The following is a 144,179-nucleotide window of genomic DNA, read 5'->3' as shown; positions in this document are numbered from 1 at the left end:
CCAGTTGCTGATTTTTCCTCTGAGCAGGACAGCATAACTGGGAATTGTTAGTGCCTCCACAGGACTGCCTCCTTTTCCACTTAATGGGTGAATCTGTCACTTTTTTCTTGGTCTCAACAAGGTCTTCTGATTCTGTCACATTACCTGGCTGGTAGGAGATGTTGTTGACAGTATGACAGTTTGGGAATCTTTTGCCTAGTGTGGAAAGGGTTTTGGGCTTCAGTCTCTATGCACATAATAAAAAAGAAGCAAAGTCTTTCAAGCTAGCAACGGGTAGGACTCAGCACTTTGCCATCTCCGTGCACCTGGCTGGTCTAATTCCTAGCCAACAGAATTTTGGCCATCCAGGGAACGTCATACTGCTGTGTATGGCATGGGACAGCTAATTAACAGCATGCTGCAGGAGGATGGCAAATGTCACTCACCTAGGTGACACAGGAGCTGAACTAGGTCTCACGCAGCCTGAGTGAATGCTGTGTCACAGAGTTGCTGGAAACCAGGAAACACATCATCTCCAGCCACAGAATGAAGGAATGGAGCTTAACATTCATCGCTGGCTGTGTTAAGCACCTTGTTGAAGAGACTTTGCTGTATACCATTTTGAAGCAAATATTTTCTGTGGGGATGCTGGACATCTAAATCCAGGGCTCTGGATTCTGCTACCTGGCCCAGACATACACATTCTTCTGTGAAACTATTCCTACCTGTAATACTAAAATACTTATACTTTGTTATACTCAATTCCCTGCTCCTTTTCTTTCAGTGTACACAGAAATCTATAAAGAGATGTCAAAACCAGAGCAATGCAGAGATAAGTCAGAATCCTCGTAAATCCTGAGCAGACAAACAGGGGTCCTATCTGAGTGAGGACTGAAAAGTTAGCCTGCAGTTATCCAGCCATGTTTACCATTCTGACTTTGGACTACTTATTTATGAGATGAAAAGTCACCTACGTCCAAGAATCAGTACAGCAGTGAAGCAAACAGGAAACGTCACTTGCAGTAGTTCTGTCAATACAAAAACTCTTGCCTCTGCAGCTGTAGCTGTGGAGCCTTCTTTTAGACTCAGTTATCTCTTTTCTTCTATCCAGTTACACAGAAAGGGACTTCAGAATGAAAACACTGTTGACATAAGCAGGTCAGTACTAGATCACCAGAGAGTAATCTAGACTTTTCAGGGAATTGGTTTAGGACCTTTTAAAACTTTTTATTCCAGGACAAAATACAGTACAAATGGTCATTAATGATGCAGAATTTTACTTGGGTGCTGGCTCATGCTCATCTTGCACAACTATAAGCAGCTGCAGTAAATGTCAGCAAGACAAGAGAATCTGATCCCAGGAAATCATTTCTTTCTAGCTTGCAAACACCTTTAGGCCTGTATATTTTTTTGAGCTGCCCGTGACTAACAGTAGAAATGTACAGTTTTTATAGAAGCTATTACAAACCAGAGATCTTACATGAATAAACAAAGAGAAAAAAGGTGCATGCCCTAATTATTTTTGTTTATCTTTTGAAAATGCTTCTTAGCATAATGTTTTTTGTATTTCCATAAAAGTAGAGTGGCAATGGTGTGATTAGATAGTTAAGTTACTTTGACATTAAAATTATTCCAGCAATAGAATGAATAATGCCAACTGGGTACCTGAGACAGCCTTGATCTGAAGTGCCTGTTACCTACAGACAGAGATCAGAAGGGGAATAATAATAGACAAGTTGCATACCTTTTACACAAATAAAAGAATATATCTTTAGTTATAAAAATATAAAATTAAAATTTATTAAAAATCATTATAAACCCAATAGCCAAAGTGAGTTTTAGAGGTAAGTTGAATGTGGATAAGGTAGGATTCTTACGGATTGTAACAGGGGGCTTGAATCATGCATACAGGGAGATGCATCTGTATCTAAGAATTGTTATATCAAAATCTGATGAACATAACTGTTTGTGAGCATCAGCAGAGAGAAAGCAAATGGGAGTAATACAGGAAAAGAGTAAGCAAAGAGAGGTTTGAGATTTGATATACTGAGTGGAAAGCAAGCACAAAGAATTTAAGATGAGATTATAAACCTCCTCTTTAAGCAGAGGTTGGCAACAATGTTGTGCAGAATCAAAAGAAAGATGAAGTAGAAGGATGATCTTGTGATAATTAATATAGATGTGAAGGAGGAAAGAGAGACAGCTGTAGAAAGAGAGGACCTTGGAAATACCAAGGGAGAGAGAGTGAAAAGACTTAGATATGACCTGGAGGTGAGTTACAAAGTCACCCACACAGCACAGAACCCGTTGCTCAAACCCATGGTGTCCCCATGAGATTCACTGCTGTGACAGTCACAGGAGTACAATCAAGCCTTCAGTAGACTTAGATTACTACCCTCTTTAAGTAAGACAACATAATAAATATGATAGAAGGTGTTCTTCAAAAGGGCAGACTCATGAAGTCAGTAGTGGAGACTGCTGAAAGATATAACTTCTAAGTACATCACACACTCTTAAACATATGACCCCAAATACCTATGGGAAATCATAATTAAAATGTGGTCTTTCAAATCTTTCAGTCACACAGATTATTTATTTTGATTTCACAGACTTGTATACCAAGGAAGTACACTTGCCTCTGGTCATACTAGGGATTCAAAGTGAAATGAGACAGTCTTCAAATGGTCCAGAAAACTAAAATCCTTCACTTCTATGAAAAAAAAATGCACAAGAAAGAATGATTTGCTGGATTTCACAAGATTTTGGGCTTTTTGTTTCCTTTTTTTTTCTCTGACTCACTCACATTTGGTTCAAGTTGAACTGAACTCACAATATTTTATTGTCAAAGACCACATCATAAAGCACATGAAGAACAATGTAAACGCTTATGACTGAAAAAGATTCTCCTGATGTAGGTAAATTTAGGTAAAGTAGTTTTCAGTTAGATAAGACCCTTTTCTCAAATACTGACATCAAAAGGTCATTCTGGTTAAAGAGAATGATGGGATACCATCCATTCATTGCTTTCATTTTGGTAACAGTTTAAGAGTGTTTAGAAGTTAAAGGAAAATGAAATTGCAGATCCCATTTCCCCTTAAAGTTACAGCCTGGCTAAGTTCAATAAACTTTTCCCTAAATATCTCAAATGTGAGGAACCCTTAGTGAATGGCCATCAAGGAAGATGTTGGCTTAGTGGTCTTGTCCAGTGTCATCTCAGAGGCTTCAGAAAAGAGAACAGGATGAAATTTAGTCCTCTGCCCTGAAAACCTCCTTTCCTCACTTAGCAACCACCTCTTCTCCTCCTGAGGATTTGCCTAATTCCTGCCTAACTCCTGCAGCTAATGAGGATAAAGTTTAACAAGCCCAAGCTGTTGCCATATAACCCTGATTCATTTATGGGACATACTACTAGTGCAGTGGAGGAAAACAGTCAAATTTTTAGAAGTATACTATCATGTGACGACACTGACATTTTCAGAAACTTTAATCAAGAATCACCTCTACTCCAAAAACATTATATTAAATTCCTTAGCAGAGATAAAACATCATATTTTGCCCTGGTCTCTTTCTTTGAAATGGTAAAATTATTTATTTATTTATTTTTAAACTCAGTAAGACAAAATTTTGTGTGAGTACTGGAAACACTAATGCTAGGGCACTACAGATTTATATCATATATTTCCTAAAGCCCATGACTCCCATATCTTTGCTCGGTTTTGCATTCAGCCACCAGCCTTCACAAACGTTGAAAAAACGTATTACTTTTGAAACCTCTAATGCTCTGGAAAGGTGGAGGCTTGGCTGAAATTAGCCAAGGTACTCAAAAAAGGAAAGAGAAATTACAGATGGAGAGTTTGACCACAGAAAGTTTTTAGTTATTTTGTTAAGAAAATAAGAGAATAAAATCATAATATTAACATTGCCAGTACAAAGACAGTGTGTCGACTATTTCAGACTGAACTATTAGTTTGGCCAAGACTTAACCGATTCAATTCTGGGTCAAATACTGGGAATTATTGATGACCCACAGACCCTTAGAAACAAAAACTAATTAAAACACACTCCTCATATGTCAATTCACAGATACATGCACAGAAAAAACCCCATACAGCTAACAGACTAAACCTTGATTACAGCTGAAGTACGATTTTCACTGATGTTTATGAGAGCTTTGGCTAAGTAAAATCAGTTTGAATTACACAATTTAGTGAATCTTACAGTAAATCTTAGAGGCTAAGATAGCAATTCTCCGGATTCAACTTGCCATAAAATGGTGCTAACTACATTTGAAAAAGGGTAATAAAGCTGTTGAGATATTTCATCTTGAATATAAGATCCTGCTTCTAAGAAGAAGAAGATGTTGTATAACATACCATGAATAAATGTATTTAATTTTTTTAAAATATTGCAAGATTGACTTTAGTTCTTGTAAAACCTGATAAATATGAATGTGAAGATGAATAAAATATAAGGTCATCAGCGCCTCACCCTATTTTATGAACTTTGATCATGTAATAGGGTTTGCATTTGTTTCTCAGATATGAATGGAGATGGAATTCAAGATAAGATATTAATCATAATTAAACTGACTATGACAGGTCTATGCTGACAAATTCTTAACGATCACAAAGAATGCTTAGCCATAATGAACTGCTTCATTCATTAATTTCCTCATTAAGAGGGCCTCCACTTAATAAGTTCAGTAAAAAGTTGATATAATATTGTATTTGTCTTCTCTTTTTTATCAATTTCTGCTTCAGTGGTATATTATTTGGAAAATGAAATAAATCATTTAAAACATATAATTGCTTGTATATATTCATATAGTAATTCCCTAAGCGATGCTGTGTTTATAAGTTGTCAGTGTGCATATTAATTTGTCATACCCACCAACCTCATGTTCATTTATTTACTACTAGCCATTGAGGAGCAGATTAAAAAGCACATGCTGCCCCTTCTTTGAAAGTTTTATTAAGGCCAAGTAGGCCAAATGGTATATTCCAATTGAATCCTGCTGGTTGCCAGGACTTGAAAATTACTAATTACAGTTCTAAGTGACTTAATATGTTTGTATGCATGATTATTTATGAACACGTGTTAAATGCCACATAAAATAACACTTTATCATTTCAATATTAAAACATATTAATTGTTCAGTATATACAGGTTCATATGAACTTGTTAAATATCATTAATTTACTGAAATGTGTGTCATATTGATAAAAAGTGGTGATGGCCTTGTGTAGAATAAACAAAAAATGAACTAGAAATATATCTTCCTACACCAATGCAGTCTTTGTAGACTTTCTTGTGCCTTGTAGACTTCGTAGCATATGTAGTCTCATACACTACCCTCGTCACCATCAAACTTGATGCCCACAAATACCTATATCACTACTACCCAGAGAAGTTTGGAGCTAAACTTCTGTTTTCCAAAACAATAACAGCACTGCCCCGCGCCCTCCCCGCTCCCCCCCTCCCCCCCCGGCACATGAGCAAGGAAAAGAGTATATTGTTCCTGTCTTTCCCAGAAACCACTCAGAATCATAGAATTGGTGAGGCAGGAAAGGACTTCTTGAGATCATCTCACGCAACCCTCTGCTCAAGCAGGGTCACCTAGAGCAAGTTGCCCAGGACCATGTCCAGTTGGGTTTTGAGTACCTCCACAGAAGAAAATTCCACAACCTCTTAGGGCAGCCTCTGCCAGTGTTTGGCCACCCCTACAGGGTAAAAATATTTTCTTGTGTTCAGAAGTTTTATGTTTTTTAATTTGTACTCATTGCTTCTTGTCTTGTCAGTGGGCACCACTAAGAAGAGTCAGGCTCCCTCTTCTCTGTTCCCTCCCATCAGGTGTTTACACACATAGATAAGATGTCCCTGAGCCTTCTCTTCTCCAGGCTGGACAGTCCCAGCTCTCTCAACCTTTCCTCATATGGAAGATGCTCCAGTCCCTTCACCTTTGTGGCCCTGCACTGAACTCACTCCAATATGTCTGTATCTTTCCTTTACTGGGGACCCCAGCACTGCACCCAGCACTCCAGATGCATCTCACCAGTGATAAGTAGAGAGGAAGGATTACCTCACTCGATCTGCTGGCAGCACTCTGTCTATTGCAGCTCCAAAGGCTGTTGGCTCTTGTGCAACTTGGTGTTCACCAGGACCCTCAGGTCCTTTTCTGCAAAGCTGATTTTCACCCGAGCAGTCCGCAATGTGTACTGGTGCATGGTATTGTTCCTCCCAAAAGGCAAATCTTTGCATTACCCCTTTTTGAACTTCATGAGATTCTTCCTAGCCTGTTTCTCCAGCACGTCAAGGTCCCTTTGGTGTACCTGCCATTCTTCCCAGTTTGTGTCTGCCTTACTAAAGTTGTGGTAAACTACATTCACTGCTCTCCCCTTGTCCACCAGGGTAGTCACTCATTGTGGAAGACTCTCAGGTTTCACCGGAAGTTGAAAGAGTATCCAAGAAATGAGGTGACCCTCTGCTGCTTTTTGTACTAGCCGCAGAAAAAAAACTGGTAGCAAAAAACCAGTGGTATTGTGATCCTTGGGTATGATCTTTGTTTACAGTTCCTGTGTCTGACCCTAGGGAAGAAGAATGCAAGATTAAATTGTAAAACTGTGTAATTTAAACTATGCTGTTAAAAGATAAGATGTCCTGCAACAAATTTCTCTGTAAATCTAAAATTCTAGAGCTAATACCATATGTTCATAGAAATGTGATTGTAGTGTACAGCAGAAATAGAAGAAAATTTATCTCCGGGATCAATTCAAGACCTTCAAGACCAGCTCTTTTGTTGATGAACCATTAATTAGTAAAAGGTCTAACTGCAATTTTTTTATTTTTTATATTTTTCCAGAAGTCCCACTGCTAGAAAGCAAGCTTTTCCGGGAACTGAAGGGGCTTTCCTTGGTACGGGATGCAGTGTACGCTTATGAACTGTCTGAGAGTGTAAAATGCTATAAAGCAGTGGACTTTAAGTAGTTTCTGGAGTTAAAAGAAAAATATAGGGAATTGATGTTCGAATCTGAAATGCTTGAGTATTACTTACACTGTACCTGTGAAGGGTGAAGTAAAGGAGCTTCTGCCCAAGCATAGCCTCTGATGAATGAACCTTAGTGCAGCTGGTGACACTAATAGTTTACAACATTTAAGCATAGCAACACCTGTTAATTCTGTATGAAAGTCCTTACGATCTGTATTGAGCAACTTTTAACAATTTCCTGTATTTCTTTATTGAAACAGTAGGTGTAGACATGAAACAAATTACAGTAGCAATGTTTATAAAGCAAGGTTTTCCTATAAAAAAGCGGAGTAAGCCTCAAAAAACGACCTTTGCAGAAGTTACTTGGTTTGTTGCTCTGAAGATAAATGACCAGTCTTAACTGCTTGTCCAAGAACAGATTTGACTGGGATTCCTACTCAAAATTTGTTTTAATTACTTTTATAGACCTTTAAGGATTTAGCAAACCCATTCTACATCTTCAACAGACAACTACTCGCAGCAGCTCCAGATAAATAATAAGAATATTGTCCTGCAGTTACAAATAAAACACACAGATTATAAATGTTTCAGGTATTTTCTCTAAATTGGAGGTCACTGCAAAAAGATGTTAAGATAATAAATCTACCGTATAAACATATTCTCCTGGCACTCAGCAGGGGCCCACTTGGGATCATTTATCTCCAGTTCATTATCTTGTCTGCATTATTCAGCAGCCTTGTTCATGCTCAATGGGCTTCAAACAACTTTTAACAGCTAAAGTCTTCTTCAGTTCTGACTTACTCTCTCACTTTGTGATAAAAAAGTTGAAAGTTGCTCAAATTGCTATAGGAATGAATATAATCAATGCCATCATTCAGTGTTCCTTATTTATACAGTACTGTGAATGTTCAATCTGGAATTAGCTAATACACGTGGCAAGATTCTGTTTAAGCATTCTTACATTCACTGTCATACATGAATAACAGTTGTTAATTTAAAATGCATGTGATGCACTCTTGAAGTTTATCTATAGATATAGATATATATAGCTACATATATAGATATATATATTATGCATATATATACACATATAGATATATATCTATAACATAAAATACATATTATTTTATAAAGATTTATTTCACATAGAAATAGGAACAAAATATCACCATGTTGAAATAAAACTCTGAGCAATAAAGTTTTATTTGCATGTATTTATTATTTATTGATACGTAAGAGTACTTAAAAATCCACAGAATTATGTTTCAGATCATGTATTCCAGAAACATGACCAGGACACTTTTCAATCTAAGGGTGTCAAAGGTATCTGTAATACTGTGTATTGGGTTTGTGTGGTAAGGTTTTGGTGTTGGGGGGCCTGCAAGGTGGTTTCTGTGAGAAGATGCCAGAAGCTGCCCCCAGTCTGACAGAACGAGTGCCAGTAGGCTCCAAGACAGATCCGCTGCTGGCCAAGGCCAACTCAATCGGTGCTACCACCTCTGGGATAACATATTTAAGAAGGCAGAAAAAAACCAGCACAACAGCAGCTGAGAGAGAGGAGTAAGAATATGTGAGAGCAACAGCCCTGTGGACACGCAGGTCAGTGAAGAAGGAGAGGAGAAGGTGCTCCAGGCGCCAAAGTGGAGATTCCCCTGCAGCCTGCGGTGAAGACCATGGTGAGGCAGGCTGTGCTCCTGTAGCCCATGGAGGTTCATGGTGGAGCAGAGATCCATTTGCAGCCCGTGGAGGACCCCACACTAGAGCAAGTGGATGTCCAAAGGAGGCTGTGACCCCATGGGAAGCCCGCACTGGAGCAGGCTTCTGGCAGGACCTGTGATCCCATGGAGAGAGGAGCCCACACTGGAGCAGGTTTGCTGGCGGGACTTGTGACGCCGTGAGGGACACACGCTGCAGGAATCTGTTCCTGAAGGAATGCATCTCATGGAAGGGACTCTCGCTGGAGCAGTTCATGAAGAACTGCAGCCTGTGGGAAGGATCCACTGTATTTGCTCTGGCTGAGATGGAGTTAATTTTCCCTGTAGCAGTTCTCACACTGCTGTGCTTTGTACTGGAAGCTAGAAAGGTGTTGATAACACACCAGGGTTTTGGAAACTGCAGAGCAGTGCTCCTGAAGTATCAAGGCTGTCTCTCCAACATCCACCTCGTCACTCAGTAGACTGGGAGTGGGCAAGATCTTGGGAGGGGACATAGCCAGACTGCTAACCTAAACTGACGAAAGGGATATTCCATACCATATGACGTCTGCTCAGCAATAAAAGCTAAGCAAAAGGTGGAGGAGGGGGCATTCATTATTAAGTTTCTCTTCCAGAGCAAACCCGAAGTGTACTGAAGCTCTACTTCCCAGGAAGCAGCTGGAAATTCCCCACTCATGGGAAGCAGAGAATAAATCTGTTGTTTTCCTTTGCTTCCACATGTGGCATTTGTGGTATTAAATGGCATTTATGTTGACCCATGAGTTTTTTTCCATCTTATTTTCTTCCCTTCTTGTCCTGCTGAGGAGGGGAGTGATAGAATGGCTTGGTTGGCACCTGGTGTCCAGCCAAGGTCAACCCACCACACTGAAACTGGAGAAGTCGGTGGAGGACTGTCTCCTGTGGGAGGGACACCACTCTGGAGCAGGGGAATGGTGTGAGGAGGAAGGACCTGCAGAGACATGTGATGAACTGATTGCAACCCCCATTCCCTGTACCCCTGTGCCGTTTGGGGGCAGAGGTGGAGAATTTGGGAGTGAAGTTGAGCCCAGGAAAAAGGGAGGAGTGGGGGGAAGGTGTTTTAAGATTTGGGTTTATTTCCCATTACCCTATTCTGGCTTTTGATTGGCAATAAATTAAACTGATTTCCATGAGTCGAGTCTGTTTTGCCCGTGACAGTAATTGCTGAGTCATCTCCCTGTCCTTATCTCAATCCCTGAGCCTTTCATCATATTCTTCTCCCCCTGTCCAGCTGAGGAATGGGATTGAAAGAGCAGCTTGGTGGGTCCTGGCTTCCAGCCAAGGTAAACATACTACATACTGGTTCTCTCACTCCTATACTTCTAAAAAGTCTTCTTGACAACTATGGGTTTATGTCGTCAATTTAAGCATTATTTTATCTCACAGTAATGTCTGCTGAAAGAACTCTTGCCATGCGAAAGAAGGTAGGGGATTGTAATTATTTTCAGGCTAGATGATACAGATACATGTTTTGAATTTATGAAAAAAAATCTTTCATTTTGTCCTAGGAAAAATGGATTTAAGTAAATCTGAATTACAAGTAAATTATTTTGGAAGGTATTTCTCAACATGAAATTCCAGTATTTCCAAAGGTTTCTTTTACCGGAGGTACAAAATATACATTTTTGCATTTGAAATAGCTAGAATCCAGACAGAGGAAATCCAAATACTTCCAAAGTAAGTACATAACCTTCCATGCATTTAGCAGTGTAAAGGTATGTTGGGGGAAAAAAGAAACGTAAAGTACAAATTCAAGTTTCTTTTTAATCTTTGTCATATTTGTCAAATATCTTAAGATAGGAAAGATTTGTGTCAGATAACGAGCATGTCTCTCCACACTGTCACAGAATCATAGAATGGTTTGGGTTGGAAGGGGCCTCAAAGATCATCTAGTTCCAACATACCTGTCACAGGCAGGGACACTTTCCACTAGATCAGGCTTCTCAAAGCCTCATCCAACCTGACCTTGAACATTTTCAGGGATGGGGCAGCCACAACTTAGCTGGGCAACCTGTTCCAGTGCCTCACCACCCTCAAAGTGAAGAATTTCTTTCTTAGATCCAATCTAAATCTGCCCTCTTTCAATTTAAAGCCATTGCCCCTTGTCCTATCACTACACGCCCTTGGAAAAAGTCCCTCTCCAGCTTTCCTGTAGGCCCCCTTTAAGTACTGGAAGGCTGCTATAAGATCACCCCGGAGCCTCCTCTTCTCCAGGCTGAACAACCCCAACTCTCTCAGTCTGTCTTCACAGCAGAGGTGCTCCAGCCCTCGGATCATTTTTGTGGCCCTCCTCTGGACTCGTTCCAGCAGCTCCATGTCCTTCTTGTGCTGGGGACTCCAGAGCTGAACGCAGTATTCCAGGTGGGGTCTCGTGAGAGTAGAGGGGCAGAATCCCCTCCCTCGACCTGCTGGCCATGCTTCCTTGGATGCAGTCCAGGATACGGTTGGCTTTCTGGGCTGCCAGCGCACATTGCCAGCTCATGTTGAGCTTCTCATCCACCAGCACTCCCAAGTCCTTTTCCTCAGGGCTGCTCTCAATCCATTCTCTGCCCAGCCAGTACTTGTGCTTGGGATTGCCCCAGCCCATGTGCAGGACCTTGCACTTGGCCTTGTTGAACTTGATGAGGTTCTCACAAGCCCACCTCTCCAGCTTGTCAAGGTCCCTCTGGATGGCATCCCTTCCCTCCAGCGTGTCCACGACACCACACAGCTTGGTGTCATCTGCAAACTTGCTGAGGGTGCACTCGATCCCACTGTCCATGTCACTGACAAAGATGTTAAATAGCACTGGACCCAGTACTGACCCCTTAGGAACACCACTCATCACTGGACTCATTTGGACATCGAGCCGTTGACCGTAACTCTTTAAATGCGACCATCCAGCTAATTCCTTATCCAGCAAGTTGTCCATCCATCAAATCCATGTCTTTCCAGTTTAGAGACAAGGATGTTGTGTGGGACAGTATTAAATGCTTTCCACAAGTCCAGGTAGATGATGTCAGTTGCTCTTCCCTTATTCACCAACACTGTAACCCCATTGTAGAAGGCCATCAAATTTGTCAGGCACTGTTTGCCATTAGTGAAGACACACTGGCTGTCACCAATCAGCCCCTTATTTTCCATGTGCCTTAGCATAGTCACCAGGAGGATCTGCTCCATGATCTTGCCGGGTACAGAGGTGATACTGACACTCAGAAGTGAGCCAGCCATGTCTGGCTGTTCTATCTATTGCCAGAACAAGCTGCCATTTGACTCTTGGTGATATGATTTGATAGGTACATAAAAGCAGTAGAGACTACATGAACTCTACAAGCTAAATAGCCGCAGTTAGACGTATGTCACGTGGAAGACTCTATATCAATGTAAAATAAACAGTATTTTTTTCCTCTCCAGATTAGATTACCCAATAACACAAAGGCTGAAACTTTGGAAAACCGAAGGGGTAATAAACACCCTTATATATCCATGTTAAATTTATTACATTCTTATCATTGTATGCTAATTTGTAAGGTTTCACCACTGGGGAAGAATATATTCAGCAGTCTAAAGTCCATGCCAGTGAATATATTTCAGCACCAGTTCATGCAAAGTTGGCTAACTAGAGGTTGTAATTGAATATAGAACAAAACAAAGTTCTTTTGTAAGTAAAGTGATTGCAGGAACTGCCAAGAATGCATGCAAACACAGAATGGGGGTAAAAAACAATTATACAGAAGAGCTAATAAAGGTAGCTGAGGGATCTAGCAAATGCCGATTATTTCATCCTATTCATTTTTTACCATTAAACAACCACCAAACTTCTAATAACAAGTGCTGGAATTATAGTACTGATGAGTCTGAAAAAAAAAAGGTGCTGTGAAATAGAAGGAATTTGCAAAGAATCAGGCCCTCACCCTTTTTCATTTCAAATTTCTCGTTAGCATAATTTCTCTCGTGGTGCCATTCACTCATTTGGCCACATCATGACCCTCCTACAAAATTAATAGTTGAACCTTCCACTTCTATTTTCCTTTCTAAAAATACATGCAAATGAACAAAATGAAATAATCAAAAGAATTTTGCTTTGAAAAGCAAGAAGAGTCGTAACTTTTTTTTTTAACTCTGTCTCACATCTATCCAAAGATCAGCTACTGCAACTTGTAAGGTGTGCACTGGTATTGCATCCACCTCTCTGGAAGAAGACATCCACACTGAAGCTGCAGATAAATTAATAGACTTAAGAGAGGAGAACTCCACTCATGCTTTTGAACCTTTGAATATTTAATAGCATACCAAGAGGAAACAGCCCCAACGAGATAAAGAAGAAAGATATTTGAAGAGGAAACAAAGCCAGCGGAGGAAAAAAAGCAGAAATATTGCTCATCTTGGGCAGCCTGCAGCTGAGGAAGGAAGTCCTTGTGTGAGGACATGAATTTTGGTACACAAAGTGTAATTTTCTGCTGGCTTACAATAGAACTTTGTTGATACGTGGGCAACGGAAATGTATTTAAAATGAAAAATGTGTGTTATTAAAGAGCTGACGAAAATAAGGCCAGGCTTTAAAACAGGTTTGGCCTGCAAACCTGAGATTTCCTCTGGCATGCTGGGAAAAAAGCAGAAGCTAAAAAATGTGAGTGTATATATAACAGTACTGCTTCTTAAAGTCTACCTTCTTGCTGAAATAAACTCAGTATTAAGAAAATATGGAAGATTTTTAATATCAGCCGAAGGGTCTCTCTAATTTTTTGCATTTCTTTAGGCTATGTGAAGACAGAAATCTCTTTTAGGCTTTTCTACTAGTGCTGCTGGAGACAATCAGTTTATTTCAATGTGACTGACGTATATTTAATGGAACATCAACATCTTATTAAAGGATTGCTAAAATTATTTTCAAAAGTATAGTTTTCTGAGTCTGTGGTAAAACCAGTTTACTGTGTAGATGCCTCTGAATAACACAACAATTCAGAGCTGTGGTGCATTAGTTTATATCATCATCCCCCTACCGATTAAGCAATCCAGCAATAAATTGTGATATTACAATGAATCACTCTCAAGAGGCTTTACATTCCACTGTGTACTAGAAATGAATTTAGATGGTATTAGGAAAGACTATGTAAGAGAGTACTAATCGTAATGATAGATAAGGTAAACCAAAAATAGAAGTAAGAGACAAAAACTGTAAAACATTACTAGACATGAGAATTCATCACTCATATAGTCAAGAAATCAATCCAGATGTTCTCATGCTCTCATGCTTCTCTAATTTGCATTTATTATGTGCTTTTTTTTCTGTTAGAGGCAACATGCCTTCAAAATAAATGTCTAATTTTTATTTTTTTCATTTACATAATTTCACAGAGTCGCTCATCCTCAGAAACAAATAAGATTGGTAAAGAGGGAGACCATATCAGCTGTAAAGAGACAAATGCAATCACACAAAGAGTTATCAGCTTTATGAACTGACAAGTCTTGACAGCACTTGACATTAATTCTCAATTACCAATCTCTGGTTTCTCCTGTTGATTGAACAGCACCACAAAATACCTTCAGTAAATGAGTGGATTTTGTGAACCCATCATCGTGTAAGTAGCATGCTTCACTCTTCAGAGCAGCTGAGTTAGTCAACAAAGCACTAAATGTTATTTTATATTTGACAGTAGCCACAGACTTTTGAAACTGCACCTTTCCACTTTCAGATGTTCGGTTTTGAAGGAGGCACTCACTGTTTTGCTGCAATAATGAAGGATGTTGTAATTAATTTTTTAAAAAAGGACGTATAGCTTATGGCTATCCACAGTAGCAAATGACTAAAAGTGTTAATTGTCCTCATTCATATTTCTTCCAGTTACGACTCCAGGTAGACTTCTTTGGAGGATAAGTTACACCGTGTGTAAAATGTTGCAAAAGAACCACATGTTCTTAGACTGGCATATTTATTTGGGGTAATGAGTTTGTTTTAGAATAAACATTATAACCTATTTATATTAGGAAACTAGTGAAGTTTCTCATGGAATTCACCAATCACTTGATGAACCAGAAAATCAGTTGATTAAACCAATCAACTGATCTAGCAGAAAAATAAAATATGTAATTATTTCTTGTCTAAATTCTGATTTTTATTTAACTTGTCTCTAAACTAGAAAGGTGATTAGAATCTTGCACAATCGACTAAAAAGGCCGTGGGTTTTCCTGAACTAAATTTAATTTTGGAAATAAATCATGCCCAGTTTTATATATCCCTCAACTGACCAGTAGACAGGTAGGTATAAAAATTAATTTTCTTTGCTGTTCAATCTTGTAGTATTGATGGGTGGTACTTTCATTTAATACACTTGGACATTTGCACTTTTCAAGGCACTTATTTTGTATTGTCTTCTACCATCTGGATGGCACTCAGATCCCTGAATAACATTCTTAGCAACACTCCCCTGACCAGTGCAACACAGAATCTTTCATACACAAAACAATTCAACAAACCTGATGTTTTTCTTTTGATTCTTGTAAATGTATTATAGCCACCTACTTCACCTTGGAGTTTACAAGTTTTGTCCATTTTTTTTTCACTACTCTTCCCGTTGGATAGAGAAAAAAAAAAAAGAAGCTTCATAGCTGTTCTATTTAGAAGGCAGTGAAGAAGGTTCCTGATCACCCTGTTACATCACAAAAGAAATATTGTTACCAGTTCAATTGTTGTATTTTTCTTTAATTTCCTTCCCTCACTGCATGACTGTTGTACTATGAACAGCTACAGATAAGCAAGTCAAACGTTATGACTTAATAGGAAAAGAACACCATACAACATCATTATGTTACCGAATAAACACCGATATGCCACTGTATAAAACCCATGGCTCACCTGCGTCTTGAATAGAAACACTGGAAAAGCAAAATCAAGACAATGACAGTAATCAGAGTTATAGGATGGTTTGTCTGAGGAGAAAATAAATAAATTAAGATCCTCCAGGCTTATAAAGGCCCAGATGAAGCAAAATATGTAGCAGGCTTTTAAAATCATGAGTGGCTTCCAGGTCTCTTCTGATGATACTTAAACCTTACATCAAAATAGCTACACTACAATTCTTTAAATTTAAACTCTTAGAAGGATTTCGAAATCACAAAACTATTATTAATGATGTGAGAGGTCCATTATAATTCTCCCAGCTCCTCTCTAATCCACTGTGATTCACATTAAGCAGGCAGCACTTTTTCTCTCTTTAACTTCAGCAAGACCTGTTGAGCTATCTCTCAGTTAGCTTTAGTGCATGGCCCCTTTCCAGAAAGGATTTTAAATTATTCCAATCAGTTGATGTGGGCAAGTGCGTTATTCTAACGAAAAGGTGCAGAGAGTGTAGTCTGTGTTTAGTCTCACCTTTCCACAAATTGACATTATATAACACCCAAATTAAAATCTAGAAACCAAGCATCAAATCTCCTGCAGCTCCACTTTCTGGTTCATTGCTCAAGTCCCAGGCTGGTTCCCATCCACCCAGCAGAACTAAAACCAGGCTGATACACTGAGGAGAATCAGACCTCAGTTTTAGGTGTTCCCACTACCCTCCATGGAAACACTACCCTCATTCTGAACTACCCTGGAAACAACATAGGAGGTATCTTCCGTCCCCACGAACGCTTTCAGTGGTTGATGTGCCGATTCAGAGTTATCCTCCGTCCTCCAAACACGTGCTGCAGAAAGCTTCAGAGATGGCAGTACGCAGGAAAAAACACCATTATACACGTGGTTTTTTATTCTAAAGGAGCGTATTAGACAGATCATTACGTTATTTGTTTGGCATATGCACACTGACAGCCCCTCACAGCACTAGTCTTTTCAAACGGATAAATCTGTTTGAAATGCATTAGCCCTCTTACTTCCCCGTGCAAGAATAATGGTAGTGATGCAAATGTAAATCAGCCCTTCTCTGTTACACGTCACATTCAAAGCAATTGCTTGCATTACAAAGGATTTCGATTTGCTCTGAAGGTGTGAAGTGGTTCAGTGGTACAAAATTCTAGTCAACACTTGCTGCCATCTTCTGGTTTTAGAAAAATCCACAAATGTATTTTAAAAAGGCCTCTCTTCAAACCAAAATACTCCTTCGGGACAGACACAAAATTAAACACCACACTTAAAAAAATCTACTATCCGATTTCATAGCAACGCTCATATCTCACAGGTGCAAGTCTACAAAAAGCACACATGAAGTATTGAGTGTTGACAACACAAAAAGAGGAATTAGGGCAAAACAGTCATAGCGCAATTATGTTTTATAGATAAGAGATTTTTATTACTGGTAAGTTACCAGTGACAGACATTATGTTTTAGTATATAATGTCTTGTATGGTACATACTTATATTGTTACTGATGGATTATGCGATGTATATTTATGCTGCAGAGAAATTTTATGTTTGTATAAACCCCAGATGCTTCAACAAAAAAAAAAAGAGAAGATTAAAATAGGCTTTGGGCTTAAGCCTTTTTGTCACTAGGAGCACATTATGCTTTTGGATACTGAAAGTGAACCTTAACGCAGTGCTAGGAGAAGTGGGAGGGGAAATCAGGAGAAAGCTAAAGCAACTTCTGAGGCACAAATCAACAAGAATTCAGCAGAGGTATGAAATGGGAGACGAGGTCCTAAATTCTGAGGTTCAGAACACCAAAAGACACGTGAGTACAAAACAATGGGACAAGGGCTTGCAGGCTAGCTCCAAATAAGCTTGTTTTGGAATTGGACAAGGACCTTCATTTCTAGGACAAAAGGTAAATTAGCCTGGACACAATGACGAAGCTAATGCTTTGGTAATCCAAAATGATTACATGATACCATATCACACCACAATTTATGAACACATAAATTTCTTTTGCATGGTGATCGCTTCAGACCTGCCCTGTACCATGTGAAGATGTAATTTTCAATAAATCATTTGGTTTGGTGCTCAGAGACTGTTAAGCAACCTCCTCTACATGTGGATGAACCTACTAAATGCCACTGAAACCCACAAATTTACTGTTATCCAGTTGTCTGAGCCCTTAACTCTGTGATTTCCTTGCTATGATGCAAGAAACTCCCTGAAGTGGAAGTGATTGAGACACATTTCACTGGGAAAGCTCTGAAGCATGGGAGGCAGCCTGCCTTACTTGCTGCCTAACGCAAGCTGCCTACCTTTGGCCAAACCCAATGTGCATTTAATGCCCTACAGATCTCTCCACAGATTACAGTATCAATGCCGTTTTAAAAGGGGAGACAAATGTGGCATTAATCCCTAGGACTTCTGTAAATTATTCTTAGCATCTACATTGACTTTCTTACCTTGTTGACAGAGACAAAACCTGGAAGACTGTCATTGGCAACAAGCTCTATCTTCCTGTCTCGGTCTTTCACCTATAGTACCTAAGGATACTAACAATATGGGAAGACCACATAGTCTTGGTCTACTTAGTTCAATATAAAACTCATCCCCTTGCTACTAGATGATTTCTGTGCTGCTGCGGGTGCTTTCCAAATGCCAATTCTATTTGAAATGCCACTATCTTGAAACGCCAGATCCTTCTGGCAATTATGCTAAGGCACATTGTAAAAAAGGGGATGATTGGTGACAGCCAACATGGCTTCACTCAGGGCAAATCCTGCCTGACAAATTTGATGGTCATCTCCCATGGGGTTACAGCATTGATGGATAAGGAAAGAGCAACTGACATCGTCTACCTGAACTTGTCCAAAGCATTTGACAATGTCCTGCATGATATCCTTGTCTCTAAACCAGAGAGACAGGGAATTGATGGATGGACCACTCGGTGGATAAGGAATCGACTGAATGGTCACACTCAAAGAGTTGCAGTCCACAGCTCAATGTCCAAGTGGAGTCCAGTGACAAGTGGTGTTCCTCAGGGGTCAGTACTGGGGCCAGTGCTATTTAACCTCTTTGTCGGCAACATGGACAGTGGGATCGAGTGCACCCTCAGCAAGTTTGCGGATGACACCAAGCTGTGTGGTGCTGTGGACACGCTGGAGGGAAGGGGTGCCATCCAGACGGACCTTGACAGGCTGGAGAAGTGGGCCTGTGAGAATCTAATGAAGTTCAACAAGTGGCAAGGTCCTGCACGTGGGTCGGGGCAATCCCAAGCACAAGTACAGGCTGGGTGGAGAATGGATTGAGAGCAGCCCTGAGGAAAAGGACTTGGGAGTGCTGGTGGATGAGAAGCTCAACATGAGCTGGCAATGTGCACTGGCAGCCCAGAAAGCCAACCGTATCCTGGGCTGCATCCAAGGAAGCGTGGCCAGCAGGTCGAGGGAGGGGATTCTGCCCCTCTACTCTCACGAGACCCCACCTGGAATACTGCGTTCAGCTCTGGAGTCCCCAACACAAGAAGGACATGGAGCTGCTGGAGCAAGTCCAGAGGAGGGCCACGAAGATGATCCGAGGGCTGGAACACCTCTGCTATGAAGACAACCTGAGAGAGTTGGGGTTGTTCAGCCTGGAGAAGAGGAGGCTCCGGGGTGATCTTATTGCAGCCTTCCAGTACTTAAAGGGGGCCTACAGGAAAGATGAAGAGGGACTTTTTACAAGGGCATGTAGTGATAGGACAAGGGGCAATGGATTTAGACTGAAAGAAGGCAGATTTAGATTAGATATAAGGAAGAAATTTGTGGTGAGGCACTGGAACAGGTTGCCCAGAGAAGTTGTAGATGCCCTGGAAGTGTTCAAGGCCAGGTTGGATGAGGCTTTGGGCAACCTGGTGTAGTGGAAGGTTTCCCTGCCCACGGCAGGGGGGTTGGAACTAGATGATCATTGAGGTCCCGTCCAAATCTAACCATTCTATGATACTATGATTCTATCTTTGTGTTGTGAGAACTTACATTTGCATTGTGCACTTAACTTAGAACGGCACATAAAATAACTTAGTTATTCCTGTTAATTGTAATTATTCGTTGAATATAAATTACTAGAAAATGCATGAGCTCATCAAACCAACACCATGCTGAGAAATCTACGTACATCCAGCAGATGGTGCTGTCTCCGTCGTTTAACAAAGTCGCCTCTGACTGTAACTCTTAAGTGTCCTTAAGATTAACAGCTAAATTGCTCATTCACTCCCATTCCTGCAATCTTGTGAGGAAAAATACCAAGTGCCAAGTTCAGTATCCAGAGTTTCCATTATAGTTAAGGCTTTCCACCAACATTTGAGATTTGTTACCCTCTTTTTTCTTTTTCTTTTTTCTTTTTTTTTTTTTTTAATACATATATATAGTCATAGAATCATAGAATCATAGAATCGTTAGGGCTGGAAGGGACCTTCAAAGGTCATCTAGTCCAACCCCCCTGCAAGGAACAGGGATATCTCCAACTAGATCAGGTTGCTCAGGGCCTCATCCAACCGGGACTTGAACGTCTCCAGGGATGGAGCATCCACCACCTCTCTGGGCAACCTGTTCCAGTGTTCTACAACTCTCATGGTAAAAAATTTTTTCCTAATATCCAACCTGAATCTACCTCCCTCTATTTTAAAACCATTACCCCTTGTCCTATCACAACTGGTCCTCCTGAACAGCCTCTCTCCATCTTTCCTGTAGGCCCCCTTGAGGTACTGGAAGACTGCTATAAGGTCACCCCGGAGCCTCCTCTTCTCCAGGCTGAACAGCCCCAACTCTTTCAGCCTGTCCTCATAGGAAAGGTGCTCCAGCCCTCTTATCATCTTCGTGGCCCTCCTCTGGACCCTCTCCAACTGGTCCATGTCCTTCTTATGTTGGGGGCTCCAGAACTGGACGCAGTACTCCAGGTGAGGTCTCATGAGGGCAGAGTAGAGGGGGAGAATCACCTCCCTTGACCTGATGGCCACGCTCCTCTTGATGCAGCCCAGGACGCGGTTGGCCTTCTGGGCCGCAAGAGCACATTGCCGGCTCATATTGAGCTTCTCGTCCACCAGTACTCCCAAGTCCTTCTCCTCAGGGCTGCTCACGATCCATTCTCCGCCCAGTCTGTATTTGTGCCTGGGATTGCCATGACCCAGATGTAGGACCTTGCACTTGGCCTGGTTAAACATCATGAGGTTGGTACGGGCCCACCTCTCCAGCCTGTCAAGGTCCCTCTGGATGGCATCCCTCCCTTCCAGCATGTCGACGGCACCACACAGCTTGGTGTCATCGGCGAACTTGCTGAGGGTGCACTCCATGCCACTGTCCACGTCACCGACAAAGATGTTGAAGAGGGCCAGGCCCAACACGGACCCCTGAGGGACGCCACTCGTGACCGGTCTCCACATGGACATCGAGCCGTTGACCACTACTCTCTGAGTACGGCCATTGAGCCAATTCCTTATCCACCGAGTGGTCCATCCATCAAACCCATGCCTCTCTAGTTTAGAGAGAAGAATGTCGTGCGGGACAGTGTCAAAAGCTTTGCACAAGTCCAGGTAGATGACATCCGTTGGTCGACCGTTGTCCACCGATGTTGTCACCCCATCATAAAAGGCCACCAAGTTGGTCAGGCACGATCTGCCTTTGGTGAAGCCATGTTGGCTGTCACCCACCACCTCCTTGCTCTCCATGTGCCTTAGCATGGTTCCCAGGAGAATCTGCTCCATGACCTTGCCAGGCACAGAGGTGAGGCTGACCGGCCTGTAGTTGCCCGGGTCCTCCTTGTTCCCCTTTTTAAAAATGGGGGTTATGTTCCCTCTCTTCCAGTCATCGGGGACCTCGCCAGACCGCCACGACTTCTCAAATACAATGGCCAGTGGCTTGGCAACTTCATCCGCCAGTTCCTTCAGGACCCGCAGATGGATCTCATCAGGACCCATGGACTTGTGCACCTTCAAGTTCCTCAGATGTTCCCGAACCTGCTCTTCAAGTACAGTGGGCGGTGGTTCATCCTCATAGTCTCTGCTAGTTCTTTCCACAGCTTGGGTGGTAAGACAAGAGGCTTTATCAGTGAAGACTGAGGCAAAAAATTCATGGCTTTTAAGGTCTTTTTTTATTTGTTTTAATACATTCCTTTCAGCTGATGCATGACACAGGAGAATTTTAAAAATACTGATACTGCAAAACAGTCCCAGCAATGCACACTTCAGGAGAAGGAGTAATATTTCTGGTTTGGCCAATCGAAGCCGATGAAAAAATATTTAGCCATGCACTGACCATCAGATCTGACACCACACACTTGCTTTCTCTCTTATCTCCCTTCCTACTTTTTCCCACACCAAAAAAAACCCCAAACCCTATAGATACGCATTTAGCAGACTAAACAGTCTCACAGGTTAAATCTGGCATATAAACTACCATTAGACTACCACTGCTACTAACCTTCAGCACTGCATCAGCAGAGCTGCAATAGCACAACTATGTTCTCTGATGAGGTTCAGTAGCACAACATGAGTTGTGAACGCAGCATATGAAGCACAGGCTTCATGGAAGACTAGTGCTTGGTGCTTAATTAAAACACAAATAATACATTCAACCATTACATAGCACGTACAAACAGAAGGAAAGTGCCACACATTGTGCAGGGCATGCAGCACACTGCGGGTGTTTGTCTCTACAGCGCAGGAGGAGCGCACGCTGCCGCTGAAGAGCAAGTGGAGCTGTGCTTCTCTTGCAGTGGCTGGGAGGAAAGAAAAAGATGAGGATGGGCTATGAGTTCGGTGAAGCGATTTCTTAAAATTAAGGGAGTTGTATCTAGCTGCCATTTGTGTCAAAAAGAGGTCTGGATTATATAAAATAGCAGGTAGTGTACCCTGAGCACATCCGTCAATAGCATCTGTATCCTATGACTAATGTTAAAAACATTGGTTTCTCTTGTGTAAATTTGTCATTCCAAATACAGGTTACTTGTATCTCCAGAGTAGGGGAGGTACTACATTTAAATGAAAATACTAAATTCAAGCCATTTCAATATAATAATAAAACTCATCTTAAGTGAATTAAGGATTCAAACTTTTTTGACATAGTGGGCATTAAGAATCAGAAAAACAAAAGACCTTTTAATTTCAGCAAAGCTATATTGATTTTAAAACCAATACAAGATCTCATAATGCAGGATATAAGCAAATTTTCACAATCTAGCTAAGCATATAATATATCTTCAACTATGTGTTTATCTACTTCTTATGCCAGTACTGATACAAATGACATACTACATGTTTATAGCTTATAAAACCCCCTGTAATTACAGGAAATATATGCAGGTTTAATCCTAATACCTCTGTCCAAAACAAACAGACCCTGGCCTACTAGAAATGTAAATGATCTACTTTACTTCATATTCTGCTCAAAGGGAAGAGGGTGCCCTTTTACTAAGATTAAACTTTTCTGTCAACAATGATTTCTTGGACCAGACTATTGGTTTTGATTGAAATCAGGGCTTTATTTGTGATGCTCTGTGTTGCCTGACAAGCACTCTCATGACTCAAGAAAAAGACAAGGATATAAACCAAAATATGCTCAGTGTTACATTTAAACATATCCTGCCAACAATTGCCACATCTGTATTTCCAGATGGTAAGACAAATGTGTATTACTTTGTACATGCAAACATGGTATTTCCAATTCTATTTTTCTTTCTATGTCATGTTGTTTTATGAGTGATTCACCAAGTTTAAAATGAAATGCAAATTCTGAACTCTAGTGTAAATTATGCTTATTTATATGAAGTATAAAGAAAGTACATATAATGTTAAGTACAGTACTTCATAAATTCTTTTAATCAACTAGAAGATCTGCCAATACGCACAATATATTGAAAAAACCTCTTTTGTCCGCTGCTATGCTAGACTACAATTCCATTTAGCATATCTTCTGCTTATAAACTATGTACTGGGTTTTTTTTTATTCTTGCAATCTGCTTTATATACCCCAACAGAAATATAAAAAAAGAGCTTTTAAATACTTATTTTTTCTCCTGATTTTTCATAACTGTTTCTCTTGCTCTCCTTAGATCATTTCAAAACAGGATCCTATCAACCCAGACAATCCTTCAAATATTTATGTTGATTAAAATGAATCACGAAAACACTGCAAGAAGCCCATCTGGTGAAAATCAAAGAATTTCAACTAACAAAGATGGTAGTTCACAAGAAAGGAACTCCAAATCACCAAGAAATGTCTTGACTCTAGAAAAGGTTCTCAGATCTTCATTCCTCCAAAACTATGAGGACCAATGAATGCTGTAAGAACCTGGCCAATTGTCCTGGTTTTAGCTGGGACAGTGTTGGCTCTTCTTTTTAGCAGCTAGAAGAGCTCCGTGTTTTGGTTTTACTCAGAGGCTCGCTCTGAGAAGAATGCTGATAGCAAGTTGATGTTTGTGGTGGGACGTGAAACTCCAAGGACTTTTCAGTGTGCCGGAGTGCAGAAGCACGGCGGGATAAGGGGGGAGCATAGTTGGGACAAGGGGGACACGATTGCCCTTGGGATTTGTGGTGGAACTTCAGATTGAGGGCCAAACTGGCCAATTAGTATTCCATATCATGCAGCGTCATGCCCAGTATGAAAGTGAGGGTCAGCCGTACAGAAGGGCTTTTGCGCTTTGGCTCTTTCGCCGCTTTTGCTCTTTTGTGCTTGCTGCGCTTTTGCTCTATTGTTTTTCTTTCTTTTTCTCTCTCTCCCAGTACTCCCACTCTCGGAGTACTATGTCTCTCTCTCTCTTTGCCCCTCTCTATTTTGGGGCCTCGCGTTCGTCCGGGATTGCAGCTTCGGGACAAGACGGGCTGCGGATAAGAGGGGGTGGTGAGCATCTACCCTGTGTATTAAATCATCTGTATTAAATTGTTCTTATCTCCACCCACGGGTATCTCATTTATCCTTTAATTCTCTCCCTCATCCTTGGGGCTGGGGGAGGGTGAGTCAACGACTGGGGGGGAGCGGTTTAGTTGCTGGAGCAGCCTAACCCACAGCACCAATATACCTGACCTCTGCAGAAATATCCTGTGTTCATTACAAGAAAAAAAAAGATTATTTTTCAAAAATCTCAATTCTTTATTCTGAAACAAAAATAATAATCAATAAGAATAATGACAACATATTATTCAATTATCAAACTACCAAAACAAAACCAGAAATATGGAAAACCTAAGCCTAAATGGCAAAGCTCATATTGAATCATATGGATAAACTGCACAGCAACTGTCAAAACATGGTATTGTTGAGTTCCTGAGACATTTGCATACAGGAAAAGAATCTTTATTCCACACAGATTTTACAATTACTGTAAATACACAAAAAGCAGAAACTTGAAAGCAAATCTGTATGAAACCTGTTTTAAACAACTATTTGTAGACACTGCCACTAGTTCACATGACACATAACAACTACAACACATGCTTACAAGAAAGTACTGCCCATTGTGACAGAAAAACGTTGCGCTATCCTCCATTTATGAGAAAGGCAGCTTCAAGACCCTCACTGGTTCAATTTATCAGTCCCAACACGTTTCTGAGTAGTACTTTCAAAGCGACATCTACCAAGACTTTGTGAGGTAAATCTGTGCTTTCTACAGCAGTCCTGAGAATATGATAAAATCTACAGGTTCATGTGCTATGCTGCTTTCTGCTCCTGCATTATCTCTCGATTTCATCCAGTGTAATAAAGTACTGCAAAAAGAGAATACAGAGCAGCTTGATGAAAGAGGCCTGCTGAGGCTAGCTACTCTATATAATTCAGGTAATGCAAATCTTAGGATATATGTCATTGTGGTTGAGGACATTTATGACAAGTCATTTAAAGCAAAAAAATGTTAACTGTAGTGTAGTCATGTCCTTAGTCTCAGGGAAATTCCAAAAGCAGCAAAGTGCAGTTATTAAAATCAGCAAAATTCTTGGTTTCAATGAGGATTTCTTTTCTCATGGTATGATGAAAAGAGATCTAAAGTTTTGTTATTTCGAATCAAAGTTCTTAATAAAGGAACCAGCATGACAATTGACACAGTCTTAGGCAAAAACAGTTGTGCTCCTCTTGGAATTAATTGAGTCTCAGTGCTTTAACTGATGGATCTAATGTAGCTTTTTCGTGACAGCGAAATTACAACACAAGGACTCAAGTTAGCTATGACAGGATAATACTGTCAGAGGGAACAATGATCAGTGAGGAACTTAAGGACTTCAGATGTTATATTTAAAAATAGCATTTGAAATAGAAATAATTACATCCATGTATTATTAGTTCAAATACTGTAGTCATGAATCTGATTTAGGAACATGTTTTCCTGTTGTATGCAACACAGAAGTGCACATCCAGATTATGCTGTCAAATTTCTATGGGATTCATTACTGATCTTACGGGAAATGGCTGTAGGTGAAGCTGAAAGCATGAGGAACTTGCTTTCTAATACAAGTACATGAGATCTTCCAGCGCAAATAATTAAATATTGTTCTTACTCTTTCAGTTGGCATTGTTACCCAACAATAAAGGGGTTAAAGTTTTTGTGTAAAAGTTTCATGAAGGGTTTAGTCAGCAGTAGGTGATTTACACACACCTAAAGAAACTAACAAGATGTTCATCCTTGAAGCTGCCAGGAGTGATTAAAATGGAGACTCTTTATCAAGAACTGTCTGCCCTTGGAGGGAACATCCCAGAAACTGCATAAACTTTGTGATCGTGTTTTTCTGAACTGTGAGCATGCAGTGACTTGGGGGAAAAGGTAATTCCGGCGGGGGAGATCGCGACTACCGACTCATGGACCACCTGCCCTAAACACATCCCAGACCCAAAAGAAAGGGGTGGAGGAGGAAAACTGAGCATGCGAAGTAATTTACATGTAAAGCAAGAGAAAATTAACCAATGGTTTCAGAATATGTAAATATGTTATGAATTATGCATGATTGTAGTGTATAACTAATTTTCTGTCCAGAAGCCGGGTGTGCACGCTAGGAGGAGAAATCCCCCGTGCACCCAGTGCTGCAATAAAGAATACCTGCTTTCTAAAACTCCAAAACGAGTCTTGGAAAGTTCAGTTTCCTTTTCAGGTATCAGCACGACTTTCCATCTAATATCCTCTGCATAGGTAATCTCTTATTTACATGCACTTACAGTAAAAGAGAGACAAAGTGTATTAGCATCCTTGGTATCAAGAGACAAAGTTATTAATCTCCCTGCTTTTGCCATATGGCACCTCTTCAATTGAGGCAGGAACCTTCTACTTTGTGGTCTATTCATTAACCATTCATCTATAGGGCCAAACGTTTGTAGTTACTTAGGCACCAGATAATACACACTGGATGGTATTGATGTGAGTAACTGATAATACCTGCCAGCAGACGTCAGCAAGAAAGAGCAGCTCGCATCTAGCAAGGGAAAAGCCACAGTCTACACTGCGAGGGAACTGCTGAAAAAGACTCCAAGTCTTCTCAGAGAATGTGTTCAGAAGCATACTGGACCAGCTCTAAAGCTTCTGTTTTGCCAAACTCCTGAACGCATTTCTTTGATGATGGCAGGAAGAATATATTCACTCTCTAGTTTGTTCCTAGAACGGCAAGAGCTGGCTTTAAAATTAAGCTAAAATGTTTTACTGATAGGCAGACCTTGAAGTTTTTACTGCATACCATGATCAGATAGAAAATTCAGGAGTGATTCTGTCTCTGAGTTTCAAAGAATTTAAGCAGTTTAGGCTCAACACTATGGACTTAGTAAGATTACTACACTTTTCAGCAGTTGCTACATTGCTGCATGTATAATTGGTTTAGGATTTACACATATTTCACCTTGTCCTGAGGAAAAGGTTGTGTAAGTAGAGCAAATGTTGCACCATGATTCAGCTGATTCAGAAGAAGACTGAAAGAACATGTAGCTCTGACAGATTTAGAAATAAGGCATCCTTCTGATGTGTGGTTTCAGGGCAGTTATGAGTGCATTCAGTTCATGAAACAGTTAATGAATTTTGACATCCCTGTAAGACTGACAGAATTCTAGTTTTGAGGATACATTACACGAGGTCTATAGTCCATCCAGTTTTATTCATCACCCTTCATGTTTTTTTGAGCCAAAGCCATTTAGAAAGCACTATCTGCAACATGGAAAAACCAAGAAGAATCTTCATATTTCTGAACATGAAAATACATGGAATCACAGCAGTATGACTGAAGTTATGCGACTTCATTAGACCCTGGAAATTAGAAGTTTTGAAGGAGAATAAAAAACCCCAGAAACATCTTTTACATTTTTTTTTCTACGAGCAAATTTACTTGTCTGATCTCTAGTATGTGACTGAGAGGGCTGCCAGTGATTATCCTGCAGCAGAGGAGAGCACTGTACCCTGAAGATGGCCTGTCATCCTGGCAGACCTGTGAGATGCTGAGTCACTTCAGTAGAAATCTGAGCAGTGTTCACACAGAGCACAGCAGTGAGCTGACCTGGGGTCCCCCATTCACACAGAGGAAGACTGCGGCCTCCAGGCTCAGCTCAAATAAATGGTATGAGTGGGGAGTCCAGAGACTTGCTTGCTAATACTCAGCCAGATGTTAAACAGTTTTGTTATGGGTGTGAAATGCCATCAAAGGATCAACACCTTTGATTATTAAATTGGGAAACCCAAAGAGATTAGTAACGGATTTCTATGGGGACACACAGAACACCTGTTCAAGTGGAAAAATTGCTGTCCAGGTGGCTGTGACTGTGTCACACATATAGACAGAGTTCTCAAATTTTGTGGAAATCCCAGGGAGAAATTTCGGTTCATGTGACTGGACAGATGCTCTGCAGTTACTCCACTGTTTGATGTATCTTGTTCCTTACTTCTCAGCTACTGCTCCAACTGGGCTTGAAACCACACTGCATCTGCTGGCGGGAGTGAGCTGTGTGACATGAAGAGAGATGAAGGAAAAAGGGGGACTGAATCCCCTTGCCTTGTTAAGTTTGCAAATGTTACGGATTTCTATTATCGATGGTCACTATACTAGGCCTAGCAGTTCATCAACAATAGTGTTTCTCAGGTGGACAGCTTCAAGCTTAGCTGACTGATGTGGAAGATTCACCCATATTTTGTGCAGTGGGAAGATCTGTCATAGCAAAAAATATTCTTTTGCTGTAGCAAGATGAAAATTGTATCCTTCTGATCAATATGAATGCTGCTTAATCTAGGACACTTCTGTTCCCTTGACTTAAAAACGCCTTCTGCAGAATATTTGAATAAGAAAAAGAATCCCTAAGGAGCTGCATCTTACAAAAAAAAGTTAATTTGGAAAACTGACTGATAGAAGAGAATCCTGAGGATCCATGCTGCCAAAGCCCGAATTTGTAGGAGTAAGTGGACCATAGTAAATGTAAATGGATTTAACAATCAGCCTTTCCACAACTAAATAGGAAGATATATGAGTTAGTCACAAAATAAGAAAAGTCCTGTGTTCACACTGTCCTCTAGAGATAGCTTATAAGAAACACGTTCGGCTTTGTGTAAGAAATTTACAGGAAGCCTGCTGGATAAATGTTCCCATGTATGCGTATTAGTGCATGGACACAGTTACATTCGATGCACACAAGTTGCTGATTGCATTTTGGTTTTTATTGGTCTAAATCATCTCTTTCTAATGTGGTGTTTATGTTACTGGTCTCTCTCAAGAGAAAAAGATGCTAAGCCCAAGAACTGGAAATGCAGAGATTGTAATTTCTTCATACAACGCACAATAATCTTCAGAGGAACCTAAGCGTCAAGAAGACGGTATGTTTTTTGTTGTCTGACATCCTTCTTTAGCCTGTCTCTCTCCCAATCCTTGTGTTAATAAACAAACAACGACTACGACATCCTTGATAAAAGTGTGGTTCCTTAAACCAACCAAGCTACTTCTTGTAAACAATGTAAATTCTGCAGGTAGGGAGGAGGTGAGGCAGTGCTGATAGGGCAGACTGTGGTAAGTAGGCAAATACATGCTGCAGTGAAAGAAAAGGTCAGAAGTGATAGGTAGCGTTCTCTTACTATTCCGAAAAAGAATAAAAGTGTATTGCCTCTGGCAGTCTTCTCATTCATATCCTCCCAGTAAGACATTCTAATTAAAATGGTTTCATTTAGAATATTAGATACAAAGGTTCAGTGACATTGACAGAAAGGAATACAGACTGCTCCAGCATGGGTCCTTCGTGGGTCACAGGTGATGCCAGAAAACCTGCTCCTGTGTGGGCCCTCCAGGGGCTGCAGCTTCCCCCAGGGCACATCCACCTGCTGTGGTGCAGGGTCCTCCATGGGCTGCAGGTGGGTGTCTGCTCCGCTGTGGTCATCCAAGGGCTGCAGGAGGACAGCCTGCTCCACCATCATCTTCCCCACGGGCTGAAGGGGAATCTGCTCTGGTGCCTGGAGCACCTCCTCCCCTCCTTCACTAGCCTGCGTGCCTGCAGGGCTTCTTCTCCCATGTTTTTCTCACTTCTCTCACAGCTGCCATGCAGAGCTTTTTACCTTTTCTTGAATATGTTATCTCAGAGGTGCCATGAGCATTGGTGAGGGGCTAGCGAGGCCTTGCTGTGCCCTGTGGTGGAACTGTTGGAGTCAGCTGGAACCAGCTGCTTCCACACAGGTGATTCCCTGGAGTCTTCTCACAGAGGAAAATCTCCCCCCCTCAAACTTGCTGTGCAAACCTAATACTGCATGCTGTAAAAACTCAGGGGTTGATTTTCAATAAAACACTTTAACTGAATTTCAAACCCGATTGATGCAGTTCCAGGAACAAGCTGGAGGATAATTCTATTCCTTCTGCCACCATCAAAGAAATGCATTGTGGCCCTCTGGCAGAACAGGAACATCGTGCGAGCAGGAGGCCTCGGCACACAGCCGCTCCGTGCAAACATGACCCAGATTTTTCAGCTTGATTCAACGGATTCCCAAGCCAGCAAACAGCGTAAGAGTCAAGCTCTTGGGAGATGCATCTTAAATTCAACTTGGTTTAGTCATTGTACCAGCAACAGTTCAGACACTTTCAAACAGCTGAGTGAAGTAACGTCTACGCTTGCCTGGCCTGGGGACAAAAATCACTTAAAAAATCCTAAGGCTGCCACATTTGAACATCTGGGACAAGCCAATCCGTATCCTAAAAACAAACAAAATGTGAAACCCTCGCATTTTCCTCGGAAATCGCATGAGGTGACCCTGCGAAAGGCCTGACGCTCGACACACCCGCCGTCCGCCACGCCGCCGCTCCCCCGCCACCGCCCCCTCCCACCGCCCCCGGCAAACCACACCCCGCCCTCCCCCCGCCGGCAGCCGGCACGGCGCTACCGCGCCTGCGCAAAGGAGTGCGGCTCACCGCGCCTGCGCGCAGAGCGGGGGGCGGGCGGAGCGGGGGGGCGGGGCGGGAGCGTGCCCGCCCCCCCTCAGGCCGCGGGGCGGGGAGCCGCAGTGTGTGTGGCGGGGGGCGTGGTGGGGCCGCGGCAGCGCAGCGGCGGGTGGCGGCGGAGCTGCTGTCGCTGCCGGGGTCGGGCCACGATGGTGTTTGAGTCGCTGGTCGTGGACGTCCTGAACCGCTTCCTCGGCGACTACGTGGTGAACCTCGACAGCTCCCAGCTGAAGCTGGGCATCTGGGGAGGTACGGGGCTGCCGCGCCGCGGGGGGACGCGCCGTCCGGCCTGGCCGCGCTGCGGAGCCGCCCGCCCGCCGCCTGCAGCGCTCTGGCGGCGGCGCCTCCTTCCCGCCCGGCCGGGCTCGGGGCCGCCGCGCCGCCCGCGCCAGGGAGAGGGCCGGGGCGGTGTCCCCGGGCGTCCGGCCGGGCCGGGCCGGGCGGTGCCGCGCCGCGCCCGCCGCCGCGCTGGGCTGCCTGCCCGACAGCTCTGCCGCCGCTCCACCTGCCCCGCAGTTTAAAATAGTCGTGGGGGCGGGCAGGCAAGGGGGAGGTGTCCGTGGGTGGCGTGGAGCAGCCGGTGGCGGCTGTGACTGCGTGGGGCGGCGGAGCGGGAGACGGCTGCGGGGCCGGGAGGGACTGCGAAACCAGGGGGAAAACCCGGCGAAAAGGCATGAGATGGTTTTATTGTTCCGTATGGAGCTGCCCTAGCTGACTTCTGCTGGCTGGAAACGCAGCTTGGCTGGGCAGCTGGCGGGTTTCGGGGTCTGCGCGGTGCCTACGGCACTCGCGGGAAGTTTGGGGAGGGCCGGGCTGGGCTGGAGGAGCCGGCTTGGAGCCGGGAACCTGGCCCGGCTTCGGGTGAAGGTGAAACTGGGCGGAGTTAATGACTCTTTCCCTGCCTCGAAATAAGAAACCGAAATAAACACCTGGGGCTTTGATAGCGTTGTAGTGTCAGTGGTGTGCTAGTGGGAGTCCGTGGCGTGCCGTTTGGTTTTTTTTGTTGCTGTCATCCGTAGGTCTAGAATAGTTGCGGTGCTTCATTTTTCTACCGTTAAAGAATTAGGAATTGTCTGGGTGCCTGCAGAGACTGTGGCCAGCTGTGCTCAGTGGGGTAAGCAATAGTCTGTAGAAATAAATTAAGGGAGGAAGGTATTTTGTTTGAATGTGCTGTGTCGAGGTCTCTTCAGTAATGGTACAGGAAAACAGCACCAAAGGTGTCTGAAACGTGTCTTTCCAGTATGTCTGGGCAACGTAAGGTGGCATAAGAAAAGTAAGACACATGCAAATAACAGATGCATGTGCAGTGACCACTCCTAGCTCTGTTTTGAATGTGCATTCCAGGTCTCTGCAGCATCAGCAAAAGCAAACAGAGACATATGGATTGTTGTGTTTTTTTTTTTTTTCCCCATGTATGTTCATACATCTGCAGGTGTGAAGCATCCTAGAAGTATTCCCTACTTACAATTCTATTCTTAGGTACTGATCTATATGAAGTGGGTTTGGGAAGCTTTTCCTGGAGTTTTTTGCATCCAGGATGTTTTTGTTTCACGTTTGTTTTCTGAAATGGCATCCTTATTTGGTTTCATCTCTGTAGTAATTCTCTTGCTGCTAGTCAAGTCGTTTGTAGGGTCTTTGCAAAGTTCAGTCTCTATATGGAGTTTTGACACTGCAACAACACGCGTAATTGCTGGAGAGAAAGTAGTAGTCCTTGACCTGGAGCAGTAAGGCCCAATGTAGTGTGTTTATTGCAGGTTATGTGCGTCTTATTTGAAAGGATTGAGTTATTGCAGCTTTCGCAAAATGTGTCAAGCTAATTGATTTGTGTACTTAACAAGTACTTCAGTTATCATGGTTTCTTCTTTCTATTCAAGGAAGGCAAGCAAAATATTTAATGTAAAATATGGAACATTCTGTAAATGCTTTGGGCAATGTTTATACATTAGAAAAAGGTGAAAACTTATTTTTCCAACTCTGTAAATTGCTGGTGATTACTCTTGACAGTTTATGCTTCTGTGAGGCAGCTCTTACCAGATTAGATGCACGTTAGCTCTCTCACTTAAAAAAACCCACATAAGTTGATATCACTAGTTTTTACTTTGGAGTTTTGATACTCAGCTGTCATAATATTTTATGTATGCGGAACTTGATTTTGGGATTTTCTTTTATGATCTCCTCTTCAGCTAGTTTTAATATCTTAGAGGGCTCATTATAGTTTTTCTTTAAATCAAAGTCCTTTTTCCTCAGTACCGTGCCTTTGTACTAGAATAAAATCAGTTTTTCTCTAAATGGTCTGTTTTCTTGCTTAGTGTGAAACTTGAGATACGAAGCTACATCTTGTTCTGAGATGCCCGAAACTGCTACTGCATTGGGTTCTTGGAGCATCAACTGTAGAGGTTTATTTTTTCCTGGTCTACTGCACGGTGCTTTCACTGGTATATGCAACTTAAACTATGTTTGATGGTGTGTGCATCTGCAGTATTTCTTTTGTTCCAAAGATCTTGGAGGACCTAGAAATTGCATTCCTCTAACCAAAAGACAGTAGCTGTAAGTAGTAATAGCAGTAGACTACTGTGTTTATATGCAGGCCATCACTGACTTGTAGATCCCTACCCTCACAGTATATCTAAAGCCTACTGGTAATTTTATTGACTTATTAATTACTGGAATTGTGGACCTAAATTCTTTTTTTTAGAAAAATAGTACTTTTTTTTTGGTCTTCATATTTTGTGTAAATGCAATACTTTTTTGGGCTTGTCTGCATGCTCTGAAAGTGTTTCATTACAGCTATGTGTTTTCGTACAGTATCTGTCTTGAGTATGTGTCATGACAAATTTGCCAACTTTTACTTAAATCACGTTGTGTGAATGGATTGAGGACAAATTAATTTCAAATATATTAGTAGTGATTGAAAGGACAGTTTTTCTCCTTGTAACAAATGGCCAGTGCTTTTTGGATACTATAGCAATGCACAGTTGCTGTATATCTGTACTTTAAATTTTTAGAAGCCTGTATTTTTTTATCTGTGATTAAATACCTAAGGTTTTTTTTAGATGCTGTAATGAACAAGTTTTGTCCTTGTGAGACTTTATAGCTAGCCTGTTTAGGTTAAGATTGATAAACTGTTGGTAGACTTTGGATGTACATATAAAAACTAGGTATTTCATCTTCTGTAAATTTGGGAGATTTATTAATGACTTTTTAATGAACATGCCTAACATTCATTTCAGTTTTGCATAATGAGAGAATTCAGTACGTCATATTAAAACTATGCAGATTCAATCTGAGTAGTAAAACTGTGTGATGATGCTGCTCCAAACAACATACATGAACACAGTAGTAACTATAGGAATGTTTTAAAATCTTCTTCCCCGCTACCCTGCCCCACTTAAAAAAAAAACCAAAACAAGACCAAAAAAACAACCCTCGGATGGAAGGGTAAAAATGCAAACCAGCTCAGTACTAAAGAAAGATGGGATGTCTGGAAACAGACTTATGGCTGAGTGAGCTGCAAGAAATGAATGACTTGAAATAGAAAAGGCAATGCAGAAAGGAGAATGTGAGACAACCGGTAGAAGTAAACCAAGTAACTGTAATGTGTAAGGCCGACATTGAAAAGGCCAAGGCTCAGAAAAGGATTTAACAGTTGCTATGTTAGGTGGCCACCAAGGAAAGTTATTGGATGGATGATACTGGGAAGGACAGTGTTTTAAACCTTTTTTTTTGATCTTCACTTAAAAAGATAGTTTCAGTGAGCTGTGTTAACCAATGTGTAAGTGCTTGGCTTGGAAAAACAGGTTAAATAGATAAGTTAGATATTTTTGAATGGTCTAGACCTAACAAAGTTATACTTCAACAGTTGGAGAAATGACCGGAGCGATGTGAGGTGATTAGAGTTATCTTTGAGAACAGATGAAGTGTGGTTGAGGTTTCCAGACACTATGGGAGACCAAACAGTTGTTTCACCAAGGTCCGTGTTGCCAGTATTTTCTTTTGACTGGATCTAGATAACTTTTCATTCAGTGTCTTGATTAGAGTCCCTGAGCGGCCCTTTAAAATACTTCATTCTCTGTTGAGTTGGCACAGCTACTTAGATAATGCCTCAAGCGTGTCCGTCTTAACACAACTTGTGATTCCAAGAGCTGGTGTCTCTTCCTGTTAGTAGGATGATATAGGCACATAACTGACACGTCTGTCAGCATGCAGGCACTTTTTACCTACTTTTTTCTGGCTACAACTATTATCCTAATAAAGGACTACTTCTTTTACATATCATTCCTTGTCTAGGTATAGCAGGTACAATGTCCCCCTTCCATATTAGTAATTTGAATTGGCTGAGGCGTGAAGGCCATGGAGTAGTTTCTGCTGCCTTTCATGACCTGTTTTACAGTAGATGTCAATAGAGGAGGTGTTTGGCAGGCACGCAGATCTCCAGACTTACAGCGTGTCTCCAGAAGGTGTACTGAAACCGGAATAATTAACAGCACAAACACAAGTGGGAAGTGACTAGCAAAGGCAGCGGTTTGTATAAAGTGATCAAAGGCATTCACAAGCTGACAATGCTGTTGCTAAAAAGCAGAAATTCTGTTAAAATCTGTGACCTGGGGTGTTGGATACTGGTCATGTACCAGCTGAGTTATTTTCAGTTTCTCATGCCTATCATCTTTCATCTCTCTTTTTCTCATCTGTCTTCTCTGTTCCTGTACCACCCTGCTCCTTCCCCTTACTTACAGGAAAGCAGAAATGTGATGAATACATAGGTTAAATCTGCAGGATTTTTGTGTGAATGAATTTTCTTTCCCTTCTTTAACTTCTGTTGACATCCATAACAAAATCTCAGTTAGGCCTCTCTGTTGAAATGGTTTGCTGAGTGTTACCTTATTTTTCAGATATCTTTTTGCAAGCTCAGTCCTTGGTAATAGATGTTGGTTCGTGCGCTCAAATTCATGAAGTTATTTCGAGTGTCTAAAATTAAACCTATAAACCTATTTATTCCAGAATTTTGACAAATGTTTGATTTTGTTGAATTATTTACAGCATTAGAGATCAGGAAGGCTAAGAATTTACTTTATAATATAGCCTAGGCTGTGCTGTAGGTATTTATAGACATTCTGGCTTTTGTTATTGTTACAGCTGTTAGCCTGCATGTTTAATCCTAGATATTTACACAACTCCAACTGCTTGTGTATACAGTTTTCAAGATTCCTTAGTTGGGCAATTTTTAAGCCATCAAATGGGGTTTTATCTGGATGCATTTCTGTCATGAAAGCAAAGAAACATTGTTTCCCCCAATGGGAGAAAAAAAACCCCTGAAACTCCAAGAAAACCAAACAACCAAACCTTGATGTATTTTGAAATTCTTGCAATTAAAATCCATTGGCAGTGCTCCAAGACAGTAAAATCCAGTAGCCGTGTTATGTGCTGTAGTAGGCCTTTGTTCCCTGATTTTCCTGCTTCTGTTTGTGAGGGTTTGTTTTTATTCTTTCCCCTTCCACCCACCCCACCAACAGAACAGCCAGGATTCAGTGTTGTTGCACTTGGAGCTATGTTTCATGGCAGGTGAAACACCCGAGTGTGACGTAAACTTAAGTTTTCTCAATGAAGGTGACTGCTGACATGGTCAGTTATGGCATTTTGAATCGTTAATGTTAAAATTGATTGCCAGCTGAGCTGTGGTAACTTTGGAAATAGTTCATGTTTACTTGCAGGAAGGTTTAATTAGTCTCTCTCATGCGCTCCCTCGCAAGCGGAGGAGTAGGAGAAAGAAAGGTTGCATAGATGTACAAAATGCAGTGCTTCAGCAGTAGCCTTTTGTGTGCTTTGGTAGTCCATTCGCTGTGGTCAGACCCTCAACAAGGTGTTTGTAAGTAAACTGTGATATTTTAGAGAACGTGTTTCAGTAATTTTATACTAAAATTGAGATTGTCGAAGTTTTACTAATTTCTGTCTCTTCTAATGATTTTAAATAAACCCTTAAACTTGTTAATTGCAAAATCATAACTACAGGAAAAATGGTGAAGAATTATTTACCCCACTTCCCAATCCCAACATTTCATGTAGAATTGTCAAAGCCTTTTTGTTTGAAACAGTATTGATATCATGTTTATTCTCTGCCATTATGGTACGCTCAGGTAAAATAAGCTTCAGTTCTCCATCACAAAATACTGTTTGTGAATTCTTGAGATAATAATCTTTGCTCATTTTGCAATATCTTGTTTTTAGAAGTGTTAAGGCTGCCAAATTATTGCAGCTTAAGTTACTATTCCTCAGCTGAAGTGTGGCATTTGCCAGACCCTTGATAAATGGGAGGTAAATTGTTTACTCAGCTGACAGTGAAAGTGAAAGAAACTAAACCCAGTTAAACTGCTTCATGTGTCATGTGGTCTGAGAGTTTGCCTGTGAACGTTTTTACCGTGGCACAACTGATGGATGTGCAAAAACTGCATATCATTCATGGTAACTTGGTTACAAACCTGAACCTTTGCTGTGGATACCATTAAAATTACTTCCTACGAATACAATTACAATTAGTGATATCTTCTTGGAGAAGCAAATTTTTTGTTTGGTTGCAGTTTTGTGGTGTGTCTCTCATATAATGAGAATGTCTCTAATGAGTGTTAAAATGGTCTGTGCAGGGTCAGCTTTATTGTGGAATAAATTTAGAGTAGAATTGAACCCAATGGTATGTAAAAATGGTCACCTTGTTATCCCTCGAAGATTATGTAGACTAGTTATAGTTACTAGAGTAGTTATAGACTACTGCTGGGAATGTTTTCCTTGATTTTTTTTTTTTTTTTTTGGTAATGTTTCTGTCAATGTGTTAAGTATTGTAAGGCTTAAGAGCAGAACAACCAGCTCTCAAAAAACATCTTTCTGCATGTAGTGTTTCTCTGGAGAGACTGATGGTGGCACATGTCAGCTGTATAGAATTCTGGTACTTTGAACAGTAGTCTATTGCCTTCAGCACTATATAACTGCAAGAACGTTTCTTGCAGTTGGAACTTCTGTCTGCCCATATGTTTGACCACTTCTAACTTGCATCCCCAGAAGGAAAGTGTTATTGGGTCAGTCAAATCTTTGTTTGCAGTGTCAAGTTGTATTCCTTTCCAGGCCTGTAATCTGCTTCTGGTTTCCTGAATCTCATTTATGCCCCTGCTCAGCTGTATCAGGTGTCTGTTCCATGTGCATGTGTTAACACTACACAACTAATTCAAAGGTAACTCTTGCAGGGGTTCCATCCTTCTTGTAGAATTTGCAGAAGACGTTGCTTCAGACTACGTGCATGTTTCTAAGCTGCCAGTTTCCTGGTCCCTTCCAATGTTCCTTTGTTATGGCAAGGGTCTAATGTCAAGTATGTTGTAAAAAACAGATCTTGCAATTAAAATTTCTGTCTTTAAGGGTACTGAACTTATTGTTGTCTTAAGACGTTTAAAAACTAGATTTACTGAAATGCTTCCTGTAAACTTTTATAAGCCTATAAATATAACTCGCAAATGTAAGGTCTTTCAAGGGCTAAAAATTCACTCTAAATTTAATGTTGCTAGATTTCCACAAGCAGAGGAAGCAGATGGTTGAGGAAAAAGAAGCGACATTTTAATTTCAGAATGGATCCTTACAAAATGTGACAGTAATTTCCAACATTTTTACTTTGAGGAATCTTAGGTTCTTTTCCATGGACACGCAAGCTCCCCGAGAAAATCTCAGATATTATTTTGTAACATGAATGAACAGTGTGCTCTTAATCATCTTTCATGGCTATTTGTGGTGTGGGTTGTGGATGTCTTAGGCGGCAAAGAGCTGAAGAACCACAGGTCAGGGTCCACAGACTCAGGCTTTGGGATGGTTAGCGTTCACCAGTACTACTTCGCATATTATAGTTTTACTTACGGGTTTTCCTGCTTTTAGGAGCTGTAGCACTGAAGAATCTTGAAATAAAAGAAAATGCCCTGGTAAGTTATTGAAAATAAAAATAGAACTCTGGCAAAAACGATTCTTGAACAACATTTTGTCTTGCATATGCTGGTTTTGGTTCTTATTTTAGGATACACTATCTTTTAAGTGAAAACTTAGTTTTATTTTCTCTGTGCTTGTGTGAGTTGTCTAATTAATTTGAGATTAAACTTAAAGGTAAAGGTGTATGCTGCCTTCTTTTAGCTTTTTTTATTTTCAAAACCAAAACTCTCAGCAATTTCTAAAAGAATATGTTTTGATCAAAAGCAATGCTGAAAGACCTTTTTTTTCTATAGCTCATGAAGCTAGAAACGTGCTCTTGGGAATGTGTTTAGCCTAGCATGGCTTAACGGTTTAAATCAATAAACAAATGCTCGCATGTTTGATTATACTGAATGGTTTTTTTTTTCAGTGATTGAAAGGTAAATTTGTTGTTAAGGTTATCATCGTGTTTTTTTCCTATATGGGAACACTTCACAAGTTGCTGAAATGGGCTTAAATGTTCTAAATGCTTTCTTTCAGAGTCAGCTGGATGTGCCATTTAAAGTTAAAGCAGGACACATCGGTAAGTTACGTTTTATTGTACACTCGTGCACGAGTTGCTAAACATATGACTTTTCTTTACAAGTGGCTCTAGACATCCTAAGCAAGTAATTTTCCTAGTTTCCTTGATTTTCATGCTTTGCACACTCTGAAGCTTGTCTCTTCTGAAAAAAACTGTTTGAAGAAGCTACTTTTCTTGAGCTAAGATGGTTAAGTTAAAATATACTGGAGTCTTGACTCGTCACTTTGGTATTAGTCAGAAAAGAACCCAAAATAGCAAAGGAGCAAATGAGGAGGACTGGATCCTATCCCTTGTCTCAGCGAGACTCCACAGCTGATTTTGCCTTCAACTTCGCTTTCTATCCTTATTCCCTGTTTTTGCTAATATGAAGTTTTCTCATTGCAAGTGGATTGCCTTTGTAAAAGTTTGTGGTTTCTTAAAGGAAACTAAGTGTAAAGCCATTATGTTTTCCTTAAATCTGCCCTAGAAGTACACGTATTCCTGTGACTGATTAAAATTGGCACTTTTGTGATGAATGAGAGATGCTGTAACCCCAGTGTCCCCATGTTCACAAAACATATACACTATTTAAGACTCTCTTCCACAGAAAAAGAAAGAAAAAAACATATTTTAAAAGTTCTGGTTTTGAGAGTGTTTAGCTGACTGGTCACTTAGGAGCTGCCTGTGCCTTTCGGGTGCTGCAGCAGATTTGCAAGGAGGGAGAGGTTGCTATTAGGAAAAATTCAAGGGAGTAAGGAGAGGACCTGTAGACTTAGTAGTTCTGCTTGTGGGAAAACTTGCCTCGTGATCATTTGTGTGCTGTGTAAAGCCCAAAGGACGTAAGCCTCAGATGCACTGCTCTTCGTGTCCAACAGAATAATTGTTCAGGGATTTTGTGGTTAGCGTGGATTATCTTTCTAATTTTTTTTTTTCCAGTCAACTATTTAACTGTATACCTAAACCTTTTTCTTTTGTGTTTGTAGGTCAACTTAACTTACAGATTCCATGGCAAAACCTTTATACTCAACCCGTTGAGGCAGTTCTTGATGGAGTTTATTTGCTTATTGTGCCCACAGCCAGTAAGTTAATGCAGAGAAAAAAGTGAATATAGATTGGTGGGATTTCTTGAGCTTTATTCCTAGTAGATTCTCCTACCAAATACAGTTAGATAATGGGAATGGGATGTCTTTCAGTAGTTTATGTTTAGCCACCTAATTTTTTGCTGTTACATAATTATTAACAAAATATGAAAATTTTTGCGTTTGAAAGAGCGTTTTGCAAAAATGTGTAAAGTTTTTATCATACCTTTTTATGTTGTGTATTTAGGCATAAAATATGATGCAGAAAAAGAAGCCAGGCAGCTCTTGGAAGCAAGACAAAGAGAATTGCAAAGGATAGAGGAAGCAAAGCAGAAAATAGCTGACCAAGGTAAGAGCAGGAGAAGTTAATGAAAGTGATACTACTTCTTGCTTTATTTTAATCCAGAAAGAGGCTGGATATCTGTTTTAGAGTCTTGTTTTCCTCTTGATACTTAAAAACCTATTAGTTACAGATTTTTAGGTGTAGCTGCCAACAATATTGCAGAATATTTAATAGGAAAAAATTTGACTTTGTTTCCAAACAAAGTAGTAGCAAAGAATTTTTATGGTTACACTTTGTTAAAGATTCTGTTTAATTTTTTTCTTTGATACATGTTAAGTCTTGTAATCTTAAATTCATCTTTTGGTACTTTCAAGAAATGTATATTGCCTGCCTTGATTATCAAGGTAAAAGTCATACTTTTGAACAACCTGATTCTTCATGCAGAAAGTAATAAAGCGGAAAGCGTGTAGTCTGAGGGTATAAATATTATAGATTATACTGAAAAGACATGTTCTTGCAAAACTGGAGTACAATGTAATAGAAAATTTAAATACCTATGATACAAACTTTATTATGTTGTTGTTTTCTCCAGTGTAGTTTTAAAAATTTTTCAATGCAAACAAAATATTAAATTCTTTTCCTTTAACTTAGATAAAGTAAAAGAGGAGAAACAGGACACTTTCGTAGAAAAACTAGTAACTCAGGTCATCAAAAATCTTCAAGTGAAAATTTCCAACATCCATATTCGCTATGAGGATGATGTGAGTACTTTTGTGTATCTTAGCATAAGAGGTTGTGTGCTTTACCATGAAATTAGCGACCTGTCTGATTTCTTTTCACCCTATTGCTTTCCATGTTGAGAGAATCCCAGTAGAGTTTCAGAAATTTCCTAGTCTTAAGAAAACAACCAACCAACCAACGCATGTTAAAAGTGGATACCAAAGCATAAGATACTTATAAGCATGTGGTTGGGTACAAAGAAGATGCAGATCCTTGCTATATGTGGTTTTTTATTGCTGACTGTTTACTTCCAAATCTAAACTTGGAGCACAAGATAATCCTTTTTTTGGTATTTTTCCCCCTGCTCTATTAGATCACAAATCGAAATAACCCCTTGTCCTTTGGAGTTTCACTTCAGAATCTAAGTTTGCAGGTAATTTTATTTTTCATCTAAAAAGCATGTTGATATATATTGATAGGTTAAATTATGATTTTGTGTATTATTGTGCTGTCTGGTAACATACTGTCTAATGAAAGTATACCTGTAATCATGAGGAATGCACAACGGTAACTACGTGGTTTATCAAATCCAGCATAAATGTTGTGGTGGGGGTGCCATTAAAGAAAAAATGCTAGCGTGAAAACAGACCTTTGGGAGGAAGTTCTTACTCTTCGGCCTGCTGCACTTTGTGCTTGCCGAGTACTAGTCTTTGCTGGATTTGGGATGTTTGGAATCTATGAATCTTTCACTGGAAGTGCCATGAGCTCCAAGCAAGGAAGTTACTGCTTGATATTGTGGAAGAAAAAAAAAAAGAAAATAAAGATGATGGTGTCTTGTTTCAGACGGGGCCTCAGTTCTTTGATCTGCGAGCTCCACTTTAAAGTGCTAATAGTAATCATCACAGACTGTATACTTTTTTTCTGCAACACTGTCTAGTAGCAGCAATATGCTGATTCTGCTGAGTTGCTCTCATTCCCTAGCTTTTGCTGTGTAGTTGATAATCGCAAAGAAAATGTATCTAAGTAAATGTTACTTTCTTGAATGAAACAGTTGTCTTATGAATGTTTGTTCTTAGGACATGGAAAGCTTTTTTCCAGCCAAACAGTTTTTGCATAATGAACAAAAACTTCAGTATTCTTACTACTTCACTCTTGAAATGCCTATTAGCTTTGAAAAAGCGTAGTAGCATATAGCATTTCTGTTGAGCTGGACCTAAAATGCTACTTATAGAATTATAAAATAATTCTAGGCCCTTTTTTATCTCTTTCCAAAGAGCCTGCCTGAAAATAGTATTAGTGTAAAGGAAAACAGTTTGCGATACTAAAAAAAGAATTTTAAAGAATCTTTTGGGTCTTGCATACAGCCTGCCCGTCACTGTGTGTACACGTGTGTTTTTGGGGGCGAAGTAGCATTATCAAGTTTCCACTTGAAATAATGGTTTAATCATCTTACGTCAGAAGGTGACATCCCGTTACTTTCAGTGGGGTTTAATTATGACAATGTTGCTCTCTTTTCTGCTGATTTGTTTCAGGGATGGTAAAATGTTGGTTTGTTATAGATAGTGGAATAACTTTCTTTAATTCTCATTTCAGACCTCAGATAAGAATTGGAATCCATGTTTACATGATGAAACTGCCAAATTGTTCTACAAGGTGCGGTATAAACTGTATGCTAAAGAAGGAATTGTTAATAAGCCGAATCAGAGGTCCTTCCACAGAAAGTGAAATCAAGAAAACATGTAACTGTATGGGCCCTAAAATAAACAGATGGGTATTGTGCAAGGAGCGTTCTGAACATTTTTATTAATCCAGACTTTGTGAAACCCAAATTATTAATCTAAAATGCTTAGGTGTTAATACATATGTTCTGTTGTATTTTCAGCTTGTACGACTGGATAACCTTTTTGCTTACTGGAATGTGAAATCGGAGATGTTCTACCATGGTGGTTGTGATGAATCACTGGTAAGTAAAGCATGAGACAATGTATCTAGGATTCCAGTTCATAATCTGAAGCATAGAGCATGTGTCACTTCCAGGTCCGTTTCTGTTTAGGTCAATGTCCTGGAGAATGTCCTGTCTTGTCTTGTCAATGTCCTGTCCTCTTACTAATGACTTTTTTAGGAAAAACAGTAAATGTTAAGGTTTCTATATGGTAAGAGTACAACATCCATCAGAGGAAGTTAAAAAGCACAAAAAAAAGTCCTTTGCCAGTTACAAAATTATACACGGTATATGATCATCTTACTGTTCAGCGATTTTATTAGCTAAAAATAGAAGTCTTATTCTGTTTAAAACATAGGTGGACATTTTGAATTGTACTGTGTATCTGAGGGATTATCTGAAACCTGTATTAAAATGCTAATGTTTTATGCTTTAAAACTTTTTAACTCCATTGTGCTTGTAGGTGAACTTAAAACAGGGAGTTGCCAGCCACAACGTAATCCCAGAAGGTTATGATTTCGGTAAGTGGTGTGGTGTTTAATTTGTATTTGTGATACGTGTGTATACCTAAATCGTAAACTTGAATGCTTCTCAGAGGTTGCTCCTCTGGCTGCTACTCAGAAATCTTAGAAAGGAGCGCAGGTCAGTTATTTTGTAGGAATAACTGTCTCTCTGAGAGTGAGTACTGTACCATATCTGTAGCCTTAAAAAGGCTTTGATTAGAATGTAGAGTCATGTGTCATTCTGATGGAATGTCGTACATAAATCCTCATTGTTCATATCCTTATTTTAAAAAATGTAGCAGTAATGTGCGCATCATGTAAGCTTTGTGAATCAGATTGGGTTGAGTAATAGATTAATGGTTTTGAGGTCACCAGCCTTATGCGAAGTGTTTCTTTTTTCATTGGAGGTGAAAACAGTAATCACACAACTCTGGAACATCAACATTTTTGTTCTTTTGTTTTGTTTTGTTTTTGTTTTTAGTGATACTGTATTGCAAGTCGTCTTGCTTTGTATGTTGCCTACTTTAGTCCAAAAGTCACATTGGCTCTACTCAAACAAGGTTGATTGTTGGCTTTTCGTATGGAAAACATGTTTTTTATCTCATGTGCATCTATGTGATTGTTTAGTAACTGTTTACAAGGCAGAATGGCCTTTGAAGTGGCTTGTTCTGTAGCAAGCCAGTCCTCAGTTCACCATAGCAAGGGTTAAAAACTGTTCGTTTTACGTGTTTTTCTTGCTGCCTTTGCCTGAAAGAGGAAGCCTTTTGCGTCTCTTTATTTGACTGCTGGAGAACTATTTAAGAATTTCTTCTGATGTTGTATCTTTTCCATTTCCTAGCTTTGGCTCTTTACAAGAAAATAAGTTTAAACATCATCGGTTGTCTAAGTCTTTACAAAGAAGTTCAAAATATTTGTATGCAAAATTGCAAGATTCAGTATTTACACTCTTAAAGTTCAGCAGTGCCATCAACAAAGATGCAGATGTTTAAAGAATTACGTCATGCTGATATTCGGTGGTAAATGGAAAATCTCGCTCTGTTAGAGCGACTCCTCAGATTGAGACATTGCTAGAAACGTAGTAAGCACAAAGTCTGTTTCTGTCATTTGAGCTAAATGCAAACGTAATACTTATACATAGGAAGGATGAAAAACGAAATTTAGGAAGCTAAAAACAGGGAGAAAACTTAATAGAAATGCTACCACATGAAATATGTAGAATAAAAGTAAAATAAGCTTCATGAGAAATACAAGGCTTAAAATGAAACAAAGCTAAATTGGTATAAACATGGTTTCATCTTGCAAAAATATGTTTCCCCTTGTATGAACCTTTCAGTGACATTAGAGTATTTTTTATGTAGGTGGTCTGTCAGTACTTCTATTGAAATCCAAAGAATTTCGTTTGATAAAAATACAATTTACACAAATTCAAGTAGTATACAAATTCTTATGGTTGGATCAATTGTTGAAATAGAAAAATTGAACTAAACATGGCTTCTGAAGCCTATATGGAATGCCCGATAGTGCCAAATTGTGGAACAGATGAAAAATTTTCAGAGCAGAAATGTTGTATGTGTTGTGCTTTGCTTTACATAGCTTCTGTATTGATTTTTTTTTTCCATGGTTACTTGGGCTTGGATTTAGAAAGGTGGAATGTTTAGTTTTCCCACTGTTGTGAGTATAATTTATCAAACAGTGTAAAACATCAGTAATATTAAAATAAAATAATAACTCTTATTCCGTCAGGATATAGTGAAATAAGTGTTGTGTTTGAAACTGTGTTGTACTATAAATAGGTGATATCATAGCCAAAAAAATCAGATTTGTTGCAGATATAGACTATTAATTGGAATATCTGCCATATAATACTGCATACAGGAAATATTTTGAGAATGTACTACTAATAGTTTTTTCACAAATGTTGCCAGAATGAAACTGGAAATTGAGTATAGATCGTATTCTGTCTTAAGCTGTGTTGACGAAGTCTTCATGTTTTGAAGCCTGGCATTTTTAAATGAATAATCTGGCATATTTTGAGCTGATAACCATAATGTATAATCTATGCATAATTTAATTGCACTTTTTATATCAACTTTTGTTTTTCAGTATTCCGCCCAATTTCGGCAAGAGCCAAACTCCTTATGAATCCTCGATCTGATGTTGACTTTTCATCACCGAAAATGGATTTAGATGTAAATTTACAGGATATAACTGTGGAATTTAATAAGCCACAGGTATAAACTGTTTTTCTGAAGTTATATATAATGTGGTAAAAAAGTTAGTTTGCAAGAGTAATAAGAAAAGCAGTCTGAAATTTTACAATAAATACAGAAACAATTCATTTCTTGATCTTGTTTTTCTTTGTAAATTATTTTCTTTTTGAAGAGAAGCTTGATTCATGTTCTCAGACAATAACACTCAGTTTGAATTATTTTTTATTTTCATTTCTTTTTTTAGTACTTCAGTGTTATGGAGCTTCTTGAGTCTATTGATATGATGACTCGAAATCTGCCATACAGGAAATACAGACCTGATGTTCCATTGCACAACAATGCCAAGACATGGTAAGCCACCTCAGACTTTGAAAATAATTTCTTAGTTGTTCATTTGAAATAACTGCCAAGGGATTGTTCCTTACTTAGGAGGTTGGAACTCATTTCCTTCTGAAACAAAGTCTTTGCTTTTGTTTTTGTTTGATTTTCTTAAGCCAGAAGCATTAAATACAAATTGGTGAGGACCTCAGAGCAAAGATGAGAACACAATATTTGAAAGCTCACATTTGCTGTCTGGAAGACCATTATCAGAAACTCAAGTCTGCTAGTATTTTAATATCCTAACTCTGTTTTGATGGAGACCGCCTCATTATATGTTAGGTACTGTTACGAGAACATAGCTATTACCTAAAAACGGACAAACATTTTCAAAACAGGTGTCAGAGATTTGATTTCTTTTCAGAATATTCCTTACAAATATGTTTTGATTATTCACACACAAACCTATCTTTGTGAGCACTTTTTGTACAGGGTTACTTTTTAATTTTAGGAAACAACAGCCTGTCAAATTTGTGTGGGAAAATTTGGAAAAAAAAAATAAAATCATTAGGTTTCTCTACGGATCAGAAACATGACATTAGACAAGAGATTACAGTCTTTCACAACTTGAAGTTATATTTAGTGGGAGTCTCTGCATAATGTGAGGTGTCTTTTCGATATACCAAAATATATGTAAACTATACTTCATTTTTTTTGCACTTAGGTGGAAGTATGTTATCTATGGCATCCTTGAAGTAAACGTTCAACCAAAGCTCCAAATGTGGTCATGGGAACATATTCGGCACCATAGGAAACAAGTGAAGAACTATAAAGAGATGTATAAAACAAAGATAACATCAAAAAAACCTAACGAAGACATTTTGAAATTGTTGGAGGTTAGCCATTCTCTGTTAAAGGCTTAAATACTGTTCATCTTGCTGTTTTCTTAAACTTAAATGTTTATGTGTTCCTAAGTCAGTACTAAGTAAAAATAAAATTTTCAGTGGCCAGCTTCATCAATACCTTTCACTGTATGTAGTATTAATAAACATATTAGATCATTTTTTTGAATTACTGACTGCTCTGAAGAAAAACTTAAACTGATGTGCTTTTCTTTTCCAGGCTTATTTTAAGTTTTCAGCTTAGCAAATTAACCTGGGATGCTCTGAAAGAGTTGTTTACTGTCATTTCCTGTAAAACTGAGCTGTGAAATCTAACCAAATGAAATTGTCAAAAATAATTTTTCATCTTCTTTCTAGGAATTTGAAAAGGCCTTGGATATTTTTAACATCACTCTAGCAAGGCAACAAGCAGAAGTTGAGGTAAAATTTCAATTTAAGTGAGCCTAAGAATAATTGCAGCGTGAGTTGGTGGAGATTTTAGGCAGATGTATTTTAGTTCTAGTGTTTGAATTGTGCATCATACTGTCTATTTTCCTTTTATTTCATGTTTGTTATTGTAAAGTGTTGTTAGTTTCAACATGTAATCAAGCAAAAATTAAATAGCTCCATATACTGCTGCTTCCCAATAACTGATCTGGGATAAATTTCTTTCCACTTTTGGTAAGGAAGATCTACCGTGGAAAATATGGTCAAAGGATGATGGGATAAGCCAAGTTGGAAGTGATTATATCTAAAGCTTCAGGCTGTTTCCCCACCCCCACCCCCAACAGCCTAGACTGTTAGTTTATTCCTTTCCTTTCCTGGTACCCTATTATGTAGGCGGATCAACTATATGTGGTTTTGTTACTATTTGCAAAGGTTATGTGGCATACAGCAAATGGAGAGTACGTTTAAGTAGATAATAACAATTAGGCAAGATAATGCGACTTGAGCAGTTACGCTTCTTAGTCTTGTTTTTCCTACATTAGCGTACTGCTTGGTTTTCAGTGTAGTGTCTGAGCATCATTCCAGGAGACAAAAGTGAAATCTGAATAGGTTTTCTGACATCTGTGAAGCAGTCTTTCTTCATTTATAATCACTGTGACTAAAAGTAAACAGAATATGAAGTTTAGAATCTGAAATAATGTATTGATAATTAAACTTCATGCATGTCTGTCATTTCTTGTGGCAGTGTGTTGTGGTTTAGCCCAGCTGGCAACTCACCACCACACAGCTGCTTGCTCACCCTCCCCCACCACCAGGGTATGGGAAAGAGAATTAAAGGGGAAAAGCGAAGGAGGCTTGTGGGTTGAGATAAATACGATTTAATAATAACAGTAATATAAAATTAAAAGTAATAATGACAATAATATATGAATATATACAAACAAGTGATGCACATTATAATTGCTCACCACCCAGTGACCAACACCTGTCTTCTCCCAGCAAATGATTCCAAAGCAGATAAGTCCCAACACCGCATTGGACAAGTGAGCAGCCTGAAAAGAGAATGAGAGAGAAAGCACTCGGAATCCAAGAGAGCTCTTCTAAGAGAAAGAGCCCTCAGAAGAGCAAGAGGTTCTCCCGGCCAACCCTCATCTGTATACTGGGAATGACGTTGCATGATATGCAATACTCCATTGGCCAGTTGGGCCCTCGATGCTATCTAAGTTCAAATCAAAACTTAGAAATTGAGGGCCCTTTGTCTCAGCTATGCTCCCCTCCTTCAGCCTGTTGTTCTCCCCCACACTGACAAAAACACCTGAACTGAAGGGTCCTTGATGTCTCAGCACCAACCGTAAACCTCAGTGTGATATCAGCATTATTCTCATAACAAATCCCAGACTAAATCCAAAACACATTGGATCCTAGGTGCTAAAAAGAAAACCTTAACTCTGTCCCAGTCAAAACCAGGACATGGTGCTTGAGACTTGTTGTGTGTGTGTGTGTTTTTTTTTTTTTGTGGGGTATATTAAGTATGGTATGAACACAATTTCTGCAGTGATAGATATGGTGCTTCTAAACCAAAACTCTAAACAGGAGTCCATAAATGTGATTTTTCTTTTAGTTATCTATGTGCACACCTGCATTTAGATACTCATATGATCATAGAATCATAGAATGGTTTGGGTTAGAAGGGACCTCAAAGAGAATCTAGTTCCAACCCCCCTGCCATGGGCAGAGAAACCCTCCACTACACCAGGTTACCCAAAGCCTCCTCCCACCTGGCCTTGAACACTTCCAGGGATGGAGCATCCACAACTTCTCTGGGTAACCTGTTCCAGTGCCTCACCACCCTCAGAGTGAAAAATTTCTTCCTTATATCCAATCTAAATCTGCCCTCTTTCAGTTTAAAGCCATTGCACCTTGTCCTATCACTACATGCCCTTGTAAAAGTCCCTCTCCAGCTTTCCTGTAGGCCCCCTTTAGGTACTGGAAGGCTGCAATAAGATCTCCCTGGAGCCTTCTCTTCTCCAGGCTGAACAGCCCCAAGTCTCTCAGCCTGTCTTCATAGCAGAGGTGCTCCAGCCCTTGGATCATCTTCGTGGCCCTCCTCTGTTCATGTCCCTCTCCTTCAGTTGTTTGGCTGAATTGGAATGCTTTTCACAATAAGTTTGTTTTGTTTTGTTTTAGTTCTCATTTAATTTTGATATGTTGTACTGTAAAGTTTCTTTTGGTTTTATCTTTTTCCTCCTAATTTTTGCAAGATGAGGGAGATCCCAGAGAATTTACTCTCCAATTTTATTCTTTTTTTTCCAGTGTGACTATGCTACTTACAAAAGGTTATATCATACTGCATTCCTGACAACTTTCCAGTCCAGATTTTTAAGATAGGTTTCAGTAATGCTTAGAAATAGGTTGCAAGCAAATGAATTTTCATTTGACTAGGCTTTAAGCCTTGCATTTGAAAAATGTTAGAAAAGCATCTTGAAAGATGTGCTAGCTAACTCTGGATTTATTTTCCAAACATTGGAAATTAGGTCACAGTGATTATAGACTGTGTTCTACCTTCATGTATGTGTCAGAACCCATCTGTCTTATTATTATCAGGTCATACCTGTGAAAAAGGTCTCAAAGGACTTGTAAGAGGCAAATCTACTACTAGCTTGGTATCCTGACAGTTAACCTTAGGTCTACTATGAATTTAAAGGAGAATCTGTTGGATGTGGGCTGAGTAATGTCAGATAAGGACCCTGCTGTTTGTTAAGCTTTTTTGTATTTTAAAAACATACCTTAGAGTTTAATTTCAAGGCCCTGCTTTTCTCTAGACTTTGAAATCAAGCTCCCCAGAACTCAATTTGTGACCATAATAGCATCTGATTTTCTGGGAACTTTGTAGTGAGAACTTTATATTCCATACTTTAGGCCACTTTTTAACCTGTATCACTAGTGCCCTAAGTACCAACCACCAGCTTCAGTGAGCCAATCACCAAGTCTCTGTACAGAGAGAAAGTTTGTTCTTTCAGTCTAGAGAAGACTTTATAGATGAGTCACCTGAATGAGAATACAGGATGACGCTCTTGGTTCTCCCTTTGGGTCAGAACAGTTTACCTTGCTGAGTAATCTTTCCACAGACTCTGACTATATTTATTACTAAACCATTGTAAATGGAGGACAGGGAAAGCTCAATAAGATTTCTTCAGGAAATTTCTTTAGTTTCCATACTGCACAAATGTTTTCTTCATCCTTGTAGAAGTACCATTCTCCTCCCTTCTGTCTGTAGCCTTTTTTGCCTTGGGCTGTGGTGCCAGCTGCTGCCTCAGATGGGTTGAGAACTGTATCTTTAAGCATCACTACTTTTTCTCTGTGGCAGTTGTCCTTCAACACCAACTCCTCGGTGTCCTAGAAACCTCTAATTTCAGAGGTCTAACAGCCCTTTTTTGTAAGGCTCTGTTCTCTCTTTCCTTGAACTGTTTGCTCTGTAATGTCTGCTTGACGACTTGATGTTCTTTACAAGGAGGACTTTGGAGGATTTTGTTCACACTTTTTGAGTCCTTGAGTTGTTTAGCTGACATTCTGCATCATCTCTCTGGGGCGAATCCATGGTATCAGTTCAGAAGCCCTTATGTTTTTGTGGTGAGGCCTGCCATCCATTGGCCCGTGAGTGGATGGGTGTGACAAGTCCCTAAAAATGTTCTGATTTATAGCTGGTCGTTTTCCCTAATTGTGTTGCAGAGAGATCTTGGATTTTTGAATGCTGAGAAGGAATGCCTGTCTCCTTCACTTTGGGTATCACATTCACTAGAGTATGTCTAATTTCAGGGCTCATCTGCAAGTGTTTATATCTTTTCAGATCATGTTAGTCATGAAGAAAAATAATTAGTTTTTGTAGTCCACTACAGTTTTGAGAACTCATCTGTCTCTTAGATCGCTTGATAGTTGTTTGCCATCCCTCATGCTAAACTTTCAGTGATCAAGTCTGGATGTAGTTTGCTCCTTCTGTCAGGACCCAGTATTGGAATTATCACTGGCATCAGACAGGATGTCCCCTAGTTGTTGAAATAATGAATGTGGGAGAAGGGAGGTGCTTCCTCACTGTTACAGCTATATGTGTCAGATCCAGGAGTAGTTTTCTGTATTCTTTAGTTTATATGTTCTATTACAAGAGTCATGATTTTCTTTTTTTTTTTTTAAATTGCTTTGGCCATCTATCTTGAAATGAAAAATATAGGAATCATTTAAAATTTGACCTGTGCTGGCTATTTAATTGCTTACATACATATTTTTGATGTCTGCTTATAGATGCATTGTTGTGATGTAGAGCACTATATAATGTTGTGGAATGGGTTTTTTTTTTTGGTGGTGAGAGATAGAGGGAAAATCTGCTATGTATGAAACATTTATTGACTTAAAATCAACTACCTTTGCGTCCTCTTTTTGTCTATAAAGGTGGCTGATTTTGTGCAAGTGAGAATTAGTTTAATGATGCACTTTGTATCTGAGAAAGATATTAGAAGAAGAAGTAGAAAATAACATGTTGCCTTTTCAGTGGCTGTTTAATGATGTTTTGATGTGTTAGTGTATCTTGAGTCTATGTTTTTCTTAGGAAAATGAAGAAAGAAGCATGAAGAAAATCACTTGTTTGTGTTCTTTTAATTTCAGGCAACTAAGGCTGGATTAAAAATCTACAGACCAGGAGTTAAACAAGATGATGAAAACTCTGGTGGCTGGTTTAGTTGGATATGGAGCTGGTCAAGTGAAAAAAAAGATGAACAGAAACAAGAAGTAAAGGGTTCAAGTATGTTCATTTAGTGGTATTTTTTTCTGTCATTATAAAATAATTATTAGAATAATAGGTCCCTAACAATGGAACTTTGGATTTGTTTAATATTTGGGCTATCAGATTATTGATGTTTACATTTTCTCTTAGCCTTTTTTTGCTGACGAGGTTGCTAATTGCATGTTACAGAGGTATCTTACAATTCCTTCCATAGGTCTTTCTGAACTGTCTTCAATTTGTGCTTACTCCAGCCACAGTTTTCACACTTGTCTGCATGGTGTACTGTGTGTGGAGATTTGAAGGCACTGCTAGAAAAGAGTAGCAGTTAATAGAATGTAAACAGTTTTACTTCCATTCATTTTTATGATTTGTCTGTTTCATATAGTGTGTTAGAGCTTGATTCACTTAATTACAGGGCACCTAGTAGAGGTTGTGGAACATGGAAAGTAAATCAATTGTTAGCAAGCTAGGAAATAGACTAGGTCAGAATAAAAGTATAATTGCATTTTAAGGCATGCTTTAGGAGACTCAGTACTTTTCTTTAAACCTCAGGGTTTTTGCTTTTACTAGTTCAGTGCAATGTTGACAGTAACTACTGTATGTTATAGAGCTACCAAACACTGGAGAGTGTATGACAGTATTTACATTTTTCAGATACCTATATTGAGTTTAGCCAACCTTTTTCAATGTGACAGGTCTTGAAGAGCTGATGACACCTGAAGAGAAGGCTAAACTTTATGCAGCAATTGGATATAGTGAAACAGCTGTGGATCCAACCCTTCCAAAATCAGTAAGTCATAACTGACTATGATACCAAACAATTAATAGCTTTATCTACTAATAGAAATCTAAAGACGATAGGAAATCACTTTTAAAACTACTTGAAGCTTTGTCTCTGCAATTGGATACTGTTCTAATGTGTTTTAATTAAGTTACTGTATGCTGGCTTTGTGCAGAACAGAGCATCCTTAGATGTAGTATCAGGAAAGTGGCTACAGAGCTTACTTTGGATATTCTGAAAAAGTTCAGAATGAAATTTTGCTCACTTAAGCTTGAATAAATTGTATAAGTAGTATATTGTTGTTTAAGTTATAAAATACTTCATCTATCCTCTTACAATATTCAGAAACTTTTTTTAAAAGTGCACTAAGGTTCACTGGAATCTTAAATATTACTGATAGTAGATGAAATGGAGTAGGGGAGTGTTAAAGAGGTGATTGAAGGACGGTGGTGGGGAAGAGCAACATTTTGGAACCACTCAGAAATAGTCTGAGAAGTCATCTTTATGTGAGGTACAGTGGACTGCCTTCCAGCTTTACATCAGAGGCCCTTTATGTCAAAATGTGGTGTAGAAACATCAAAGGCCTATGTTCCTAAGCACAGTCTACTCTTACTCTAACCCTCCCTCTTTGTAATAACTGTTTGGGCATGACTTTTATACCAGTTGCGATGCTATTTTTCTAGTGCTATGAATAGCTTATGTCAAACTGGTATTTGTGGTTTTTATCTCTTCATAAACTGTGTCAAAATGTGTATTAAAATATTTTACAATCCACTGTTGTTTTTCCTGTGTGTCTAGTACGAAGCCATGAAGTTCTCTGTGAAGTTATTAAGCATGTCTATATCACTGAGGGAAAACAAGCACACTCCTGAGCTGGTAGAATTTGCATTATCCGGCTTGAGTACAGTATTTACCCAAAGACCAGGTGCACAAGCAATAAGGTGAACTTTTTCTGTCCATCTGTTTTTGGTCCTCATGAAATGTTGATGATAGCTAATAGGCATTTTAAGGCTTTGTTATGATGTTTAATGTGCATTTTTCACTGTCATTCCTTGTGCAGTTTGGGTGCAGAATCAACCTGTAACTGATAGAAAAAATGGATGGATATTGTTTCCACGATTAAGTTCTCTCCATCTTCAGAATTTTTTGTGTCAATACAGTTTTTCTCCCTTTTTTCAGTTTACTGTTGTTACGTACAAGCAATCCAGTTATGAACTTGTTTCGTGCTTTGAAAAGGGACTATTATTGAAACTTAATCTGAACAAGATGGTCCTATATCGACTTGTGCTTAGGCATTTAATATGACTGAAAAGTTCCTGAGTTTTCAGTTGAGCTTTTATAGTTGCAGAAGAAAGCAGTAACCGATGATTTTGGGTTGGTTTTGTGCTCTTGCAGTAGATGATGAAAAGCAGTGATATGTTAAATATTTTATTTTCATTTCAGGTGTAATGACTTAAAAATTCTGGGGAATGATAGCCTTCCTGTTTTAAACCTTGTTCCCTCTACTTTGGGGGCATATTAGTATAATCTATGTGTGATGTTAAGATGCTATTGATCTTGCTGTGTTTTATGCAAAGGTTGGGTTTTTTAAGTTTTGCTTGCAGCTTTTCTGTTTGTTCCCCTGTGCACCTAAATGGCTTTAATAGTGCTATCGTGCTGAGAAAAAGGGAAGAAAATGTTGTATTTTTACAGTGAAATGTTTTCCTTTGAGTGTCGGGCCATCCAGATCTTCAAGTGAGAGCTGTTAAAGAGGTGTACAGAGTATTACAGGAAAATAAATCCAACACCAAAAAAAATACTTCCTCAGACTAATAAGGCTATTAATCCTGTGTTTCCCTTGTGGTGTTTCTTTTATTTCTCTGCACTAGAACCCGTCCCTCCCTGCTATATCTCTCTTCCCCAGTATAAACTGTGTCATCTAATTCCTGAGTTTATACTACAGAATTTCCATTTGCCTGTCTCTTTCTTTTGCTGACACCTGTCCTCCTGAAACATGTATGAAGTGAATAACTTGGAGCTCCTTTTTTATTTATTCAAGGGTGGCTAATACACACAAAAGATAATTAAATGGAAAACAGTTAACACATGGATGTGTGTGTTGTATCCTTAGACTAAGCTACTTATATTTGAGGTAGGGTAGACATACGTTGTTGTTCCTGTTTTTGTGGTGGTGGGTTTTTTTGGGGTTTGGTTTTTTTTTTTTTACTTTCAGTTCATTCCTTATACTCTTACCATCTAATTGTACCTAGCCAGATGGATATTACGTCTGAACACGCTGTTTACCTTTCTTTACAGATTTGAAACAGAAATTGCTTCACTCGAAGTTACAGGCATGTCCCAAGAGAAGTGTATGCCCTGTCTATTGTCTTCTCGAACGGTCTATTCGGATGAGAGTACTTCACTCTTAAGCATAATGTTTGAGACCAATCCTTTGGATGAGAAAGCAGATCAGAGGCTTAGAATAGAATCACAGCCACTGGAAATAGTATATGATGCAGTAAGTAAATATTTGAATTAGTTTAGTTATAAATCTTGAAAAATCTAACTTAATAGTAAATTTGCCATGAATTATTTTTGCTTCATTTTGACAGATGACATTAAATAGCCTGGTGGATTTCTTCAGGCCTCCAAAAGATGTACATTTGGAGCAGCTGACATCAGCAACTCTGATGAAGCTTGAAGAGTTCCGTGAAAAAACATCAACAGGCAAGTACTGCACGCTCTTCTGATTGCATACTAATCAGAGATTGATTAATTAATTAGATTGAGACTACACTAATCTCAGAGGTAGAATAAAAAAAAAGGAATCATATCAATATAATTAATATGTTCAGACTTGCAGTCCTTCTCAAGACAGAGTTCTTAATATTGTCTTCCAAGCAGTAGAATGTACTTGGAAAATATTGGGGAACTGTGCACTGCAGAAATGAAGGAACTTGCTACACCAAAGTAGTTGTGATTTTCCAGCACCACTAAAAGACATTACAAAACCTTAGTTTCCCAGAGTTCAGCTGATGGACTCAACTTTGTTCTTTTACAAAATGGAGGAAAAAAAAGTATTTTCTTGAACTTTCTATGTCACTCAAATACAGTTAGGCATTGAAAACTGAAAAAATCTGAATTTTTTTACTAATCCAAGTTATTTTATCTTGGAAATCCTGAAAAATTGTTGCCATCCAGTTCTTCGTTGACTAATCTAGCAGGACAACATTGACTGTGGCAGTACAACATTTGATAATGTTGGAACAGTTCTGATTGCTTTCTTACCAGTGTGGATGTGCTGCAGTGCTTGTTGGCACTTGATGGCTTGAGGCTGCATCCTAAGGCAGTTTTCAGTACAAACGTGAAGCAAGACCATTCATTCCTCTTCAGATGACCCAAAACCCAGACTTTGATCTCAAATGTTCTGACAGTCTGAATTTTTTCAGATTGACATTTCAGACAGCATGATTTTTAAACAGAATTTTTGTAAGACCTTATATTTTCTGGTCTTCAAGATGGAGATGCTTGTGAGCAGAATCAATGTAAACTTTAGTATCTTAGTAGTAACAGCACTAACAGTTTGGCCAGTGCAGCATGTACTCCCAGTAAGAACTTCTAGAACAATTGAATTTCTGAATCTACAAAGCATAATGGGTTAACTCAGCAGTTGCCAAGTTGCAGTACACATTCCAGTTCTTCTCATTTCGTCTCTGCTTAGTATATAACTGTTTTGGATTTACATGTGTTGTATTGGTGTCTCTACTTGTCTATTAGCATTGTCTGCTGTCATCATTTCATCTTCTTGGTGCTTTAAAGAAATTTGTAGAGCATCTGTACTTGCAAATAAACTCAGTTATCTAGCATTCACAGCTCATTTAAAGTTAGACTTGAATTTCTTTTTGCAGCGTCTTCTAATCCCATAGCTTCTGTATGGATTAATTTGTTTATAGTTACCAATTATATTATTTTTCAGGTTTGTTATATGTTATCGAAACCCAGAAAGTTCTTGACCTCAAAATTAACCTCATGGCTTCGTACATCATTGTTCCACAAAAAGGGTTCTATGACCGTACGTCAAATTTACTGCTTCTGGATCTTGGTAGTCTTAAGGTATGTATTGACCTAATGAGGTAACTTACTGAAAATGACAGGATTTCCAGTTTCTTAGTTTGTATTTTGTGGTACTGTTTAAGTAGAAGTTCCTTTTGCATTTTATGTATTAGGTGTTGATTTTAAACTGTTTTGCAGTCAAGGCAGAAATTATTGAACTCTTCTCAGTAGATTCTTTCACCCTAAAAGAATTGTTAGAAAATAGTCCTCCTCTGGAATGAAACTGCTGTTGATGATTTGAACTGTTACGTGGAAAACATCTAACCATTTTTTACCTTACAATATGAAATAGTAAACTTTTTTTCTATGTGATTAAATGGTGGCCTTATTTTTAATATTACTATTCTTGTTATCAATTGCTCTTTGGTAATTCAGTTTACTTCAAAATGAGAAAAGTAAACATATTGGCAATTCATAGAATAACATGGATAAAATTAGAGATGCATTTGAGATACTTCATGCAAGGGAAAAGTAAAAAAGATAGTTTAATGATGTATTTAAAATGATAATTTAACACTATAAAATCATAGAAGAGGCTGTTCCTACATATTATTACTCATCGGTGAACTCTTCTTACTCATTGATGAACTTGTGTTCTTTCAAGACTAATGATTTTACGTGTATATAGGCAATTTATTTCTTTTTAGTTGTACTCTGGGTAAGAATGATTCTGCCACTTACTGTCTGTTTAGATTGCCTTATCTACTTTTTAATAAGAATTTGTTTCAAAGCTTAAAATCTGGCTAAAGTGAGGTAAGTTTTCTGTCTCTCCTACTGATTGAGGTTTCTGAGAATGTGGCTTTCAGTTGGAATATGTCAGGTGCTTCAGAAAGTGTAATTAGTGGAAAACATTGCTGTGTAAATATTTAAAATAACTTGGATTTACAACCAGATCACTTATTTCAGTGACTAATAATTTTACCCACTCTTCTGAATGCTGGTTATTAGTAGGCACTTTGTAGAGTTCAGTAGTCAATCTGTGTATTGATTGAAAGCTTGAGATAGCCTCCAGGACCTAAGAGTGGGGCAGGGAATGGAACAGCCCACCTTCTCTACTCCATCCATAGGAAGGTACTCTCGGAATAATACATAGAAGAGCGTGTTTCAAAATCAGACTCCAGTAGATGTCTGTGAGATTCTTTTTTTTTTTTTTTTTTCTGAAATGGATGAGTAATTTTTGTAGTGAATGTGACTCTTCGCTGGGTTCCTGTCCTTTAGTAAAAGTTAGAAAGCAAGATGAAGGAATTGGGCAATACCAAAAGAGAATAGTTAGATACCTCTCAAGATATGATTAATAATTCTGTATTGACTTTGAGTGACATATGCTTAGGTGAGTTGTAAGTCACTTGTTGAATAATTATGTTTAATGCAAAACAAATAGTCTCTTTGCCTCGATTGTGTACTGGATAAGGTCAAACCCCACGGAGGAAAATGGCACATAAAATTAAAACTGTATCTCAATGCAGATATATAAGTGGGCTTAATTAAGGTTACACAGGCAATATTAACTTGATAATTCTGAATTTTCTATCTGCAAGTTATTTTTAATGTAAATATAGTCATAGTTCAGTAGCAATGCGAAAAGAAATGCCTTAGACACTGGTATTTAAACCTGTCTCATGGTTATGAACCTTACATTGAATGCTATCTGGGTCTGACAAAACCGCTATAGATCCAAAAGTATTAGACATTTAAGGATGAGGACAGCCGCATTTTGTCAGAGACGAACAATAGAGAGAGCAAATACAAATTGAAATTAGACTAAAATATGGGTATCCCAAAGCCGAGTCAAAGCGGCATTGGCTGATATTAAAGGAAAGACACTGAACACTGATGAACAATCCAAATCATTTTTCCCTTTTACTCTGTTTGGCTAATACATAACAGAGTAATACCACAATTAAATTCAACAGGATTCAAAACCAGATTTAATGTTTCTGAGGCAATTAATGCAGTAATATTTTTATATATTAAAAAACTGAACAGTTACTCTACTGATTACAAAGCGTTTGAGACTTTATACTTTGGGGTATGAGTCACTTATTAAAGAAAATTGCCTTATACAAAATATATTGTATAAAACTTCATAGATTTTTGTTTATTTTTTTTTATTTTGCTTCTTTTGTTAAAGGAGAAATGGAGTTTAATACTCTCCTTTTTCTTTAGGTAGGCTGCTAATTTTAGCCATCTCCTCTGATGTGATGTTTCTAAGACTCTGAGCCCTTACAATGAGGACTTCAAGTTTAATATTTTGTTGTGGTAACACCAAGTGTTTGTAGGACTAATGCACTGAATATTTTTGAAACTGATTTATACTTTTCTTTTTGACTGTTTTTAAGATGAAAAGCAAAAGTCGTTCTGATTTATCAGAACTCAAAGTAGGACAAAGCACTATTGAAGATATAATGTCACGAGCTTATGACAGTTTTGATATCCAGCTCAGCAGTATACAGTTACTGTACAGCAAGCATGGTAAGTATTTATGAAAGTAAACTTTCTCTGTATGAGTGGAAATATTTTGATTGTTGATATGTCTTTTGTGTTTTTAACTGAAGCAGTGGAGAATCTTTGGAACATACTTCTTTAAACTCATGTTCTCAACTCAGTCCTATGAACATGTTTTGAATTTCCAAAACATACCTTTAGGTCTTAGATTCCAACCTTAAACTTTTTCTAAATCTCTTATTTTTGAAGACATCTCATTTGGTTTGTTGCGTAGTAAATGTACAAGTGTAATTAATTTATTTGTGGCATTTTGCTCCAGTGCCTTTTCCTTGCCTCCCTCCAAGTTTAAAGCAGAATCCGCGAGTAATTGTAAGTTTAGTCGTTTTGTGAGGTTAAAGAAAGGATCAGAATCCCTTAATGAAGGAACCTTTTACTAGTAGTTTGGGAATTAACAATATAGAGTCAGAACTAGAGAAGTCTTAAACATACAATTCTTAACCGTCTGGTTCCAGAGGGTAATTCAGAGTCTAACCTCCAGTACTGTGCACGTTAAGAATTGAGCCCTTGGAAATCTGTACCATGGATGGGGTTGCTGTTGAGATGTGAACGGTGGAAATGTCTTACATGTCTGAAGTTCGGGTCTTGTATAATGTACAGGTGTTGATAGAGCTGGAAAAGAGATTGTGTCGCCTGAAATTTTAGCAATATATACTAACTAATATCAAATAGTTTGTTTTTGTGGTGTGTGTAATGAGAGGGAATCTCTTTCGGTGTTTAAAGCTTAGGTTTTCTTTGCTCTTCTAGATGAGAACTGGCAAGAGGCTCGGAAGCTGAAATATTCATCTCAACATATCTTGCAGCCTTTGGATGTAAACGTAGAATTTAGCAGGGCTATGGTTGTTACAGATGCAAGAATGCCCAAGTATGTGCTATTTCCCATTTGGAAATTTTGTGGTAAATGACTTTTTAGGGGAGGAAAAATAAAATCAAGAATCTGATTATACTTGTGCTATTTTACGTCGGCCATGTGTGGATCTTAGAAGTAAGATACCTTCATGGAGAAAAATAAAGACTAAACCTAACAAGTTAACAGATATTGAAGAGATGATAGAATTTAAACTTTTATAAGACAAGTATGTATAATATATGTAAAGATTTTTATTAAAGATGTTAATACTTGTTCTAATTAGGTCTTTCTGATAGCTATAGTTCAGTTTTCATTGGAAATACTGAAGAGCAAAAAATCTGAGCTTACAGAGTCTCTTTTATAAACATCACTAAAATATTCTGAAAAGTAATGTACGGTCATACTCCCTGTCTTTCACTTAGATTATTCATCTCGTTTGTTTACCTACTAGAGATCACTTCTCGGGGAAACTGCTCTTAGTGCATCGACTTTGCACTTAGGCTTATTTGGCAAAAATCCTATTGGTTATGGAAATTGTACTCAGTCAGAAGAAAATGTATGTTGCTATTAATGATGAAACTTTAATGTTAAAAGATCACTGAGTCAAAGTGGCAAAGGTAACTTTGCCTGTATTTTGGAAAGCACATCTTCACTAATGGCTGATAAGGACACTACTACCTAAAAAATCCCATCGGTTTTGAAGTACTTGCAAACTAGCACATTAACGCATTATGAGGTAATTTGTTTTATTACGTTATTGATAAGAATCATATTCTTATGCTACAACAACCTAGCATTTGCTTGTTTCATTCTTAAGACTGTTGGAAATTCAGATTTTATCTAGGCATTTCAGAAAATTAATGGCATAAAAATAGACCTGTTGCAGAAAACTTTTAGTGCAATCAGCAAAATCAAGAGGCAGTTTATGAAATAAGAGAATGACAAAGAATCTAGAATTTGCTTAGTCAGAAAAAAAACCCTAAAAAAGATGTACCTCACCAGTGCTTGAGTTGTGAAGGCAGATTAATGACTGTGGTAGACTGGTGCCACCTTCTGGAAAGCTGGGAGGCCGCGTGGTGCGTTTTGATTCTTGACTTTACAAAACGTCTTATTCCTTCACTCCTTACTCTTTCTCTGTTTGGTGGGGAAGGTGCGATAAGGGAAATGGGACTCACAGGAACCTGTCTTTTTATGTCAGAAAGTCCAGGGAGACAAAGTGAGGTTTCATTTCTATGCTCATATAACAGAATGTTGTTTTAATGTGGGTTTGTAGTCGACATCTCTCTGAGTTATGCTAGTATAACCTGGATTAACTAGTGTCTGCTCTTAATGAGAACACCTATTGTAGTGCTATCTGTCTGTCTTAGCTATCCGATGTGTTTCTCTTTTTTGGCAGTCTATGTGCCTAGACTGATTCCAGGAATTTTTTCACTAATGGATGTTATTTCTGTATTCTGAATTCTCATACCATTGCTTACTTGACAGTAGACAGTTTCTACCTGTGTCTAGAAATCGGCAATTTCTCCTTGCGCTGAGACAGTAATATTTCTTGGAGATCAGCTACTGCTTCTTTCTGAGTTCCTGCACTGTCTACAACTGTTAGGAATGCCACAGACAGCAGTTTGGTACTAGATAAGTGTATGCCACAGTGAGTTACTAATCATAACTACTGCTTCAACTTGCCCCAAGAGCAAGTAACCATTTCAAATAATGTAGAATATTGATACCATGACTCGGTAACAGCTGACCTTGTTCATTTGGTACCTGATTCAGTCTCCAAATGCTTCCAGGATGTGTTCTGCAGGTGGTATTACAATACTCTAAAGTCATCTACCAGTCTTGAAATGACTGGTACAGCAGCTTTTTACCTGATGGTGGAGATTTGACTTTTTCTCTCAGGGCTTGTTGCTGCTCCTTCTTGTATTGAGCTCTTGAAAAGTCTGATGTCTGGAAACAATGAACTTCTGCATAGTGTATATCCTGTTAGGATCGTATGATGATTTTTTATATTTGGTTGAATAGCTCCCAAATCAGTTAAAACTACAAATGTTCTATTTTCTGTTGGTCTCTAGCTTTGACTACTCAAACGCATCAATACTATCAGTATCCGTGTAGCTTTAAATGCCAAATCTCTTATTATGGCTGCTAAATCTCTTTTTGGTTTTAAGAACGGTCAGTTAAGGAGTGTTTATGTACAAATATTTAGGCCCATGTGATCTTAAGTTGAAATTGTGCACAAATGATAAAAATTAACTGATAGATTTTGTGTCAGCAAGCATTCCCTAAACTGTACATTTAAGTAATTATAGTTGAATAGCATATTGCATGAGTATTGCTCACATCAGTTACACATATATGAATATATTTTTAGTGTACATGTAGCTATTCGTTTATGTTCCAGTTTTCATAGGTATATTTGCATATAAAGCCAGCATTATATGCATATAAAGCCAGTATTATATTTTTCTCAAGCTTTTTTATTAATGTTTGGAACTGTGCTCTAGAATAGCGTAATTCTGTTGATAAAGCTGAGTGGAAGAATGCTTGTTCTACAGCAAAAATGAGAACCAAAACTGCTTTGTTTACGGTAGTAGAATTTTATGAATGAGTCCCTTACTTTGGAGGGCACCTATTTTACTTTAAAGTATCTAAAAAGCAGGCAATTGAGTGTCTATACTTTTTCAATTCTTAGATATTTGTAGTTCCTTGGGCAACCATTGAGTCCAGTTGAATTCCTTGTGATTTTGTTGTTCAAAAATAGCGATGAGTTCACCAGGACTTTGTGCTGGCTTTGTTTAGGAAGGCAAATTTATATATTGCTCCCTTGAAGAGAATGCTAATTTATGTGATTTTCATTTGTTGAAGACCACTGTATCAAGGGCCTTTCACTGTTAACCTGTTTTTTTGTTTGCTTGTATTTCCTAGCCCTTCCAATGGGCTTTCGTTCTGTGGTTGGATCTGAATATCTGCCTTTCTTTAACTTCTGAGAATAGGATGTATTACTCCTTATACTTTCTCTCACTTCACACTGGGAAACACTAATATGATTCTGTAGTTTTCTAGCCTATGTAAGTTTGATTTTTCTTTTTTAGATGTTTGTTTTGTCCTGTGATGCGATTCCCCCATTTTCTTACGGAGGTGTCTGGGAGTCTGTCATCGGGTTTTTCAAGCTGTATGAAGGCAGTACTAGAATACCAATATTAAGAGCATCCTTCCATATAATAGTGTTCATTAGGAAAAAAGTATCAAACTTGAAGGAATGTACTTATTTGCAGCTTTGAGAATAGCATCCTTAACATTTCCTTACTTCTAAATATAACTAGTCTGAGCTTGGAAGAAGTTTCTGCGCAGATTTCCTCATCAGTTGAAGTACTTAGCTCTTCTGTGCCTCAGTCTCTACAAATTTGGAATAATTGTATTCTGCTTCCAGATGTTTTCTGAACCTTAAAAACTTTTGTTAAGAGAGCAGTGTAATGAGTCTGAGATAATTTCTAGTTACCTGCCTGGTATCTGCTAAGTGCTTTCCGTATAACTGCATGGACTCTCTGTTGCACAAACATTCATCAAAGATGTCTTAACCTTATACATGAATTTTTGTAGGGAGGTTTAAGTGCAACGGAAGTAAGAATTTCTAAGTGTCCTAGATTACTGGTGCATTCAATCAGTAGATGGACAGGTCTTTTCGAACCTGGTAGCTACACTTCTGCCTTGCCTCTCTCTGTTAAAATAGAAGAAGAAAAAAGAAAAGTCCACATTTCGGTCTTCCAGAACTGGAATTAAGAGTAAAAGTCAGAATCAGTTGAGAATTAATTCCTTAAGAATTTGAGGATGTGAAGAAATTCGTAAACTGTAGGAAACTTAAGTACTTGCTGTTACAGCTTAACACGTACAACTTTGTGCTTGGCTTGGATAGGTATGAGGAGCTTTTTTTTCCAGTTACTCTGGTAGTCTCAAAGTTAGTTGAGGGTGATTGAAAGTTTTGGGGTTTTTGTTCTAACACCTTCTCCAAGGTATTACATTTTGTGTTCCATTGAAGACTGAGCTGTGAGTTAACACACAAAACTGGGAGGAAAGGGGAAGTCCTGTTACTTATACCCCATGTCTTACATTGTTGGAAGCAGTTGGCTTATTGAACTATCTGTTCTAACTAGATGTTGTAATAAAAGCGTAATGATGTTCTTGGAGCCAGTTTTCTACTTACTTCTGTTGTGCTCACTTCTGTGAGAAACTACGATGGGGTTTAGGTCTTTAAAAGGTAATTTTCTACATTTGAAGTGATTCTGCTCTTTTTTGGCCAAAGATTTACTGCTTTCATTTTTAAAGACTTACTTTCTTCTTTTATCTCCTTTATAGCTATGCCATTTATTCCTTTGCTAAATATCCAGACTACTGCTAGAGTCAGCTTAAATATACATAACTTCTAGGAAGTGTTTTGTGTACTTTGCTGGAAGTTTTGGGCTGTAAACATTCTTATGTGAAAAAAACAACAACCACCTTTTCTGTAAAAGCTCAGTTATGTGATTTATTACAAGTAATTAAATTAAATACACAAACAAGAGAGAATAATTTTTGATTGTGAGGAAAATATGCTGTATGTAACCAAATCAGAAGTGGTTATTGATATTATTTAGGGTCCTGATCTGCAAGACATACCAAATGGAAATATGAATTCCATTAATAACTGGGTATTTGCTGGTTAAGTAACTCTTCTGTGTGCAACAGAAGTTATGTACGTATATATTACATGTAATGGTTAGATTAATGGTTTTCTGACCAGAAAGACTTGTGTGTTTTTCAGAAGAAAATTAATGTGAAGTTTGAATGAAATACTTTTAAGATAACTTTTATTGTTTACAAAACAGGTTCAAACTGTCTGGACAGCTACCTTTACTTTCTATCCAAATATCTGACCAGAAGCTGACAAGTATCTTGGAGCTAATTGATAGCATTCCTAAACCAGAAAGTGCTCCTGCTACCAGTTCTCCTCCAAAAATAACTGAGGTAAGGTTTTTAGAAAACATTTCGTTAATAATTAACAGAAGAATACTTTCTTGCTATTAGCATTATGGTTTTGAAAGGAGCAGAAGAAAGTGAAGAACAAGCATTTAGTACCTCTTGAAAAACTTGGCTAATTCTCTAAAGTTACAGAAATTTTGCTGGTTATTCAATTAGTTTAGGGTGATCTTTAGCCAATAATTATGAACTAGTTGTCCAGTGGTTGAATTTAAAATAAAAAAACTCCAAACTTTAACTACTGGTTTGTAGTTCATATTCATCTTGATTAATAAACATACTCACTTTTGTTGAGAATTGGTTGAATTGTACCTTCAGATTTACACATGTACCAGAGTGCCACAGAGTTTGGGCTCAGCTGTTTTGTATAGCAAAGAAAAGGTTGAAACCTAGGAATTTTTGAAGTTGAGGTGTTATGTGGATCTTAGAGAGGAGTTTGACTTTCAAAAACAAAGAAAAATATCCACTCTCTGTGGCTAATGTTGGCTAAACAGTGCCTGCCTAGCAAAAGTGGCAGCTTCATTTCATCTGACTGCACAGTTCTCCTCAGCTTTTCTTTATTCAGTTGTACAAGATCCTGAATCGATGGCAGTTCTGCCTTGCATGTCTAAGGTTTAGGAGTGCGGAATGAGTTCTCTCCCTACCTCCTCACCCCTTTTTCTTAGTGAAGCCAAAAGCTGCCCCAGTCTCTGTGCAACTAATCACAGACAAACTTTCTTCAAGGATAAGTGATGGGATTTTGGTTTTACGTAAATAAAATATGCACATGTAAGATGATTATCCTGTACATTACAACATTTGAATTGAACATTTGAACAAATTCAATTTGAATTGAATTATGGCATTCAACCATTACATTTAAAATACTTTAAGTGACTTTGTGCTTAGTATTATGTGTGCGTTACTTGTGACATACAAGATGAAGGTGAGGAAAGACTGTTGAGCCAGTGCGAATGTATTTGCATTATATGCAGCATCCGTGTTAAAACCTATGGTTAAACGGGTCTGCTCAAGCTTCCGTCTACTGCAAAGCTTGACAGACTCCAATTGTTGGTATTAAGTTCAGTTAATTTGAGTGGATTTGCTGCTTTGGTGGTGGCGGGTACACTCTCACACCTTCATCTTGTATCTGAAATTCTTCTGAACTGCGTTACCGTCACATCACTTCTGAACCAAACGCGATATGAGATCCTTTTTCAGAGCTCTGCATGTGAACTTTTTCCTTTATGTTTTGAGTTTCTGGAGGAATTGTTCTTGGGCTGAGAAAACAGAATACTCTTCTGAACAGATCGTTCTGTGTTTTTGCACTCTGCACTTTCTTGTGCTTTGGTACGAGAAGACTATCCACTTCAGTGTGGAAGGCTTTATTTCTCATGATACAGTGCAATGAATTCAAGTCACTCAGTTTCTTCTCCTTGTTGTCTTAGAATGTGAAAGTGTTACAGATGAGATGTTTTCACAGTTACAAGACTCAGATATGGATATATTCAGTAAGGTCAAATTATGCAGGCTGAAGACTGGTAAGAGAAGCTGTTAAAATGTGAAGAGATGAAAAACAGTGTCTTGGAAACAACGTTCAAAGATGAATGTTTCTTTGTTGCCATAATACTTAGATTTCTGCAAGATACTGTGAGTTTTTGAATAATTGTCTAAGAACAGGCTTTGAAGTAGCAATAATGGGGAAAAAAACCCAAGCAAACAACTCTCGTCTGCAGTCCAGAGCCAAAGTCACTCTAAGAACACCACACACCTCTCTCCTTACTTTAGTACTCAGTGAAAGGCACAGCTATACTAAATATGCACATGGAACATGCAGATGAGAATTATTTACAAACTCAAACCACTGAGAAGACTTTCTGAGGCTCGATGGGAAGTCTGGCTTTGGTGAATAAACTCTTTGGTTACCTTCACTAAGAGAATTTGATTCTATCATATATAATACCACATGGAGCAAAGATTCTTGTCCTTTTGTCCACTCTGGTGGCAAAGCAGTGACATTTCTCACGTTTTTAGTTATTTCTCTGGGTTGTACATAACTATATCTCACAATTAAAGACTCTACTAGCATCTGTTTTTCCAGTTACATGAAGAAATGAGATTCAACAAGGCTAAATGCCACATCTTATGCTTGAGTCATGATAACAGCAAGCAATGGCAACACTACAGGCTTGGGGATGAGTGGCTGGAAAGCTGCCCAGCGAGAAAGAACCTGGGGGAGTTGGTCAACAGCTGGCTGAATACGAGCCAGCAGTGTGCCCAGGTGGCCAAGGCGGCCCATAGCATCCTGGCTTTTATCAGAAATAGAGTAGCCAGCAAGACCAGGGAAGTAATTGTCCTCCCATACTTGGCACTAGTGAGGCCGCACCTCAAATACTGTGTTCAGTTTTGGGCCCATCACTACAAGACAGACATTGAGGTGCTGGAGCCCATCCAAAGAAGACTAATGAAGCTGGTGAAGGGTCTAGAGCACAAATCTCAGGAAGAACAGGGAGGGAACAAGTTATTTAGTCCGGAGAAAAGGAGGGGAGACCTTATTGTTCTCTAAAACTACCTGAAAGGAGGTTGTAGCAAGGTGGGTGTCAGTCTTTTCTCCCAAGTAACAAGTGATGAGGGGAAACAGCTCAGGTTGCACCAGGAGAGGTTTAGATTGGATGTTAGGAAAAATTTCTTCAGTGAAAGGGTTGTCAATCACTGGAACAGACTGCCCAGGGAAGTGGTCGAGCCACCATCCCTGGAGGTATTTAAAAGATGTGTATATGTGGCACATGGGGAAGTGCTTCAGTGCTAGGTTAACAGTTGATCTTAAGGGTCTTTTCCAACCTAAATGATTCTGTGATTCTATGAAATTTAGAATCAATTCTGTCTGCTCTGTTTTCTCTAGCTCTTTTTATTCTTGTTTTCTCACCTGCCACTAGTATCATGCAATTTTTATAAAGAAAAACTGATCTTTTACTGATCTCTGAAGTTGCCATACTGTAGTCCTGTGAGGGACAAGGTTTTGTCTTTCCTGAGTTTTCATGTGATGTGCTGTTTCAGTCCATCTTTTGATCTGTGAAATTTGAACCCCTTCATTGTGTTTCCTAATGTATTCTTTCTGTAGCTAGATAAATGTGCAGTACCAGCTGCCTCAACCTGATTTAGGCCCCATTTCTCCCCATCCTTTAATTTTAGTAACATACATGTTTTATTGTAATGATTTGGACTTAAAATAAGATAAATTTCCTTCAGTTGTAAAACTTCTGTGCAGCACAGGTGCATGCAATAGCATGACCAATGAGTTCAAGCAAAAAATTTTATGGTATCTCCTGTTTCAGGCTGCAATATCCCCTGTGCTCTCAGCAGCACATTTATCACAAGGTGCGTTTCCTGTTTTGGATCTTCATTCATTCGCTGAGTCAGGTAATATGATCAGTTTTAAAGTCTGATTTAGTAAACATGTCAAGCTTTTGAGTTCATAGAGTTAATTTGTTTCTTTTGGAGTAAATGACCGTTTGTGGCTTTTTTCCAGTTCTTGAGGTTGAGTAATGTTATATTCTGTGCAGCTTCTTGTAATTCACTCTGTACAAAATATTTGTGTGTTTTCTCATAGCAGTAAAATTCTATATACTTGTTCTTGCTGTTCTGTTTCTGAAGGCAAAACAGTAAAATGTTTGGTGGCATGGCTTTTTTTTCATTTTTGTCCTTGTATTTGTTACTACAAATCTCTATTCAGAACATCTGAAGTAGTATGTATCTCATTTTTTGCTTCAGTGTATACTTAGTCCTCTGGTTTTAATAATTTTCCTTGGTGAAGGATTTTTCTCCTACTTAGCTGGACTTTTTTGAATTGCAAAATACGAAAACAATGGTTGTTAGAAACTACTGTGTTTTTATAAACAAACATCACTTTGACTTCTACAGTTTCAAACAGAAGATTGACTGTGGAGGAATTGATCGTGTTTGATGCTACCTTGCTATTCAGACAACTTAGCTAGATTGCAATGTTCCATCTAGTAGTTAGACTCAAAAAATAATCAAATATATCAGTGCTATTTCAGTATCAATCACCTTTGTCGTGCCAAAACGCTTAAATGAAGAAAAAGAGAACAATACTTTTTCTCCCCTCTCAAATTAATTATATGTGTGATTTGTGATATGTGATTTGAAAGCATGGGGTAAAATTATCAGCAAAGTTAATTTTTACATCAACTTTATCACTTTAAATTCAATGTGTGTAGAATATGTGTAGAGATATGCATCTGTACATCTTTATCTGTTTTTTTTTTTTCATGAGTTCCTTTAAGTACCCAAAGGTAGAGAGAGAGAGTCTTTCCATTCTTAAAAATTATGGTGAGATGAGAGCAAACACTGGTAACAATTAATTTGAGAAAGTAGTAACTAGATTTAGATTGAATCAAATCTGTCTTTTAATTTATACTATGCATACAGCTGTGCAGTCATTTTAAGTGATTCACGTTATTTCTCTATCTTCACCCTCCAGACTGAAGAGTACTTTTAAGCCTTAGAATATACCTTTTCATGTCATTTGTTCTGTTTTGTCAGAAGAATAATACTTTTTCTACTGTCAGCTTTAACTTCACAGTTTATGGTTTTTAGGTGAAGGAAAAGAACCTTATAAGATGATGCAATCTGATTTGTCTTGGTTACACTTGTGTAATAATGCCAGGTGAATTAAAAGCTTGGTTAGGAGACTCTCCTCAAATGGGAGATCCTTGGCAGGGAGAAATCCAAAGTAGTGCCACTGATAGTGAGGTGAAAGCTTCTGTTCTGTCAGCAGCAGTCAGGCCAGCAGGAGAGTTGTTAAGCTCTTAGAACTCACCAAAGACAAGGTGAGCCATGGTTTGTGCTTTTGCACAGCTAATAGAGAATGCTGGTGAAGGAGTTAATTGATCAGAACTGGTTTGTGATGACATGATAGAGGGAGATATAGGTGTGGTGAAAAGTTGTGGAGGCAGGAGCAGAGATAATTACAGACACAGACTTTGTTGTTTGCTAATTATCAGTTAGGTAATCTCCCCGTACTTGTACATTTAAGTGTTTATAGATGTAAACATAAAAATTCTACGTCATAGTTCTGCAAAATATTGACTGTCTGAAATGTATGTGTAATGCTGTAAATTAATCCTTAGAATCAGAAGAGGAATTTTATGATGCTCTAAGCAGTCCTGTGGAAGACATGCCATTTTTTGAAGCCCCAACTGGTTCCCTCAAGCGAGCTAGCAGTATGAGACGGAAAAAACTACGCAAACAAGAATCTTTGAAGAATATGACAGAATTCCAGCTGAGGTTTGAAGTAGCTGAGGTAAAATTCCTTTCTTTTTTAAATATCTCTGAAGCACATCGGACGTGTAGTTTTTCCCTTGTTGTGTTCATGAATCCATGTCAGCAGAAGTATTGATTCCCTGTTTCTTGCTGAAAGTATTCTGTGGAGCTTTTGTCCAAGTTACTTTTGCACTTCTACATCCTTGTCATTGCTGAAATGCTTTGAGTTTTTTTCCATTTTATTTTCCAGCTCATTTTATCACTGGATTTCCTTCACCTAGCTATCACTCCAAAATCACATTATGTATTTGCTTTGGCTTAAGATGTAGCTTTTGACATCTTATTTCCAGATAGTGCTGTGATCACTGGGAAAATTTCATTAATATTTCGTCTTGTAACAAGCACTCTATTTAATATTCTGCTCCAGTTTTTCCCAGACTCTGACATCACAGTTAAATCGGTAACATATTCACTATGAGGTGTTCTGTGTGTTATTCTGGCTGGTTCAGACTCGGAGGGAAAAAAATAAAGAGTAAAAATAAAGTAAAAGAGATGGCCACTTAACACTGTCATTACCTTTATCGTTAGACTGTTACGGCTATGACAGCGTTAATGCTGCCACTCACTGTGTAACTCTACAATAAACCATAGAAATTCAGTTAACTTTACAAATTCTGGTTTAGGGTGGGGCTCACAGGGTGGCTTCGACACATAATAACTAGCTTGCAACATACCTTATTATATACTCCACCTTACAGAAAATACATAAATAAAATTGAAACGCACTGGGTTTTGTGTGATGACAAGACCTTTTTAAGAAGCACTAGTCTAAAGGCACATGATGTATTTCACATTATTCTCTAATGGAAACTATCTTACAGTTTATAAGAAAAAAATACAATTGAAATCTGTTAAGAATCACCTTCTCTTTGTTTGTTGGCTTTACAGTTTAAAATTACTTTTTTGGTTTGGTGTTCGTTTTGCCTATTTGTAGAGAGCATTATGTGGGAAAGAAGAGTTACATATTTTTGTTTTGCTTTGGCTGTGAAAGACAGACAGCAGCTCAGCTAGTTATTTACTTAACATCGTCTTTGTCATGCATTGGTGAAAATGAAAATTTCCTCTCACCTGAAATTCAGCTTGGCAATCTAACTCTTACCAGGAGAGTTCAAAGAAATTTCGGTGAAAGCAGTAAACTCTATGCTGACCGAAAATCGAGTTTTGACTGGGTGGAACACTACTAAAGGCTGTACAGAGTTGCTTTTAAAAATAAACTAGTTCATGTAAGTGTAGCTTGGGTATTACATGTGTGCATGTTTCAGGTTTTTTTTAAATAGCAGCAAACGGTATTCTAGCATTTTTCCTTGTTGAACTGTTTTTTTCTAAGACATTTGCTGTATAAGGTTAAATGATCAATACACATTAACCAGTAAAACGAATGTAAGTACACGACCCTGTATGAAAACTAAGAGGATAATCCCCTACCTCTTTTTTTTTCTGTTTTTTGTTTGTTTGGGGTTTTTAGGTTTTAATTAAATTATGCCGTCTTACTGATAATACCGAGACACCTGTGCTGCAGCTTGATGTTGTAGGATTAGGCACGGAGCTTAAATTAAAAACGTTTGACATGACCGCAAGTGCTTTCCTTCGTGAAGTGTGTCTGCTGTGCCCAGAGTATATGGGTGAGTATTTATAGTATAGTCTGAGCAAAAAATTATTCAGAAATAACACTGTAATCTGTCTTCAAAAACCCTGTAGGGCTTTCTTTTGTCAACTGAGGAAGATTTGCTTCCTAAATTTAATGTGGGTGGGGGCAAGAGGAAAGTAATTGAGTAGCTTGTTCTCTTAGTAATGCTTTGGTAAATATGTGCCAGTGCTGATAATTTTAGTAGAGGCATTGAACTATTTTAGGTCTGCAGAAGACATTTTGTGATTAAATAGTAATGACAGTTAATAGCATAGTCTGTAGTCTATGGATGATTAAAACAGTTGCAGAAAACTCATCAATCTTTTTTCTTTGAAGAAAGTAACATTTTTTATTCTTTGGGATTTTTTAAAAGATGATAATGACATGCCAGTTTACATAATTACTACTTTGGATAACGTAGAAGATGATCTTCTCACTCTGGAGTACATAAAGGTGAGAAAAGAGCTGACTTTGCTTTTGAATTGTAAGCCAGTCTTAAACAGTACAGTATTATTGAGCAGTTGTTGAAGGTTTTTCCTTACTTACTCACTCCTTAACATGTTGAGGATCATGTGCAAAGTCTGTCTGCTCCCTAAACAGCTTAACTTTTACATTTTAAAATAAATCACCACTAGTGATTTTTAAAATAAATTCTCTCTAATGAAATTTGCAAACTTCTGATTTGTTTGTTTTACGTGCGCTTTTGGTGGAATAGGCTGATATTAATGGACCAGAACTGAAAACTACCTATCAGAACGTTCTACAGAAAATAAAGGTATTATTAACATAATTATAAAAATTATTAACATAATTTTCTCTTTGTGGGAAGACAGGCATATTAGATAAAGACAATTTGTCTTTTCAGGTGAACTTTTCATCTCTAGATGTTCATTTGCATACTGAAGCTCTGCTGAATGCTATGAACTATCTCAATAATCTTCTACCCAAACAAGAAACTAAAGTTGCAGAAGAAGCAGTCCATGAAAAAATAGAGGAGAAGAAGGATGTCCTTAAAAAATTAAGTAAGTTATTTTTTTCTCCTCTTTTCATTCCTCTATCTTCCCTTATTTGAGCAAGAAAGAAAACAGACTCATTTTCTATTTTTGTAAGCCTGTCAATGACTCTTGAAATGCGAAATTTTGTTGAGGATATATTTACTTATCCACTTCACGACGTTTTTTATTTTCAGTGGTAATAAGAATATTAGCCATCAGAGTACTATGGGGTAGCAAGGGTATACTCTTATTCTCTGGCTGGAAATGTGTAGGTGAGGAATAACTGTATAATTAGTGAGACAAGGTAGATGCTGCAGATGTTGATGTTTCCTTAGGTGGAAATACTAAGCATGAGTTTTGAAGATATGTGTTAAAATTCACTTAGCTGAGAAAAGTATTTTTGCATTACAGCATTTTTGAGAAAAAGGTGTTTATAAAAAGTAAGGAAATTAAAAAAACTTTATGGATTAGAAAATTTAGCATGATAGTGAAAACTTTCTTGATAAATACTACATATATTCTAGACACTTTTGTGCTTTCCAAATAATAGCATAATTACCCTTTTTTCTAACTCTTCAGTGGAATGACTTTTTTACACTATCTTTCTTCCCATGATCAAAGTATTTTTGTTGGTTTAGGTTTGTAGCCTGCAGATGGGTACTCATTTAGTAATTTATTGATGTGTACACATTAGTACAAAATATATACTGTGGCATTTCATGAGCTCCAGGACAGTTTTCGTTGCTAGAGATCTACTGATTTGCTGAATGGCTAAATTCTGTTCAGCACCAGTTTTTGTAGGAATCATTTGTTGGAATTGTTGCTTTGGGTTTGAACTGCCACATGAACTTGGATTATCCTTAAAGTAAAATAAATAGGAAGTCATTGCATGATGGAAGATGGCTTGAGCATTTTCAAAGTTCTGCCATAAGAAGCTGGTAATAACATTCATTAATTTCAATTGCTGTGTTTTAGGGACACGTAAGTAGGATATGAATTTCTGCAATTTGAGAGAAACCTGGTGAACCTCCTCATGTTTCTCAAAGTTATCTAGTACTCTGTAGATACCCGGTTTCTATGCATAAATTTAAGGTGCCTAGCTTTCCTTGACCTGTAAAAGTGTTAGCACTGTGGCATCCAGGAAGGGGTGCAGGCCAGTCAGTTATCCAGTAATACTGTTCTGAAGAAATTATTCTGCTCTAATAAGGTTAATCTCATCTCTTTCCATGTGCAGTTTTCTGACATGTTGGTCAAGACATATCTTTGCTGTGTATTCGAGCGTATGCAAAAAAACCCATAATTGTGTTTTTTTGTTTCTTCCTGCCCCTCCCCACTCCCTTGGATGAATTAGGATCATAGATCATAGATTGGTTTGGGAAGGGACCTTAAAGATCATCTAGTTCCAACCCCCCTTCCATGGGTAGGAACACTCTCCACTACACCAGGTTGCCCAAAACCTCATCCAACCTGGCCTTAAACACTTCCAGGGATGGGGCATCTACAACTTCTCTGGGCAGCCTGTTCCGGTGCCTCACCATCCTCAACGTAAAAAAATTCTTCCTTATATCTAATCTAAATCTGCCCTCTTTCAGTTTAAAGCCATTGCCCCTTGTCCTATCACTACATGCCCTTGTAAAAAGTCCCTCTCCAGCTTTCCTGTAGGCCCCCTTTAAGTACTGGAAGGCTCCTATAATATCACGCCGGAGCCTTCTCTTCTCCAGGCTGAACAGCCCCAGCTCTCTCAGCCTGTCTTCGTAGCAGAGGTGCTTCAGCTCTCGGATCATCTTTGTGGCCTCCTCTGCACCTGCTACAGCAACTGAAAACAGTATTCCAGGTGGGGTCTCACGAGAGCGGAGTAAAGGGGCAGAATCACCTCCCTCGACCTGCTTGCCACACTTCTTTGGATGCAGCCCAGGATACGGTTGGCTTTCTGGGCTGCCGGTGCACATTGCCGGCTCATGTTGATCTTCTCATCCACCAGCACTCCCAAGTCCTTTTCCTCAGGGCTGCTCTCAATCCATTCTCTACCCAGCCTGTACTTGTGCTTGGGATTGCCCTGACCCACATGGTCTTGGCCTTGCACTTGGCCTTGTTGAACTTGATGAGGTTCTCACAAGCCCACCTCTCCAGCCTGTCAGGGTCCCTCTGGATGGCATCCCTTCCCTCCAGTGTGTCCACAACACCACACAGCTTGATGTCATCTGCAAACTTGCTGAGGGTGCACTTGATCCCACTGTCCATGTTGCCAACAACGATGTTAAATAGCACTGACCCCTGAGGAACACCACTCGTCACTGGCCTCCACTTGGACATTGAACAGTTGACCACAACTCTTTGAGTGCGACTGTCCAGCCAATTCCTCATCCACCGGATGGTCCATCCATCAAAACCATGTCTTTCCAGTTTGGAGACAAGGATGTCGTGTGGGACAGTATCAAATGCTTTGGACAAGTCCAGGTAGACGATGTCAGTTGCTCTTCCCCTATCCGTCAATGCTGTAACCTCATCGTAGAAGGCCACCAAATTAGTCAGGCAGGATTTGCCCTTAGTGAAGCCATGTTGGCTGTCAAATTGAGACTTTTGAGGGCCTTACAGTTATATTATTACCTTATATTTGATGATCATGAATCTCTTATGAATAACTTGCTTGCTATGCCATGCCATTTTATTGTTCTCTGACCAGGAATTTGGCAGGCCTGATTTGTTGATAATACTGTGCAAGAGCAAAAATCCAAATCACTTCCACTCTTAGATCTTGTGTCTGGGAGCTACTTTGAGATGAATGCTTTTATTAAATGCCCAACATTATGCCAATGATGTTTGTTTCTGCTCTGAGAAGGACTTCTCTGAAATCTTTCCTGTCTTTGCTTGCTGTTAATTGTAAAACACTGAGTCCAGCTAGTTATTAAAACAAAAAAGGAAACACATGCAAGAACTATGGTAGAGGGTAATTCTTAAGGTGATGTTTGTTGCAGTATTGTAGTACGTGCTCTGTGTTTCTGATTTCAGTAGTTCCTTCATAGGACTGGCCTAGCCAACCTGCTGGTGCATTGATATTTTTCTGAGGCTGCCTGCGTTCGTTGATGTTAGTTCTTATCACCATTTCAAGTTAAACTTCAGTATTAGTTTTGCATCTTTAAACCCAAAGTATCACGTTTGCAACATTGCTGAGTTTTTTTTGAGAATATTAATTGGTGCTGCCTTTACAAAGATATTTCAGTGTGTCAGAACAAATAGGTTTGTAAGTCTAGGGTATACTCGTGTTCAGTGATTAATTCACAGTGTTGCTGAGGGTCGATGATTTTATTATGAGGATGGTGAACTAGTAGCCTGAATGTGTTTTTTGAAGATGACCTTGAGATAGAAGTGGTACCTGTATTAGGGGAAAAAAAAACACCAACAAACTTTAAAGTTTTTGCGTGCAAGGCTCTTGGGATATGAGTATTTATTTCCCATATGTACTTAAATGAAATCAGTTATGTTACTTTTCTAAGCATTGTGAAACAAAGGTAATTTTCATGTCTGGAGTCAAACAGGTTATTAGCAAAATGAGAGAAAATAAGGTTTGTAGCCTCTGTTCTTGGGGGGATGATGGAGGAAGATAAAGAGGATATTTACCTTAGGAATTATGAGAGATCAGTTAAGATGAGATGTGGGAAGAGTATTGACATGTCACACAGCCATTGTCTTTCAGTTGGTGATTTTCTTTATTATTCCATCAGGTTGTTAAGAAGTTTAGTTCCTCTGCTCACTCTTTGAAGGTGTTTTGTAGGCCCCCATTGCATAATAGGACTGAGAAGTAAAAGATGGAGTAACTGCTCTGTGAAAAAAAATTCTTCCATTTAACTGTATTTTTTTAAATTATTTTTTTCTGTGTGAGATTGTTCTCATTCACGGTCATCGTTTGATTTCAGTTATACAAGGACATACTTGGATACCTGATTAAATACCGCTTGTGTACCTGTGATAGTCTGTGAACTTAAAGGTTTCTGTTCTGTGACTTACTGAGAGCTGCAGACAGAAGATTTGGCGCTTCTCTAGCTTTGACCCATTTTGCTATGCAGACAAATGCTGAAGTGTTTGGTATCTTAGAGAATTCTTGGAGGGTTCCATTAGTTTCTTAGATTTTAACGTGTGAAAATTTCGACTTCACACGTGAACTGAAAAGCTTTTCTAGGTGATTCTCCTCCCTCCTTCTCCCTCACTCCTGTACAACTGTGTAAACTAAACTTTGACTGAGGGTAGTTACTGGTTATTTTACTGCGGCTGGACTTCTGTTAGCAATGCACAGTAAAATCATGTGACTGAAGCTGATGTATTTGTGGAACCATAGCTTGACTAGGGGGTGATTGAGAAAGCCTTAACATATTCCCACGCAAAACTTGAACTTAGTATGTCATCTGAAAAGCGAGGCTGTGGAAAAGCGGTTCTAATGTTTATTGCTTCTAATTTACTGCTTTTAGCTTTGTATATAGATTACCTGTAAGAATTTACCACTTAGGACTCAAAGTTCCTGAATACAAGATATGATATTTCCCTCTGTCGTTTGAAGTACTGTATAACCTTCCTTCAGATGTGACTTTCAGAAAAAATCGACTAAGTCATTGGCTGGATCCCTTATCTGTTGACTTCTGTATTTAGCACCGTACCTGCAGATGGTGTTGTGTGGCTTCAGTCATGTCTACTCAACATAAACAGAGATTGTTTCTGTTAACATGAAATAGAATATTTTTGCTCTTATTCAGTGTTGGGAAAACCAAAAATAAGACTATAAATATTTGTACATCGCTGTTCTGAAGGGGACTATATTTGTGCTTGTATCTTTTGTAGGCCTTAAGGTTGCCCATGCTCATGTTGAAGAGTGCCCACTGTCCCTTCTCTTCAGTGTCTAGCTGTATTAATGGTATTTTCATGTTTAAAAGTCAGGTTTAGAAAATACAGGTAGTGGGGATTTAATAAAAAGTCACCTGCCATAAGTGATAAATCAAACAAGATGTTGATTTACAGACGGCTCATCAACAGACTAGATAGTGTAGTAATGTAGCTATCGTGTTAGCTGTCATGTTAGGTACCACTATTTGAGGTAAACTCCTTCATCCTGAATACACAATCTCTGATTTTCCATTGTGCTGTGTGGATGTATATTAATTGTATTTCTTGCAGTCAATAAAATAATAAAATGTTGTCGATTTTTATGTTGATTACCACTGTTTGTGAAGCACACGAGGACTCCTATATGTACAATTTTTTTGTATTGTACTTGCTAGTATGAGGACAGTGCATTTTCCCAGTGCTGTAGGCTTCATCCAAACTAGGCTTTGGGGAAGGGATACTAAATTATTACATGTCGTCCTTGAAGAACTGTAATTTTTATTACTTTGTGTTTCCCACAGCATCAAAAAAATCAAAGTATGAAGATGTTATCGACCTCAATATCTGTGCGGATTTATCCTGTTTACGTATCTTTATTAGAGAGAAAAAACATAGAATAGCTGAAATTCACATTGAAGGTAGGAGCAAAACTTTAATCACAAAGGCACAAAATTTCATAACCAAAATAGTCTCTAGATTTTTTTATGTGGTGGTTTGTTTTTTTTTGAGGTCTGGATAGCCAAGTGATCATGAAGAAAGCAGCAACAGAAGTGACTGCAAAATTAAAGAACATCGTTATTGTGGATTCTGATGAGATGGCATTGTATAAAAAGGTATGCATTTGCATGTATCATTGGCTTCTGAAAGGAATACAGGTGCTAAATTGAACTTACTTTGTGGAATCTACTCTTTAACTATGTTTTTTTTTTTTTTTCCTCTCTTAAAATAATGTTTTATGTGTTTTCCGTGAGCATTTTTCTCTATAGGCACACTGATTTTGCCCCCGCAACCAGTGATTGTTAGGCCAACATTGATTTTGTTTTTTGGTACTGTGATACCCAGCTGCTGAGATTTCAACTGAATAGTTTCAGCTATTTCAAAGATTTTATTTTTTTTTTCCCATTGTTGCGATGTTTGAAGTAAAAATGTCTTAGTAGTGTGAGGCACTGCATTTTATTTTGGAATTCAGTTTGTCCAGCATAAGTTTTTACAGTAGAGATACTCTTTTTCTTTTCTTCCTAAGGCTCTTTACATCACAGGAAAGGAAGTCTTCAACTTTAGAATGATATCATATGTGAATGCTACGGATGGCATTGCATATACAAATATGGATGTTGTTGATAATCGTGTTTATCTGACTGTTGGGTGTATTCAAGTTGTTTTTGTCAACAAGTTTGTTTCATCTATTTTGGTAAGTTAAATTTTCCAGATACTGTTCCTTAGCATTCAGATAACATTGTTGGAGCTAGAAAAGGGCAAGGTATCCCATGTGGCGTGGTGCTCCTTTGTGTAAGAACTCTTATATGCTATTGTAAAAACTTCACTGGGATTGGTGGTTGGGCTATTTGCTTTTCTTCTTCATATATTTGTTATTGTGGAACAGGTGGCTAAGCAACAATACTTGCTATTACTCTTAGTAATTTTTTTCTTTAAAAGTGATCTGTGGCAGCCTGTAGATATACAAACAGTTCATTGTTTATAACACTGAAATATAGGTAATAAACCCATGAAAATTAAGGCTTTTTCCATAAATTCTGTTAAGTAAATCTATGTTTTACTCTCCATATGGGTAAATGAAACATAACGAAACATGATTCATACAAGTCACGTTACAAGGTTGTTACTGTTACCATCTAATTTGCCAAATATTTAGTATGGAAATTTATTATTTTATCTATGCATACTTTATCATATTTTCAGGGGGGAAGATTATCCTGTTAAGGAATTCAGAAAAAGCGCGTAGCAAAAGTAGTATCTTCAGATGATTTGTGATTTAAAAAACTGATTCTTAGTATTTTTGAAGTAGTGTAATTCTTAATAAAATTCCCAAGATCTGTATTTTTTTTTCCCATAGGCTTTTATAAATAATTTTCAAGCCGCCAAGGAAGCTCTTACTGAGGCAACTGTTCAAGCAGCAGAGAAAGCAGCTACAGGTGTAAAAGAGCTAGCGGAGCGTAGTTCCCGTTTGGCCCTAGATATCAATATTAAAGCCCCTGTTGTGATAATTCCACAGTCAGCAATGTCTGCGAATGTTCTGGTGGCTGATCTTGGTCTAATCACTGTGAAGAACCAATTCTTTATTGCTAAAACAAAAACACGGTATAATCTCCCACCTGTTGTTGACTCTATGACGGTGAAATTGAGCGAACTAAAGTTATACAGGTAATGTAGTGTCAAGATTTTTATTTTTATTTTTTTTTTTACATTCAAGTAATCCTTTGGATATGCTCCAGTTGGAGAGCTTTGAGAAGTTGTTATCAAAATAAATTAGTTAATGGTAGGTGGTTGACAGATACACTATTATCTTGAAACATAACAGCAAATTAATAAAAGTTTTGTAAAAGCAGTTAAAACGTATGGTTTAGGAGAAATAGGAAATAGCAATCTACTCATCTTTTAATAGAAGCAAATGTCTGTTTAGGGAATATTGTGTAGAATAATAGACTTATGCATCATTCACTACTTTTATAAATGGATATAACCTGTCTCAATGCCTATTTCGATGGGGTTTTCAAGCTATACATAGCAGCAAAGATGTCAAGATAGATAGTCAGAAAGAAGTATTTGAAAGTGGGCCTTGGTGCAGGGAGAGGGAAGGGAGGGAATTTTCAAACACAGTTGAGTACTGAAGAAAGAAGGAGTTGCTGTTAAGTGGAGAGCAGTTAAGAGATTGTAACTTCCAAAAAGTTACTGTTTCTTGCCTGGTATATGTCTGTTGTCTCGTCCATGCTAAGAAAAGATGTCTAGTTGATGGAGCAAAGCTTTAACTAGAGATATTAGGAGTAGTATGAAGACTGTTTTACAGTACTATTCGAAAAGGTGAGGAAAAGACAGAAATGTGTTTGTGTTTGAACATGTAGGTGAAGTATAGCACATACAGCTGAGAGTATTTTGTTTCTGTTCACAGATCGTGCTATGAGCCGGGTTCGTTGCAGACTGAAGTACAGTTGCTGCAGCCACTCAATCTGGAAGTAGCTGTCGAACGAAACTTAGCTGCTGCATGGTATAACGAAGTTCCTGATATTGAAATATCTGGCAGACTCAAGCCAATGAATGTAAGCACTCATTTCTGAAAGCAGCTGTTAAAATATCTGTGGAAAATTGACTCGTTTTTCTGTCATAAAAGGTGCAAGTTCCTTGGTTAGAGTATTGTTTGATTTCAAGACATTTTGTGGATTTTGTTTCATAGGGAAAAATGAAACAAATAGCTTATATCAGAACCAAAAGCTATGTATTTCATCTGTGATACTGCAGGCAGAGTTTGTACTATATATTGACTGCTTCTAGTTCAACATGGGTGTGCTGTTATAGCTACCTTTTACCTGTCAGTTAACATCTTTAAAAGAAGGATTGGAAAAAGTTGAGTTTTGTTGGTCTGTTCATTAGCAGCGCCGACTGTGAATTCATACGTGTGACAAGCCTGAGTATGAGATAGTGCACGTGCTCATTTAAATTTAACATCAAAAAATATAAAGCTTGCTGGTTGTTTGAGGAAAGCCAGTTTGCCAAATTTTGAAATAGAACTAGTAACCATTACTATGAAGTACTTTGTGACTAAATGCAAATGACAATTTTGGGTGGCTGTAAATCGAACTATACATGTGTACTGCTAACATTCAATTCCTAAATCGTAGCTTTGTAAAGAAAGTTCGTGAACAAAAGCAAAATAATGTGTGAAAGACTTCTTATTTCTTGAAGTTACTGTAAGGGGTTGTGAGGATTTGAGAAAAACATTTTACTTTGTTCTTTAGTCTCCTGAACAGAGACTCAGATGAGATTAATTTGGTTTGTTTATGTGTGAACTTAGATTTTACCTACCCAAAGTTTCATGAACTGAGTTTTCAGAGTTTAATAACAATCTTTTTAAAAGTTAATTCTCAGTCAGGAAGACATTACCACAATACTGAGGACACTAAATGAAAATATAGGTGGAAGCTCTGGTTCATCAGCGTCTTTACCAGAACCAAAAGATACGACTAGCCATTCTAGTGATATGCATAATACTTCACAGCACTCTGCAGGTAATGTTTTCTAAAATTGCATGTGGTCTAGTGTTTTTAGGTATTACTGCCAATTTATTATTTCTGTTAAAAATGTCTTTATGAAAGAATGCCAGATTCAGATGTTTCTAACAGTGTGCCTTGACATTGTGATTTTAGCTATACCTAACAATAGTGATAATGAATGCAAGCAACTGGGCAACTGTAGTGAGTTTTGTAGCATGATGTCTTTTAATGTAAGCACTATCTTGTTTTACTGGTAACAATACAGTGAGCACCTAAAAGTCTGTCAGCTGAATTTGGTAACATCCCAGCTTTGGAAAGTTGCTATGTTACTCTTTTTACTATGTATGCTGGTTCTGTTGCTGTTCAGTTTTAGAACTGTCTTGTTATAATAACGGCATCCCTAAAAGTTGTTCCTATTCAGTAGGCATCATTCCCCATGACCTGTTCAGCACACACTAAAAAAAGAGCAAGGAAGGTTAAGAAGAGAATCTTTTGTTGAACTCTTCTATTAAATGTGAAAAATAGCAAAAATGTGACAAGAGGAGCAACTGCGGGTGAAAGGAAGCTTGTATTCTCTGTAACATTCTTGCACACAGTACCATATAACATTAAGGGAAGTTGTACATTTGTGTCTTAAAGATGGTAAAAATTCCACACAGAATATAGAAGTGGAATATTTTATTTTCTCAAACATTGTGTGATTTTTTTGCCAAAAGTAATTACAGAGAGCATGATAAGCATATCTTAAGTGTGGATGGATTTACATATGGAGGAGAAGGGATGTGGTTGTCTTTATAGTCCTTAGTGAGGATGTTGGTTTTGGTTTTGTGTTTGGTTTTGTTTTGTTTTGTTTTGTTTTTTTTACTTTAGTTGCAGTCAGGTTATTTTCTTTAATATTAAGTGTTTTTCTAATTTCTGAAAGGTGTAACTGTGGTGACATCAGCTGTGGTGGAATTGCACTCACCTATGAAAATAAAAACAACACTAAAACTGGACTTCAGATTCGACTCTCTGACTTTGGTATTGTATAGTCCAAATTCAAAACAGGTAAATATGATTTTGGGTACAAAGAGAAAGAAGCAGCTTTAAGGTTGCCTAGAGTTCTGGAAATTCTGAACAGGAATAGTTTGATTAATGAGCAGAGAGAGTGATTTATAGCAATAGCCACAAACATGGTGGAAGTGATAAATAACCATTTTTATGAAGACTCGTGGCAGATATTACAAGAAAGAATAACCAGTGGTATCACATAGTATGTGGCATCTTCTGTGATCTAACTAAAAATTTTGTGAAAACTTACTTTAGTTTAAAATACAGTTTGGGAAGAAGGAAATACAGGGAAATGCAACATGTTCTTTAGTTACACACATGCATATGTGTGGACACACACATATACAAATAAAACTGTGGAGACACATTTTAAGTTTGTATTACAGTATGAATGCATTTTTATTTTTCTTGTTTTAAATTTATGAAACTTGTCAGCAAATTTCTGACTAAAAGTTTGGTAATATTTTACTGTAAACTTATAGCTTGTTATTTTAGATTTTGAAAAATTTTCCAGTGTCCGGCTAAACACTACGTAGACGTAACAGGCAAAACTTAATTTCTTATTTGGCATCTTTGCATATATTTGTGTATTTTTTAAACAGCAAACAAACCAAAATTGCGTATGACAATTCTACTTTCTTTGAAACATTGTCTTCCTCTCATTAATGTTATTGTTGTCTTTTGAATTACCGGTGGGTTTATTTAATATATTGTTGTTAGAAATCTTACCAGTTAAATAAAGCTGTGTATCACACCTGTATATTATTTCCATTACCTTTAAGCAAATCTAAAAACATGTTTTCATTTGATTTAAACAGGTTACAAATTTGGATCAGAGAGATGACCTTTTGAAGCTTGCAGAGTTTAAGTTAGTTTTGATGTCAGCTGCTGTCAAAATGTTATCAGATGGTTCAATGAATGCTTCAGTCAAGCTGGCAAACTGTACATTAGATGATAAAAGACAGTCAATCCAGAAGGCTACACCAAGGTCTGTGTATTGACATAAATTACTTTTTGTTGGAGTTAGACAAAGAGCTCCAAATGTTTCCATTTTAGTATTCTGTTAAAACTGCAATTGCTTTGGTGTAAGTGTTTAATATTAAAGTACATGTTACTGTAGACTTAAGTGTCTTACTTGCCATTCGTTCCACATCTTGTTTCTGAGAGACCAATATGAGTACCAGAAACAAACATTAAATATGAAATTAATAAATGCATATAGAAACAAATTTCATTTTCAGCTTTACTAAACTGCTAGCTAAGTAAGACTAATACTTTTTTTTGTGAAAAGTGACAGACTTCAGTCAAGTGAAGTGTAATACTTTTGATATGTAAACAAGGAATTGTTGTGGTTTTGACTTGTTAAATTTGTGAACACCTGTAGTTGCCAATGTATGGGAGTTCAGTTAGTTTTCAAGTTTTATAAAGTTTATGTTAATGTTCTTATTGGTAATGTGTTAAAATTTTTGGTGTTACTTTTTAAGTTCACTGCCGTTAATGTGTTGCTGCTGAAGTGAGAATCTTGAGTGTTTTTCAGTATTTGTGACTGTTTTTTTTTATTCTCTCATTAAATGCCACCTTAATGGTCTTTCAGGATGGTGGAAATGAAACATGGATATGAAAAGAAAGTTATGGTGGATATAAACTATAAGCAGGGGAGAGATGGCACTGTTCTTGACGTGATTGTTCAAGAGATATACCTTTGTGCAAGCATGGAGTTTCTACTTACTGTTGCAGATATATTCCTAAAGGCTAATGCAGAAAGTGCTGCTGCACAGAGAAATCTTAAACAGTCATTACCTTTAAAGGAGCAAGGTACATACCGGAAATATTAAAAAATTTGTATTTACCCATTTAGTTTTGGTATTATAATACTATTTTTTAAAACTATAATACTCTTTTTATGCTATTCCCTATGTTTGTGTGTATAGAACAGCTGCTTTAACCATTGATGTTTGTTTCTTTGTCTTGTGGCTATTGGTTCATGTCCCTTGGTCTTTATTTCCTAATTAAGCTTTGTCTTACTGGACAAAGGAAATACTTAAAAATGTATTTATAAAATAAAATTAGAAAGGGCAACTACATGTGGCATCCTATGGATTTGTTAGGCTATCTTTACAGTCTCCCACCACCATCATAACTTTCATCCTTCCTGAGAATGATGAAGCATATTATATTATGCTTAAATATGAATTCAGATATTGCTGCCTAGAAATGTTGTCATTTCACCTGTCATCTGATGTGCTTTTCCTCCTACATCAGGAAACAGACTGGCAGCCTGAGTCCTCGGATTGGTCTTTCTAGTGCAGGACCCTATACCTGACATCAGAAATTGGTCCTTTAGAGAAGGAAATAGGCTCTTTATGGGCTCATACAAAGGGACTTCCAAAGCTTGAATAGTTCACATTAGGTCTGCAAAGCAAGTCCCTTTGTTTTGTTTTTGATTTCCTGTACAGAAAAATGTATACTTCTTACACAGAAGTATATTGGTACTGCAGATGGTTACATCAAGCACTAGTAAATGCTGCATTATTGTCCCCTGGAAAAATGTGTGTTTTCCTGCTCCAGAGAACAGAAAATGTGTCCAGCATTTTCATAAGACCTTATCATAGCTGGCTGCTGTAGATATTTAGTGAAGCTGATGAATTTGCTAGCATCAGAGGTAATAACAGTGGTGATAACTGTTGTCCTTTCCATTTTGACAAAGAAGCTTTGTGGAATCTTTTGTTGTATCTGAAAATAATTAGAGGTTTAATGATTTTGTATCTCCAGTGAAGAGCCTAGAAATAAGTCAGTTGCAGGGATCTACAGGTTTTCTGACACCAGGTATGCTAGATCTTATCACTAAATCTTTAAAGCTTCTCTATAAGTTATGAGAGATGTAAGTAATGACAATTTAGTCTTTGAACAATTAATCTAATTTAATTTCTGTTTTTGAAGCAACTGTGCAGCCTGTATCGACAATGGAAATGAACATTGTTGTTAAAAATCCAGAGATTGTGTTTGTGGCCGATTTAACAAGAAGTGATGCTCCTGCATTGGTGGTTACAACACAGTGTGAGGTCTTCATTAAAAATAGCCCTGAAAGGTATAGCATGACAGCTGCTGTTAAAGAGATACAAATGAAAGCATGCCCGTTTCTTCCAGAAAAAAGGAAAGGGAACATTACTACGGTGAGTTTGCAAACATCCAGTTTGTGTTTAAAAGGTGCTTATATTTAAACGTATACTACTAGAATGCAAGTTATTTCTGAAGCTTTCATCATTAGAACATATATTGCAGATATATGAGTAAAATTTTGTGGCTAACTTATTTTATTGATTTTATTCTGCCTGGTATGCCGAAAAACGTCGTCTTGATCTGTGGCTTTGAGGTTTGCTTTGGATGACAAACTAAAATTAAGAGCCCAGAGGAGTAAAATGTTAATAATCTCTTATTCCTTGTAAGCCAAATAAATAAAGATTTTATGACTGTATGCTATTTCAAATGCAATGTAGTAAATTTGGAATGCTTTCAGTCTGAAACTTTGCATTGAATAACTATGTAATTGAGTAGCAAAGGGTCACACACAGAATAGGAAGTATGTATTATGAAATAAGTTACTTATCGTATGCTATTCATAGATTATTTTGTGTTAAGGTCCATAGATCCATTATATTAAAACTGCCTGTTTGTATTTTGGCAACAGAATCAGACTTCTTAGTTACTGGCCAGGTGGGAATACGTTGACTCCCGGAGCTTCTTACAGCTTTTCTGCATCTACAGCAGACTATGTCAGTTAACTCTGTAATGATATTGTTGTATCAGAGAAAAAATTCAATTTGACTGTATATCTGACTGTTATCAGACCACAAATGAATTTTGAAGAACGAGTCTTTTCAACTCTGTGTTAATACCTGCTTACTTTATGGAGCTATGTAGGACAAACCAAAGCTATAAGCAGAAAGGGCTGGGACTTCCATTTCATCTCCTTATCAGATACTTTCATAGCAGCTTAGTTCAGTCCTTAGGCTAGACACAGACTTTGATTGCATTAATCTGTTAACACTTTAGTCCCTGAGGAAGCGATGCACTTGCGCTGATAGCCACAACATAATGCAAAGTTGCTTGACTTCCATTTCCATAGCTGCCAAATATGGCACAAATGTGGCTAGCTTTGTAGAAAGCAATTAGAAGGCTTCAAACCAAGCCTTCCCTCTTACAGGAATATCTTCGGCTTCAATGTCTTAACTCAGACTGTTGAAACAGAGAAAAAGACCAGTATCTGACAGGATGCTTGTGCTATGAAGAGGGAAAAAACTTCAGAGGAACTTAGCTTTTATGCTTAAAACAGTACCTTCTTTGAAAGGTTCAGAAAGTTCTTGAGAGAATAGTAAAGGTCAAAAAAGACCACCTCTACAAATAGCAGCATAACTGTCCCTTTTGAAAACATGAACACAAGGAAATCTCTGAACCAAGTTTTTTTTATAAGCAATGTGGTTTCAGTCTGGGAAAATAATCAGAGAAATAGAGATTCAGATGATGTTCTATGGCCACCTTTAGTCAAGAAAGAAAATGTATGATATGAGGTTATATAAGATTACAAGACTGCTGAAGGCTGATATTGGTGTGAAGTTTTTATATTGCCTAAACTTTGAAGACAATAGTGACAGATGAATTCATCCTCCTGATGAATAGGTTTCCCCAGATACCCAGGAAATCTAATCCATCTGGATTTAGAGCAGCACAAGTGATGAGGTTCTCTCTGTACATTTCTCACTTGCACCTTGATCTAAAGAAGAATATGTTCCTTTTCGTTCCTGGCTGTAAGACAGAAGAAGAAAAAAATAATTTGAACAGCAGAGGATAACATAATAATAAGGGCAAAAAAATTATTTTAGATCAAACTCACTTGGGAAAAGCGTGGTAAAGCTGTTTCAAGGTGTTTTCATGCACCCAGCATCTGATTCGGATACGGACAGAGATGTCAAGAAAGATTGCAAAATCAATATTGTTTGAAATCACCATTTTTGAAAGACTTATTGTCTCACGTAGGGACTGGAGAGCAAATTTTCCTGTCAATACAGTATCAGTAGAGTTTAATGGTATCTGAGTGCTTTATTAATCACATAGCAGTATGATTTTGTTTATAGTGTACCTTAAATTTGTTTTTAGTAAACCTTAGCAAGTGGGAGTATGCAAGGAGTAATTGTAAAATAAAGCTGAACTTACTGATTGCAATTCAAACAGTGATGTATTTATTCAGGAAAACTCTTAAGTGTTGTTGCTGTGTTGCCCTTAACTGAGAAGTCTGGTTCTCCTCAAAAGTCGCGGGCATGATGATGTGATGTATTTGAAGACATCTGCAGACTTTACCTAAGGAATGGAGTTACTGAAGTGTAATTTGTTTTACTGTTGCTAACATTTGAATTTTTAATGATTGAGAATGTCTCAGGTGGTGGTTCTGATACTTTTTTTTTTTTTTTTACATTTGAACACATTACTAGTGTTCAGATTACTCTTAATTTTTGAAGAGCTAAATAAATGGTAACTTTTCCTTTTGGTATTTTCGATGTGTAGTATTTAAAAGTATATGATTTTTTTTAAGATTTTTTTTCTCTATTTAACATGTGCTTTTACTTTTTTGTGTAGGTGTTACAGCCTTGTGACCTCTTCTTTGAAATGAAACGGTCAGGTACTAATCCACAGACAGCTGATCTAACGATTAAGTCTCTAACAATAAAAGTAGGTAGACTTTCATTGTGTTTTTAGTTCTCTACTCCTTCCTACTCGGAAGACTTTGAAGCTATGTTCTTAAACATATGTTTATGTTTCTTAAAAAAAATAAATCAGAATGACTGCAGTGGGGAATTGTTTCTGTTCTTCATCAAGTCACCTAGCTGTTTAGGATGCAAAACCAAACAAAATGCAAAATTAACAATCATGTCACAATGCTCTAGTTTTGGAATCTATGTCTTATAAAGTGGCCTGATGTACGGAGATAAGTTTTGAAGTGTTCAGGTAGAGCATTGGATGATGTAGTTTAGATAGCTCCCATCTGGAAGAAAAGCAGGGGTTGAAAATCTGAATAGGTTGAACAGTAGCTTATGGAAAGGAATGAATTTTCATCTTTTTTATGTGAAGAATAGAAGTGTTTTGTTAGTGTAACGTATTCATTATAATGTTGTGTTTGAAAGTCACTGACTCTTTCCTGTGCTAGTTTCTCACTTCCAATTATTCCGACTTCTTATTTGTAGGTTTCACCAATAATCATAAACACAGTAATTACTATTACATCAGCCCTTTATCAAACTGCAGAAACAACAGAAGAAGAGATTAGTCAAATTCCTCCAGACTTGTGGAATAAGAAAGATATAAAAAATTTAAAAATGTGGTTTCTTGAAGAGTCAAATGAAAATGAAGATACAAATCCAACTGCTGAACTGGTTCCTACAGGAGAGTCATTGAAAATGAATGTAGAGTCTGTTCTTCTAACACTTGAAGCTGGGGTTGGGCACCGCACTGTACCAATGCTTTTAGCCAAGTCCTCATTTCTTGGAGAAGTCAAAAACTGGAGTACTCTAATCAACTTACGTTCTCGTCTTGAGCTAGAGGTGAGAAATCCTACATAAGAAAGAAAAGTTTTCTTAAAGATATTAAACCCGTTGTGTTATTTAGATAATAAAAGAAAAATATTTTGTATATTTGATGACTAAACTTCTGCAGATATGTGTTGTGGAAGCAGGACGGGAATGAAGTGTTGAAGTATTTAAAATGAAAATCTAATGCATTAGATGTAATGTATTAATGGCTGTTACTGGTGTTACACAATCTCACGTTTACCCTCTGTACAGGTTCCTAAAGGTCTGTCACATCAGTGTTAAATTTTGGAGTAGCAACTGGCTGAAACTCTTTGACTCTCTTAAGATTCCAGTAGAATATATCCATGTGTGACTTCTATAAAATACTGTGTGGTACCAATATTGTACTTAAAAACATCCAAACTGGCTCATATTCAGAAATTAGTGACATAAAATTCAGTGGTTGTTATAAGTATAGTCTTCCTTATAATATAGTGCTTCTAGTTTCGACAGTTTAAGCCAAAATTATGTCTTAAGTGACGCACCTTATATCACTCATTTGGAAGTGGGTCTTTGCAGCGGAGACTCAGCTGCCTCGTTTATTTCTCTTGTGCATTTCCTTCATCTTATGGTGGGAGCTGAAGCTGCACTCTGTTTATAAATCTTTTATATTACCAAAGTAATTAATATACTTGTAAATCAGAATTTTAAGTCTTTTAGATATCTGTAGAGCTTTCATTCATTCAACAGTTGTAATTGCCTGATTGACTTCATTTCGGCAGGTGCACTATTTTAATGAGATGTTTGGGGTGTGGGAACCTTTGCTTGAACCGCTAGAAGTTGAGAAGACTGATTTATTCAACCCATGGGTTCTAGAAATCAAGGTATGTTTTCCAAAGCTGAACTCAAGTCTTCCATTTCAACAGCTTAGAAAAAAACAAATGCTCTGCACCTTTCATTGCTGAGACTAATCTAACAATTTTGTTCCTTCTTGTTGGTTACTGAGACTTTTTTCCCAGTTAGTGAATGAAACTAGGTCTTGCATCAGTGAAGATCCAGATTCAGGGATCTTTTAAGTAATAACATCTTTCAGGTGGCAAGAAGATTGATTCCAGTTGTACTAGATAATCAGAATGGCTTTAAATCAGTTTCTCTGAACTTAGGTCATGTGCTAGTGATGCATTCAGTGACATAGGAAAGACAGAAGATGACTCATCTCATTCCACAGTAGTATCTGTAGCAGAAATATGTTGGAAATCTGGTACCTGTTGTTGACTAGCACAAAGCTCACTGTGGGAATACTGCTCTTGTTGCTTCAGTTCTGTCTTTCGTAAGGAAATAGTTTAGGTTCTGGTCTCAAAGCATTTGTCTAAGGAAGGGAAATACCTTTTTTTTGTGTTACTCTTTTTCTGTCTTAACTGTTTTCTTGCGTTGTTTTCTGCTTTTTCAAAACTTTTCAAGTGTTTTTAGCCCGTGATGTTGCTTGGAATGGGAAAACCACACTTTTCCTAAGACTATCATTATCAAGCAACTTCCTACAGTAATGACCTCAGAAGGATAAAGATTATGGACTGATAGACTGCAATTCATAAATTTCTATTAAAAATATTTGGAAGAGTTTTACAGAAAGATATGAGACTTTTGCAGGAGAAAAGTAGAAGATAGTGAGTCAAACCTCGTATCTTGCCCAGACTTGGAATGTAACATCTGGAAATAATTAGTTTTAGGTTTTCATGTATTTGAAGGAAGAAAAATAAAATAAAAATCACATGGAATACATTTTATGGCCTTCAGTGTTTCTGGAAATTATATATTTGTTTTGGAAACATATAAAGACTAAATTTAGGGTTACTGTTTTAAGAGTAGGAAATCAATTATGTGTAATAGTTTTTTTAATACAGTGTCATTAAATATGATAAGGTGAATATTTTCACACCATTTACTGGATATGTTAGTAGTTAGTATGTAAGTGTATGCTCTTTATTTTTGAGTAATAAATTTAGCTACTGTTACTGGATTTTCATTGACTTCTGAAATACATCTTTTGCCTCTTGGCTTTATTGTCTCCCTCTGGTTTTTATTTGCGAGTAAAAATATGAACAACAAAAAAGGAAAACTATGGCAGGACATCAAAGTAGGAAAGGGAGAGAAAAAAAGTCTTGAGGTAAAACTTGCTTCTGCAAGAGGAGTGGTCAGGTAAGAATTCTTTAAAAATCTCCTTTCAGATGAAGAAGAAGGCTAAAAAAATGTTGGTTGAATCAGATGCAGAAGAAGAAGAAAACTACAAAGTACCAGAATATAAAACAGTAATAAATGTTTCCTCAAAAGACCAGCTGAACATTACGCTATCCAAATGCGGGCTACAAATGTTGAGTAACCTGGGCACGGTAAGAAAGATTGCTTAACTCTGCAGTGTCAGAATTGTTAAATGAATGTTCACATAGATCATCTTGATGGAGTTTTATTCAGTATATTTGTGAGTTTTATCTGTACTTGCTTTCTAGGCATTTGCTGAAGCAGCTAGTCAAACTTCAGACATCTTCAAAAAAGACCGAGCACCATTTGTAATAATGAATTCTTTAGGACTTCCCATCACTGTCTTGCCTAGTGATTCCTTTAGCGTCCTTAATGTTGAATTTGGAGCGAAAATATTTCATTTAAGAGATGGAGAGAATTTAAATATGGAATTTCTCAGAACTAATAATGAGAGCGACCAGTTCACAGCAATGACAACTCTGAGTAGCAAGAGGTTTTACATTCAGATCTGTAAGTTGCAAAGTTCATACATCTTCTGTTTCTGTAAATACTGCATGATGCATAATGCCACATCTTGTACAGATCAGTAAATACTGGGTACTACATACCATGAGAGGAATGTTTCTTTGGATTATAGATGTGTGGCAGTACTTGAAATCCTGCTTTAGTCTTTACATCTAAAAGTTACATGTATTATGCTTGTTAATTTTTGTAGCATAAATTTTGTATTATGATAAACTATTCAGGTAACTAATCTGTATTAGATAATTATACTGCAATCAAATATTTTTGTTTGTGTTCACATGATAATGAATAATTAAGGTGCCCAAAATAATTTTTTTTGGCAGGATTCTGAGGCCTATATATATGTATGTTCATAGAAGTTAATCTTAAGGAGCGTATTTTTAAGAAAAGATTGTTTTGAATAATTTAAAGTGAAACACAGAACTAAATATAAAGTTTAGCTATTTTTAATGGTATGTATGTTAACAATTTAAGTTGATGTTTTTACAATTGACAGTTTTTCAGAATGATTTTTCAAACTGATCTTCACTGTATGATTTATTAGTTGAATAGTTTTTGCAATATGTATGGGCTGTACCTTGTTATTAAGCCATTATATCTTGTAAACATTTCCCTTTAGACACTGATTTTATTTGCAGTGGCAAAACCCACTTTAAATATTTGAGTGATAGACTCATTTACTCTTTCTCCTGTGGTGAAAAAAGAAGCTTTGCTGTTTCTTTAGTAACACTGCAAGATTGGCATATTAAAAGCAGTGGCTGTACTTTTTCATCTGCTTTAAATTTTTTTAATAGATGGAATGATACAGAATATTCTATTGAATGCACATTTTTGTGTTTCAAGTATCTTTATGCTCCTTTTGAGTCTTTCATTTCTCATCTTTTGAATTCTAGGTCCACATAATCATTCCACTGTGGAAAAGATTCCATTGACAAAAGTGGGTCGATGTATTTACCGAGTGAGACATGAGGAATCGGGTGTTGAAAGGTCCATTGTCTGCCAAATTGATACTGTTGAAGGAAGCAAGACGATAACTATACGTTCTCCTATTCAGGTTATTTTATTCCATATGTTATAATTTAATTATTGTTTTAATTTCTAATGAGGAAAATGATCCCGTAGTCTTAAAATAAACATTTAAAAACCGTATTTTAAAAACTTACACGAATTATTCAGATAACTTTGCTGCTGTGTGTTATAAAGTAGTTTAGAAGAGGTTTTCAAGAATAAAAAACTTTTTCAAGGTGACAAAGACGGAGGGTGGGTATGGAAATGGATGAGATTTTAGATTAGGGTAATTCATCAGTAATGTTTTCTAATACTAGCTCTAATTTCAGCCTATTGAACTATTTGTTGTGTGTGAAGTGATCAAACCTCTCTTAACCTTACCTTGGATCTGCAATATTATCTTCTATCAAATTATTTCTTCTTCATCCTATACTGTTGATACCTGATTTTTCAAGTTTGGTACCAAGTCAGCTGAAGAGTGAGCCCTTTGAGCATATATCTTTTTTGATCAAACTGTTTTTGATAGACATTGTACAGTTTACAAGTACAGGGATGGTCCAGGTACTAGTGTTTTGTAGTGATAGTGTCCCTGTTACATTTCACTTGCTGTTTTTGCCCAGAGTGGTTTATGACTTGGTTAATAACCAGATTTACTATTTTATTCTTCCCTAAGTTAAATTTTCGTTTTTTCTTCCAGAGGTAGTAATGCCATTAAATGAACTCTAAAATAAAAAAAAAAGTGTGCAAAGAACAAGAGAACTATAAACCCCCCAAATTTTAGTGGATGTTGATGGTTTAACATTAAATAAGTATTTGACTTCCCTTGTGTGTTCTGCCATATGGATTTTGACCCACACACCCTTTTATCTGTTATATTTTTAGGAGAAAGTTCTTTGGAAAGTTATTATATAATTCAGATTTGGGCTTTATGTTTTTCCTTGGAAAGAACTTTACAGCTCATATAATAATTTCGTACTTAAAATTTAACATTAAACTGCAAAACCAAATCATTTAATGAGATTTGCTGGTATTAGAGACAGTTCTTTGGAAATACCTGACCTTGAATGGTAAATGGGTAAGATGAACACTGAGAGAGTTCTCATTCTGTGCTCTATTAGGCTCAAAACAGTTTATCTTTTCAGTTTTTCTTAATGTATGTTGCTGCATTTTTTTGTTTCATAGATAAGAAATCATTTTTCAATCCCATTAAATATTTTTGAGGAAGGAAGATGTTTAGGGACTGCTTCACCAGAAAATGAATTCAACATACCATTGTCCTCTTACAGGTACTTCATTGCATTGTTCTTTTATCATGAAATGCCTTTATACATTGTTGATTATTGTATGCATACAATTACACTAAAACAAAAGTTTCCATTTGGTACCTAATACTGTAATTATTAATACTGTTGTTGGATAGGGTCTTCTCAGAGCATCTAATCTGAGTTAAACAGAACACTACTTAACTCTTGAATTGGAATGCTTTTGAAATCCATTTTACTGAACAACTTAAATTAGCTAAGTTACTTCAAGAATTTGAGCCCAAGTGATTCTGGAACACAGTGCTTGTTACCCACCCAATACAGACTTTTTTTTCTTAGGAGAGTGATGTTTGGTGATGTTTTACAGCTGCTTTTTTTTTTTTATTTTTAAAAACAGACTTGATTTTTGTGGTTCTGAAGTAAAGGGTGGAAACTGATATGTTTAAATTCTATCACAGATGTAGATGTAGAAAAAGTCTTGTCAAACTTACAAAGACTTGGCTTCCAGCATAGCAATGCTATTAGCACCTTCAGGCTAATATCCATTTAAAACTGGAGTGAGTTTGTGTGTGCAGTTTAGCTGAACCGTCACCACTTTTAGACAGATGAGTTTGCTTTGATTATTTTTTATCATTACAGATACTTTTGCCTTGTTTTTCCCCTGACAGTCTCCCCACTTTTTAAACGATGATAGCTGTGTGTCTTTTTTGTTAAACAAGTTACACTTTACTGTAGATAATGTAAGTTCATTAATATTTCTGACTATCTATATTTATGTATTAAGGTTTAGTGACATTCTGATTCATTGCACAGATACATGGGTGGGTTTCACTAGGCAGTCAGGAAATGTTAACTAACAACAATCTTCAGTCAAGGAGCAGCTGATTGTGTTAAAGCAGTTGCCATAAAAGCCATGCGTGTGAATAATCCATGAACTTGATGCTTTATGTGGCTGGAAAGAAGGGCACTTTCTGCAAATCTGTCATAGGAGTGAATTGTTTATCCGGACCTTTTTTTTGGAACAGGAATATAGCAGCACTTGTAAGGGAATTCAGTAGCCTCTTCATAAGAATCTCCAACAGTCCCTTCTTTCCATTGGAAGTGTGTGGAGGTGTGGTACAAAAAACCCCAACTGGTACAATTCTATGAACTTTTGGGATCCAGACCACTTTTTTCTTCCTCCTTTAAGGCAAATAATCTTTCAAATCTTTCAAAAGCCAAATAGTAGTAGAATGTTAGAGTTTACTGTACTTTTTTATAATTGAAAAATTCAATCTTGTGTTGAGTGTTTAAAAGAATGTTTTAATTTACAGATCCATACTGAGTTTGCAACCGCTAGCCAATGAAAATGGAGTGGATGGAGAGTATGATTTGTGTGAAGGAATTACATTTGACGAAATTATGAAAAATGTTGACAGCTTATTACAAAGGAAATGCCAGTCCGTGAGGTCAACTAACCACTCACTTATCATCAATATTGTTCCTGTAAAAGACACGTTGACGTCGTCTTTGTGTGCAGAAGATCAATGGGATTTTCCATATGTTGTTCATTTATGGCCTTCTGTTCTTCTCCGCAATCTTCTTCCTTATCAAATCACTTATTCTATAGAGGTAATTCTTTAATGTTTAATTTTTTTGTGATATTTCCCACCTATGATATGAAAGCAGACCAACTGGTTGAAATATGTTTATAAATGGATATTAAAAGAAAGGGCTTCTGTTAGATGTGGAGCAGGTTTACAGATCTTGTAAGGGCAAGTCTATATCTACAGAAATGAAACAGTGTCAGAATGTGAAAAGTGGTAGTATTATTCATTAGTAATAAGTCATACTTTAGGTACTTAAGTAAAGTAAAATACTGTGCAAGTTCAGTCCTGTGAGAGGGTCACTTTCTGTTGCTCTAATGCAGCTGGAGCCTAATTAAACAGTGTAGTTTTTCCTGAGAGTTACGACTGCCTCAAGTGGCATAAGTGGGTCAGCCTACAGTAGCATTTTATGTGCTGTCACCGTCACTGACACTTAACAGTAGCATGCTTTTAACAAATTCTCACAGGCCCACCTTTTTGCCAGGTTTTGGCTTGAATTGCAGCCTACTGCCAGGTTGCATATTCTTCTCAGATTAAATTCACGATTAGGTGCGCTTTGACTGTTAATAGGTGTTCATTTCAGGGCCAGATGAGAGCCAGTCTCAAGTAAAACACCTAAAACCTGTGGACATTGGTTTCTCAGCACAAAATGTTTCATTGTGTGAATCTACTATGGTTGCATCCCACTGCTTACTGATGTGGGTTTAGGATAATAGAAATATAGATGGGAAGCACTGAAACAATTTTTTTTTTTTTTTAAGATGATCTTAATATTTAGTATTCGGACTCAGATAGTAGAGTTTAATCATAAGATTTTGTCACAAATGCACAATTAATAGAGCTGGAGACCGTGGCCTCTACCAAATGGAAGTAACAGGCTCTTTCCTGTGTGTCTTTTACAAAAGTAAATTTAGTGAAAGGAATACTGAGTTGAGGAAATCTGTCGTTTAGGCGTGCTTATGTATCTGAATTTGGTAACGGATTTTTTTTTTGGTGTTAAGTTTTGAAGACCATGCATAGATTTTTTTTTTTTCTGAAAATATTGTATTAAGGTAGATGTTTAAGAATGTAACATAGTTAAATAGCCTAATAAGCATTTTAAAATTTTGCTTAAATAACTTGCATCTTAATTTTCAAAGCTAGCTAGAAAATAAGTGTGAATTTTGAGTTTGAGTCATGTAAAAGTACACTGTTTGGTTTTTTTTTAAAGGGAAATGGGAACAAATATGGCACTTTACAAGAAGGATGTTCAGCCCAAATTCATAATGCAGTCTTGGATCAAACAAAACTAGATTTACAGTTGCTTAACTATCTTGACCAAAATTGGAAAAGTGAGTACCATATAAAAAGCAATCTACCGGACATCACCTTCACAACCTTTTACTGCATCACGGAGTTGGATAAGACCGAACTGGATATTGCTGTCCACGTGACCTACACTACTGGGCAGATGGTTATAGCAATTCACAGTCCGTATTGGATGGTAAATAAAACTGGCCGAATGTTGCAGTACAAAGCTGATGGTATTCACCGCAAGCATCCTCCGGATTACAAAAAGCCGCTCCTTTTTTCTTTCCAGCCCAAAAACTTCCTCCAAAATAACAAGGTATCATATTTGGTAAAGCCTGACAGCTCTGTACTCCCCTATGTTGTTATATGGAAGCATTTTTACACTTCGAAAGTTATCTGCACTATGCTATGCTCTTCAGAGGTCATGAAATCTACTGTATCTTTGTCTAAATATAGAATATTTTAATGGTGCGGTCAGATATTCTTGAGATGGGAAACTTACATTATCAGATGTATTGTTAAGAAAGAGATTCTCATCTTTGAGAGGAATAAAATTTGCTGAGAAGTGTTTCCTAAATAAAAGAATTTCCTGTATTCCATTTAAAATGCACCAGTAGAAGTCCTTATTCTAAATAAGACGTAGAAGTTGTGTGGGAAATGTAAAGCTATAGTACTCAAAAAATGAATGCTACTGGAAAAATTAATTCTTGCAGCGGTGGTTGGTAGATTAGGGCTGAGTTAGTAGTAAGCTAAGGTTAAGATGCACTTTACTATTTAAGACTGCTATGTGAGGTTTTTAAATTCTGAATATTACTGATGAATGATATAAGATCGATTACAAGACTGTTGACTGAAAATTAATTTAGGGTGCTTCTTCATAGGTGCAACTTATGGTAACTGACAGTGAACTGTCCGATCAGTTTTCACTAGACACTGTTGGAAGTCATGGTTCTGTGAAATGCAAGAGTCATAAGAAGGAGTATCAAGTGAGTTAAACTCATCTTTCAAATCATTACTTTCAGGAGATACAAATGAGAAGACAGAAACAGCATATTTCTAACAATGCCTTTCTATTCACAGGTCGGTGTCACCATAAACAACAGCAGTTTTAATATTACTAGAATTGTAACTTTCACTCCATTTTTTATGATCTCAAACAGAAGCAAATACACTTTGGAAGTAGCTGAAGAAGGCAAGGAAAAGTGGATTCCTATTGTTTTGCAACAGGTAAATTTATAAAGGAAGCTATTCCAAGATGTTTCTCTAAGGGAAAAAAATAATAAATTGGTTCTAACACTCACTAATGGAAAATATTGAGCCATGCATAGTGTTTAATGACTATACCTGAATATAACACGCTTTTTCAGTAAGTTATTTGCGTCCTGTTACCTTTTCTCAGCGCTGCTTTAAGACATGTTGTAAAGCTGACTTACATTGTAATTGGAATATTTTCTCTGTTACGGGCACCATAAACAGTACGAGAAAAATAACTGTGCTGTCACTATTTTAGCTCTTACCCCTCCCTACAGTGGCACTGAAAGTTCTGTTCATTTTTTGCAGTGATATCTCATAGAGTGGTTTGGCTGACCTGGTACATGTTCTGCCACTTTCACACAGGAAGGGAATCCCTCATGTGGATAAGTTCGGATAGCTCCAAACTCTTCTTCTGGGACTAGTCTCACTGTTGTTTTGTGCTTAGTGCATCATTTCTGGAGAGTGATCACTGGACTCCAGACCAAGTGGTGTGGAAATGACTTTTTGGCTTTTGACTATGCTGGATAGGGTCTGGACTGTTGCACACTGGGGGTGCACCTTGGCTGTTCGCATTGTAGTGTCCCACAGTTATGTTTTGTATGTGTTTTGAGGCCATCATGCCTTCCTTCAGGACCTGTAGGAAAAGCAATGCCTATTTGGGGTGGTGTTAGAGGTCTGAAAGCTGAAAGTGATCTGTACTGCCTTCTGGGAAGAGTGAAATCTCCTTCCCTTCTAACAAGTCTTGAAGAGAGCATATCCAAAAGAGACACAGAGTTTAGCCTAAGAAATAGCATGACTGGAGGCCCTTTCACTTTTCTTTAGCACTGTAGATACTTCAAATGGATACCAAAAATACTTGCACGCTGAAACACCAACATTGAAAGAAAATTTTTCTTCACCGTATATCGTTTTGTTGCATTTTTGGTGCCTTAAACACATGCTCCTTAAGTGTGCATTTTATCTTTAATGGTTATGGAAGAGAAATACTGTTTAAATATTGTTATTTCAGTTTATGAAAGTGATACTACTTTGGTTGTTTTTTGTTGTCATTGTTCTGTTAAGATTTTTGTGAAGCTGCACACAATCATGTTCAGATCTCTTAAGTCAGTTCAGCTTCCCATAATGTTTATCATTATTTTCAAAAAAAGTTTCTTTGCTCTTACTCAAGAATAGTCTGTTTGCCATAAGCTTTCACATTTGTTCTATTTCCTTATACTCTTATGTTTCTCTGAACCAAACTTTTATTTGACTGTGTAGTTTTTGAGTTCTTTACATGCATGATTCCTCATCTAATTCTTTGAAGCCCTGAAATGACAAAGGTTCATGTCTAAGTGGCAGGGGCCACTTCGTAACTAACTTCCTACTCTGAGAAAATATAGTCAGATTTTGTTACTTCTCGATGTTTTGTGGTTTGTATTTGATATAGAGTTCTTATTAGAATAAACTGAATTTTTTCAGTAACTCTTGAAATTTTCTGCAAAAACTATTCAAAAGTAATAGTTTTGAAATTTCAAATACATTACTACATATATAATCCGTGGTTTTCCTGTGTTGGCTGTTTTATTGATATACTTACAGACTTTTCTAGTGAGTCCCACAAGCATCATTGTTTCTGAGGTGTTTCATAATTGTATTAGTTTTTCTTAGTCTCCTTTCAGTTATCAAGTATCAAAAGAGGACTTTGTAGATTTTAGGATCACTTCTAATATCCTTTGAAAGATTAGATATGACAGCTGATGAAATAGAGTACTAGAAATCAATGGAGGAATCTGTATCCGCTTCTAAATTATTCCAAACTTAACTCCCAAAATTGCTTGCCTTTCCACTTTGTGTTGATGTTTTCTCTTTTGATAAGCAGGCTCTAAAACTCTGTGTTGTGACAGCTAAGCCTCCCAAGGTTGTGAATTTGAAAGCCAGTTACTCAGTCCAGTAGTTTCTTATCTTGTCTGTATCTAGGTAGAGTCCGGCCACTGCTGGTCTATCGGTGGGCATCTAGGACAAATTTCCAGGAGCAAGTTCCCATCTGATCTTGTTCTTGAAGTATGGAACTCTGCTATCCAGCTGACTTAGTTGTTTTTGCCTTTTTTTTTTTTTAAATAATGCCTGTGATGTTTTTGAGTACTTCCCACTTTACTCTTGTAGTTCAGATTGATCTTTAAAATAACAAGCAGCTTGTTGAAATGTTAATTCATATCTCTGCTTGCTTCCTTCTCCCCTTTCTCTGTCATTTTAAGTTAAGCAGCTTCCTTTATCCTCTTTTTTATCCACTCTTCTTTATTAGTGACAGCCTGTCTTCACAGTGGAAAATGCAATCCTTGTGTAGAACTCATCTCCTCTTGGACGTGTTCTCTGTCTGGAATGCAGTCAGTCTATCAGAAACTTTAATTTCTGTTTTTTGAAAAATCCATTGTTCTTCAAAAGCTGTAGTAGAAGTTGTTGGACAGTCATTAGTATGAAATGACTTGTGAAGGACAGTCCTTCGAATTAGGTATAGCACGAGACAGTTGACCAACATACATCCTTGAAGAAAGAAAGGAAACATTGCTGAAGACTGTCCATGAGACCACTGCTAAATATAAATTAAAGATCCTATTATGGAATGAAGATTGGTGTATAAATATAGTATCTCTTGAAGCACTTAGCAAGTGTGTGGCAAAACATTTGAAAACAGCATCGTTTTGTGACACATTCTGTGGGTAAAGACTATTGCAAAAGTTTATTTTTCAGTTTTCTGTAGTTGATTCTGTAACTTCTTGTTTAACCAATCCTTTTTACTTATTTTTGTTTTCATTTCAAACTTTCATTTATCGTTGACTGATTATCCTTGAATTCCCTTTGAGCTCTTTAGTTCCATGTTGAGACTCAGTTGCTGTATTTTGTGCTAGTTTACAACACAATTTAAATTTTCTTGATCTGTGGGATGCGTGTTGATGTAGATAACACTTTCAACTTTGCAGTTTAACTATATTTTTTTCCTTTGTCTTCCTGCTTCCTGTGGTGTGAGAAACAATGGGAAAGGGAACTTAGTGGCATGGTAAGTTGGTGAACTAGTCTTTCACCATTGAAGATTTGATTCCAGGATTCAGATGCATTAAATACAAAGATCTCATTTCTTGACCTATGTTGGAGAAAGATGCTCCTGAAGTTTTGGATGTTACGGATGAACAGTTTGAAATACAGGAAGACTTGTCTGTCTAGACAGACTTTTGACTCTTACGGGTTGAGAGTAATTATTAATCGTAGCTTGTTCCTGTGGCAGGACTCTCTTATTTAGCTGGAAACTTTTCATTAGATACAATTAAAACTCTTGCCTTCCCTGCCTCCTTGTCTTATCCATTTGCTGTGTAAAGTGTTGAAGTGAGATTGTCTATGTAAACAGAATGGCTGTGGTTTCAATTGTGGATGTGAACAGCTGAACGTGCACTCTGATTTAGCTGCCTAATGTTTCAAGTTTTATTTATATATGTGTTATAGCCACATATATATGTGTATTAGATGTGTATATATGTGTATGCATATATGTATTTTTGTATAAAGTATTTCAAAAGAAACTAGTATGCTGATGTACTGCTTCTTAAGTTACTATGGAGTTTGTTTATGCTAAGATCCCTTTTTGTCATTGGTTGTCACTGTAAGATTGATTTGTAGTTTCGTAAGAGCTTTGTTAATGGAAGAACAATTTGGTAGATTGGTTACTTTTCTTTCCTTTTTTTTTTTTTGAACAAGCTTGGCCATTTCCGTGTTGTAGCTGTGCTTAGCTTTACACTCTAGATTTTGTTTACATTATCTATTTTAAATCTACTTCTTCATGTGAATATGAAGTGTCAACTGTTTTCACATTTAGCTCCTTAACTCCTTGGTTTCTTCACTGTAGTCTGAAATATTTCTGACTTCCTTTCAATTTATTATGTTCAGGTAAGTAAGTACTTTTAAGTTTTTTTAGTAGAGTTTCTGATCCAACTCTGTGCTTTTGGGTAGAATTTCAGTAGATGAAATTTGGGCTAAAGTGAATGCCACCTAACATCTAGTTTGTTTTCTCACTTACCTTAAAATACCTATTTTTTTTTTTCTAGTGCATTCCCTTTTGGCCTGAAGATGATGCCAACAAACTGCTTGTTAGAGTCGAAAATTCTGATCTCCCCCCAAAGAAGATAAATTTTGATAAGCAAGAAAACTGTCTGCTACTACATTTGGACAACAAGGTAAATGATTGCCTTCAGAAATTGGGTAAAACAACATAAATAACTGTTATATTTCCATTCTCAAAACTTTCTATCTTCCCATACAATCAACGATTCCAAAATTCTTAACTGGAGGTAAGATTGTATATATGCAAGTGTATTATTCTCGTTCTTACACACTCTCTTTCCTGTGTGTATACACCCAGATATAAGTAAGTGTTTTGGTTTAAGTGCTTCTCTGCAAAGGAGATCTATAGAAGCTGAAATGCATGTCGTTTTGCTAGTGTTCTCTAGCTGAGGCTGAGAAGTATTTGCAGTAGTTCTAAAGTAACACTAAGTTACTTTGAAAAGTAACTTCAATTCCACTAAACTTCTGCGTTGCATATAGTCTCATCTAGCAAGAGTTTACTGTAAATATCTGACTGTTCTTAATAGTAGAATGTTTTGGAGGGCATTAATGAATATGAATCTTGAAGGAAAATTCCTCTACTACCAGCCTAAATTTTAACAGTAAAGAACTCCTCCAAAGTTTTGATTACTAAGTGCAATGCCTATTACCTAGTAGTTAGGTCAGGGAAATATTTTAAAGCTATGTTAAAACAGGTTGTTTGTTTGACTATTTGATGGTTGAGAGTAAAAGTATTCCAAAACATTTACATTACATTTGTTTTGCTATAAACTCATTCCACTGTTACTCACTTCATAATTTTTACATCTGGTAGCTTGGAGGAATTACAGTGGATGTTAACTTGACTGAACATTCTACAGTGATCACCTTCTCTAATTACCATGATGGTGCAGCTCCGTTTCTGTTGATAAACCATACTAAAGAGGAAATTATTGAGTATGGACAAAGGTATGTAAGAAGAGTTTTAGTGTGGCTGGCTGCATGGAGACGTGAGCAGTTATTTCATGTATTATAAGTATGCCTGTTTCTTAAGAAGCCTATTTCTAAAGAAATGGTTGTCTAGTTTAGTTAAAGCACCCAAAAATACCTTGGTTTATAGATTAAAGGAATTAATTGTTAACAGAGCAGTGTTAGGTAGTGCTGTTTCTACAAGTAAAGCAACTGTTTTGTGAGCTAAAGAAGCTTTCTGGTCTCTTTTTATATGAATTTTGTGACCTTGCCATCTACGTTCCTTTAGATTTCTGCTGGGGGCAAAGGATGTGCTTCACTTTTCTAGAACTGTGTGGGTGCTGACTGTGCAGAATAAGTAACAGATGAGTCGTAAACGTAATTAGATTTGAGACTTTTATTGTTCTATTATATTTAGTAGAGATTTAGCTGAAAGAATGGATTAAAAAGTTATTGGAGAGATGAGAGAATGGACTGAAAAATGGGTAGGTAGTTACATAAATTTTGTCAAGCTAGACCAAAACTAAGATTATTTTAACATATATGAATTATCTACAATCAGTGAAAAATTGATTCTGCACCTGCATGCTGCTATACTGGTTCTGTTCTAAAGCTGGAATGTCTTTGTAATGCTTTGCTACTGTCTGCAGATGCTGTGCAGCGATGAGAAGTGTAAACATTTCTACAGCGTTCCTGACCTGTTTCTTTTTAAAAGCTGAACAGTCTCTACCATTTTTTCCTTTCAGTCAATCAGAGCAATGTTTTTTAAAGATTTTTACTTCAAAAGCGGAAAGGCTGCTAGTCAAATTAAGCTGGCTGCTGTAGGTGCCTGTTCATCTGAAGAATACAGTCAATTGTTTGCTTTGATTTTCATCTGTAAAGATTAGTAATTTTTATCTTTTTAGCTGTTTTTTGTGCATTCCTAGTGTAAATTTAAGAAGTATGTATATAACTTTTGTAATGAACTATAGAGACTAGCATAGATTAGAATATTTGAGTTGGAAGGGACCTACAACGATCATTTATTCCAACCACTTGACCACTTCAGGGCTGACCAGAAGTTAAAGCATGTTAAGAGCATTGTCCAGATGCCTCTTGAACACTGTCAGGCTTGGGGCATCCACCACCTCTCTATAAAACCTGTTCCAGTGTTTGGCCATGTCTCAGTAAAGAAATGCTTCCTTATGTCCAGTCTGAACCTCCCCTGGCAGAGCTTTGAATCATTCCCCCACGTTCTGTGAGTGGGTCCCAGGGAGAAAAAAATCAGCATCTCCCTCTTCACTTCCCGTTTTGAGACAGGCTCCCTTCAGAGAGCTGTAGAAGACAAGTCTGCCAGTTTTTAACTGTATGTGAGGGAGAATGGAGTTTAAAACGTGTTTGTCTGAAAATACTCACTGTATCCAGATACTAAACACTGCACCTTTTTTCCCTTCAGCAAGTCATATAGGGGAAATCTTTCCTAAACAACAGATTTTGAACATACTTTTCTTCTCTTGAAACATTAACATTAGGTAGCACAAATCCTGAATTTTATGTTCAGCAGAAGCTCCACTGTGTTTTTTTCTCTACTTAATGTTTCCCTGTTAATCACAAGTGGGGAAGATGAGTTTTTTAAATCTACTATGTATACTTTAATTCTAAAGTATACATACACAATTTGAAGTACAAACACTGTTTTAATTATTGTGCTGAGAATGGTTTTGTGCATGTGTTTTCATGCACAATGTTGTTTTAATTTTCATTAATTGAAAAAAATATTAGTGTTCATTTTGAAATGGTAGTTTGCAAAAGTCATTGACACAAAATATTCATAGATATTTTCATTTAATATTACTTTATTCTAGTTCCCTCAGTGAATTGGAAGACTGTCTTCAGCCAAATAAGGCAGTACTGTATACTTGGGCAGACCCAGCAGGATCTAGAAAATTGAAATGGAAATGTGGAAAGAGAACTGAGGAAATTACTCCAAAAGAGGTACATTTAGTATCTGAATCTCCTTTTAATGCTAATTTATTATCCTGTTCATCAGTGTATGTATGACATTCCATATGTAATGAGTATGATCTGCAGTCTCATGTATGAGCTTGAAACACAGAACAGTAACAACAGTGTTTGCTGGAGCTTGTGCCAATAAGGATTTTCTTCAGTTTAAAAGCAGGTGTGTGTAAGAGAGACTGCTGTAAAACTTTGTAATTGAAAGTTGTGTTATTTTCCTGTGCCTATTAAAAATGTGTTGTATTGTTTTTCCTGTTGCTAAGACTTCTGCATTTGCTCGTGGGCTAGAATGATGAATAGAGTTGTAAAAAATTTTACTCTCTTCTTTGTAGGACAAAATGGAAATACTCAGCCTGGATTGTAGAAAAGTAGTCTACTTTGTGTCATTTTTTGAAGGTTTGCAGCGTATTGTCCTAATCACTGAAGATGAGAATGTATTTAAATTGACATATGAAAGTGTAAAAGCAGAACTAGCAGAACAAGAAATTGTTCTATCTTTGCAAGATGTTGGAATTTCGTTGGTTAATAATTATACAAAGCAAGAAGTGTCCTACATTGGAATTACAAGGTAAGTTATTTTGTGTGCCAGCAGTCTAAAATGTTTAACTTCAGGTATTTTCACTCGCTGAATTTCATTTTGGAGTGTGATGGAAGAGGAAAAACAAGTCTAGATAAGAGTATTGAGAACTAAATCATTATGTTTTCCTGTTGTAAAGAGAATGTTTTCACTGTGTTGTATATTAATGCGTATGTTTTCTGTGTTTGGATGTAAGTGTGTTTGGAACACACAATTGCAACTGTGTGGCAAACTTCCCATGCATTGAACAGGAAGTATTGTCTGTCCATGTAGTTTGGAGAGTAGAGTTTTAAGGAGTAAGGTCTATGAGTTGTTAGTGTCAGTGGGTTTTTCTGTCTTCGTTTCAGAAAACAAGTTGTTTAATTCCGTGCTGAAATTTTTGATGCAGTAGCAGCTTGCAGTTCTTTTCAGTTTTGATTGAGAAATTATGGTGACTCCAAAGCTCTAATACTTTAGGTTTCTACTATAACATTTCAGAAGGAAGTAGAAAAACTATGTAATGCTTAAGAAATGCATGCTATCATATATTCAAACGGGCTTTTTAGAATGTTCAAGGGACACTTGTATATCACTGCCATAATCCACACACTTCTGTGTATTCATAGGCATGAGGTGAGGACTTTTTCTCGATTAATTCTTTGCACTACACTGCAGAACAAACAAACAAAAACTTCACATATGCGTATACTTCGTGTATTCACATCTGTCATTCACAAAAAATATCCCAATCCTTGCCCTCTCCTGAGAAACTGTGTTTGGATAACTGTCTAGATAGTGGAAACTTTCTGTTAAAAGTGGCAGTGAATTGCCTAGATTCAAAGTAGTGTTGAGATTTCACTGAATCAGTGGTTTTTTGGAAGCAGTTATCCATAGTCAGTAGTCTAGCAGTGCTTATAGTTAGTATTGTTTCCTTGTTAAAACTCTCAGTGGATATCAAACTCCTGAAAGCTCTTTCTGAGGATGAGATTATTCCCTGGGTACGGTGAAAAAAAACCCTTGATATTCAGAATGTTCCCATTTGTGAATGTCTTGCTATAAAAAGAACGGAAAACGCAGTTTGTATCTAACTTGATGCAGAAACAAGTTTCACCACAGAGGTTCTGGGATCACAGCACATTTGGAGTGGGATGGAGGGGAGCAGAATGAATTAAAAAAAAGAGGAAAAAACCTCTCAACAATTTCAAAGTAGCGCTCTATTTTGTAGCTGGTGTTTGGCCCTTTAGCTCACCTGTTTTTTGGTGGTTCTGCCATGGATGTATGTGAACACACACGGATGTAGCTAAAAAGGATTGGATTAGAGGGCTCTGTAAAAGCTGTGTATTTGTGGATTGTAGAGTAACTTGTGGAAAGAAGTACCCTCCACCTGACTGGGAGTGTTGGTTTGTGCATTATAGTTGCCTTTGGTTTGACTCTAAGGTGAAATCAGACTCGAGAGCTTCTCACAGAAGCAGTGGAATTAAACAGAAAAGAGTCCATTGCCCTTTAACCATTATTAATTATTTTGTTGTTTTATTAATAATGAAAGTAAGAGACAAAAGAACTACAGTAGAGCTTTATGATGTGGTTTCTCATTCTGTAGTTATAACCTATTAAAAGCCATACTACAGTAGGTAAAACTTGTTTTGAGATCGCTAATCCTTCTCTTTTGGTCCTTTGTTTTGTTTTCAAAGTTCTGATGTGGTTTGGGAGACAAAACCCAAGAAGAAATCAAGATGGAGACCAATGAGTGTTAAGCAGACTGATAAACTAGAACAAGAATTCAAAGAGTACAGTGAGCTAACTCCTTCAGAAAACAAGATTATTGAGTTGGAATCAAATGTTTTGGTAATACCTCTAATTCTGTTGTTTACATTACGGGAAAAAGATAATGTAACGATTTTGCTATCTTTGAAGAAACTTCTAGTGAAAATTGAGATGATTGATTTGCCTAACCATTTGAAAACCTTTCTTTATCTCTGTCTAGAAAAAAAATATTTGGAAAAAAATCCATAGTTGTTTGAAAGCTTGCTATCAACTTTTCGTTGTTAGCCTCTAACTTTGAAGTTTAAGTGTAACATTTTTGCGAGTCATGGGACTAGATATGGATAAAACTACCGTAAAGAAACTTTAAATTTGATTCATTTGTTATACCAGGGAGGTGGGCAGGGTGTTAGTTTTGGGTTGGTTGGTTTGCTTGTTTTTAACACAAAATCTTGTATTTTTCAAGTGCCTTATTGTGGGATAATCAACTGTGTAATTCAACCGCATGTGTATGAAAAAATCATTCCAGAAATTGTTCTGGAATGTAGAAGCACAATATGCTCCAAATGGTGCTGTCTTTCTCTGTACATAAATTCTAGATACTCATTAGAATTGTGTTGTAGGTCAATGAACGTGGTACAAGTAAATGAGCCAATTTCTATATCAGTCATATACTGTTAACACTACTCTGCCTTTCCACTAGAAAGCCATATATTAAACACTAGTAATCCCCCAAATAATGCAATGTTTTGTAGTTTTACTGCTATTGAAATTTATGACAAAATTTGATTATTTTAAATAAAGGAAAGTTATGACATCTGACTTATAAGCTGCAAAACTTTTACTGCTAAGCCACCTTTAAAATGTTAATGAACAGTGTAAATATTGAAGTATATTATAATAAGCAGTCTTTTGAAACACACAGCATACCAGATTTTCTTTAATAATACAATAGGTGTGTTTAACTCCTAATGGAATGAACATGAAAATTCAACAACCAAATGAAATTCCTATCAGAAGGAATTACCTGCCAGCTTTAAAAGTAGAATACAGTTCATCTGCACATCAGAAGTCTTTCAGAATTCAAATTTACAGGATACAGGTGAGTCTTGTCAAAAAAAAGTGAGTTATTTATTGAGAAAAAGTGACTTTAATGGCAACTTTGGATTTATTTTTAGAATTTCTGGGAATTGTCACATTTTGAATTTAATTGTACTCACTGGCTTTTACATCAGTGCTTCTCAATCTTTGGAAATACTGCTTAAATGCTTTTGGGGAAAAAAAAAAACAGACAACTATGGCTGTTCAAGAAAAACATTCATCATTCATCTTCCATGCTTTTCTTGTGGCTTTTTTTACAACCAACAAAAAAATAGATACAATTTGTTGTCTTGCATATGTTCAAGTTTTTAAAAACAAATCCCTTGCAAAAATTGTGGACCCTTTGTAACCACCAGCTTAGAGAAGCTTTTCTAGACTGTTTGGATTTAGAGGATTTCTTTCTGAAAATAGAGATGATTTTGAACCACAATAGCAACTTTTTTCTGCTTTTGAATTTGTGGAATTCTACAGGTAATGTTCATAATTCTTGTGTTTGTCCTAATTTAAAAATATTTCACTACTGAAAACCTAACATGCTGCACCTTGTCCTGTCCTTACCCCTATTAGATACAAAACCAGATTCCTGGAGCCATATTTCCCTTTGTGTTCTATCCTATTAAACCTCCAAAGTCCATCACCTTGGATTCAGGTTTGTTATTCTAGTTTGACGTAATCCTTACTTCTAAAATGACAAGATAACTTGCCTTATACTGAAGTTAACCATGTCAGTTTTATCAGATGAAGTCTGGATGAGCTTACTGACTGCAGAGAACACAAATACTAAGGTTAGAGATAGGGAAGCAGTTTTCTCTACACAGAAGATATAAAGAAAAGCATTTAAACAGTTAACAGTCACAAGAAAACAAAATTTTTTTCATCCATCAGTATCATACCTTTTAAGCACCTCTTTTTGATACGCTAATTGAGTGCTCTTGGAGAGCATGATGTGAAAGTTACATTTGGATCAAGCTTAAAACAGGCTTTTGGCAGTTGCATTCAGACCACAACTAAAAGTTAATGCTGACTAATACAGGAGAAGATTTGACTGCTGAAAATGAGATCAAATTACTACTTACTTTGATGGCAGTGAATCGGTTGCACCATTTCTGTATTAATTGCATTTGGAGTTCTGGGGCAGCGAGGATTCACTTTTCATCTTCAGTAATCTGATTTTTCCCTACAGCCCCAAATAAGTTGCTTATCTTAATCATGTTGCTTGTTTTTTCACTTTGCTTTGCTTGCAATAAATGACCTAGTGACTTATAAGAAATCTTAACTAATAAGAAAACAAATATGTGCCAGTCGAAACTCAAAATTGCTGTGTGGGGCACCATTTATAAGCTCTGTAGATGGAAACTATATTTTGCCTGTTTTGTATATAGCCTTCCAACTTCTCTATTGCTTGTAGCATAGAGCTCAATGTCAGTATACTATGTGTGAACGACAGTCTTCCATTAACTTGTTCAGGGCAAAGTCACTTGGAAGACTAGAGTAATCTCAGGGAGGGGCTCTGGATTGAGACAAAGAAAACTGCTTGTATTTTGTACAGAAGCTAATAAGATGTCAGGTGTTTGTTCTAAATATGATCAATTTCAAGCTAGAATGCATAATCGATAGTATTCTTTTTTTGTTTAGTTTATATTTTTGTATCAACTGTTGGAAAACCTTATTCCATGACACAGGAAATTATATAAGGCAAAGTTTATATCAAAATTAATTTTCCTCTCAATTAAAGTGATATCTTTTCAGAGATCAGTGAAATAGAATTTTGATGTTCCATTTCATCCTTGTTTTCCTATTCCTTTCTGTTCCTGCTCTTTTCCCTGACGTAGTTGTTTGCCAGTCATATTCATTAAGTAATCCTGCTTTACAGGATTGACAAAATCCTGAACATATATGACATTTTTATATTAAAAATATATCATATAAAAATCTGTGCTGATCTCTTTATTTTATAACTTCATAGCACCAAAACCATTTACTGATGTCAGTATTGTCATGAGAACTGCAGGACATTCACAAATATCTCATATTAAGTAAGTATTTTGACATGTTCCATCTCTTTTGCCATTGATTACATTTAATCAAGCTTTAAAATTAAAAGTATTATAGGGGCAAACATAACGCAAGATAATTTTACACCAACATATACTTGGAAAGATCAGAGCACTTAGAGATGAAAGCTCAGCCCCCTTAATTATTGACATAATTGCAGAGTAAAGCAAAGATTTTCAAATGTCTTTTTTAATGTGGATTTTTAGTCTTTTTTAATTTAGAGAAAACTCTTATGTTTAGTGGTGCTATAGACAATGTTAAATTCTGCTACTTGACTAAAATAGTTCTGGTTACAGGATATGTGTTTATCTTACACCACTATAGGAAGTCTTCTTTTCAGTAGTGATGGTGAATCCCTCAAAAAAAAAAAGTACCTGAAGTCAATACAATAAGCATCCTAAATACCCTGGATTAAGTTTTATCTTGTATAAATTTTCATAAAACAGCTTAATAATTGTTTCTTGTTTCGTGTGTAGGTATTTTAAGGTCCTGATTCAGGAGATGGATCTCAGGTTAGATCTTGGCTTTCTGTATGCACTCGTTGAATTCTTTACGCAGACTGATGTGCTGAGTGACCAAGAGGTAGAAACTTTTTGTTATTTAAAGATGAATGGACTTAAAATTTGTTATTATTCAACTTATATTTAAAAAAGAAAAAAATGTCTTGGTCTTCTGTGTCCATAACACTGGTTAATTGCTGTGTCTGAGGCTAGTATGAAGCTATGAGGTTTTTAAGAGTTACAGTTGCCCAAGGCAAACAGTAAACTCTTTTCTTTGTCTTCGTCTTGCATGCTGTGAAAAGGAGGCTTCAAAACCTTCTGAGAAGAATGAAACTAATGTTGTTGTAGACTCTTTGGTTTTGCCAATGACTGAGGGATCATTGAACAATTAAGAACCTAAGACAGAAAGGAAGCGAAAGAATACTGTGTTCCTTAATGCAGCTTATTTAAAAAATAAAAATAAAATTTAGGAAAGCCTTGGTCAGGAAACCACTGTAACTTACCAGCCCATGAGAGCAAGAGAATGTAACAGGGGTGGAGACAGAAGTTGATGAGAAAGTGAAAGTGTCTTTGGTAATGTTATTCAAAATTATAAAATTGGAAGATGACATAGTTGACATGTTGATACGAAGTGGAGAGGGCAGTGAGAGGGAATTGAGTTACTGTAGAGGGAGAATGAGAGGTGTTTGTACATGGGAACAGTAGAAATAAAATACAATATAATAATGCAAAGTGCAAGGTAGTCTGCTTGGGGAAATAACAATGAAAATTTCATATACAATAATAAAGCAACAGAGGAGCCAGAGTTTCTTGGATTTACCAGAGAAAACCAAAAAAGGTGATAAGCTATATAGATATGATGCAGTTCTGATATATATTGGGCATGTTGTTAAAAGTATTGAAATTTGAATGTCCACACACATCGAACAGGTAACAAATTGCTTAGCAAAAGGGAGATTGATTTTGTCAGTATCTCAAAAATGCTGCTAGTGAAAAATGAACCAGCAATATTTGCATGAAAGATCTGCCTGGATGAGTAGAGCAAAAGGTCCTTTTTGATGGGGCATTAAAAGGTGTACTGTGGCAAGTGAAAGGTACGCTGAAAAATGCAACTTACTTTGCTTTTATTTGCCCATATCTACACATCAGAGATTAAAAAAGTATTACTGCTTGGGGATTAAATTAAAATAAGGAGAAAAGATTAAAAATTTGCCCGAGTGTAAATATTAGTTGAAAATTAGACAGAAGTGTGGAACAACAAGATAATTAATTTCTGGAATAACATTTCAAGCAAGGTAGGAATCTTGTTAGAGTTTTCTAAGTTTACGGCAGAATAAATTGATACATTAAGACTTGTCTACTATGGGTTGTAGTACAGTAGATATTTTCATCCAAGTAAATTTTCTACTTTTGTAGCATGTACAATACATGGTATAATGTATTAAATGTATCCTCAGTTTTCTACTTTTGTTTCTTAAGAATATAGTTATTTGTTTTGAACTCTAAAAACATTTTGGTGGGTTGTTTGTACCTTGTTTTCTGGCCTGTGATAAAGTAAAACTAAATATACTGTCCAGTTCACAGAACGCTTGTGTGGTTACCTTGAGTTTGGGGTTATCAGCCACGAAGCTCTAGTTGGTTCCTCCTAGTCCTGTCTGTCTTTCCCATTGTTGTGATTTGAAGCCTGTGGGTTCTTTGCAGAGCTCTAGTGACACCACAATTTTGGAAAGACTTAAAAAAATGTATTAATTGTTTATTTACTTAGGAACACCTATCTCTTCGTAGTAATGTAAATTTTACGTAAAAATTTTGACTTAGAGTGGGATCCTCTCTGGAGAGAACCATCTTTCGCTAAATCAAGACCCAAGCATGTATTACTGTATAGTATTTTCTTATTATATTATAAACTCTTGAAGCAAACTGAGTAATGTGATTTTTTTAAAGGCTGGATGAGTCCAGTTTTGTTAAACATCATAAACTTAATTAAACATCTTTAAAAATATGTATAGTAAGAATGAGCAGTCTAACTTTGACTTATAAGAAAGTTTGAAGGGTTCCTTAAAGAAAGCAGACATTTAATGAACACTAATAATACTACTTTAGAACTGTTTCAGAAATATTGCTGTATTTTCATATGCAGGAATATGTAGTCTAACCTAGGGGTTTCAAGCACTGTACTAGTGCGTACATTCTGTTACATCTGTTGATACCAGGTGTACCTGTGAATTCTAGATTACTGTGGTACTTTGAAGAATTATGTTAACTTTCAATGCGTGGTTATGTGGTGGAAAAAAACATTTCTTGTATTTTATTCTCTCTTTCCCGTCTCAGTGGAAAGATGAGTGATTTGTGATCAGCATTGTGAGCTGAATCAGTGAATCCATAGATTAGAGGAGGTCCTCTGCTGCACTTTCGTTTTTAGTGGAATTGCAAACCATAATTTTAGGATTTGATCCCTACTTAGTATTTAGTGCCTTGACTGTTTCACTTGTTTAAGTAGCAAGGTGGTACCTGGGTTTACTGTTATAAAAGGACCTCTTGCATTATTTTCAGTTACAACTTCATTTTCTTTGACTGGTCAAGTATTTTCTGACTACAACTTTAGAATTGTTATTATTTAAAAATCTTTTTTTTTTTTTTAATTGGCCAATTCTTCAAAAACTTGTAAAGGAACTCTATCTTTTGAAGAGAAAAAGAGGAAAGGGCTAGATGGGGGTCTTCTCAGAGTATGTGAAAGTCTACTTTCTGTGTAACAGAAAATAGTCTTCAGTCTAGTCTTTTTGTCTTTAAAAAACCTGTATGCTATTTTGTCTGTTTAAAAGAGTATATATGTATGTCCTTTGTTTGACCCAAGTAAAAATTGTCCAAGCTTTACTTGAATATATTTGGTATTTGAACTTTCATAAAAATAGATTTTTTAAAGGTTTTTTAACTATTAAATATGTGCGTGTTGGATTGTCTTTTTATACGTATGTTTTTTTCCTCATCATAGAAAAAAAAGGCAGCAGACAAATTCTAGTTAAAAGTCCTCTAAAACTTTGACTCTAAAAAAGTAAGATCAAGAGAGTATGAGTAGTAGTAGTCAATGCATTGCATCTCAGTGACAAAAGCATGGTAATTTTATATACTCTGAATTTTAAAGTAATTTTTTTAAAAATGCATTCACAGCTAGAACTTTTCAAGAAGGATGTTGAATCTCTTCAAGAAGAACTGATGAGTGTGTCATCAATGGATACATCACAAATCAGCTTGTATGAATACTTTCATATCTCTCCAATTAAGGTATACCTTTTTCACAGTACAGTCTGTGTTTGCTCTCTAACTGAAGGATTTTTATCTCCTGCAGGATAGTAGGCACTGCAAATGAAAAAACATAGAGATGATAAAAAATAAAATAAAAATATCCCGGAAAAGTGCTTTCATTATTACCTCTAACTACATGGGGTTTACATTAATATTTATTAAATATTTACATTAAAAGTTCATTATTTCATTCTTATCCTTGACTTTTTTCTTATATAGTAATTCTTTTTTATTATTTAAGAGATCCTTGCAAAATGCCACAGTTTGTGTGCAGAGTGTGTTGTGGATTGGGGAATGAGGTGATTTCTAAAAAACATATACAGCCAGCATTACTGCACGGTGATATTTTCTGCTTCTTCATTACTTACTCACTGGAAAAGTAGTTATGTCTTTTGACTCTGGTGAAGTCTACTTTTGGCTAGTTCCCCATTCCCATAAACTTTCAAATACATCTGTTGAATAGTATGTCCGTGCTTACATGGAAGCAATGGTCTGTTTGCCTAATCTAACTCTCATGCGTTTTTAGCTTACTGGTCTTCATTTTTTGATTATCGTGTAGCTGACATTGCTAAAGCTGTGATCGTACTTTGTAGGCTTTATAACAGTTCTTAGTAAGATAATCTCCCCTCCATCCCGTGAGCAATAGATCTGTTTGAGTTTCATGTCTTGAAGTTATCTGGTGAGAAGTTAGAAATGATCCGCTATTAGAACAGGAAATACTTGGCTAGCTTGGTGTTAACAGCTTAGCCTAACTCATTCCAATTTAATTAGTAGCTGTTTCAGTGTATCTTCATTTAGAGGCTCATAGGTATGTCTCCAGTTGTTTTATTACAAAAACTGCTCAGGACTTGACAAAATAAAATGCCCTTTACATGTCAAGGTAAGAAAGTGATCACTTTGTTACAAAGTAAACAAAAGCTTATTTTTTAATTTATTCTGTCATATTCGACAAGAAAAATTACATGGAGGAGATAGGATGGAATAAATGGGCTTCAGATTCTAATAGATTGGTGTTCAACAGCTATGAAGTTAATATAGAGCTGTGAATTTACAGCCGATTCTGCAAAACGAGCTGTGTGTCTTTGAAATGAGCTACAGTTAAGCTCTGTTATACCATAAATTAATGAATGACACATGGTGTTGTCTTCAGAGAATCAGAAACAGGCATAACTTCTTTTTCATCTGCTTTCGAATACTGCTGAATACACTTATACACTACAGAGCCCTTTGAGCAATTTCCCTAAATGTTTCTTCTGTTTTGATACTGTCACCTTAATTTCTGTGAAATAAATGCTTCAGTTAATTCAAGTCTGCAGAGGTGAAGTTTTTCTTGTGTACATATTCCAGTATTTATTTAGTCACTGTAAAAACGTGTGTTAATAATTACTTTTTCAGGTTTTTGTTTTTCATTCTTGCTTGGACACCATGCTATGTTATCGTTTCCAGTCTGCTTTGATTCTGGATGTTAGTTACAGAAACAAAATGTTTTGGAAACAAGCTAATAACCTAAATTACAGCTAAAAGATTCTGGAGACTGTATCTGAAAACATGATTAAGCAATTTCAAGTTATTTTTTTCTTATACATAGATGCGGTTATTCAGTTCGACTTTAAATATCACTGTTTATTTTATTGCCCTACATAGTGTATTTATGTTCTCTGTTGTGAAGTCAGTCTGATTTCGGTCAAGATTTGAAACGTCTTATCTCAGTTTTTAAATCATCTAAAAGATTATAGAGATAGAAATATAATACTTCTAACAATCAACCATGTTATTTCCCAATCTCAATTTTATCTTTTAGTTGCACTTAAGCTTTTCACTCAGTACAGGAGGAGAAGATAGTAACAAAGAAGAAAGAAAGAATGAATTGATACCACTTCAGTCCTTGAATCTCCTGCTGAAGAGTATAGGGGCTACCCTTACAGATGTACAAGATGTTGTCTTTAAGTAGGTTAAAAATATGATTGTAATGATTACTTCCAAAGATTAAACCATTATTACATATGTTAGATTTTATTTTGCTCTGCATTATAAGGACTTACTTTTTCTCCTTTCTGTTTGTTTTAGGTTGGCATTCTTTGAACTCAGCTACCACTTCTGTACTACACAGCAGCTCCAAACAGCAGTCATAAGGCATTATTCAAAACAGGTTAGAATAAGTAAATTTAAATATTTTGGTAAATTTGTGTTTTGAAAGAGCTGCTGTGCAATTTGGTTCTGTGAAAATAAATAAAATTATTTCAGTCTTGCATGTTTTTACAGAAGTTAAATATATAAACACATACAAAACAATTACTAATTGGTTGGATTCTGTTGCCTCTATTTTGAGAGGCAAGTATCATTTCCAAATGATGACTAGAGGAAGAGTGGTATGGATAACAAAACAGTTTGCTGGAATGGATAGTGGAAGCAAACACAATGCAGGTCTGATAGAGCAGAATTGGCATCAAACTATTAATGCTTTTCTTGGACATTAGCAGTATATGAATTATGATCCCTCTTTGGCCATTGTGTGCTGTTCAGGTACTGTCATCCAGTGGAGAGAGTCCAGCGGACATGCTTTTGCATAAAAGAATTAGTCCTCTTCTATCCATTTGTCATTAATCATAAAGGATTCTTTGGACATATTAATTTAGTGCTCTATCCATCTTTGAAGGAGAAAAAAAACTATCCAGGGTTTTAATTGGGGAACGAGTTCTCTGTTGTTCTCTGACTGTTCCTTTTCCCAGAGGGAAAATTGGAATCTCCTAGGAGATGCTCAGTCTTTTTTAAAAATCGAATTACACTTCATATAGATGTAGTTATAATGTTTTGCAGTGACAATTAAAATTTTTCTGGCATATGCAAACAAATTTCGTCCTGTAGTAGGTGAGAAATCTCATAGAATCATAGAATGGTTAGGGCTGGAAGGGACCTTCAAAGGTCATCTAGTCCACCTCCCCTGCAGGGAACAGGGATATCTCCAACTAGATCAGGTTGCTCAGGGCCTCGTCCAACCTGGCCTTGAATGTCTCCAGGGATGGAGCATCCACCACCTCTCTGGGCAACCTGTTCCAGTGTTCTACAACTCTCATGGTAAAAAATTTTTTCCTAATATCCAATCTGAATCTACCACCCTCTAGGAGGTAATGTTCTTGCTTTGTAAAATCTCAAGAACATTAATGTTAGTCAATTGTGCAATGCTTGTAAGAAGTAATGTTTATTTGCCTGACTTAATGATTTAGTTACTGTAAAATCCTTGTTAATACAGCTACTTCTAATTTTTCAAAATAATTTCGAGTTTTTTATATTAAACTGTGTAACTTTGACTTTTTTTATTCTGGGTATACTATACTGTTTGCCTTTTTTAGTGTAATTTCTGAAATCTTTTTACTAATAACTTTATATTTTAGGCTATTAAACAGATGTACGTTCTTATTCTTGGCCTTGATGTCTTGGGTAATCCATTTGGATTCATAAGAGGCTTGTCGGAAGGAGTAGAAGCATTCTTCTATGAACCTTACCAGGTAAAAATCTCTGCTGCCTTCTTGTGAAATGCAGCACAAGTAGGATATGTATGAATTATATTGAAATGTGGATATATTAATACCTTTTTAGTTTTAAGTTTAGATTTAGAATTGAAAATTTAAAGTGCCAGGAAAAGTTACTGGAAAACTCAAGCAAGATAAAAAGGAGAGAGTAGTCCATTTAACTTAATTCACAGAAGACTGTTCCTTATGGTTCTTATTTTAAACTGAATCTGCTTTTTTCCCCATTCTCCTTAAAATAAGAAGGCTTCAGGGAATGACCTAGTATTTTAAAATAGTCTTTCTCTCACAGGTGCTCTCGTGGGCACTTTCACGCTTTCTCTCTGTCTCACACCCTTGTTGTCCGTTATTTATATTTCAATAAAAATGTAAGATTTAAAATATGTAATGAAACTTCATTTGAATTGTAATGAAACTATTTGAAGCTCCACATAAATGCATCCTTTTTTTTTTTCTCAGGGAGCCATCCAGGGTCCTGAAGAATTTATAGAAGGAATGGCACTAGGACTTAAAGCACTAGTAGGAGGAGCTGTTGGTAAGTTTCAGCGTTATAACAGTAATATACTTAACAGTAAGCAAAGTAGGTGAGTATTTGTAAATTGCATTGGCATTTTACTTGGTTTATTTTCCAATAGGTGGATTAGCTGGTGCTGCATCGAGAATCACTGGTGCTATGGCAAAAGGAGTAGCTGCAATAACTATGGATGAGGATTACCAGCAGAAAAGGAGAGAAGCCATGAATAAACAGCCCACTGGTCTGAGAGAGGGTATCACTCGTGGTGGAAAAGGATTAGTTTCTGTAAGGAAAAAGATTATTGGATTTTATGCAGGCAGTAGTAACAAATGCAGAGGCTGCTGTAGTCACCAGAGAGGTTTTTACTCTTTATTTTAAATCTTCTTTTGCAAACATATGGCCACAATTGAGTGATAGTTTTAAAGAAAAATATACAAGGGTAGAGAGAAGGTAGGAACTGTGAAGCAGATGCCTCTAATTCTGTTAATTTGTAGTGAATTTTGGAATACACACATATACTTTCAGGCTGTTCACCAGTGAAGTAGTAATAAAAATGTAAAAAAAAAAAAAAAGAAAAATATAATCTGAAAGCATATTTGTAATGTCTCTTCTGTTTCTCTTGGTAGGGTTTTGTCAGTGGCATAACAGGAATTGTAACAAAACCAATAAGAGGTAAGTTTAGGTCTTCTGATGCATTAACTGTTCATATTATAGTAAGTTCTTGATAATTGATGAGATACTATAATTCTTTCAATAAAGTTTTTATATGCCTACAGACTTCTAGTTTAAATATCGTTTACATAAACTTTGAGTAGAAGAGACTGTGTAGTTGCATATCAAATAAGATTTGTAATCGAATGGTAATTTAGTGTGCTAAGAAAAACGTAGTGTTCTGTAATGATTTGCTGCACTTAATTTTTTTAGGAGCTCAGAAAGAAGGAGCAGCTGGTTTTTTCAAAGGTGTTGGAAAAGGCTTAGTGGGAGCAGTAGCTAGGCCTACAGGAGGAATCATAGACATGGCAAGCAGCACATTTCAGGGTATTAAAAAGTAAGTAAAATAAGTGTGAAGAATGACATATGGCGTGAAACAGACAATAGTAGTAGCAGTCGTACGTTGTGTCTCTGTATCACTTCTGCGTCAATGTTTCTGGATCTGTCAACTTTGTCATTAATACAGATGACTTGGGAAAAAAAAATCTTATCCATATTAATATTTATATAATAAAAAAGGTGGCTCTTCAATACACAGTTGATAGCATTTAAAAAACACGACATCAAATCTCAGGTATCTGTAGCATTACCAAAGAAACTAGTTTAATAGCCTCAGTGATTAGACTTCCTTCAAGTGCTGATTTTTTCCTTTTAGCCCAAATATACTGGAATAAAGAACTTCTGAGCTGCATCAGAAGTTAATTTTTATATTATTAGCCCTTTATGAGATGAGTTCCAAGACTACCAGGTCATGCCAGGATCTGTCCTGACTGTTCAGGCTGAGAACTGTTAGGACTGCATATTGAATACTATGATAGTCTCACTTTAATAAACTCGTTGAGATTATCTCACAGTGTAATGTGTAAAGAAGTAGGAGGAAGTGTTTTCAGGGGGCATTTAGTAGCTTCGTCTGATTACAGCTGTTTAATGGCCCTGTTCTTAGCAAGCTGGATCACTTCTCTTGCTGTAAGATTGCCAGTCCCTTTTGTTTTTCAACCTAAATTTCTTTAGCAGCGAAAAACAAGAAAAATGTCAGAGCAGACGTTTTCTATGGCACAGATGTCTCTTAATTTTGCAGTTTTGAAGTACAATACTTGCACACTAATTAAATACTGCAGGCTTGTGCTGCCCTGTGCCATGTAATTTTCTAATAAAACATTATCTAAAATACATTTTTGAGTAAAATTTATTACTGTTTCATAGAATATCTACTCAGTGTCTATTCATATGCAAAAGTACATATGTAGACAACAGTTGCTTTAACTAGTACTTGAATTTAATTTATATTTAAAATAATTTAGTGGCTTTGCTAAATATTATAGCTGAGTGGAAATATTGACACGTACCTTAAACTTGCTGCTTTATTGTCAGAGTTGCAGATTCATCAGAAGATGTGATAAGCCTGCGCCCACCTCGCTTCTTTGGTGAAGATGGAGTTATTAGACCTTACAGATTAAGAGATGGAACCGGGAGTCAAATGTTACAGGTGAAGAAAGTGAAAGATAGTTTGACATACACTGCAACTCACCATATGTTGAAATATTTTAGAGAATTTCCCTTTTCTTAAATTCCCTGCCACCCCTTACCTAGTGACTCAGTAGGTTCAATTTACTTTCTCAGGCTTATGACCACTTTGGTGATTTAGTTTGTGATACAACTTTTGAGAAAGACACCATATTTTATACCAGTGTATCTGTAGAGGTTTGTGCAAGATACAGAGCATTTAGAAAGTAGAAAAAAGTTTAGATGCGTAATTAAGAAGGTTTATGTCTTTAATTATTATTTCTGATAAACAGTGATGATAAACACAAAGATACTTTTTTCAGTAACACATTTTAAACTGACTTTAAAATCTCAATTTTATGTAAAACAGCATTTTAAACATGCTTAAGAAGCTATATTAGTCATACTACAGCCATTGAAAGAACACAAACCATTTTGAAGTAGAATACTGTTTGTGTGAAGAACATGCTGAGCAGCAGTTATTCTTTAAGAATTCAGCTGCCATTTAAACAAATTGATGTCAAAGTGGAAATAATTTCAGCTGTTACAGCTTACAAGGTTCCTGGTTTTTTCTCTGTTAGAAGTAAAACTGCATTTTAGAAATATTCAAACATAAGAAATAAAGTAATAATTAGTGATTGCATGAATGTAAACAGAATTTTTAAAATAAACATTGACGAATTCAAAGTATGTCAGGGAAATGTTGGAGAAGTCATACAGAAATAACCTTTTTGGAGAAGACGATATGAAGTAGCCTTTGGAGAGGATTTTCTAGACTATTATGAGAATTTCCACAACTGTTTGTTTCATGTTGCGTTCCAGTCTGGTTGTTTTTCTTCTGGGTTTCATTAGTGTGTCTTTTGTTTTCTGGTAGAAGAGGATTGTCCTATTTGGGGCATCTCAACTATGTTCTCCATACCATTCAGTGGTGATCTAGTTCAGCAGACTGTGAAAGTTCTTTAATAACAAATAATATGCCTCTGCCTTTCCTCTGATGAGGTAGTTTTAGCTTGTGCTCTCCAATTTAAAGCTATTGTTGTAAAGCAGTATTACCTTAACTAAAGCATAGTTAGAAACTGCTACTGATGAATGGCATAAACTTACTTGCTAATCTTTCTCCTTTTTTTGGTGAGAAAACCACTTCTAAAACATCCGCTTATCTGTTTTAAAGTGTCCTACTGAAACAAATGCTAGCAAGCCAACAGTCAGCTTTAATGTGCAGGCTTCTCTAATGACTTTGCTTTAGCTTCTTAAATTTGTATATGTTTGTGGTTTTTTTTTTTTCTGAGAAACCTTTAAAAAATTCTGCAATGTAATATGTAATTATAATTTTTCTGTTACATAGTTGAGTACAGTACCACCACCTTCTGTTACCCAGCTTACGAAAGCATAAAGACATTGCCTTGGGTAGTGCTGGTCATATTTTGTGGTGGCAGCCGCCATTTAAAAGTAGCTAAAGTTGAAAAATTGTATGTTTCCTATTAGTTTTCTCTCTTGACAAATCTAAGCTAGAACTACTCTTGAAGAAATGCTTTGAAAGCTCTAAACAGGGTTTTAATTCTCAGATTGGAAAACAATGAATTGTGTCATTTTTTTCCAGACATTAATTTCTGATATAGTGTGTTTCATGTCTTTAATCTTATTTTCCCCTCAAGTGTACTAAAGTTTTTGGTTCTTAGTGTTTCTGGTTCTAGAGATATTATTTTGTTTTGCATTGAGACTCAGTGTTTTTACATGTCCCCTATCTGAAGCAGTTTGAACAGCATGATTTTTTCTTATGGGGAAAAAAGATTATTCTCCCCTTTCATACACGTTTGGTGACTGCCCCCGCTGCAGTCACTGTATTGTAGCATTTTCAGGGGATTACTGGATTAGACAGGAATGAAACTTCTTTTAGTGATTTAGAGATTGTATTTGCTGATTAAAGGAAATGGGATATAGGTGACTTTGTGTGCTTGTACTGTGTCCTAAACTAGGATGTCACTTCGGAATTTCTTTGTTTTCTAGGGTTTTATTTTGTTTTAATTAACAAAGTTGCCAGACAAACTAATACTAATACTTCTGCTTTCTTCTTCCCTCACCATGCTTTCAGAAAAGACAGGCCTACAGGGAATGGACTAAGACTCACAATAGTAGTGATGATGATGATGACAGTTAGGATAATATGGACTGTAACAGATATACATGGCCCTTGTCATGTTCTCTTGACCTTTAAGTATTAAATGTTGCTGCTATAATTCCTGCTGAGAAATTGAGGTTGTCTGATATTAAATACTTATTTTTAAAACTGTGAAAAAAAAAAAATGTGGGGAAATAAACTGTATGATGATGAGTGCTAGGCAAAAGAGCAAAGAATATAATAAAAATAATCTTATAGATAAAACTGGATATTAGCTGAAAATAGTATTGGATAATATGAAGAATAGTAATACCGTGACTTAAAAGTTTATTTCCAGAAATGTTTCTATCCAGTGTATTTAATGTTTTTGCATTTACGTAAGTGTTTGACAGATTTTCTTTAAATTTGCAAGATGGAGTGCTTTTAAATGTGTTTAGTAAAACTTTGCTGAGTTGTACAGTCATTATTGGTGTTAAAATGCTGTTTGACTGTTTTATTTATTTCAAATTTCAAAAGTATTTTGTCTGCTCTTCTTTTTAACAATAAACTCATTTAAAGTATATCTAAAATGGATTCATCTGTTCTGTTCCAACATTGTTTCTCATGTTTCCTGGAACTGGTTTATGTAAAAGCACCAAATAGCCTATAGAAGTATTTAAAAGATAAAATACATGTATTTTGAAAGGGACGTTTAACAAAAGCCTTTTATTTTTTTATTTATCATTTATTTTACCATAATTGTTAAATACTCATTTTATTTATCCTTTGGAATCCTTAGATGTGTGAAATAATGGTTTATTTAGTTATTTTCTAGTGTAACCATAAATTATTTTGTTCTTAAATGAATTTTTATTGTTTTCATAGCAGCTACAACAACAAAGTAAAAAAAAATCTACCCCAGAACTAAACCCTAAGTAAAATCACAGACAGGTGGAGAAAATTCCGGCAATTTTCCAAGACTTTGTGTAGTAAAACATATGTAACGTGCAAAAGTATTTAGTTTTTTATTTATCTGGACACCGGGGGCGGGGGGGAGGAACACAACATTGAATGACTGTAATTCTGTATTGTAAATTTTACAATATAGTTTTACAAGTTACTTGTTTCTTTAAAAATTGTTTTATTCTATATTCACTTGCTTGCACAGTTTTTTCATTCTTTTTTGTAATTTCTTACTAAATTTAGATTTTTGTGTTGCATTTTAAACACAATAGATTTTTATGTATCAGTAAGTACTGCAGTAAGAATTAATTCATTTTCCACCATATGAAGAATTAGAATTGCTCCAAAGCAACTAGAGCTTCTGAAATGTTTGCATATTTACCAAAGGTGGTAACATGTCCTTCATGGTCTGTTCTCTTCCAGTTATCAAAATTCTGAGGGAAGAACCATTAAAATCCCTAAGACTGCTTATTTTGGCTCTGTGCCTTCAAAAGCTGCTGTACAGTCTGATCTCTTGGGCAGTGATCTTGTACTCTCCCAGATAAAAGGGGCCAAACTCAACTTGAGAGCTTGTTTTAGCTGAAACTACTGATGCTTGAGTTTGCCACAGATCACAAATTGTTGCTTATTTTGTAATACTGTCATCTCAAAAGGATGTCTTGCAGAAGTAGAAGAAAAATTGTGCTGCAGTCTGTTAACTGCCTGAAACATTGCGGGAAGGATTTAGAGTATTTCAGATGCACATGGATTGTGGCTATTTTCTTGAAGAATGTAGGAAGTTATTTTGATCTTCGATCCTGAAAAAAGACACGTCATGCCTAAAAGTTGAGGAAATTGTTAGGTACAACTTTATGGAAAGGTTACTGCTGCATTTTATTAACTTCACTGCGTTTTGGGAACTTTAAATATGTTACTGACATTTTCTTTTTCCTTTTGGCTTTTTAGTGCAGTTTCTTTTTTTATCCTCGTTTTTTTTTTTTTCTGTAATGACCTGTCTTACAAGACAATGCATGTCAATTTTCTAACAAAATGTATTTTTTCCTCATTCTAAAACAGCTTTATAAATAAATGTAATAATTTTTTGACTGAAAAAGCATCCCTGCAAAAGTAAGAATTTGGTATTTAGAAAAAATACTTTTTTTTTCTATCAAATTGACCTAACGTTTTAGGGTTTTTTTTACCTTATTCTACAAATTATTACAAAATGTGGAAAGAATGTTTAGCGTGAATGGTATTACTTCTGAGTCAGGTATCACTCATTCGAGTTCCACTGCATTACAACTAAAGAGTTCTTTCCTTCTCAGTAGATTGAAAGGTTGTAGAGTGCTAACTAAAAAAAAAAAATAATAATTTGCCAGTATAGTTGGCAAGTAATGATTATATACTGTTGGTTATTTTGTCTCTTATTTATGAGTATAGTTCTATTCTTTAGATTTTAATATTAATAAAAATGTAGTCATTTTGTACAAGTATTTTATTTGTTTTGATCTTTAGCCTAGTTTCCTCTGAATATACATTGGGAAAAACAATCATCTGGATTTAGGATAACAAAAAACTATATCACCTGGTATATTAGGATTTAATTTCTCTAAGTCATGGGCTGAAAACCTCCAAGGCACCAAAAATGCAAAAATAAAATAAAATAAAAAAACAACAAAAACAACAAACACCAAAACAGGTTAAAGATTATTTTCTTTAGGGATTTAAGGTACAGACTAAGTGCTGTCCTTTCAGCTCAGGTTGCCAAGTTTTCTTGCTGTCAGCCACAGAACAACTTGATTCAACTTTTCCGAAGTGTTTAGTTTTTTACCCTTTTAGTGACTTGAATAATGGCAACTTGAATTTATATGCTTCCTCCTTGCTGAGGGGAAGAATTTGCTGTGCTTTTTATCTTTATTGTGACCCAGTACATCCCTTTTGATCAGGATTCTTTGGTCTTTTAGTTCTCTCAAGAGGTTCTGTAGACTTCGGTCAGTGCAGAGATACTATAGACAGTTTCTGGGTTCATTTAGTAGACTGTTTGCATCTTTGTTGTTCGTGGTCATTTACAGAAGCTATAGACCTGCCAGAAATCACTGGTCTTTGCTCTGCCAGGGAATAAAGCTGAAAGATAGTGGAATCTCATGCTTATGGATGTAAGTCATTAGCACTTGCACTATGAAAACACTGGTGTGGTGTGTGTCACAGCTCAGTGTCAACGCAAAACCAAAATAAATTCAGAACCTTTTTTGTTTTTAATTTGGTTTTATAGTGTAAGAGTTTGTGAGGGCTCTTCTGCAGTGTTGTGAAAGGTTGCTGCCCAACTATGCTGCAGTGGATGTAAGCTTGTAGAGAAGACAGTCCTTCAAAGCTGTGTTTCAATACTGTGTTCTACTGTATTGGAGGTGTTCAGCTTCCAGTTCAGTGATACTTTTTTTTGGTCATGAGGTAAGCTTCGGATCTGGTGGCAGAATGTTGGAATGGGTTGAACAGATCCTTGTTTGTTAGCATTCAAACTTCAGTCTGCTAGGAAGAACATCTGAGAAGTGTTAAAAGGGTGTCATACTCCTTTCTCTCCTTCCCTTACCCACCTTGGGCTTGGGTTCAGGCCAAAGCATAAACATCCATATCACAAAGTACTCTAAAACTGAGGTTTCACATCATAAAATTATAGGGAGGCATTCTTTCCAAAGTTCAAAGGAAGTTCATTTTTATTCTACACTGTCCTGACTCTTGCCAGGCATCCATTCATGCGTGCTATCTAGGTTACCTCTCCCTTAATTGAGTCACAACTGTCATTATCCATCCTCCTTTGGAAAACCTGTTATGTTAAAGAGCAAGATCCTTACTGTTTAAATGCGCAACATGGGTATTATTACATAGCCATTGCCCATCCCCAGATAAGACTTATATATATTTACAGGAAGCTGGCTGAGACTAGCTAACACCAGTTGTTTCAGAAGAACATTGAAGCTTGTGTGACTCAGTTTTATTTTACTTTGTTTGTTTTATTTTACTTTGTTTGCGATTGACACATAGATGCTTATATATGGTGGAAAAGCAAGTAAAAATTAGAAGTGTCCTAGGCAAAGCATACAACGGCTTGTTTCCTGGCAGAGAATACAGAAAAGAAAATAGAAATACTTTTCCATTTCCCTGCTGATACAGTAATCACTTCAGATGCTACAAACGAAAGAACTTTGGCTGTATTGGCAGGAAACACAAAGAACACCTAGGCATGTCATCATAATGAAAGTGTAGGTCAGTGTGGTTTCTCCGTTCATCTCATCGAATGAATTATCTTGGTATTTGGATCAAAAATTGGCGATAATAATTCTGCCAGTCAGCATAGGCAAATTATATCGCTGTTGTGAAATAGAAACTGTGTTCTGAAAGCAAGCTGCAAGTCCTAATTTTTTTTGTCCTCTATAATGTGGCCTTAGATTGAAACATTAACCTTGACCGCAAATTTCCGTTGATTTGAACAAAACCATGTTGATTTCGGAGTTGCTGTTCAGCGTGGCTGAAATGGAATCTCGTATTCAGGCACTAACACATCGTGTACAAAAAAGCTTAGCTTTTTATAGAATAGCGTTGCATATTAGGAAAACTGGTATGAGGGAGCCGGCAATAAAGAATTAACATTAGTTCTTATGAATAAAGGATTAGGTGAGAATTTTGCATGGCAGAAAAAGGAGTGGTTTACATGTGGATTTTTTTTAATTTAATATTTTTTCCCCCTCTTTTTACACACATTTAAGATAGATCTAACAAGTGACATGGGCACTGCTTAGGATTATTTAATGTTTCTGGGGGGAAGATTGGATACGTAATTATGCAAGGTTAGCCTGCTGAAAATACAATTCTACAGCTTTTTAAGAAGTCACCTTCTAGTTTGAGCTGAAAGATCCATTCAATATTGGAGTTTCTAGCAACAACAGTGAACTGCCTTCAGAACTTAACACATTTGGACAGTGATCAGTTCCTAAGGAAATGCACTGACAATCTGAAATCCAATTGAAAACTTCGAGTTAATCTGAACATCAAGGGAAAAGACTAGCAGATTATAACCACTTTTTAAGTAGCAAGTCTTTACAGTATTTTTCTTTTATATGTTGTTTCAGCTGAGATGAGTTTGAGAAGGATATAAAACATTCTTTTGTATCACACGTACTACTAGTACTTTTTAGAACTGTAGCCATAAGGATCATAGACTTTAAATTTTGTCTCCAATACTGACTCTCTGCTGTTTTATTTCTGACTCTGTCAAAGGCCTCTGTGCTCGCTCCTCAATGAGTTAGGAGCGTGTGGTGTGATTAGGAATCTTTCCAGATGCAGAGATGCCACTTTTAAGACACTGAGCATATTTGCATATCCATCTCTGCGCAAATGATCACATCTACTGTTAGATTACTGTAGTGACATCTAAGCATTTGTACTACAGATAGAATAATTTGTAAAGGAGGGGATTTGTGCTTGCATTGCTTCACATTTTACAGCTATTGGAGAGTCTTTTTTCAATAGATTCATTCAATTTCCATATCTAGTCAATGAACCATAACATATACTAAAATAATCAGATTATTAAACCTTTTTTTAATTTTAAATACACAAGGTGTGTTTTAAAAATTAGTATTTGTTTTCTTACAGTGGTGAAACTACTATTCAACAATGATTGGTCAATGTTACCTTTCATAGTTTTGCATCCGCATTGCTGTCTTTCTCCAAATAATTAACCGCTAAATACTGTAAAGCCTACAAACTATATTCATGCACCTATGTTCAGCAACCAATTATATATCCTTTTATGTTTGAGTTGTATAAGACGGTTTGGTAGCAGAGCACAGTAGTGCTCTTGCTGTAAGAGTTATCAGCAGTAAATTGCTGTATCCCTCTATGATATATTTCCTAATGAATATGTGCACATCTAATGGTAAAAGGGATAAAGATTGTAAATGAGGTGTAGAAAAATCTAAAAGGCAGAAAATTTTGTGGTAGTTACTGCTCAGCATTGGCATAGGTATGTTACCTTTGCAAATGGACTGTGCAACATTTTCCTGTGGGTTATTTGCCAATTAACGTCTGTTGTCTACAAAACTATAGAACACATAACTTTAGCTTATCATCTTTGTCTCATAGCTCACAACGAGGAGTAGTTAGCTCAGCGCGTACCACGTGCTAACAATGCAGAGCAAAACACTTGTTTGTGAATCTTGGTAGAACGATGTACCTTTTGTGGAATTTGGTGGACATTTAAATAGCTTTTACTTAGAACCGCAACCTGTGTGATAGTTATACTATACTTCCATAATAATTTTTGTAATTCTCAATTCATTATCAGTAAACTGAGTAGGTTACAATGGGGTGATATGACTTACTGAAAATTAACTAGCAAGCTAATGATAAGACAGAAAGCGGTAACCCTGCTCTCCAGTCGCACTCTGGCCTTACCTCAGTGCTATGCCAAGTATAGGAAAGTTACCTTCTTCGATGCGGGAGGAAGACTAGAGATGCCCTCCATCTTAATAAGGCTAAATTGCCACATGCTTCTTCCCTATAATTGCTTCTGATAGAAGAGAGATACTGGTCATACTTTGCAATATTTATAAGTATAAATGGTCAGAGACATGGTCAGAGTCTTGCAGGTTAAATGCAACAATGTGTATTTGTTACCTCCTGCTGAACCACTCTTGCTCTTTCCACACACATGATTTCTGTAAGTTCCTGGCAGCCTTCTCCTCCCTTTCCCTGTCTTGCTAGACCACTAACACTGAAAATCCATCAGGACATAGAACTATACCAGTAGCCCCCCGGTATGTGGGTCAGGTACTCTATCCATGATGTCTGTCCATACAGCCTCCTCTGTCTTCCAAACATCCAATGTGTTGTGTGCTGGAACATTGGAGAGGATTTTTTTGTTATTTAGGTTCAAGCTTCTACTTAATATGAGGGGTAGGGAGACTCAGATTGGAGGCTTAGCAACCCCTAGACAAATCCTGGATAAGAAGTTTGCCAAGATAAAAAAAAAATATCATCCCAGTCTTCCACGCGCTTACTTCCTCATTTCTTATGTCATTCTTCTTGTTCTGTTCATCCCGCCCCCGACACTAGCTCTTGCAGAGATAAATTCAAGCAGTGACTTACATAGGTAGGCACATGGTCAATAGCTGTGATTTGGTAGCCCAGCAGAGTTCGGGAGAGAGAAGTAATCTGAACTTTCTGAGAGCTTTCTGGAAAGCTATCTTTTGGGAACCTGTTACTCAAATGTTTTTGCGTTTTAGTCAGTAAAGAATCAGCATCTTTGAAGAAGGGCATAATTTAAAAAAAATCTGTTTGGGCAAGTGGAGTTATCTGTGTGGCCAAGTTTGAAGTTGTAGGATAGGCCTAATTAAATATCTTTATCATTTTACAGTGGTGATAAATACTCATTACATGATTGTGCTATTTTAACTGCATTAGAGAACTAACCTACATGTTTTTAAAAATTGGCATACGTATCTGAAGCAATATGTTTGTAGTTCATGGTTTATTGAATGATACTGGTTTATACTAATCTGATTTTGCTTCCAATTTGAAACAGATGGGAAGTATGCAAGCAGTCATGTTGCCATTCCCAACTAAGGTGCAGCAGTCTTAATTCAATCACTAATTTAATCACTCATAGCTCAGAAAAACGGCTGCCAAGTCATGTCAAAATGAGAGTCTCCATTTTTAAAAATTATTCATCTACTGTCATCAATATTTGTAACTTATTACCCATTAAAGAATATTCTCCTACAATATTCACAGCAATTGTAGGAAAAGATCAAGTACATTCAGGGGGAAACGAGGTAATGCTTAGCATTTCTCCATATTCTTAAGTGCATTATTAAGTCCCACAGTCTACATGATAGTGGGTTCTTGTATACAGTTAAGTATAGGTTTATTCTCAGAGTTAATTGCTCCAATGTTTTGGAGATGACTTGACATAAATTAGGAAATTAATCCTTTTTTCTTTTGTTGTCTCAGAACTGTGTTAGTCACCAGAAGTTCAGCATGTACTAAAAATATGTAGAAAACTGAGTCCTGAAATGTGCTGTGTACTCTGTTACAATTTATACCTTTGGAGCATAAATACATTTTAAGCTCAAAATTAGTACATGAATTTATACTAGCATATTCACAGCTATGAAACTTTTATCTCTTTTAGAAAATAGAAAACGGAAGATTTGCGAAACTCAGATATATTGCACATGCTATGGTCAACAGTACAGATCTGTTAATGGTGACAAAAAGGTAAACATAAGGTTTTTTTGCCTCTGCATAAGTACTTAAAACCATCATCAAAACGTGCATGCCTTGATAGTTGTTCATCAGTAACTGTGCTTTGACATGTCTGTCATTATTTATGTAGATAAAATAATGGGGAAGGCATGCTTAGTGTGCTGTTAATAATCTTGTTCAGCAGCAGCTTTGTTCAGCACAAGAGTATGTTATTTTGAGTGTCGCAGTAATTTCTCTGTGTAAGGAGAGAAAAGGAATGTTGATTTTATCATTTCTTTAACTGAGAAAGATTTGTTATTAATCTGGTTAGGCTGAAGTCAATGGAACTGTGGGATTCACTGAAATTATTTGTTTTTCCTTCAATATGCTAATACAGGAACAGTCAATATCCAACAGTGGAGTATCAAGCGTCTTTCTCAAGTAAAAAGTCTGTAAAACTTTTTGTAGAAATACAGCTAGAATTAGTGTTACACTTTTGCTACGAAACACAGTATTTTAAGTTAAAGGAAAGTTCAAAATTCACTCTTCTGGAACGTATGCTGTATGGTTGTTATATATCATTAGATGAGAACTATTTTGGAACAGTGAATGACTTAATTCAACTGGGGTAATGGTAACTTAGGTATTCTTACATTATTATTTTCTGGTGTCTAGTGGTGTGTTATTTGTGACAAAAGGGACGTTTGGACAGCTGACGTGTGAATGGCAATACACTTACGATGAATTTACCAAAGAACCGTTCATTGTTGATGGCAGAAGATTACGCATTGAAGCCAAGGTATGTTAACCTAATCATGTTTGGGTTTTTTTTTTGTGTTACTGTTCATGACATTGAACTTCGAATTCCTGATCTCTCTCCTTTGAATTCTTGATCCCTCTTCTAGTTGAGATGCACTCAGAGAAGGGAGCTGAAATTTGGCATGGGCAAACTCCTCAGATAACTAACTGCCTTCTGACTATTCTAAGCAGAATGGTGACTTAGTGTTCACAGATGAAATTATTCTTTGAGCCCTGGGAATGTTTTGTTTGAATACATCAGTTTGTGGTGTATTCGTAGTTTGCAAAATGGTGATAACAACAAAAGTCTCTCAGAAAGTTGCAGAATACTTTTATTCCATACTCTGGCGCTGTGGAAATACGCCGATATGTGGAAATCTACCCTGTTGTGATCCCAAGGATTCAAATATATTAGAGCAATACATTTGCATGTGCTATGCTTCAGGGGTTGTTGTGGGTTTTTTTTTGCATTTGCTCATGTTCAATTCTTCAAAAGTATAATAAGGTATTAATATTTTTATAAAAACTGTAAGGGTATATGCTTATCCCTTTCAATACAAGTTGAAGAACATTGCTCTCAGTTGCAAGTTTTCCTTTTAAAAATCCCCAAACTTTCTTTCCCTGGTAAATTGGAAAAGGACATAAGAAGAAAGATGACTGCTGGTGACTGAGTGTACTTATATACTTAACAAGAATTTAAGAATTTTTTTTTAAGATGGTAACTGAATTTAATTTCAATCTATAAATTTGCCTGCCAGTGTTCTGGTTTGTTTCTGTTTTTAATAAGCTTCATGTGTGTAATGACACATCTTGGATGTCAGGACAGTCTTGACAGTGTACAAAGTTATTCAGTTTTTCACTCAGATTATTTGTTTCTATTACAGAGAGCATGAAAGGCAGAGCCATATTGGTTTGGAATCCTCCAAACTGGATTTCTGACTGCAAGTGAACTTTTACAGGATGAAATAATTGTTAGAGTTTCTGCCATTTCAGACAATGCTGAATAACATGTCCATCTTTACCCCTATACAGCAGTCATTTCAGAGTCCATTCACATGTCTGCAGTATGCTATTTATTGAAATCTATGGTTGAAAACTGTATTTTGCAAAGCACTACTTATGTTTTATTTTCAAAGTCTAAGTTGCTATTTTCACTACCCAAGACCATCACTTGCAAGCCAGTATAGGTGGAATGTCCACCCAAGTAGTGACTTAAAAGAGAACGAAAAATTACAGCTTTAGGGAGTACTGGATTCTGTTACCCCACATACTCCATTATATGCCTGCCATTTCGACACACTTTTGTAGTCCAGTCTCCAGGGACTCCATGGTGAAAAGAGAAGTCTCTTATTGCTGTATTGTTCCACTCCACTCTTCTTTCATGCAGAAAATGAAGTTTCTCAGGGTGCGTGCATGTGATATGAACATACTCAGATTAGTGTAGTCGGTACACTTGGCGGTCTGAACCATATAGCTGCCTTAATGGTAAATAGCTTCTTAGTCATAAAGTTTGAAGAAACTAACTTCAATTTTGATTTACTGTTTGTTGGTTTGTTTTTTTTAGGAACGAGTTAAGTCTGTGTTCCATGCCAAAGAATTTGGAAAAATTATTAATTTTAAAAGTCCAGAAGACGCTAAGGTAATGTTAAAATACTACTACAATTATACTGTGCTAAATTTGGCTTGGAGTGAAGCAGAAATATTCTTACTATGTATGTTTAAAATTCAGTATTTGCTCACAGCCATTGTAGAGATGGAAATGGCAATGATCTATTCTGTATTGAATTTAAAAAATACTCAATTTCAACACCAAACTCTTCCATAAATCTTTGGATTAGAACTGTCTGTCAAGTGGCTGATTTAACAGTACTGCTAACTAAACAATCTGGAATGTGAATTAAAATAGTATGTTTTTATATAACAAACAGTATTTGTAAATTAAAATCATAGAATGGTTAGAGTCAGAAGGGACCTCAAAGATCATGTAGTTCCAACCCCCCTGCTGTGGGCAGGGAAACCCTCCACTACACCAGGTTGCCCATAGCCTCATCCAACCTGGCCTTGAACACTTCCAGGGATGGGGCATCTACAACTTCTCTGGGCAACCAGTTCCACTGCCTCACCACCCTCTAAGTGAAAAATTTCTTCCTTATATCTAATCTAAATCTGCCCTCTTTCAGTTTAAAGCCATTGCCCCTTGTCCTATCACTGCACGCCCTTGTAAAAAGCCCCTCTCCAGCTTTCCTGTAGGCCCCCTTTAAGTACTGCAAGGCTGCTATAAGATCACCCCGGAGCCTTCTCTTCTCCAGGCTGAACAGCCCCAACTCTCTCAGCCTGTCTTCATAGCAGAGGTGCTCCAGCCTTCGAATGATCTTCGTGGCCCTCCTCTGGACCCGCTCCAGCAGCTCCATGTCCTTCTTGTGTTGGGGACTCCAGAGCTGAATGTAGTATTCCAGCTGGGATCTCATGAGAGCAGAGTAGAGGGGCAGAATCCCCTCCCTCGACCTGCTGGCCATGCTTCTTTTGATACAGCCCAGGATACGGTTGGCTTTCTGGGCTGCCAGCGCACATTGCCGGCTCATGTTGAGCTTCTCATCCACCAGCACTCCCAAGTCCTTTTCCTCAGGGCTGCTCTCAATCCATTCTCTGCCCAGCCTGTACTTGTGCTTGGGATTGCCCCGACCCACATGGTCTTGGCCTTGCACTTGGCCTTGTTGAACTTCATGAGGTTCTTACAGGCCCACCTCTCCAGCTTGTCAAGGTCCCTCTGGATGGCATCCCTTCCCTCCAGCGTGTCCATGACACCACACAGCTTGGTGTCATCTGCAAACTTGCTGAGGGTGCATTCGATCCCACTGTCCATGTCACCGAGAAAGATGTGAAATAGCGCTGGCTCCAGTACTGACCCCTGAGGAACACCACTCGTCACTGGCCTCCACTTGGACATTGAACCTTTGACCACAACTCTTTGAGTGCGACCATCCAGCCAATTCGTCATCCACCGAGTAGTCCATCATCAAAACCATGTCTTTCCAGTTTGGAGACAAGGATGTCATGTGGGACAGTATCAAATGCTTTGGATAAGTCCAGGTAGACGATGTCAGTTGCTCTTCCCCTATCCATCAATGCTGTGACCTCATCATAGAAGGCCACCAAATTAGTCGGGCACAATTTGCCCTTAGTGAAGCCACGTTGGCTGTCACCAATCACCTCCTTATTTTCTGTGTGCCTTAGCATAGTTGCCAGGAGGATCTGCTCCATGATCTTGCCGGGCACAGAGGTGAGACTGATTGGCCTGTAGTTCTCTGGGTCTTCTTTTTTTCCCTTTTTAAAAATGGGGGCTCTGTTTCCCCTTTTCCAGTCATTGGGAATGTCACCAGATTGCCACGACTTTTGAAATGTGATGGATAGTGGCTTAGCAACTTCATCTGCCAGTTCTCTCAGGACCTGCGGATGCACCTCATCAGATCTCATGGACTTGTCCACCTTCAGGTTCTTTAGATGGTCTCAAACCTGGTCTTCTCCTACAGTGGGCCGTTCTACATTCTCCCAGACCCTGCCTTTGCCTTCTGTGACTTGGGCTGTACAGCTGGAGCTCTGAGGCAAAGAAGTCATTGAGAACCTCAGCCTTCTCCATATCCCGGGTAGCCAGGTCCCTCATTTCCTTCTGGAGAGGGCCTACATTTTCCCTAGGTCTCTTTTCATCGCTGACATATCTATAGAAGTTTTTCATGTTGCCCTTGATGTCCCTGGCCAGATATAACTCTGTCAGGGCTTTAGCTTTCCTAACCTGATCCCTTGGTGCTCGGACAATTGCTCTGTGTTCTTCCCAGGCTACCTGTCCTTGCTTCCACCCTCTATTGGCCTTCTTTTTGTGTCTGAGTTGGTCCAGGAGCTCCTTGTTCATCCATGCAGGCCTCCTGGAGTTCCTACCTGACTTTCTCTTTGTTGGGATGCACTGTTCCTGAGCTTGGAGGAGGTGATCCTTAAATATTAACCAGCTTTCTTGTGCCCCTCTTCCCTTCAGGGCTTCATGCCATTGTACTCTAGCAAGGAGATCCCTGAAGAGGCCAAAGTCTGCTCTCCTGAAATCCAGGGTAGTGAGCCTGCTGTGCATCCTCCTTGCTTCCCAAAGTATCTTGAATTCCACCTTTTCATGATCACTGCAGCCAAGGCTGTCCTTGAGCGCCATGTTCCCCACCAGCCCTTCTTTGTTGGTGAGAACAAGGTCCAGCAAAGCACCTCTCCTCATTGGTTCTTCTACCACTTGGAGAAGGAAGTTGGCATCCATGCATTCCAGGAACCTCCTGGATTGCCTATGCCCTGCTGTGTGGTCCTTCCAACAGATATCGGGGTGGTTGAAGTCCCCCATGAGGACCAGGGCTCGTGAACGTGAGGCAGCTCCTATCTGTCTGTAGAAGGCCTTATTATTCCCAGTTTAATTCCAGGGTGAGGGGTGTCTCCTTCCTCTGTTCCTCAAAGTACAGCTTTGGTTGAAGAATTAAGAAAATCTTTAATAGAAACAGAAATAGTTTATTTGATACATGGTATTAGTCCTGTTACTATAGACATATTCTGTATGAGCTCTTCATTTTGACGTCATCAGTTTTACTACAACAGAGAGTAGGAGTGGTTCAGGTCTGCTACCAAAATGATGAGGTAGCCAGGCTGTGAAAGTTCTGCCTTGTTTTTATTGGCATAGCTAATTATTTTCACAAACAATATATTAGTCTTGTATATGTTCACACTGGTGGGATGTGGTACCCTGGGATCACTCAGTCTGCAAAAGCTGCACCCTCTTACCAGTTTAATTTGCTTTTGACTTCATGAGGGTAGTTTCTAACCACAGCTGAGTGATAACTTTGGGCATTATACATCCTGTCAAGGTATTTGAGGGCCCCATGCTGAATTTGACTTGTCTGTACTCTTTGGAGGCACTGAGTTCCTCTTTCTCTGTTTTTTTTCCCTTTTTTTTTTTTTTTTTTCTTTGTGGCTGTTGTGGGGCAAGGATGGCGTTGAGGTCCAGTTGTCTGTGTGGGAAGGGAACCCTATCTGTCACCCAGCTAAATCAGGAACAATACCAAAAATCAAATTAGCTCATCATATTATGAATGCCGTAAGTCTTAAGCAAGGAAAAGAAAGCCGAAAAAGTTGTGTGTACTTTTAACAAAAAAGTTGGTTGGCCTATTTTCCTCGAAAGGCCCATGAACCTCACAAAACGAACAGGAATGTGACTTATAACAGGAAGGTCACTGTCAGACAGGCTCGGTAAGGAATGTGGTTCTATCTTAGAGAAGGAATACGTAACAGATTCATTCAAAAATTGCCATTAGTACCCTAAGGGTTATCCTACAGAAAGTAAGTCTTTGAGAGTCGCTTCCGAACTGTTTAGCCCATGGCTCACTTCTGCAAATGTGACGCTTGTGACTGTGTATATAGGGAGAGAACACCCAGGGCAGTGTTTCAGCAGCAGTGAAAATGAAACTGGCACCCTTAATAGTAACAAGGGTATAAGGTCGTCTCAGTGACACTGCTTTGTGAACGTTGTGTCAGTCTAGTGGACACTGCAAGGTTGTTCCACCTGTGAGAAGGGCCGTGTTCTGATGTGATAGTAATTTCCTGAACAGTCAATTCTTCTTTCAAACCTTCAGCATCCTGCCAAACAGAAGCTCTGTTTTCCTTGAGGGGGTGAGCTTCTGATGGGCAGGAGGGGATCCTAAAGATTTGTAACATAGAATCTGATCTGGTAACAGAATCTGATTTGGAATAATCCACTCATCTTTCTTGAAAGCATTATGCAGCTTTGTCATGGCAATACCTTTGTATAACTTCTTCTCCTACTCTACATTTCCATGTCACTGCCCCTCCCCCCCCCCCCCCTTTTTTTTTAACACTCTTGAGAAACTAAGTTGCCTTCCATGTTCTGTAAACATGTGAATTTGAAATTCCTGAAAAGAAACCAAATAACAGTTAAGGAAAGATGCTTTCTAAAAAACTGTATTATCACATTGCTGCAATCTGTTCTTGTCCTCTGTCTTTTGTTATCCTGCTCCTCTGTTGTCACCTGTGATTTCTCTAGAATTGTAGACTAATGCACAGCATTAATAATGATGTGGGTGAAATGATTATGTAATTTATTTTAAAGTATTCATTGAAATACAGACCAGGAAACTGAAATATCAACCTAGCCCGTTTAATGTGTCATATATTGGTACTTATGTGCTTCCATTTTCATGTGAGACAATCAGGGTTATAATCTAAAGAATTTTCAGCACTGTGTTAAAACTGAGTCAGGAAGAGAGCAGATAGTGAAGTGTCTGGCCAACCCTGTCTAATTTTCAGCTGCTTTGCATGGCTTTTACCAATGAAACACTTTTGTTTTTTCCTTTTCCTTCACACAGTGGATCCTGTCTAAACTGGAAGAGGTGAGAGAGAATCAGCCAAAATTGTAATGAATGAAGAAGCACCAAGTTATGAAGAACACTGAACAGCTACCTTTTAATTCCTCTTTAACAAGCAGAAATATTTGAATATCAGCAACGGAAGCAAAACCAGGAAGGAATGAAGATTTATGAAACTGTTTATTCACAACAGTCTATGGCTATGTCACAAAAATAGATGATGTTAAGTAAAAAAAAATCTGACAAGTTTTAGCTTGTTTGGTTTTTTAACATAAGAATTCCAGATTTCATTTTTTATAAATACAGTGTAAAATGAATTTGTTTTGCCATTACACTTGATAGTAAAATTGAACTCTGGAATAATTCTTATGATACTATTCAGAGCAAATCTTTCAGATTTGAGTTGATTCTGAAAATCAATACTTAGTTTCCATCTTAGTTTTCATATGACTTGAGGCTGTGTTGAAATTCAAATTTCTTTATCAAAGGAAATGTTAACTTAACCATCACTAGTCGTACAACTCAAATTTGAAGGAGGCAGCTACCGACCAGGGAAGTCTAATTTAGATGCTCACAGGAGTGGCTGCTTAGTTAACACTATTTTTTGTAAGTGAGTGGACTGGGTCATAATGAATTTACAAGATAGGATCACTTTTAGTGTAAACGTTTTTTATATTCTACTCAAGGAAATGTTGCAGCACCTCTGTCAATATTCACAGAACATGTAACAGTTTACAAAAATGTATAATGGGGAGAATTAATATATCTCTACACTAAAAATATTAATTAAAGCCTATTATTTTAAATGAAAGTTAGGAAGTCTTGCAGCTCAAGGAGTTTATGGGGTTATAAGTGCACTGTTGCATACCAAAAAAAAAATGCCTTGGATTACACAGTGTTGTGTGCTAAGCAAGTGACTAATAAAGTCAAATTTATATTAAATAATAAATATTCCATAGTTGCTTTTATCAACTTTTTTTACCCAATGAAACTTTTTTGTTTCGTATCCAGACAGCAGAACTTTAGTAGGGAGAGCTTGAATGTGTGCAGTTCTGTTTACTTCTTAGATGCAGTAGTCCTAGTGTTGTCGAATGGCTGTTGACTGCAGTTGGTATAAAAAGTAGAGGAAACAGTACAGTGTTACATGAAGGTTTCCATAAATTTCCATGTCAAAGTCTTCAAAATACCTGGTACATATTGTAAGTACCTACTGCCAAAATATTCTTTCCAAACAATTGTTTGGAACATTTATAGCTACAGGATTTAATTCTGACATTGCTGGTGGTGCTTGAGATATCCCAATTGTCACGTAACTGTAAAACCTGAAACAACTAGCATGCTAACCTGCAATTGTGGTTCTTTAATTCATTGTAAGTATTGTCTTTGGTGTTGAGTAACCATTTCATAGGTTACAAAATACATGTAATCTTCTAATTTTTCCCTTGAATTGTAAATTGAATCAAAATATTTTAAGAGAATTCCAAACTATGACAATGACTCTGTTACTCCACTTGTTTGTACGCCAAGCACGTACCAAGAGTATTAACTCAGGTTCTAATCATGCCAAACTAATAGAATACTTTGCCTTAGATAAGTAGTATTATTAGGTGCACTGAGTACCATTCTACATCTGTAATTTGTTTTTAATCTATCACGTTTCATCCTAGGCATGATAGTTCAATTAATAGCTTCATCATGATCTTGATTCTTGATTACTGTGTTAATTGTCTCCTCCTCTCTCTTTCTGTCCCCAGTATTTACTATCTGCTGCAACTTTCACTTCCAGTACCTCTTGCAGGTACTTTGCACGTTCCCATTTGTGTAGATTTTTAATTTACTGATTCTAAATATTCACAGAGCCTTCACAGAGCCTCTATTTCAATTAATATTATCTTCAGTTCTTAATTTTCTTACATGTGTTTTGCCAACAGACTCCTGATTCTCAAATCTTAGCTGGCTCTTCAGTAATGTTTAAGCCATTTAACCATTAATGTTGAAGAATTTATTTTAAATGTACATGTCTGTGGTTAAGCTCATGTTTTGAAAAACATAACTCCCCAAAAATTGCATTTTTCCTATAGAGTATAAAATATTTAGACTTTCTGTGCTAACTAAAAGCCTTAACACAAGAACTGAAACACTGGAAGTGTTCAAAAGTCAACATGGGACCCTTCCCCCACTTCCTTCCTGTCTCCACTTGTAACGACAACATGATTTTCTATAGTTCCCTTTTTCTAGTCAGTAAATTGTATCTTTTTCCTTCATTTTTTTCCTTTTGGTTTCTGCACACAGTCATGAATGAATTTTGTCATTTCTTGGCAGACACCAGTTTTCTCTGTTTTAATGATACATCAGCCTGGGACGAGGAGATAGGTGTTCAGACTTATGACATTGTGTAGTTTTCTGTATTACTGCAAGTTGTTTGAGATGTCCACTTTGCTGTGCCTCATTCCTTATTGCAATATGCGTATTTTTTTCAACAAGAAGGCAGAATAAATACATTATTTTATATTAAAAATGTATATGCAATTGGACAAGGGGATCTCAATAAAAATTAAAATGTAGGCATTTAGATTTGCCCACTGTGGTGTTTAAAAGTATACCATGGCCTTTACTGAAGTACCGAAGAACAGTTTCTCTTCTAGATGACTGTTATGTAACTTAATACCTTTGAGAAATGTCATTTGAGTTCTCAGTAGTAGTTTAAGGCTTAGAGTTACCTCTAAGAAATCAATGACAAATCAAACATCGAATCAAAGATGCCAGACACATTGCTAAAATGTTTGTAAGTCTAAGTGTTTGCACCTCGTTTTGTTCAGCTGCATGGCTTTGTGTGGCATGCCTATTTTGGTTTCCACACTCCGCTCCTGCCCTGACCTCTTCTTTGCCTTGAATAAAGTGAAAATGAATTTTGACTGGCATGTGATTATTATTTGTTTTCTTTATATACTGCTTTAATTAGCAGGTAATAGCATTACTCAGAATTCCGTAGGTAGAAATTGACAAATTAAGTCGAATCCTGTCTCTGAAAACACAAGGTCAATCTTCTGTTGCAGCCATCTCAGTGAAAGCAGAATACAGACTTCAGTCTTCACCTTTGGTTTATCCTAAGGACAAGTTTTTAGTACCTGGGTTTACATGTATAAGCTCTCTTAAAAGTATGTTTTTTCTGTTGCCACATTGAAATCATAGATGATGTTGCTGGATAACCAGATTCTTATGAAATCATCTTTTTTTTTTCCCCAAAAAAAAATTTGTGTACATACCCCATTAGTTTTTTATTATCTTTAGCACTTCACAAAATTACACTCACATACCAAAAAAATCACTAAGGTCTTTCATTCCTTCTGAGTTATTTTTAGCCGTCTATCTGCAAATAACAAATACCACACAGTAGTCAATAAATGAGGAATAATGCTTTGTAATGATAGTTAAAATTTAACTTATAGCATATTCTTGAATGTGAACTACAGACCCTAAGTTTCCAAATTACTCTGCTGATGTACAACAGTTTCCATAAATACATCACATACTTTTACAGGATTGCTAGGTCTTGTGGCTTGTTTGTAAATATCTCTCCGTATCTGTATGGCATTTAAGTAGATTTGTATATATTTGATTTGTATATATTTCCTGCAAGTGTGTTATCTTCAAGAATGAGAATATTCTACAAAACTATTCAGAAGATATTTCCCACCCCCCCCCTTCTTGAGCCTTTCACGTTTGAATTCCAGAAAAGAAGTACCTAAAGACTGCATCGCTTGTAATCATGTAGGTATTGTGCAAGGCAAGAGTGTGCAGTGTTACTTCAGCAACTCATACACTTCCATGGTGTATTTTTTTCAGCATTTTTAATGCTTTTTCCAGAATTAAACTCTCCCAGTTGATCCTTCTCCATCTACAGTGACTAATCTTTACTGAAGACACACCAAAACCTAGAGCAGTAACCAGTACCCATGAAACATTTACTTCCCAGGAACTAAGGATATAGGTGGCTAAAGTTCCAATCAGTTAATTACTAAGTTTGTTTTTTTCCTGTGTTGATCAAGTTATCTCTAAATTCTGCCAAGGAGGGGTCTCAGGTTCTATGCTTAAATGTGTTACTAAAAACAGACTGGGTGAAGGAGCTGTCAGTCTTGCTGTTGTGTGCAGATTATTATGGAAATTAATTCAATACCGTGAAAGGTTTGGGGTGTTTTCTCCATTATTTTTTTTAAGGAATTGAGACTGTTTATTTCAAAAGAACAGAGTTATTAAATATGGGAGCTGTTAATGGAAAATACTGCTACTTTGTAATTGTCTCAGATATGGAGTAAAGTGTTTCTGACTCATTTATTTCTCGTGTTTATCACAATGCTTGCTTCCTTACACAGTCAAGGTTTGTCATCACCTTCTCTTGAAATGCAAATTGTTGTAGTTTGGTTATCCAATTCTTGAATGCCTTATACTTTTCTGTCTAAAACTGAACAGATGGCTGAAACTGTTTTTCCCCCCTCTAT

The 144,179-nt window shown here is 37.2% G+C and overlaps 1 protein-coding gene across 7 annotated transcripts; it reads left to right on the top strand.

Annotated features, from left to right (window-relative positions):
• The first annotated feature begins 31,033 nt into the window (after positions 1-31,033).
• Positions 31,034-142,561, top strand: VPS13A (vacuolar protein sorting 13 homolog A). Of its 7 annotated transcripts, XM_086628819.1 has the most exons (73): positions 31,034-31,163; positions 38,820-38,863; positions 39,387-39,429; positions 40,392-40,487; positions 40,735-40,836; positions 41,422-41,531; positions 41,864-41,923; positions 43,084-43,143; positions 43,373-43,453; positions 43,896-43,953; positions 46,039-46,166; positions 46,390-46,496; positions 47,188-47,359; positions 47,723-47,785; positions 52,448-52,583; positions 53,261-53,355; positions 54,145-54,287; positions 55,642-55,843; positions 55,938-56,052; positions 57,302-57,438; positions 59,778-59,910; positions 60,688-60,805; positions 65,653-65,791; positions 69,118-69,202; positions 70,933-71,105; positions 72,591-72,747; positions 73,126-73,205; positions 73,468-73,527; positions 73,618-73,774; positions 79,141-79,257; positions 79,349-79,452; positions 79,863-80,030; positions 80,694-81,001; positions 81,747-81,894; positions 82,710-82,860; positions 83,768-83,892; positions 84,714-84,883; positions 85,490-85,710; positions 86,836-87,068; positions 89,527-89,619; positions 90,132-90,488; positions 91,238-91,339; positions 92,681-92,842; positions 92,960-93,221; positions 94,130-94,290; positions 95,427-95,530; positions 96,820-97,117; positions 98,303-98,698; positions 99,264-99,368; positions 99,463-99,608; positions 102,631-102,670; positions 103,710-103,838; positions 104,540-104,673; positions 106,518-106,647; positions 107,001-107,236; positions 108,916-109,069; positions 109,941-110,087; positions 110,654-110,735; positions 112,053-112,122; positions 112,618-112,723; positions 115,810-115,923; positions 117,746-117,891; positions 118,012-118,093; positions 119,337-119,450; positions 119,931-120,006; positions 120,107-120,270; positions 120,612-120,657; positions 120,910-121,033; positions 122,068-122,182; positions 132,429-132,514; positions 133,157-133,280; positions 134,844-134,918; positions 139,681-142,561. In XM_086628819.1, exons 1-73 carry the CDS (start codon positions 31,064-31,066, stop codon positions 139,729-139,731), a joined length of 9,630 nt encoding a protein of 3,209 aa, XP_086484945.1. In that variant the 5' UTR covers positions 31,034-31,063; the 3' UTR covers positions 139,732-142,561. The 7 variants fall into 7 exon arrangements, with proteins under 7 accessions (XP_086484945.1, XP_086484944.1, XP_086484950.1 ...); XM_086628818.1 differs by lacking the exon at positions 102,631-102,670 and having other exon boundaries at positions 99,463-99,609; XM_086628824.1 differs by lacking the exons at positions 102,631-102,670; positions 133,157-133,280; positions 134,844-134,918; positions 139,681-142,561 and having other exon boundaries at positions 99,463-99,609; positions 132,405-132,440.
• Positions 142,562-144,179: the final 1,618 nt, after the last annotated feature.

This window comes from Tauraco erythrolophus, chromosome Z (assembly GCF_009769465.1).
Source record: "Tauraco erythrolophus isolate bTauEry1 chromosome Z, bTauEry1.pri, whole genome shotgun sequence".
In the NCBI taxonomy this organism is placed as follows: Eukaryota; Metazoa; Chordata; class Aves; order Musophagiformes; family Musophagidae; genus Tauraco; species Tauraco erythrolophus.
Note: the sequence above shows the minus strand (reverse complement) of the source record. Positions and strands in the feature narration are given on the sequence as shown.

Coding starts and splice junctions, on each gene's coding strand:
- VPS13A (XM_086628819.1), top strand. CDS start 31,064: ATGGTGTTTGAGTCGCTGGTCGTGGACGTCCTGAACCGCTTCCTCGGC. Junction 43,454..43,895: donor GTGGTTGTGATGAATCACTG/GTAAGTAAAGCA, acceptor TTGTGCTTGTAG/GTGAACTTAAAACAGGGAGT. Junction 104,674..106,517: donor ATTATTGAGTATGGACAAAG/GTATGTAAGAAG, acceptor ACTTTATTCTAG/TTCCCTCAGTGAATTGGAAG.